At 32.6% G+C, this 144,179-nt stretch overlaps 7 protein-coding genes across 13 annotated transcripts in view; 4 read left to right on the plus strand and 3 right to left on the minus strand.

Annotated features, from left to right (window-relative positions):
* Positions 1–4,643: 4,643 nt before the first annotated feature.
* On the minus strand, positions 4,644–12,475 carry LOC106670711 (leptin receptor gene-related protein). 2 transcript variants are annotated; one of them, XM_014401270.2, is made up of 4 exons: positions 12,273–12,475; positions 6,615–6,689; positions 6,331–6,514; positions 4,644–5,194 (listed from the first exon to the last, which is right to left on the minus strand). In XM_014401270.2, the coding sequence occupies exons 2-4, from the start codon at positions 6,653–6,655 to the stop codon at positions 5,081–5,083; spliced, it is 339 nt and encodes a 112-aa protein (XP_014256756.1). In that variant the 5' UTR covers positions 6,656–6,689; positions 12,273–12,475; the 3' UTR covers positions 4,644–5,080. The 2 variants fall into 2 exon arrangements, with proteins under 2 accessions (XP_014256756.1, XP_024084389.1); XM_024228621.1 differs by lacking the exon at positions 12,273–12,475 and adding an exon at positions 6,833–6,858.
* A 5,808-nt stretch (positions 12,476–18,283) lies between these two features.
* On the plus strand, positions 18,284–26,416 carry LOC106670707 (transitional endoplasmic reticulum ATPase TER94-like). The gene is made up of 14 exons (XM_014401264.1): positions 18,284–18,470; positions 21,190–21,295; positions 21,370–21,623; positions 21,701–21,893; positions 21,966–22,200; positions 22,270–22,403; positions 22,607–22,855; positions 22,918–23,082; positions 24,060–24,182; positions 24,254–24,466; positions 24,534–24,717; positions 24,849–24,973; positions 25,052–25,204; positions 25,820–26,416. The coding sequence occupies exons 1-14, from the start codon at positions 18,454–18,456 to the stop codon at positions 26,069–26,071; spliced, it is 2,403 nt and encodes an 800-aa protein (XP_014256750.1). The 5' UTR covers positions 18,284–18,453; the 3' UTR covers positions 26,072–26,416.
* A 2,749-nt stretch (positions 26,417–29,165) lies between these two features.
* LOC106670720 (cyclin-Q-like) lies at positions 29,166–38,971 on the plus strand. Its single transcript, XM_014401288.2, has 8 exons — positions 29,166–29,262; positions 31,901–31,990; positions 33,522–33,654; positions 33,728–33,822; positions 34,012–34,230; positions 35,452–35,547; positions 38,086–38,220; positions 38,307–38,971. Exons 2-8 carry the CDS (start codon positions 31,925–31,927, stop codon positions 38,412–38,414), a joined length of 852 nt encoding a protein of 283 aa, XP_014256774.1. The 5' UTR covers positions 29,166–29,262; positions 31,901–31,924; the 3' UTR covers positions 38,415–38,971.
* Positions 38,972–41,421: 2,450 nt separating this feature from the next.
* On the plus strand, positions 41,422–67,380 carry LOC106670695 (catenin delta-2). 4 transcript variants are annotated; one of them, XM_014401236.2, is made up of 16 exons: positions 41,422–42,085; positions 45,688–45,743; positions 51,112–51,153; positions 54,006–54,150; positions 54,219–54,399; positions 54,522–54,680; positions 56,063–56,209; positions 61,862–62,081; positions 62,154–62,307; positions 62,404–62,543; positions 62,856–63,097; positions 63,273–63,412; positions 63,502–63,754; positions 63,874–64,012; positions 64,281–64,617; positions 66,538–67,380. In XM_014401236.2, exons 2-16 carry the CDS (start codon positions 45,733–45,735, stop codon positions 66,700–66,702), a joined length of 2,475 nt encoding a protein of 824 aa, XP_014256722.1. In that variant the 5' UTR covers positions 41,422–42,085; positions 45,688–45,732; the 3' UTR covers positions 66,703–67,380. The 4 variants fall into 4 exon arrangements, with proteins under 4 accessions (XP_014256722.1, XP_014256721.1, XP_014256724.1 ...); XM_014401235.2 differs by lacking the exon at positions 45,688–45,743 and adding an exon at positions 50,014–50,087; XM_014401238.2 differs by lacking the exons at positions 45,688–45,743; positions 56,063–56,209 and adding an exon at positions 50,014–50,087.
* A 9,796-nt stretch (positions 67,381–77,176) lies between these two features.
* Positions 77,177–93,981, minus strand: LOC106670698 (serine/threonine-protein phosphatase alpha-2 isoform). 2 transcript variants are annotated; one of them, XM_014401244.1, is made up of 8 exons: positions 93,881–93,979; positions 93,654–93,799; positions 93,308–93,439; positions 86,376–86,606; positions 86,082–86,296; positions 85,894–86,007; positions 85,239–85,382; positions 82,528–82,924 (listed from the first exon to the last, which is right to left on the minus strand). In XM_014401244.1, the coding sequence occupies exons 2-8, from the start codon at positions 93,706–93,708 to the stop codon at positions 82,763–82,765; spliced, it is 1,053 nt and encodes a 350-aa protein (XP_014256730.1). In that variant the 5' UTR covers positions 93,709–93,799; positions 93,881–93,979; the 3' UTR covers positions 82,528–82,762. The 2 variants fall into 2 exon arrangements, with proteins under 2 accessions (XP_014256731.1, XP_014256730.1); XM_014401245.2 differs by lacking the exon at positions 82,528–82,924 and adding an exon at positions 77,177–78,042 and having other exon boundaries at positions 93,654–93,981.
* A 6,632-nt stretch (positions 93,982–100,613) lies between these two features.
* LOC106670709 (ephrin-B1) lies at positions 100,614–113,049 on the minus strand. Its single transcript, XM_014401266.2, has 6 exons — positions 112,687–113,049; positions 111,949–112,090; positions 105,763–105,931; positions 105,565–105,675; positions 105,302–105,460; positions 100,614–103,426 (listed from the first exon to the last, which is right to left on the minus strand). The coding sequence occupies exons 1-6, from the start codon at positions 112,890–112,892 to the stop codon at positions 103,293–103,295; spliced, it is 921 nt and encodes a 306-aa protein (XP_014256752.1). The 5' UTR covers positions 112,893–113,049; the 3' UTR covers positions 100,614–103,292.
* Positions 113,050–122,130: 9,081 nt separating this feature from the next.
* Positions 122,131–144,179, plus strand: part of LOC106670704 (host cell factor 1) — a 22,171-nt gene continuing 122 nt past the window's right edge. The window contains exons 1-18 of one of the 2 annotated variants that reach the window (XM_014401258.2): positions 122,131–122,361; positions 132,935–133,083; positions 133,154–133,317; positions 133,390–133,604; positions 133,678–133,869; positions 133,938–134,083; positions 134,286–134,431; positions 134,528–134,748; positions 136,234–136,406; positions 136,482–136,590; positions 137,465–137,677; positions 139,780–139,931; positions 140,536–140,722; positions 140,870–141,052; positions 141,299–141,498; positions 143,029–143,196; positions 143,274–143,448; positions 143,562–144,179. The exon at positions 143,562–144,179 is cut by the window's right edge and continues 122 nt beyond it. In XM_014401258.2, coding sequence (XP_014256744.1) covers positions 122,202–122,361; positions 132,935–133,083; positions 133,154–133,317; positions 133,390–133,604; positions 133,678–133,869; positions 133,938–134,083; positions 134,286–134,431; positions 134,528–134,748; positions 136,234–136,406; positions 136,482–136,590; positions 137,465–137,677; positions 139,780–139,931; positions 140,536–140,722; positions 140,870–141,052; positions 141,299–141,498; positions 143,029–143,196; positions 143,274–143,448; positions 143,562–143,656 — 3,048 coding nt within the window. In that variant the 5' untranslated portion in view covers positions 122,131–122,201 and the 3' untranslated portion in view covers positions 143,657–144,179. The remainder of the gene's footprint in view (positions 122,362–132,934; positions 133,084–133,153; positions 133,318–133,389; positions 133,605–133,677; positions 133,870–133,937; positions 134,084–134,285; positions 134,432–134,527; positions 134,749–136,233; positions 136,407–136,481; positions 136,591–137,464; positions 137,678–139,779; positions 139,932–140,535; positions 140,723–140,869; positions 141,053–141,298; positions 141,499–143,028; positions 143,197–143,273; positions 143,449–143,561) is intronic. The other variant, XM_014401259.2, reaches the window with a different exon arrangement.

The raw sequence follows: 144,179 nt of genomic DNA on the forward strand, positions 1-144,179 counted from the left end.
ATCTCACAATCTCTAAATTATCGTTAAAATATATTATTAGTCTGTTTACCACACAATACTTTCACACAAAACCAATATGACACCACAAGAATAGTACCACACTTAATGCCCTGAAGACGACCCCAGGTCGAAACGTGGGCAAAACAATGAAAAAGGAGTTTTCCTAAACTACCTCATTCTTGACCTATCCTCACGACTTCAACAAATTATGAACAACAGGTCACTAAGAAGCACACATATATTTCGAACCCCCTCGTACAATTTACTCTGGCATAAAGGACTTTCGCTCAAAAAGTGTACAAGCCACCTACACAACACTAGACCGCATATCACGCGCATTACCCTTGGGTATCTGATGGTTAGCTCCACTACTGTGCTTGACATGCGGAGTTGTAACTACAGTTTAATACTGTTGGAATGTGAGAGGCACTGTGGTCATGCCTGAGCAGTGGATTGCCAGCTTCCCAGTTCAACTCGAATTGCTTGGTGAAAGTAAAGCAACACTTTCCAGGCTACTTGATTTTTTAAGCAAGACAGATTTACTTAAGGTAGTTTAATTTCAATTTTTTTTTTTTTTATGTGTGACCTGTGGTAGGACGGTTGGCACTCGAGTGTGATACAGACGAGGTGGCCCCAGAGAGTGAATGTGAAGACAGCCTCAGTCTTGGGGGCAATATGTATATATCATCATCAAAAATTTGTTATGGACTGTGTAGTACATGAGCATTCAAAGAATTCACTTTCACTTGGTTAGAGACCATCCAGCCTTCACCTCACACTTTCCTGATTTTTAACATTTGATAAAAATTTTATTATAATATGATAATAATAACTAACCTTCATTTGTATAAATGTACTGTCCAAAATCAGTTGTCGCTGATGCTTATTGGGATGCACATTCATTTCAATTAATTTTCTTTTTGTTTCTTGTAGTCTAAGATATTACAATATTATAATCAGTAGTTATCATAACAATTTCTGTGGTACATTTTACTGACTGGATCCCACACAGTGCAATGATCGGGTTTTTCTATATTGAGACCTGTTCTTCACATCATTTTTTCCATTATCAACCATTGTACTATTTCTCATAACAGTTCCTGGATCATAAGATTGTTTCTACATTATACCTTTTTACTTTTTTTTAAATTAATCTCAATTAAAATTCCAAGGAATATGCTGGGATTCAAACCCAGAACTGCTAGTGTGGTCACATGAGAGTCGGACGCCCAAGCAAAGATGACCATAGGCCTCTTGAACCGAATGAACGACCCCTTTTTATTAACATTTCAAGGTCCTCCTCCTAAACAGTTAAACTCATCCTGGTCTGCCTATCTTGCTGTTTTGGTCTGTCAGATGCATTTTGGCATCACACCACTTCAGTGGTGGGTTTCTGCCAACACCAAGACCAACCACTGGAGTATAGCTGGAAAGCATCTTTCAAACAAATCAGCTAACTGGAAGTTTGGTCATTTCAAACTGCATACCAACGAGCATACCATAAGGAGAAAGCTCACAATAACCAAGTTGGTTGGCATTGTTTTTCTGCAGTGGTCAACTTTGTACAGGTGTTACAGATTCAAGACCATATACCTAACAACGATGATTCACCATATAACTTACTAACCTCATGCCTTTTGCTTTTCTAGTGTTAACATTTTACTTAAAAGTATTTTTAAACAGTTACAAGAATCACCTTAATATGTCCATGATAAGCAGAAGTTATGCAAAGACGAACTAACTAATGAATGAACTAACAACTTACAAAGGGAGGCTAAGGTCATGGAATCATTGATTTCTATGAAACTTTTTTCAATGACACAAGGTTGAAAAAAGGTTGAGGCAGAAGAGCTGTACTTAATCAAAATAGCTAACAAGATCATACATCCCCAGAATATGAAATTGAGAGCCCCTTGGAGATCAAGAAGTGGCCACACCCAGCAAAAATTGGTATTCCTGGAAGTGTGATAAAAGAAGAAATAAATAGGACTGAAGTCTACACAGATGGAAGTGGGACCAGAGATCTGAGTGGGTCCAGAGAAAGACTAAGAGATGGCACAGAGATCCACAATTAAATGTATAAATTAGCTAACTGGTGTAGTAACCATCAAGCAGAGATCTTAGCCATATGGAATGCTCTACCATGGAGTGAAAGCAAGTTCAACACCTCAGAGTGCAAGACCAGCGACATAGTTGCCCTTAAAACTGACATCGAAGTCAGCCTAAAGGCTACTAAGAACCATTAGATCCACAAAAAAAGAAGCTAAAAAAATAAGAAAAATTTCTCTGGGACTTAGAATGAGAATCTATGGTGCAAATAAAAATGGAATGGGTTAAAGCACGTGTTGCAGTCAGTAGAAATGAGTTGGTAGATAAATACGTTAAAAAGGTGGCCTTGGATGAGGAAATGGCTACCGCGTTCACACAGGTACCGGTGACAGCTCAATAACACGATCAGAGAAACTACTATGGCAAAATGGGAGCAGGAATGGACTTCTTCCACCATAGGACTTGCAACCAAAAAGTTTTTCCATACAGTGGCTTCAAGGATGCAATTCAGGATAACCCAACCAGGTGAGTGTTATCCTTAAATGATCCTTAAAGGTTCCACATTATTGACCACTCTGTGATTCCGGAGTTGAGCCCCAAACCTTTAACCATCTGATCTACAGATGCAAAACCAAAGGAAAGTACGCTTTTACAGAAATAAAGAGGTTTTATTTTTGAATTCCATGGACTTGGAGTTAAATTAGTGACCATTTGTGATAAAATTGTGTTAACAACAAAAGTAATGTTCTTACCTTTGTGATAATTTTCTATGAATATTAGATTTAACAAAACTTCTTCCTCTTATAAAACTTTACACTAAAGTAAAATTAAATGAATAATGTAAAAACAAAATGCAAATGAAATTCGAGGGAATGGGAATGTACATGGCAATACACGCCCTTCTTCTGACGTACGGAGGAAGGAAAAAAATGAAAAATATAAGAAATGTGTCTACGCGTTCTAAGCCAACAAGCATGGAAAAAAAGGTTTTAGCTTTTTTAATTTAATTGCCATCTGGGAAAATTAGATACATTATGTAATGAGATACAATATTATTTGTCATTTAGATATACAGGGTGTCATTTTTTGACGCACCATTGGAAAATCAACATGGGTGCGTTTAAATCTGACTCGAGGCTTATTTCCTTTGATTAATACGTTAATAAAAGAAAGTGAGTCGATTTTCGGTGCACCGTTGGAAAATCAACATGGGTGCGTTTAAATCTGACTCGAGGCTTATTTCTTTTGATTTTAACATTAAAAAAAGGAAGTGAGTCAATTTTCGGTGCACCATAGGAATATCAACGTTGGTGCGTCTAATTATGACTCGGCACATTTTATTTTGTTAGTCTCGTACCAAAAATAGGCGAGTCACTTTTTGACGCACCATTCGTTACAAATTATTTTTAATAGGTTGGAAGGAAAATAAACAAAACCAATATTATTAAAACATTATTCAAACACAATGTAAAATTTTTTAAAAAATTCTTCACAAATTAATTTGATTAAGGTTTAAGAGTATTTTTTTCTGGTAAAGTAAAAAATTAAATAAATGTAACAATCTCCTTTTTTCTGGTATAGTAAAAAAATTAAATAAATGTAACAATCTCCTTTGTTAGCAAACCAAAAATGTTCAAAATCATTATAATAATTGTTCGAACAGACCTCCATTTGCTGCAACATAGTAGTCTAGTCTATCATAAAACGATGATCGGACAAAAAAAAATACTCTTAAACCTTAATCAAATTAATTTGCGAAGAATTTTTTTTAAATTTTTACATTGTGTTTGTATAATGTTTTAATAATATTAGTTTTGTTTATTTTCCTTCCAACCTACTAAAACTAATTTGTAACGAATTTTTTGGTACGAGACTAACAAAATAAAATGTGCCGAGTCATAATTAGACACACCAACGTTGATTTTCCAATGGTGCACCGAAAACTGACTCTCTTTTATTAACGTATTAATCAAAGGAAATAAGCCTCGAGTCAGATTTAAACACACCTACGTTGATTTTCCAATAGTGCGTCAAAAAATGACTGGGAAGGGGACAATCCCTTCATTCATGCTAATAATTTATCTTATCAGCAAACTTATAATTTTTAAAATGACATTTGAGTTGTTCATAACAGTTCAACTTTCATTTCCTAGTCAAGTGCAACAATCAATATAATATTATTTATTACCTTAAATAATATTTTGTTTTACAAATCATAGGTAGTCAACTTCTTCTATACACGGCTGATTAGCCGTTGTCGCTTGATGTTAAGCAAAATATTTCTTTTTGTTTAACTGTAAATAATTTTTGTCAGCAAACATCTTTATTATTATATTTAACTTCCTTTGGTTAAAGAACACTCTTGTTTTAATTTTGGTAGTTAACGGCCTCACCAAGCAATTTTGGTTTCAAATGGACGGTTGGATGGTTTCAAACTATTTTACTTTTTTACCCAATGGTGTGCAATGTTGTTTCCAATGGACGAATTAGAGCAAAGTTTGGTTCTGGAAAAATATTTCCATTGTTGTCACACAGAGATTATAAAATTGTAAAATAATCATTCAGAGGTATAATGAAGGAATAACATAACCAACTACAAGTTGAATAATTTATTTAGTAGCCTAATTATAAAATATAAAAGAGGATGAATTAAACCTATAAATACCAGGTTCAGCAGATATTAGAAACGCAATTAAGTTTCTGAACAAAAGCACTTTGCATTTACCCCGTGTTTCAAATTCTTTACAATAATTAATAATAATAATAATAATGACTCTGTAATACTGTTTAAAAATCAGTAATCAAAATATACATAATTAATGTAAGGCGTAAGTTAAAAATACTTATTATTTAAAAATTTTCTAAGTCTTTAAGTGTTCGTAATAAAAAAACAATAAAAGAAAATAAATGTTTATATTACCAAAACTAGCATATTAACCAGAATCATCATTTATGGAATTGGAGTTTAAAAATAAATTATTTTTAAGGACAAATTTTTTTTTAATGCATTATAAGATAGTCGCCAAGATCTTCACCACATGCTGTAATCACTATCTTCTTGGTACAAGGTAACGAAAAACCCAATAATTGTGAAGTATACAACGACGTTACCGGCCAACGTGAGATAGCAAGCTCCCCATTTTATCTGTAATTAAAAATCATGTGAATATTTGTCTGTAACCATTTCTTCTATATTGTTGAGAAAGACATCACAAAAACGTACAAAAACCAACAACTGGCTTAATGATCATTTAAGGGTAGAGTGAAATAAGCTTGACTTATTAAAAGATTTGGTTAATTCAAACCCAAACGATCCTTCCATTTCAGATGCTCGTAACAAATTTAAAGACAGCTCTGAAGGAAGTCACAATCTCAAGAAATGACACCACGATTAAAAACAACAATAACCCCCAAAGAACGATATGGTCAATTACAAACGCAAAATGGAAATTTAGTAACAAGAAAATTAAGTCCAGAAATCTAACTTATGATGAATTTAATGAATACTTTACAAACTCATGTGAGTCATGCTGAAAGATTGCTTGGAAATTTCCTTAGTGAAATCAGTTTTCAAAAAACCGTAATCCTAAAGGTGTGGGAAATTATCAGCCAATTTCTTTGCTTCCAATATTTTATATCGAAAATTTTTTGAAGGTAATATGTTGTTCTCAATATGGCTTTATAAAATATTGTAATAGAGAAAAAGCAATCCTGAGATTTGTGGAATTTTCTTTGCAATGCTTTGAAAAAGACAGACTCTATTTCAAGCTTCCTTGATCTCAGCAATGCATTCGATTGTGTTTACCATTCTCTCTTGATTAAGAAATTAAAATTATATAAATGGTTATTGATCACATCTGATTTTGTTCATTCTTTCCTTAGTAAAAGATATCAGGCTCCCTAATGGTTTAGCCTCAGAAAAAGAAGAATAAGAATACATTTATTCTTAAACATAAGATTATTTGGAGGTCGTGAGATGCGGTCTGGTGTGACGTATGTTTTAGAAAAACATTTTCTTTTTCATGCCAACGATTCGATTTTACTGACATCATCTTCAGGGCTCAAAGTGTTTGTTTTCCGTGTAGATGTGTCATTCTTGTGTCGTGTTGGGAGTGCCCTCTCAGTGTGGGAGAAGACTCGCAACACGACACAAATAAATTTTCCTGGATAACTTTTTTTTTTTTTTTTTTTTTTTAATGCATTACGTCCTGTCTGCACTGAACAAAATGTAACAAGAGTAAACCTTATATGTATTTTTAAAAAAAGCCATAATTCTTTTACCGCTTCTGCTCGTGCCAGAACTACTGGTAGTGCGAATGATGACACGACGAATGCCATTGTTATAAATATTGCTAGATCCATACTTGAATTGGTAGTCCCAGTTCTTTCGGTGTAACGCCTAGCTAACAATGTTGGTAGAGGTGCGAACATGTAAAATACCACTACAATCAGCGGCCACCACACCCTTTAAAAAAATATATAAAAAAATATTACTTGGATTATGATAGGTAGAAAAGTTAAATGTCTTTTTTTAAGTAATACTACTGAAAAATAATATTATTTACTTGTAATCTGGTAGACCACAGGCAAGAATAATAAATGTCATGCCTATAGATCCAGCAAATGCTAGAGCAACCAACCTGAAAATATTTGATTTTTTTATTATATATTTTTTATAAAATGTGTTGTAAATTCATACAAATTTCAAAGAGTTTACAATATAATTATATTATATTCATTTTAACATAATTCACAATTTAAAAAACAACTAGTAAATACTTACGCTGTAGGCATCAGCGAACACATGGAACAAAAAAGAAATTATTAGACAATGAGTAAATAAAAGAACATCATTTATTTATTTTTTGCTAAAGCATAAAAAAAAAATTACTGAATAAAAACAAGTCCATTTAATTCCTAAATTAAAATTTAATTTGTTAAAATAATTTTCAGTTTGATCTTTACTTATGGGCAGGTTTACTAGGTAAATACTGAATCCACGAACCCTACAAATTAGGGAATTAATCGAAAATGTCACGGATAGCTACTAATTTGTCTTTTTCTCTTCTCTTTTGACATGAATTGTCAAACCTAAGACATCCAAGGAGAAGATTCCTGTATAGGTTAAAATTTCATTTTTCGTTTTAACCCTCTACTAGACTGTTTTGTCAGCAGTTGTAGTGAGGAAAACAAATCCGTGAAAATAACCAGGGTAAATGTGTATCGGTTCATATACCTTAGTGCAAAAAGTACATCATGCTGTAAATGCCTCAAATAACATAACAAGTTGCTCTTTTTACACTAACCAAACCCAAAGATATAGAAGGAAATATCAGTCTATGCTAATCAGTCAGCAAAGCAGTTCGGGACGGCATCAACATTGAAACAATTTCAGTCAGATGTCATTTTGTATCTCATATGGGCAAAATTAATGAATAATAAACTGAGAAAAATCAATTCATGACCATGAAACTTTCTTCTTGTCGAAAAACAAGGATGGAGGAAACGGTATAGACCAAATTGAGAATGATGCACATACATATAATGGAGAGACTAGCTAATCTAGCAAGTGAAACTTAGTGATATGAAGTTAACAGTAAAAAATATTTTCATTCAGTATGATCACATACCTTACACTTGAGTATAGTTTTAAAACAAAATAACATTAGCAAAAAAGAAGCTGTTGCTGTATCTGGGTGGTACCCACAGGGGGTGGTGTTCTCCCACTGTTGATGGTCACTTTTTCCTTCAGGCATACTATCTTCATGTAAAAGAAAAACAACAGAAAAGTATTGTTCGATCTAAGAATAAATATGACCTTACCTAAAAGGTTGACAGCCTTGAATGCAATACAAAAAAAATAAATAAATAAAACTTCTCCACTAAACAAACACAAAATAAGTCCAATAAACAAACAAGTAAGTGCGACCTGTAAGAATTTAGTGATTTTTAAATATTGTCCGTAAATGTATACAGAACTAAAAAAGATTTATTATATATAAACGATCAACGATAAGGCAAATTGGAAAGAAAGATTAACTCATTTTGCATATTTTGAAACTATTTCTAATTATTTAATTGGTTAACAAATAAAAACATACAGTTATAATATGAAATTGAGGCTTCAACCATAATAAATTGTTGAGTTTTGTTTTGCAGAGTGATCTATTCTACATATTATTTATTAGTTATTCATATAAAACATTTCTTCGTATGAGAACATTCAGTGTATATACAGACAGTGTGAAAACGTGAAAAGATTTGCCATTTTAAAGAGAAAATTATCAATGTTACAGTCTCGAAGGTGGTTTCCGCACAAATATGAAATGAAAAATACGCTGTTTCTTACCCACATAGTAAATAACATCAAATCCAATTGTGGCTTTAGGTTGAGACAATCTCCGTGTAATTCCACAGAAAACTGTATTTTATTGAGAACTAAGAACAAATGGCAATTGCAATGTAGAACTGGTGTTAGATCTTGGATATTCACAAAGCAAAACTAATAATAATTTATTATTGTTGAAGATATAATTTCAATATTGTAAGTAGATTTTTGTAAACAATTTAAATGTAATAATTCATAATAAGGTAAATACCTGCATACCTGGTGGTCCTGCATAAACCCAAAAAACTTGGGTTATAATACATCCTAAATAGAGTAAAATGCAACCAACTGAACTGTTCTATATCAATCAAGTCGGAAATTATGAATTTTTACCTGTTTTTTGAAAAATCCTGACAATAAGCCTTAAATTGGCATTTTTTTCAAGATCTAGAGCATTGATTTTAATTTTTAATCATATTTTTGAATTCTGTATTAAATTTCTTATAAGAAGGAGCTATTTTCAGTCTTATCAAACATGGATTATGTTTACTAATTCAACCCAAAATAAAGAATTTTAAAAATGAAGAAACTTTTCATAATTTTCAAAAATAACTGTTTTTCAACAAACATTTGTAGGGGTGCTGAACATCATTAAAGCTGCTTCATTTAACAAGCTTTCTTAAGGTGTACTCCAAGTTCCAAAAATGTTAACCCTTCATTGGTAAAAATCAACCTGTAATGTTAAAAAAACGTGGTTCAAATGTGTAAATTTAACGCATACACATGAGGAGTGAACTGTGTGATTTCGAAAATTTTAAACAGCACGTTGATGATGCAGGATTTAAAAAAGGAATGAATTATGTAAGGTTATTAAGTAAAATATCTTTATTATGAAATAGGATATTAAAAAAAAACAACGAAGAGACTTAACAAATGTTCAAAAAGCATTCTGTGATACCTAAGGCACGTTCTGCATTGTTCTCTCATTTGCCCATGGGAATTTTTTAATTTTGTCTTGAGATTTCGGGCTCCCTCTTCAATTATTTATGGGTGTTTTGTACATAATTTCCATCAGGTAGCCCCACATAAAAAAGTCTAGTGGATTGAGATCAAGTGGTTCACACAAATCTATTTCTCTTTTGTATGTTTAAGGTTCTGTTACACTGCTGGAGTTTGAGACAAGTTCAATCCTCTCCTATTTTGTATTGGCAGCTTAGAAGGAAATGTCGTTATTGCCCCAACCCAGCTATTGATAAAAATAAATAATAAATTAAAAAATAAATAAGTAACTCCTCTTTTGTATTCATTAAATTTACAGATTTTAAGCATGTTTTTTTTTAAATATTCCAGGTTCATTTTACTGTTGAAGAGTTGATGTTTTTTAAACTTCAAATGCACCATAAGAAAGTTTATTAAATGAAGAAGATTTTATGTTTGGCACCTTTACAAATATGTTTATTNCTAGAACGTTATTTAAAAACCTGGATATATCAACATAAAGCATATTAGATGAAAAAGTTTTTGTGAAATTTGACAAGTTGTAGGTATTTTTTTGTAACCTCAGTAGAACGTGCAATCATGACCAAAATTTTAAATTTTGTAATTTTGACATGTTCCAACTGATATTGGCGAACATTTTATATCATTCAGATTATTGCAAATAGAAGTATCTTACAGCAAATTTAGCGTCCTTTCAAATGGTTTAATTGGATTTGTTGTAGTCTCAACATTTTGGAAGTTGTAAGCGTTTTTATGTGGTAAGGTAGTGAAAAGTTGAAAAAACCTAAATTGATGAATATCTTCAAAATAGAGAACTTTCCGAAAATTTTCTGCTGGGCATTTTTTGCTCCAAACAAAGAGTAGAATCAATTCCCTGAGTTTCGTCAGAAGGAACTGGAACACCCTGTATAGGATGTATATAACACAATTTTTTTTTTCTTTCGGATTAATGCTGGACCACCCTGTATATAAACTAGCAGGCTGAATAAACCTTTATTTTACCTTTCAAACTTTAAATTAATGACATTAATTTAAACCAAACCGCACCACAATTTGGTCACTAAAACGATTTATATAAATTCAAGCATGTACATTTAAATTACATAACATGTGTACATAGTTGAGCCTATCATTTCTCGCAGCTCGCCGGCAATTCCAACTTTTGTAATTTACAAAAATTACCAGCAGGCCTCGAGAATCATCCACCGGTGTTGGCATCAGGGGTCAGACCTCAGTCCTATCCATCCATACACTTAAGTTGAGCTCGAGTAGCTATCAACACCTAGATCATTTGAGGCCCCAGTGCAATCAATCTCCAAATCCAAACCCATTCATATTCTCATTAACTCTTGAATACAATCTTTACTATTTACATACGATTCATTGTTAGGGTGGTGGAGTACTTGATATTCTTCTATCATACTTCACACTTATTATATAAACTAATCTAATTAAGGGTTGATATAACTCAACACTGTCATTAGCCCTCTCACTAAATTTATGCTAATAAATACATTCACTATCATAACACAAGATTATCAGTACTACATGCAATAAAAAAACCGTTTCCTCTAAAATCAAAGCAGGGGATTCAAGTATTTGCTGCTGAGCTTAAGCACAATCGTCAGGATTGGTAGAATTCCTACATGCACTCTATACGGAGCCAAGGAATTACAATTAAATATTTCAATTAAGTAGGACACATCGAGCAACCTTTCTCTAAATGCCCAAAGTGTCCGTGCGCCAAACTCACATGGGCTATCCTTAATCGGGTGAGGATGACTCTTTTTCTACGAGTCAGATCCTGCAATCAACAGTTCTCAGCCAATCCAGGATCACGCCTCTGTCTTATCCATCCAGCCACCAAATCTTAGCTATAGGGGCTATCAAAAGCCAGATCATTTGATTCCCTACGCAATCAGTCCCCAAATCCAAATCCATTCTAATTCTCACTCACCCTAGATTACATTCTTTCTTAATTCACGCCAAACAATCAGTTAAGACGGTGAAGCATTTGATATTACCCCATCAACCTATTATATAACTAAACTAATTGGGGATTGATATGTAATCAATATTCCACCATCGCCCCGTCGCACTACACATTCACAATAAATACATTCACTCTCAATAAACACTATGGATACAAAACTATCATTACTATATATAATAAAAAACAATCCTGTTTCCTCCAAGAAACAAAAATGGGGGCCCAAATACTAGCATGTCATTATTATGTTAGATTTCTACACACTATATAGAGGGTCGTATTGAGCAATCTTTGCACGCAGAACACATGGTAAGTGTGTGTTAACCGGCACGGCCTATTCTTAATCGGCTGAGGATGAACCCTCTTCTATGAGTCAGATCCACCGAGAGCCACTTATCGCCAGTTCTCTTGATATACAAAAGTTTTCTGCTGATCTGGCCCATCATTATAATGAGTCAATTTAATGGAATTTAATATGTCGGGTTTTATATTGTGCAAAAATACCGGCCAATAGCCAAAAATAGAAAAACGAAAAAGTCATTTTTTTCTTTTTTTCCTTTTTTAGTTTATAAATGGTATAGACATATGAGTGAATCTGTGGTCAAGGAGAGATCATGGGAAAGTAAACAGTCTAAATTTGAATATATGAGTGGAAATGTTTTTAAAAAAACATGAATATGCCCATAACGATTCGGATACGAAGAAGTTTTTTTTGATCAATTTTTTAAAATAAACTGCTGAAATAATCTAAATATTTGGTAAATTTCGCCCTTTACAGGAGGGCTGCTTGTTTTCAAGTTGGCAGTACATTTCGTTTAATAATAAAAGTTGGATGTCGAGTAGAAAAAAAGAATTTCGTCCAAAACTTAAAAGAAAACCTAAGGAAACTAAATTATGTAAACTCACCCTTCATTCCTGCCATTTTTTAATTGAGTGGCTAATTAAATTTTCAGTTGTTTTGAGGTGCTTCGAGTCGGGACGAAACGGAGGTTTTTCTCGTTTAGATTCGCATTTCGCGGAAACGGGTAAACTCGGGACTTTTATCACCCTGATCACAAACGAGAAACGAAATAACTCCCAGGAAATCGGCGAACGCGAGACAGAATGCCATAGAACGTATATAAACAAATTTGCCCATTCAAAGGGATTGCCAAGCGAAATACGTCACTTTTCGTATTTGGTGAACATCACAAAAATTAATTAGTTGACTTATTAACTCATTGTGAACAATGATAATAAAAAAAATGCTTATTTTTAACATGTTTATTGCTATTTGTGAACATTGATGATACTTCTGGTATGCTGACGGCTCCAAAGCCTACAAGGGCACGAAAGCTGGAGTCTTCAGATTTAACCTAAAGACCGACCTGACGGTAAACCTACGTAATTATGCTAGTTTTCCAGTCTGAAATCATAGCAATTGTACAATGCGCCAGAGAATTAAAAAGGCTAGGAAGATAGCCATTTTCTCTGACAGTCAGGCAGCACTAAGGGCCCTAGCCTCATGTGAGGCGAAGGCAAAGAGTGTTTGGAACTGCATGGAGGCCCTGACGGAAGTTTCACTCTGGCATGAGTCCCTGGCCACTCGGGGCACAGAGGCAATGAAAAGGTTGACATGTTGGCCAAAAAGGGAGCTAACATGGACTCTCCAGGTCCTGTACCCTGCTGTGGCCTAGCATCTTGCCACAAAAGAGGATACATCAAAATGGATCCTTAATGAGTCCAAAACCTGGTGGAACAATACCACAGGCATGAGGCACACAAAGAGATTCATAGAAGTACCAAATGCAAAACTTACAAAAAATTAGTGCAAGGCAACCACAACTGAACCAGGATTCTGGTTGGACCCCTGACAGGACATTGCCATTTAAGAAAGCACATGCACGGATAGGAGCACAGACAAAAGAAACACTGTGCAGATTCTGCCAGGAAGAGGAGGAGACCGCAGAACAAATTATATGTTTTGGTGAAGGTCTATATAGGTGCAGGTTCTTGCAACTGGGTCAAGAAAAACCTCAAGCAAGATCCTACACTAAGGAGCCGCTGGCAAAGCTATGGAGGCTGATTGACAACCTGAAGCTGGACAGTGAATTATCAAAAATAGGGGAGCATAACAGATCTAAGGTCTATCATCGCTCTAAGGTAAAGGTCCCGGGTTCAAATCCAGCGGCCCTGCATTCGAATGACATACAATACTTACAAATAGGCTTTTTTCCAAAAACACCGTCACCTCCTTTTTTTTTTTTTTATTGGCCTTATGATCTTGCATATTAGCCATGGTACGAATTTTTGTGTCTTCCAATTGGGGGTTATCGGGAAAAAAGGGCCAGAGGCCGCGGCGTGAGAGTCTCTGTCTCAGAGTCACCCTGAGGATTGATATGACCTCTGCTGTTGTGAACCCTCGTTTAAAAAAATANCCAAATAAAAAATAAAATTAAAAATTAAAAAATAAAAAAATAAATAAATCTATTCAGGTCGAGGTGCAGTAGGCCATGTGGCCACCTCTTTTATCCCTATCCCTACATTGATGACAATAATAATACACTATTTCAAATCATACATTGGGCAAAAAAAATGTCCACCCTTTATATTTTTAACTCTTGGACAATCCTCCATTGATTATCTTACAACAATATTTGGTTAGATTAAAAGGATTAAAGGTAAATAAAACACAGATAAAATGTCCCACTTGTGTTTACAATTGGATTTGTAAATAAATCTTTGAATAGTCCATCTCTTCTTTGTTGGCTTTTCTATAAAGTTTCATTCTAACATTCCAGTGGTTAGATTTATTTAAGTTGTACCATTTTTAAAGTTTGTTTGAGTCATGATTTTAAATGATACAGATTCAGCTAGAATTGTAGTATTGTTGGAAGATAGAATATCAGGCGTATATGGCCAGGGTGCTTAACCCAGAACAACTGTCTGAAGAAACAGTGTCTACGCCAATTATAACCCAGCTCAGTTGAGGAACTGCGGCAAAGGATAGAAAATGTTTGTCAATCCATCTCCTCCCCTGACTAACATGTTCAATGTTAATGTCATTTCATGCACTGTAATTACTGCTGGATTACGTGCAATAAGGCCTGCCACTGGTCCGTGACTTCTGACAAGGCACAGAATAGCTTTCACAAGAAGTTTCACAAGAAATCACATCAATTGGTCTGAGTGGGAGTGGACTAAAATCTTGTTTTCAGATGAGTCAAGGTTTTGCTTGAGGTCTTCTGATGGCCGAGTGAGTTTAGAAAAAATTCAGGAGAGCGATATATACCCACAACATTTTCCCTCTGGAGGAAGCTATGGATGTGGTGGTATTATGTTTGGGCAGACATTTCTATGTAAGATCACATAAACTTCATCTTCATCGAGGGTTCCCTAAGAGCTGCGCGATACATTATTGTTGTGTGTTATCAGAAGAGTTGTAATGCACAGTAGACAAATACTGGTCGTGATGCGCAGGTTATAAAGAGGCCGGCTCCTACTCTAACCTTAATCTAACTCACAGATAACCAAGCCATTTTACAGAAATATTATAGATATACGTTTAGCTGTTTACTCTGAGGGTGGTTATGAACACATCTTCACTACTTAAAAACAAATAATACGGCATACTATTTCAAATTGGAAGACTAAAGAAGGACCTGAAGAAATTCTAAAGGAGCATTGGAAAGTGCAATGGTGTGACATAGAAGCTACGATTAGATCACATTGGACAAGAAGTCTTTATAACGCCAAATAAATCAATCTCAGAAGACACAGGATGAGAGAAATCTTCAGCTTCTTCACTCGCCATTGTCCATCATTGTACTATCTCAAAAAATAGGAAGAAAGTGATTTTTAGGAAAGTACTCAAATTCTTAAAGGGTGTGGATAAATAATAGAGGCGATCCACAATAGTTACATAATTAGGTAGTGAATAGGAACATGTATTGTAAGCCACCAAAAATTTCAGAATTAATTTTGAAAAAGTTAATAAATTTACATCACTGTATTTATTAAGCCGAAAAGATATTTGCACTATCAATGAAATAATATCCCATTATGACTTTTAAACAAAATGAGATGAAAAATAGAAGTAAGGACTATCTTTTGTATGGAAAATACCCACCCCCCATTCTTGAGATAACAAAAACCAACACAGAAGCCTCAATCACAGAATGGGTTAAAAAAAATACAAAAGGAAAAGTGGATAAAACACTAGAAGTGCTAGTCACAGTAAGGTTATGCTAAAGCAGCCTCACCAAGACTGGCAAACAATTAGAGAGGGCTAAGTTCAGAGGAGGACTACCGATCCTTGGCACCTGAGAATGCATATCCATAACATGGGTATATTCAATGATGACCCTATTTGTTGGTTATTCATTGAGGAGGAATAAACAGCCACCAATATGATCTTCAAATGTGAAACAACCACTTAATGGAGACATAATCTGGAGTACAAAGAAAACGCATAGAAAGGAATTGTAGCAATGACAGTCAATAACCTAGTACTCCTTAGGAGAAGGATTGAGTCAATTACACTGAACTAAGGATACAACAAAAGTGCAATAAGCCCGAAGGCTCCAGTACTCGGGGGAAAAACAATTAACAAAAAAAAAATATTAGATATATTAGTGAATGGTGAAGCACAGATCAATGTTTGCTATTTCCTGTATAACACAAGGGTACATCCCAGAAAAATGTCATTTTTATAAAATATTGTAATAATTTTTTATATCAAAATCAAACACAAAAACATTGATTCATGGATATGTAATCTAAGCCGTCCCTAATCCTAACACTAACTTTATCTAACCTAACCCAAACCATGCACATTCCCCAGTAACCCAAAATTAATGGCCATAAAATAGTCATGTAAAAAATTGTTTATCCAGCCAAAAGCCATATCTTTTTAATATGATCTTATTTATAAAAAAATTGAAGAATGAACTTCATTTTTTTGGTTGGTTTTATTTCTTTAATTTCTATGTTTTATCCCAATGTAGGTTGACAGCTGAGAAAACATGTGAAAAGCAATGTAACTTAAATTGCACAACATGGGGATCGGAGGTACGGATAAAAGAGGCAGCCACAAGGCCTTCTACACCTTGACCTGAGTAGAATTATAGTTCTCCCCTGTTTTTTATCTCACTGGTGAGCTTCAGGTTGTTAATCAACCCCCATAGCCTTGCCAGCGGCTCCTTATTTTAGATCTTATGGCTTTTCCTGTCCTAGTTGCAAGAATCTGCACCTACACCTTCACGAAAACAAAAAATGTGTTGTGCAGTCTCCCCTTTTTCCTGGCAGTATCTGCACAGTATTTTTCCTGTGTCCTATACGGTGCATGTGCCTTCTTAGACAGTAGTACAGTAGTGGGATGTTGTCATTCTATATCAATGGGTAGTCATTGCATGTCAATAAGTTGTCATTCTATATCAATGGATTGTTGTCATTCTACATCAATGGGATGTTGTTCTACATCAATGGATTGTTGTCATTCTACATCAATGGGATGTTGTTCTACATCAATGGATTGTTGTCATTCTACATCAATGGGATGTTGTTCTACATCAATGGATTGTTGTCATTCTACATCAATGGGATGTTGTTCTACATCAATGGATTGTTGTCATTCTACATCAATGGGTAGTCGTTGCGTATCAGTGAGTTGTCATTCTATATCAATGAGTTGTCTTGTGTATCAGAGAGTTGTCGTTCTACATCAATGGGTTGTCATTCTATATCAATGGATTGTTGTCATTTTATATCAATGGGTTGTTGTCATTCTATATTAATGGGTTTTGTCATTCTACATTAATGTGTAGTCATTGTATATCAGTAAGTTGTCATTCTATATCAATGGCTTGTTGTCATTTTATATCAATGGGATGTTGTCATTCTATATCAATGGGTTGTTGTCATTCTATATCAATGGGATGTTGTCATTCTACATCAATGGGTTGTTGTCATTCTAGATCAGTGGGTAGTCATTGTGTATCAGTAAGTTGTCATTCTAAATCAATGGGTAGTCATTGTGTATCAGTGAGTTGTCATTCTATATCAACAGGTTGTTGTCATTCTATATCAATGAGTTGTCTTGTGTATCAGAGAGTTGTCATTCTACATCAATGGGTTGTTATTCTATATCAATGGGTTGTTGTCATTCTATATCAATGAGTTGTCTTGTGTATCAGAGAGTTGTCATTCTACATCAATGGGTTGTCATTCTATATCAATGGGTAGTCATTGCATATCAGTAAGTTGTCATTCTATAACAATGGGTTATTGTCCTTCTATATCAATGGATTGTTGTCATTCTATATCCATGGGTTTTTGTCATTTTACATCAATGGGTTGTTGTCATTCTATATTAATGGGTTTTGTCATTCTATATCAATGGGATGTTGTCATTCTACATCAATGGGATGTTGTCATTTTACATCAATGGGTTGTTGTTATTCTATATTAATGGGTTTTGTCATTCTATATCAATGGGATGTTGTCATTCTACATCAATGGGATGTTGTCATTCTATATCAATGGGATGTTGTCATTCTACATCAATGGGTTGTTGTCATTCTATATTAATGGGTTTTGTCATTCTATATCAATGGGCTTTTGTCATTTTACATCCATGTGTTGTTGTCATTCTAAATCATTAGGTAGTCATTGTGTATCAGTAAGTTGTCATTCTATATCAATGGATTGTTGTCATTTTATATCAATGGGTTTTTGTCATTTTACATCAATGGGTGGTTGTCATTTTATATTAATGGGTTGTTATTTTATATCAATGAGTTGTCATTCCATATTAATGTCACGATGATTGTCAATTTTAAATTTCCCAATGTATTTGACTGGGAAAATAGAGGAAACGGTCCCCAAGAGTGTAAAGCCGTGTTGCGAGTGCTGGGATTGCCGGCGTTTTCGCTACGGTTGGCAGTGGATCTGGATAGGCGTTAGTTGGGTGACCGAGCGAGTCTGACTCTGACCGATCTTCCCGCAGCCGCAGTCGCCAGTCATTTTCAACTCTTCTCCCGAAGCCCGATCTGCATTCCTCCTTCAAGTATTTCTTCTTAGAGCCGAGAAAAAGCCCTGTCGAGCCAGAATGTCTGAGCCCAAAAGGTATCAAATTGAGTCAATCAATAAAAAAAAAAATAAAAGCTTATCCGATCATCTCAACCCTTCCACTTGTCAGACGAGGACGAAAGCCGAAAAGAACCCCGCTTTTTTTATTGCACTATGTCATATTGATTCAGTGAATTATTTCCTTTCGAACCTTTATCGGTGAAGAATTCGGTCGGATTGACATGCAATTAAAGCTTTCAATTACTAATTTCATGGGGTGATAAAAGAATCTGCCGTCAAACGGCCCTGTTATCACAAATTTAAATTATTCGCAACGTTCTTCACGCCATTAAATCTAATTATATTTAAAACGAAACCGATAAAAAGACCGTTTTCGAATATCGTAAGGTTAACCGCAGTCGACAGTTGTCGAGTCATCCCTCCAAACCTTTTTTAAACCAATTATTAATAAACTATGACCTTCTAAATTGTTCCACCCTCTTCAAAATCCGCTTCACTCGTCACTTAGACTTTGCCGATTAACGTCGGGTATGAACAACCACAGGAAAAAAGCTTTCGACGATATACTTTATTGCCTTGACATTTGACAGGGGGGTTTTGCTCTCAGACGGAATTGTCAAAATATTAATATGAATTATCTCCTTGCCCAGACCCATCAAGTATAATATTGTACATTATACAAAACTTCGATTGTCAAAACCCCTTTTGCCAGCTTTTCAAAATTAATGCACTCATATTTGTAGAGTAAACTATAGAGTCAAGTGTGAATTTCAGTTATATCAATTATTTTAATGAGACGAGGTGGCTAAAGCATCCCAACCTCCAGACTAAACCGCGATCAGACCCTCTGTCACTAAAAGTGCAATAAAAAACAAGAAAGTGGCTACACCGGAGGGCCAGGATCGGCCAAGAAGCTCTCATCAAGAGCTCTGTCGATAGTTGGCCCTTAGAGGATCTGACTCGTAGAAAAAGGTCATCCTCCCCCGATTAAGGATAGGCAATGCGAGGTTGACGTCCAGACACTAACTTTTGGGCCAAAGCCTGTGTGTATGCCCTGCGTGTAAAGAAAGGGTGCTCATTTTTTCCCACATTGTTGATGGTTGCAATTCCTTGGTTCTATACAGGGTGACTGGCTAAGTGACAAAAATTTCAAGAGGTGTTTCTACTCACCATATGCAACAAAAAACTTCCTATCTGTCCAAATCTCAACAGGGAAGAAGTAATTTTTTTTTTACTTACGTCCACTAAATTGCTTACTTCAGAATGAGTGTAGAAAAATCTGGTTTGTGCCACCTGAAAGAACGTTAAATTTGCTGTAAGGAAGCCTATTTACATTGCAGAATTGATGGAAAAGTTTTTTTTTATTTTTATTTATTTATTTTTTATTTTTTTTTATTGGCCTTATGATCTTGCATATTAGCCATAGTACGAATTATTTTGTGTTCAAATTGGGGGTTATCGGGAAAAAAGGGCCAGAGGCAACGGTGGGAATCGAACCCACGACAGCGGCGTGAGAGTCTCTCATGCTAACCACTCGGCTACCGCGGTCCCCTAATGGAAAAGTTCTGCATGAAAAATTCAGAAAAAACAAAAACGTTGAAATTTTGAATTTTTTGAAAATTTGGATTGGTAACTGTTAATAACTACAAACTCCTGGAGCTTTGCTAATTCCCTCAGAAGTTCTCCATTCAATTAGCTTCCAGCGGTATACCAAGTTTTTTGGATTGCGCTTCTGGAAGGCGCAAAAATTTTGCATTTTGTTGAAAAAACTTGTGTCAATGAAGAGGGGCACACTCAATTTTCCAGAAAATCCGCTTGGCTCTTGAGTTTTGTGTCAGTTCTTTATAGTTCAATTCAATCAATTTGCTTTATGTTATCGTCTGGTTGATTTAAAATATGTCTTGGTTTCCTAATGAACATCTTGCTGATATGCATTTCATTTATGGTTACTGCAACGGTAATGCTACTGTGGCGGGGAGAGAATACCAAGCTCGTTTTCCACATCGAGACGTTCCAGCAGATCGCATCTTCCAACGACTTCATCAGAGGCTGAGGAAAACTGGTTCTTTCACCCGAAGAATGAGGGAAGACAATCAATGAATTGGTGTAGATGAGGAAAGCATTCTGTTAATCGTGATCGCGAAACCAGTCATGTGCATTATGTATAGACCTTGGTGTTTCACAATGGAGAGTTTGGTATACCCTCTGTCGGGAAGGATTGTACCCTTACTGTTTTACGAGGGTGCAAAGTTTGGAACAAAATGACCACCAGCAGCAATTTGTCAAAAATTAAATTTGTCATCTTCAGTACCTGACGACAGATCAAGCTGATAATATTGTTTAGTTGATATTTATTACATACAAAACTTGTGTTTTGTTTTTGTTTCACTTCATCAAAGTATGATGTATTTAAATTTTCTTCATTGTATTTATCTTAGAATAAATAAGCTATTTCTATTCAAAGACAACGACCAACTACCCGTTGTGTATCGCGGACAACAGAGCAAGCCACTCTACAACCCAATTTTCATACTATAATCAATTAAAAAGCCATGGACTCTACCCTGACTCAAACCCACAACGGCTAGTCTGACGCCCTAACCACTTGACCACCACGGTCCTCCTTATTTCTATTCGATCTGCTGTTTTTTAGTAGATTTAAATTAAATAAAGCTGAAAGAAGTGCTGTGTACTGATTACAGCATGATTGTTTATTATTTTTGTAATATATCATTTATGTACATGGTTATTTCAGCCCGGAAGATCTTTCAACTGCAATACTTCGTAAAAAGGATCGTCCAAATAGGCTTCTTGTTGATGACGCCATTAATGATGATAATTCAGTGGTCAGTTTATCACAGGTAAATCTGTTATAAAAAAGACTAAAAAAATAAAGGTATATGAAATTCCACTTTAATTATTTGATTTTAATTAGGCCAAAATGGATGAGCTGCGACTTTTCAGAGGTGATACTGTTATTTTGAAGGGTAAACGCCAGAAGGAGACAGTATGTATAATACTTTCTGAAGAAAATTGTCCTGATGAAAAAATCAGAATGAATCGTGTTGTGCGTAATAACCTACGTGTTAGAATATCAGATGTAGTGTCCATTCAAGCATGCCCTAAAGTGAAATATGGAAAGCGAATACATGTGCTGCCAATAGATGATACTATCACTGGATTATCTGGGTTTGTCACTTGTTTTATGTCATTTGACAATTTTCATTCATTTGAACAAAACATTGAGGAAGTTTTAAATTCTTCAGGAACCTATTTGAAGTTTATCTCAAGCCGTATTTCCTTGAAGCGTATAGACCAATTCACAAAGATGATACTTTTATTGTCCATGGAGGGATGAGGGCAGTTGAATTTAAAGTCATAGAAACAGATCCTAGCCCTTATTGCATCGTTGCTCCTGACACTCTAATACATTTTGATGGAGATCCTGTCAAGAGAGAGGTAATTGTAATCAAATTAAAAAGAATCATACTTTTTTTTCACTACAAATTCTAATGCTATTTTATTTTTTAGGATGAAGAAGAAGACCTGAATGCTGTCGGTTATGAAGATATTGGAGGTTGTCGAAAGCAATTAGCACAAATTAAAGAGATGGTCGAGCTTCCCTTGAAGCACCCTAGTCTTTTTAAAGCTATTGGTGTTAAACCACCAAGAGGTATCCTTCTTTATGGGCCACCTGGTACAGGAAAAACATTAATTGCCCGGGCTGTTGCTAATGAAACTGGTGCTTTCTTCTTCTTAATCAACGGTAAATTTAGTTCCTATTATTTTCAGCCATTAAATGTAGACATTTGTAAATACTTTTTACTTGCAATAGGTCCTGAAATTATGAGCAAGTTAGCCGGTGAATCTGAAAGCAATTTGAGAAAAGCATTTTCTGAAGCTGGCAAGAAACCACCTGCGATTATATTTATTGATGAGTTAGATGCTATAGCTCCAAAAAGAGATAAGGTAAGAATCATAAAATATAAAATAAATATAATTTATAATTATGTTTATTTCATTTAAAAATATTTTTAAAACTTATAGATTTGTGTTTTTCCAAATTTTGCTTCTTAGTCTAGTTATATAGTTAGGGTGTTTTACACAGAACACAAATAGGTTCAAAGACTTATTATATTAATCAATAATTATTGCAAAATATTGTGTTTTAGACACAAGGTGAAGTGGAACGGAGGATAGTTTCTCAATTATTAACACTAATGGATGGCTTAAAAAGAAACTCGCATATAATTGTCATGGCAGCCACGAACCGGCCTAATTCAATTGATCCTGCCCTTCGTCGATTTGGAAGGTTTGACCGAGAAATTGATATAGGCATTCCTGATACTACTGGAAGACTGGAAGTGTTGAGAATACATACCAAAAATATGAAGCTTGCTGAAGATGTTGACTTAGAACAGGTAATATTTAAACAGGTAAAATTTTTAAGAATTAGGTAATAAAACAAACTCTGATTTTAAAGATTGCTGCAGACACACATGGCCATGTCGGCGCTGATCTGGCATCGCTGTGTTCTGAGGCAGCTTTACAACAAATACGTGAAAAAATGGATTTAATCGATTTAGAAGAAGAGCAAATCGATGCCGAAGTGCTAAACTCACTTGCCGTGTCCATGGATAATTTCAAGGTAATATATTTCAAAAAAAATCTTGAAACTTCCCTAGAACGGACACTCTTGGGGAATAAAATATTGTTCGCTCAATACAGAGGTGTGTACAAAAATGTTTCGCGTTACAAGTTAGGCCACGGTGGGGGTTAATTTTTTCACTGCATAGTTTAGCCAATAGTGATCTAAAACTAAGGTCATCTCATCGCAATTAAAAATGTTTTTGGATTTAAAATTGGTGCAAAATTAAATTTTTCCGTCCAGCTTTGTTGTACAACTTCGGTTCTTTCAATAATGTTCTTTAAAATAAATCGTGTGACACGTAAATTTGTCGAACCAACCTGAATATGTTTTAAAATCCGTTTGCCCTAAATGTTTTGCAACTTCTAAGGCCTTTCTCAGATAAGTGGACCAGTTGGTAGTATTTTACAAGCCTGAGCATAGCAAAACCATTCAAATTCATCCCAGTCTACGGCTGAACCAGATGTTTTAGAAAAGGTTGTGGGATTTGTCATTTCCGTGTCTGTAAAATGTACCTAGAAGTTACTTTTTATTTAGAATTTCACTTGCCTGGGTTTTTCCGTTAGAAAACATTGCAGCCAAGTCTCACAAATCTAGTTTTTCACTTTCACTCACTTTAATTATATTCATTGTTTCTTTAAGTTTCAAACTCACTTAAGAAGTACATGTTTACAAAGTGGCATAATCAAAATCTAGGAACATTGGGAAAATACTGTAAGGTGAACAAAACACATAGGGGAAACAGTGTTTGTCAGAAAAATGTTCATTTTTGGAGGCTGCTGTCCGCTTTTGGGAAATTTTTAGAACAATTGTTATTGGGAGTGTCCTCTTGTAGAAGATTTTAATGTGAAGAATCTGGGAATTAAAATTTGTCCATTCAAGGTTTCTTCTGTTTAGATGTGTCCGTTAAGGGAAATTTCACTGTATTTATTATGTACAAATTGTGGATTTACACTCTATATTTTTCTTTAACACAGTATGCAATGAGCAAGAGCAGTCCAAGTGCTCTCAGAGAAACCGTGGTTGAAGTTCCAAATATTTCATGGGAGGATATTGGAGGCCTCGACAATGTCAAGAAAGAATTGCAAGAACTTGTGCAGGTAAGTGAATAAAGATTAGTTATTTGTTTTTATTTATATGCTAAATTTATTGTTAAATTTTGTTATCTCAGTACCCAGTTGAACATCCAGAAAAGTTTTTAAAATTCGGCATGCAACCTTCACGAGGAGTACTTTTCTATGGGCCACCTGGTTGTGGTAAAACACTACTTGCTAAAGCCATCGCCAACGAATGCCAGGCGAACTTTATATCGGTCAAGGGCCCTGAATTGCTTACTATGTGGTTTGGAGAATCTGAAGCTAATGTCAGAGACATATTCGACAAGGTGTTTATCGACGGTTATATTGTTGTTATTCAATTGCATTTTTACTTCTTGGGTCTTTTCATTTTAGGCTCGTGCCGCAGCTCCTTGCGTTCTTTTCTTTGATGAATTGGATTCAATTGCAAAATCCAGAGGGGGAAGCGTAGGGGATGCAGGTGGAGCAGCTGACAGAGTAATAAATCAAATTCTTACTGAAATGGATGGTATGGGAGCCAAGAAAAATGTCTTTATTATTGGAGCAACTAACCGACCTGGTAAATATACTTTTTTATAATTATTGTTTTTATTTTTTTTATTACTTTTTTATAACATTGTTTCATTAATATATGTAATTTTGTTTGAATTTGTACATAAATCAAAATTATTTTTATCTCATTTTTCCTAGATATTATTGATCCTGCTATCCTTAGACCTGGGAGGCTAGATCAGCTTATTTATATTCCATTACCAGATGAAAAATCAAGAGAAGCTATCTTTAGGGCCAATTTAAGGAAATCGCCAGTTGCAACTGTAATCTTAATTTCATTATAAAATCGATTAAACATGAAAGTAACGTTCAAAAGTAAAGTTTATTTTATTTTAATCTAGGATGTGGATTTGTCGTATATCGCTAAAGTAACCCGTGGTCACTCGGGGGCTGATCTTACTGAAGTATGTCAGAGGGCTTGCAAGCTAGCTATTAGACAGTCAATAGAAGCAGAAATAAGGAGGGAAAAGGAAAGGGCTCAAGGCACCATGGATGTAAGGATGATGGTTTTCCTAATACGATTTATATTTTTATTTATTCATTAATAATACAATCCCTTTAACGTTGACTGCGACAGAACAGCGTAAACCAATTTATCACAGAAAATAACTCTCTGGTACTTAAAAATAATGCAAATGATTTTCTAATAATTTATGACTCAACAGTTGTGTCCCTTGCACACTAAGTAAATGAAGTAGGCAATCCGCAGAACGTTGTTCAGTTTGGGTGTGTAGTTGAGTAAAAGTCCTTTCTAGTTTCTACAATAATTTTTCCTTTATTTTACAAAATCATAGTTAAATAATTAATTAAAAAAATAAAATAGCAAATTTAAAGCATTTTTACTGAATAAAATAATAGTAATCAGTTCCAATTAAAAAAATAAATAAATAAAATTGAAATGATTGTAACCAGTGACACTATTGCTCTTTCTGAGGCCACCCTAAGAATTTCAAATGGAACTGGGTATAGATAAATAGTTTTATTACGTAAATAAAATGTTTACTATGTTAAATGGTAGTTTTTACCTTAATTCCACAAGTTTTTGTAGGTTTTTACTGCACAATAATCCGGTCTTTAATGAATACATGACTTGTTTTTACCTTTTACAGTTGGACGATGAAGATCCAGTACCTGAGATTACAAGAGAACATTTTGAAGAGGCCATGCGCTTCGCTCGTAGATCTGTTACTGACAATGATATTCGTAAATACGAAATGTTCGCACAGACATTACAACAGTCGAGAGGATTCGGTAACAAATTTAGATTCCCATCTTCAGGGAATGTACCAGCTTCACAGGGGACTTCAAACAATGAACCGACAACTTTCCAAGACGATGGTGATGATGACTTGTACAGTTAATTTTACCAATACGAGAGATCCATTATAAAAAAAATAAATTAAATTAAATAAAAAAACTGAAGTGGAATGTAATATTTTTTACAATTTTCACATTTTATAATATGAATCACACGATGCCATTCCTGGTGTGAATTTTAAAATAACAGATTGTACTATTAATGTTTTAATCTTCAAAGAAACTATTTTGCGATTTTGTTGAATTTAAAATAATTTACAGTAAACTTGAACTTGAGTAATAAAAATTATGTTACAAATTATCTGTAAATTTGCAATATAGTTTAAATACAGTTTTCCACATTCAGTATGGCATTACAATGACAAGAGCTGTATTAAATTTAGATATTTAAAGGACACAAATCAGCATGAAAATTGTGTTTTTCTACCAAAGGCATAAAAATGATCATTAGTTTTTTCTGTTATTTACTATATGTGTAAACAACATATAAGGTTTCTGAAAGTTTTAATAATTTTTTATCAGAATAATTTTGTAATGAAGCAGATTTGTTTGGTTACTGTCATTTAAAAAAATGATTGACTAGATATTTGTTCTGGAGTTTTCATCTTTTTTAAAATATATATGTGAGAATTATTATTTATATAATAAGGCATTATTTAATATATAAAATAATGTTTCGGCATAAACACTCATCAAAATTCCGTTTTTTTATAGAAATAATAGCAAGTACTAGCTGTTCCATATACATTTATTCAAATGAGTGTTTGTGCACAATATCCATTTTATAAAATTTACTGTCATTTTAGGAATTAAAAATGACAAAGCTATCCGTGTACTTGTATACATAAATATGTATGTATCAAATATATATATGTGTATGTATACATCAATCAATCATAATTGATAATTAATTTAAAATTTAATTAAATTTAAAACCTTGCATAAAAGTAGATTTTTTTTTACAAATTAAGTAACCAACCAATTCCTGAGCTTTATTTATTTAAATAAATGTTATTAAAAGTTGTATTTTTTATTATTTCCCTTAAATAAAGTAAAGAAATTACTGTCATACTGGAGGGCTTAACGTCCAATGAGTGTCAAGGATGAGGGGTCAGAACTACTACAATACTCTTTTTTTGAATTATACTTAAATAAATCTTTAATGATATTCCTACAGAATTATAATATATTACCTACGCTGTACCAATTTTAGTCATACATTTGGTTATAATAGTGTACATTCTCGGACAAAGGTTTAGAGGGTAGTGAAGAGGCAGCTAAAGCTGGATGTCCCAACCTCTAGACCACTGTGATCGGCCCTCTGACTCTAAAAATTCATTAAACAACATGATTAAAAATATTTGGTGTCAGTGGGCCAGATCGGCTGAGAACCTCTCGCATATCAAGAGCACTGTCGATAGGTGGTCCTCAGAGGATCTGACCTGTAGACGAGTCAGTACTGATTAAGAATAGGACATGTGAGTTGACTCATGGACACAAACCAAGCGGTATGTGGCCAAAGCCCACTTGCTCAATGTGTCCCATCTAGTTGAGAGGTGCAATTCCTTGGCTCCATATACAGAGCGTATAGGAATGCCACCTTACCTGAAAATTAAGCTTGAGTACAGCAGCGATTATCTGGGTCCCCTGTTACAATTTTTTTAAAAAATGGCTGTTTTACTGTATATAATACTTAATAGATATCTTGTCTTGTGTTTCTTTCAGAAGCTCAGCAGTAGTATAGACCATCAAGTCATCAGCAAACAGGAGAAATTAACTGAATAAAATCAAAGAGAAATATTATTAAATACTTAGAAAATAACAGGGCTGAGCAACAACCCCTGAGGTACACCAGACAATACTGCTATTCTTTTAGAACTTACTGGATTAAGTTACACAATTTGATATTTATTATGCAAATAGGAGGTAAACCAATTGAAATTAATTTATACCAGCTGTTAATCAAAAATTATTCATGCGATTATTTTACAATCAATTTATACATATGTTTCACTTTATCACTTCGGATTTATATAAGCCCAAATTCACACATGTATGCACAAATATATATACATGTACAGAGTTGAGCCTATCAATTCTTGCAGAACACTGGCAATTCCACTTTTGTCATTTATAATAAATTACTGGCAAGCGTCGAGAATCATCGACCTCGGTCTTATCCGTCCAACCATCGAGGTTGGGCTAGGGGCTATCAACAGCTAGGTCAAATCAGCACTGAACGCATGCAGTTCCTAGATCCAGACCCATTCACACTTTTACTCATTCTTAAATACATTGTTTCCTATTTACATACCGCACTCAATTAGGGTGGTAATATCCCTCCATCACCCTCTACACATAAAAAAACTAACCTAATTGAGGGTCGATGTACTAAATATTCCACCATCAGCCCTCTTACACTAAACATTCATGCCAATAAATACAGTTCAGTCTCGATCATACACAAAACTATCAGTACTATACACAACAAAACAATACTGTTTCCTCCAAAAATCAGTACATGGGATGCAGACACTCGCTGCTGTGCTCAAGCACAATTCAAGTAATTCACTTTATTCTTTGGTAACATAATATATGTATATTCAAAGACAAAAAGAAAACCCAGACACTGGACAGATATTTATGTTTATTTCAAACTACATGTATTTTTATTGTCATATTAATTGCAACTTTCAATTAATTATTCTTTTTATGTAAGGTCTTATCACAAGCGGGATTCGACATACGACCATTGGCTGAAAGGTCCGAATCCCGCTTGTGACGCTAACATTTTCATTTCAACCAAGACCTTACATAAAAAGAATAATAATAATTGAAAAAAGTAATTTGGTCAATCAGACCACTAAACATAATGGAATTAACAACATACTTATTTTGATGAAAACCAAATTAAATAAATCAGAAATTCATGAGTCTTAATAAAAATGATAATTATGATGGTTTAAAAGAAAATTCACCAAACACAGGAAAATCATCGTTGCACTGACTATATTACCATAATACCAAAATTGTTAGAACCGGTGCACCAATTTTGGTGCCAATGACGTCATCTCCCACCAATTCTCCTTGAAACATACAATCAATCCTTCCTCAGAGAAGAGCCCGTGGTCGATTTGTTTTGCCGGCACCTTCCAACTAAATAGAAAACTTTTGTTTACCTTGTTAGGAATGCTCAATGCACTTTAGTTAAGGAAAGATAGAGGAAAATTGTAAGGTAATCAAATTTATATACACAAAAATTAAATAGATATATATTTTTTTATAATTTAAATCTTTGTATTCGCTCTAAATGTAAATTTTAAATAATCTACCGATTTATAAAATGATTAATCAAGATTTTATATTAATTTTATATTGCGATTTTACATTTTAATCAACTGCAAAAGTATGTCAATTGGTGGTGATTTCAATTTAAAATGTGCCCTGTTCCATTAAACTGGAAGATTTTTTAGATGTGCAGTGGATCAAAAAAGTATTTACAGACCCTGCTGGTGTTGGTTCCCTATGGTTTACAGGGTATGGAGAAGTGCACTAAAATTTTCCAAAGAGTTTAACGCTTAATATTGCTTAGAATTATAAGAAGCTTTTGAACAGTGTCTTATGAAACCACATGCATATTAGCTGGGTAATTGTTTATTTTCCATCTGGAGGAATTATCTGAAACGTTAAACATAATAAAGGTAGATTATCATAATCCCACTTTTTATGAAGCTGTACATTATTCGCAATAGTTGCATCCTGCCAGATAGCTTTATATAAATGATGGTCAATGCTCAGGATTGGAAAACGAAGTTTGGAATATTTACACAGAAGTAAGGAAGGTGATGATGTTTGATGTTGTTGTTTACAAAGGTGATTTAATATTTTTGAAAATCAAATATAAACTGGATAGTGTTTGTTCAAATCAAGCCGAACTACTGGCAATATTAAAATCATTACAGTGGTTAAAAAATGAGGCACGCAACAAATCTTTAAAAATATTCACTATTAACGTAGATAGTAAAACATCTATCGCCATTATCAAAAACAGAAGCACACATTTTCCTATGCGAAACATATTATTTTATGTCAGAGGATAAGGATAGGGATAAAAGAGGTGGCCACAAGGCCTGCACCTCGACCTGGTATGGTATGGAATGGTAATATGGATACTAGGAAGCGGGGTTTGTGCTTCCCATGGACTTCAGCCTTCTGGTTCGTACCTTCCTAGTTCCTTAGTTCAGTGCAATAGACTCAATCCTTCTCGTTAGAAGTATCAGGTCATTGACTGTCGCTACTACAATTTGATTCCTGTTAAGTTAAATCTCCATTGAGCTGTTACTTAGTATTTGAAGATGATATGAGTGGTTGTTTCCTCCCCCTCATTACATAATCTGCAGATGGGATCATCGTTGTATATGCCCATGTTGTGTAGGTGTTTTCTCACATGCCAGTGACCGGTTAGTAGTCCTACCACTCCTCTGAGTTCGACCTGAGTAGATCTATTATGCTCCCCTGTTTTTTATAATTCAGTGGCCAGCTTCCGGTTAATCATTCTCCATAGCCTTGCCAGCAGCTCCTTAGTTTACGATCTTGCTTGTGACTTTTCCTGTCCTAGTTGCTAGAACTTGCACCTACATAGACCTTCACAAAAATATAAAATGTGTTCTGCAGTCTCCTTCTCTTTCTGGTATCTGCACAGTGTTTCTTCTGTTTGTACTCCTATCTAGTTCATGTACTTTCTTAAGTGGCAGTGCCCTGTGAGGAGTCCAGCCAGAATCCTGGTTTGGTTGCGGTTGCCTTCCAGTAAGTCTTTTGTAAGTTTTGCGGATGACCCTTCTATGAATCTCTTTGCATGCCTCATGCCTGTAATATTGTTCCACCAGGTTTTGGACTCATGAAGGAAACATTTTAACGTATACCTTCTTTTGTGGCAAGATGCTAAGCTTCAGTAGGGTTCAGGACCTAGAGAATCCATGTCTCCTCTTTGGCCAACATGTCAACCTTTTCATTGCCTCTATACCCCTCTATACCTTTTATTTACCTAGGTTTACTGACAATTCAGTCTTTATCCTTGTCAGTTTTGAAGCCGTCAGTGTACATAGGAGCTTGTCTTTAGCGGTGCTCCTTTGGCACATTCTTCCCCTTCTGGTATCAATACCTTGAAAAATTGGGTAACCGGCTGACTCCGCCCTGGGTCCTCCACTTGTCTAGAACGATCTTACTGTGTTAGCCAAGTTGACTACTCTGCCATAACTTTACCGAGCTAAGTTCTTGGAGCTTATATCCAGGTATGCCAGTTTTCAGTTGATATACCATGAGCTGAAGCACCTCAGCAAAACAGTGGTTGTTGTCTGGGTACCCAGATAAATATGCCTAGAGGGTAATAAAAAGGTGGTCGGGACGTCCCAACCTCCGGACTTAACCACCATGATTCAGCCCTTTGATGCTAGAAATGCAATAAAAAACATGATTTAAAGAAGTCTTTTGTAGAAATTAGAACCATACCTTGGAGGGTGCATTTTTTTTATAAGACTAAGCACTTTCCTCGGTGCCTCTTCGTGTACCACGTTTGGCAAGAGAATTGCCTTACCATGGCTGTACCATAACCGTGCTAATGATTTACATTCAGAAAGGATATGTGTTGATATCTTCGGTTGTCTTGATGGAATCCACTGAGAAATCGGGTTTTTTATCTTTTAAGAGCACTTGATTATTATGTATTTTAAACCCAGTGGAGGGTGACTTTTTTCCGCCGATGTTTCTATTTAACAGCTCTCGATGGTACAAATATCTGTTTCTTAAATTTCTCAAATTGCTCTAATCTTACAATCACTTTAGACATGGTTTGAAGAATGTACTTTCCTTTTCAGGTGTGATTTTCTTCACAGTAGTTCATGGATTCCCATAATATGGATATGAATATGATGGAAATGAATAGTTGTCAATCTTGGTCATACCAGGTGAGACAATGATCATAAAATAATTTAAACTTTTTTTAGCTGTATTTAAAAATCAGGGATAAGGCCAATTTGAAGAAAAANTTTATTGAATATGATTATGGAATGAGTTCTGAATAATAAATTTAATTCACGACACATGACCAATTTGATACAATTTACATCTAAAAAAAGATGATTTAAAAAATTAAAAAAAAAAATCAATGTAAGGTCCTGAAAAGGTTGGAATCTCAGCGACCAAGAATTCATGCCCGATCCCCTTCCAAACCAGGTTTGTTCAGTGGAAGAACACCAAGCCCCCCAAAACAAACGTGGTACAGGCTGCAGTGCCTAGGAAGTTCCACCTCTGACTCTCTGACTTCTAGGAATCTATCTTACAAAAAATGTTTTAATATAATTAGGTCTGGTAAACGTGTTCAGTACGACAACTTGGGGGAAGCAGAAGTGCTCTGACGAGCCAGACGGCTGACCTTTAGGCAAGTCATAATGCATAAGTAAATTATTTTTGGAAAAGTTTACTGCAAGGGAGGGTGAAAATTGAAATTCCAGCCTGCATTGATTGTAATAACAAATAGAATACTTAAATAGAAAATATGAGGCCAAGTGGTTAGGGCGTCAGGCTCATATTTGCCACTCTAGCAGTTCTGGGTTCGAATCCCAGCAGAGCCCATAGGTTTTTAATTAGCATTCTCCTGTATGAGAGAAATTAATTTTTTTTAAAACTTAAATATACAATATTTGAATGAATAAATAATGACTTCAATTGTCTCTCTCTTTACATCATTTGGTGAATTTCGGGGTAATGTTTTGGTGGAACAATATCATCAAAGGTTAAATATCAATGAAGCCAATTGGAACTAAAATCATCTTTGATATTCAACTTCCTCAATTACTAAAAATAACAATTTTAAACTTGTATGGTCAAATTCATCTCTTTAATTTTTTATGGCCTCGTGATCTTTACACATTAGCCAGAGTATATGTCGTAAGATATATGAGTATGTATATTTTTTCTGAGGGAAAAGGGTTGCATGAAAAAAATCCTAGGGGCAACGGTGGGAAGCAAACCCATGACTGCAGCGTCTATGAACCAAGAACCTATCACACTAACCAGTCAGCTAACAATCCCCAGGTTATTATCCTTAAGAAAGTTTTTATGTAAATGTTTATTTATATATTATTTTATTAACATTTTTCTCTAATTCAATTGAATATTGTATATTCACACTTTTTTTAATACCATTATAAGAAACATACTTAAAGCACTTATATATTTTTTTTTTAATAATTTTATAATGTTAGTTATAGCATGTAATCAGCAATAAAACATTAGTGTTGTAAAGTTAGCACAACTTCACTTTTCATTTTCTCAAAAAGTACCAATTTTTAGTAAGTATTTGATTGTGAGATATATTTTTTGAGGCCGGAACTGTATGACTGAAAAATTTTCGTCCCCTCGCAATCCTCAAAAAATACCACACAATTTAGTATAATAAAAATGACTGTGTAAAAACCTTTATATTTTCATCTGTAGGCTGGAGATAGCATGAAAGCTCTTATTGAAGTCACAAAAACAGACAGTGATGATCACAAGAAAAAGTCACGCCGAATTGAATACAAAACTCATAACGCAATATATTATACAATGCGGTTTCTTTTTGAATGTGGTAAGAATCAGGTTTTATCTTAAACAAAGCATTTTGATGTTAATTGAGTTAATTTGATTTGATTTTGTTTTAGGGTACAAACTTAAGGCCAATCCAATAACTATAGCTACAGCATCTGTAATATCTCACCGATTTTTTAAAGAATTTGATACTGGTTATGATAAATATGTATGTTTATAATTCATCTATTTTACTATCATTCTAATTACATTTTATGGAAAAAAAATTTTTTAATTTTTATAATTCAACTTATAGAACTTAATTATAGATTCTTTAAATCCAAAAGACTTCTACAACTGTAAACAATTAATGGGTAAGTAAAACATACGATGAATCGCTTGTTGTTGTTTTTTTCAGTTGATTGCTGCCACGTCGTTGTACATTGCCGGAAAATTGAAAGATGAAAAGTACAAATTGCGAGATGTAATAAACGTTGCTCACCAAACCCTCCACAGAGGATCTTCTCCGTTAGATTTCCGAGAAGAGTATTTTATGAGAAGGGATGCTATAGTTCAGGCAGAGTTGCTTATCATGAGGACTCTCCAGTTTAGAATAAGCACTCCCAGCACTCATAAGGTAAGCATGTAGAATGTCATTCTTTATACAATGATCGTACTTTTATTATTACTGAAATACAATGTTTATTTCTTCACACATACTGTCATTCAGTGGTGCAGTTTTGTTTAAAAAACCCTTAATATTGAACAATCAAAACTGTATTTATCTTTACTAAATAAATTAAATAATTAATTCAAATAAATTAAATTAACGTTTAAAAACACTGTAACATTACTGACATCTACACAACCCAATGCCATAATCACCACCTACACATACAATACTGCAGTTTTGTTCAATCCTACCTCCAACATCAAAACACTTTGAGCTTATCGAACACTAGTGCAAAATGTGATGGACTCAGTATACGTTCACATTGAAAAAACAGTATTACCCTCCACTATTCATCCTCAACAAAGAGATTACCCTCCACGATTCATTCAAGTCAAATACTTAGGGACTATACTTAGCAGACTGACATGGAATCTTAAGAGACAACAACTTAACAGAACACTTGGACAACTATGAATGCTAGATCATCAAAACTAAACTAATCTTATACAAGACTACTGCGACCAACTGTGGGGTTTTGCCATGCCACCTAGCATCCAGTGCATCCAATCCTTTCAATCAAAAGTTGTCAGACAAATCGTCAAAGTTCCTTACTATGTCACTAATCTCACTATTCACAACGAGCTCAATATACCTTTTGTCAACAAACTGATCCTTCCTGATTCCAAAAATTTCACACCAACCTCTCGATCCATCCTAATTCTACTGCTTGAGCTTTTTTTGCACATTCCCATCCCAAGAACCCGCCACTCGCCTTAATTGACGTTGGCCTCGAGACCTCCTTTCCTTTAATCCTTCACACTGAATGTCAACATTGGCCGATTTCTCATGGTATCCTCCAGGTGCAGCGCTGTCCTTAGTTTTAGTGACTGTGAGAAAAAAAAAAATTGTGATCAAATTTGTAACATGTACAGTTTACAAATAAAATTTTTAAAAAATTTTTTAAATTTAATAAAAAAAAACATTTTTTTAAATTCTTAATACAGGTAGTTTCAGTTAAACAAAAAATAATTTTATTAAATCAAAACCTGTTTAGATTTTCAGCAAACTAGGATTACTTTAATTTTTTCTGCATGAAATTTGATTTACTATAACTTATATAAGGTTGTTCAAATAAATTATGAAGGGGTTTTAATTATTATTTATTTTATTTTATTTTTTTTTTAGTATCTCCTCCATTACTTATCAACTTTAAAAACATGGTTAACAAAAGAAATCTGGGAGACAGTTCCTCTGTGCCAATCATCATTTGCATTTTTACAAGTAAGTCATATAAAAACACTAGCATGGGAGTGTTGTATTTGCTCATGTGTGTGCATGCACAACGTATGTGCTGGAGAGCAGGGAGGAAAGATAATTCTTGAGAAATCCTGCTATTGAAAGTAGTTTATGTATGTTAAGTGTTGTATGAATGAGAAACTTCAATAATAAATTATTTTTAAGCTTGTTTAAAGTCAAGCAAGGTTTTTATTTAAAAGTTATAAATTTATCAATGGAAGTTTGTTGAGGTTAGTTGGTATGCCACCAATAGTTTATAATTGTATGGAGTTTGATGGGGATCTGTCAGGAGTGAGGTGGAGATATCCCGATGTTACTAGTCTACAGTAACTCTTTTCCAGAGGCAAAACACCTAGCAATTAACTGATGTTAACTTAAAAACAACTTAACTTTACTTAACTTATATGGCAACTGTGTGGCTGAGTGGTTAGGGTTTGACTTGTATTTGCCACGCTTGCAGTACTGGGTTTGAATCCCGGGGCAGAACTCATGGCTTTTTGATTGATAATAGTATGTTATGGATGTTAAGCCATCCTCTTTTTTTTTTTTTTTTTTTTTTTTTTTTTTTTTTTTTTTTTTTTTTTTTTTTTTTCCCAATACTATATACTGGAGGAGTTTCCCCGGGCACTGCAGCTTTACAGCTTATTGAACTCCTTGTGCCGGTGTTGGTGTTCTTTCATGGAAGAACTCATTTTTAAAGGGGGTCTGAACCGAATTCAGGGTCACTGAAATCCGATCCCTCCCTGGACCTTCCATTTATGAGTGCCTGCCAACTTTCATTACTTTCGGTGTTAGAAGTATCGACCACTTTTTCACTCACGAACTTTCTGGGTCAAGGTATGGTCTTAGAAAAAAAACAAACCCATTTGTTACTGCCAAGCTTTCAGCCTATTTTAAGGTCATTATCAGGGCCCATATTAATTTCACATTATGAAAAACATATTTGTACAATTGATTTATAAATCAATGTAACTATATAGAACGTACAAAACAATCTTACATATGTCTACAGATTGAAATTACTACAGATTGAAAATTACAACAGATTGAAAATTACTACAGATTGATATGTAAAAAACTTAAATATGTCAATCTATAGACATATTTAAGATTGTTTTGTACATTCTATATAGTTTTATTGATTGTTAAATCAATTGCACAAAATATTTTAAATAATGTGAAAATAATATAGGTCCTGATGATGACCTTAAAATAGGTCAAAAGCTTGGCAGTAACAACTGAATTTCCTTTTTTCTTCAAAATCATACCTTAATCCAGAGTGTTTGTAACTTTCATTGTGGCCACTGCTCCACTTATGCATCAGAGCATAGTCTAGAAGTGACAGTGGGGGTGGAACCATGAGATCAGCTAGCCAAGAGTCTGACGCCTTAACCATTCAGCTACCACAGTCTGCTCCTGACAAGAACTATTTTACTTATGTACTTATGTCAAGATATAAAGTGAATTGTTTTGATTTTCTTCTCCACCTCACTCCTAACCGATCTCCATTAATCTCGAAAGAACGGTCAATGAAAGTCCATGATATTACAACTATTTTTGTATAGTGAAGAATTTTGTTCTTTTTATATATATATATTATTAATTATGAACAAACAGCTAATATGTTATGTTATATGTATGTAAAATAATATATGTTGAATCAGCCAAGGACCAGGTTTCAGTTCAGCCTAGGGAAATATGCCATTTTCTTTCAAGTGGAGACTGTGTCTATTGAACACTGTGTCAAGGAGATTAAAATGCTAGGTATTGTTAGCAGAAGAACAGTCATCTACTCGGACAGCCAGGTGGCAGTGAGGGCAATTCCCGCATCGGTGGTCAAGTCCAGTCTCGTTGGGATTTGCTTTAGGGGCCTGTCAGACATTGGGGAAAACAACAAAATTACCCTTGTCTGGTTACCGTCTCACAGGGCATAGGGGCAATGAAGACAAAGTACGATGAGACACATTTTGTTCCTGGACCCTTTTGTGGCATACCAAACTGCCAAAAACGTGGATCCATCTGACAATGGATTAAAAATTCTCTGTTCAATGAGAATGTAAATCTAAAATAGAGACATGTAAGAAGTTCATCGAAGGACCGTTACAGAAAATAACTGCAAACTTCAGAGGCATGTAGACTCCGAGTGGCAGAAACAAGTCTGCAGATTTTACCAGGAAGAAAAGACACCAAAACATGTCCTCTGTTGTTGCAAAGACTTATGTAGAGGAAAATCTCCAGGTCTGAAGGATACAAACAGGAGTCCTTGAAAAAGCTTTGAGATCTGGTAAAAAAACCTTAAGCTTAATGAGGAGTTCTAGGCAACAATGCTAAATTGTGGTAAAAAATGGAGATGCTCAAATGCACAACAGACCAATGCTGGTCATGGTGCACAAGTCATTAAAAAGCAAACTCCTTCTCTAATCTAAATCTTTTGAAAAAATGAAATACCTTGTGATTCTCATATAAACCTTTTATTTCATATTTATTACAATAATTAAAAATTAAAATCTTTTGATTTTGCAGGATTTTCATCATGACCCTTTGGTTTTGGAATTCGCTCCTCAGAATATAGCCCTGGGGTGTATTCATTTAGCCATGCAATGCTATGGTGTAGATGTGCCCTGCATCCCCGAAACGGATGACTTTTGTTGGTTCACTGTAAGTTTCGACTGATAAAATAATGTTAAATACATATCATGGAAAATGGATATCTACTAATTTGGCGAATGTTCGAATTTTCCCAGGTTTTTTATCAACATGCAAAAAAAGATGATATTTGGCAGGTTATAGAAGCAATAATGGATATTTACAATAGAGAAGAACAGTCGCCAGGAAATGCAAAAAACTTTTAAAATCATTTTATTAAATACAGATTTGATTTTTTTTTTTTTTTTTTTTTTTTTTAGTGTACATATATTTCTTTTTGGTTGTTAATTTTTATATTTCATTCCATTTGAAAATTGATGTTTGTTAATTGAGTTTTTCCATTTAAATTTAGTTGTGTTTGCTGATTGTTATTATATAATTTACTATCAATTATTTTATCGATTACGACTTTAATATCTTTTTTATTATTATTATTGAACATGACAAGTTCATCTAAAATTATCAAATTCCACTTGTGTCTTTACAATTAGATAGCAATTTTGTAAAATAAATATTTTCTTTGTAGCAAACAAATACGAAAATTGTTATGACAAGAAAACCTAGACAAATTGAGGAATGTGTACATTTATTTATAAACATTTTGCATAAGACTATCATTTATGCACCTAAAATATTATGAAAATGTTTTAATTGAATACTTTTAAATTATATTACTAAATTTAAATTAATACTAGTCCATTGTATACATAATTTGCTTACAGTTGTTTAAATTCTTTGTGATAATAAAAAATAACAAAAATCATTTGTTTTCAAATTGTAAAATTATTCACTGCTTTAACAAATGTGTAAGAAAGTTAAAATTGATTACAATCAAACAATCCCAGTTTAAAAGTTAAGAACAAAATGTTGGTGTATAAAATTTTAGTTTACAGCGTACAACTCTAAAAAGATATTAATTGAGGATGTCTGTTGATATTTTTTTAAATTTATTTATTTACTTACACCTGCGCCAAATGCTGCCCACATTTAACAGAGGAGGAGGGTTCTATGGCTGCAACTGCAATAGGCAACTTAAAGATAATGGAACGTGTTATTGATATTCTAACAAAAAAAAATCTGTGACCCCGTTATTCTTAGGATTGAATTTTATTTTTCGACAAGATAACTATCCTAAACATCACACCAGAGGTGTTGAGGAATAATTGGTGTACAATGCTGCACAACAAAAACACTTCATTCGCCCAATTTAAACCTAAGAGCACTTCCATGTTAAAAAGAGGCTGAAACAGTGTGAAACAAAAACAAAAAACTACTGGTTAATTCATTTGTGACATTTTGAAAAAGGCTGCTAGGCTTATATGCTGTTATATGTTGATGATGATGGAAATCTAAAATGTGGGATTTTATGTCACCCGAGCACTGCAGCCTTCTGGCTTATTGTATTTTTCCTAGTTCCTTAGTTCAATTCATTTGATTTGATCGTTCTCTTAACAAGTACAAGGTGACTGTTCATACTATTACTTTCCCTGGGTTTTCTTTGTCTCCATTGAGCAGTTGCTCACATTTGAAGATGACATGGGTTAGTGTCTTCCTCCTCATTTCATAACCTACAAATGTGGTCATTATTGAATATATCCATATGCATGCCAGTGACCAGTAATTATATCACTCCTCTGAGTTTAGCCTTTCTAACTGTAGCAATAGAAATATGGATGAAACAGGTGGCCATAAGGCCTTCTGCACAGTGTTTCTTCTGTCTGTACTCCTACCCTATAAATGTGCCCTGATAGGTGGTAGTGCCCTGTCAGGAAACCAGAATCCTGGTTCTGTTGCAGTTACCTTCCAGTCGTAATTCCTTTGTAAGTCATGCAAATGACCCTCCTATAATTTTTTTCGCTTGCCTCATCTCATGCCTGGTGTGTTGCTCCACCAGGTTTGGACTCATTAAGGATCCATTTTTGGATTTTTTTCAGGGGAGGGAGATATAGGCAATAGGGTTCGGGGCCTAGAGAATTCATATTGGCTTCTTTTGTTGGCCAATATATCCACTTTCCCATGCCTGAAATCGATCATTGGTGTTATTGACTTGAGTAATTCCATAAATTTCATACGCACCTTTACATCACATAAGGCCTTAAGTGCCACTGACTGTCAGAGAAAATGACTAACTTTCTGGAATGGGTTCCTAGCCTTTTTATTTCTCTGGCACAGTGATCAATCTCTATGAGTTTAGCCTGGAAAACTTTAGTTTACCTAAGTTTAAAGTCAGTTCTTCTATTCATCCGAGGACTCCAGCACTCATGCCTCTATATGTTTTTGAGACGTCGATATACCGGTACGAATTGGCCTTCAGAGGTCTTCCTTTGGCCCACTCTTCCTTTCTGGTATGAGTCCTGTACTTGGTGAAGTTATATTTTGGAGTAGTGGCCAGTGACTGTTATATAGTCCTATCACTCCTCTGAATTTAACCATCTCCAATTGCAGCAGTAGTTTGCCAGTCTTGGTGAGGGTTGTTTTAACATAAGCTTTCTTTGTCTAGCACCACTAGAGTTTAACCACTTCTCCTTTTTTTTATCCATTCTGAGATGAAGTGTTCTATGTTTGCTTTTGTTATCCTAAAAATAGATTTAGGGCTTATATATGGTCTTGCAGAATCACCCCTGTCTGGTGGGTTGCACCAAATTTCCTTGTGTAATACTACCCAAGGAATCATCAGGTTGTTGTTTCCCTGATTTTGGAAATTTTGGATGCATTCACTAATTTTGATGTGATGTTAAAAGTAAAAATGTAGTCCTAAGAATAAACAGGCAGATTTGTGAATAAAAGTAAATTATTTTGTGTTAATGTGTGAGGTAAACGATGTTTTTTTATATTTTGACCTCAACAGTTTAACTTATGATTTTTCCTTCTCGACGGTGGGATAATAGGTCATCTCAAAAAAACAACAACCAGTTTTTCTTTCAATCCATACGTTTCGGATTTATTTTAATCCTTCCTCAGGTAAGTTAAGTGAGGTAAATTCAGAGTGGAAGTGTCACAGTTTTTGACCCGGAAGGGCCGCTGGGTCGGACCCACCCAACAGACTTGCAGCGCGAAGCACAAAACTTGAAGTTTTTCTTGTTGCAGTTGAATTTTTTTTCTCTTGGATCGAACAGTGTCTAAATGTAATAAATGCTAAATGGGTAATAATAATAGTAGACCGATTCTGTGGGGGTAGGTAACGGGGACAGGGGTTGGCCCCACTGGCCGCATCGTGAAATGTACAAAAAAAGGGTTTGTCCTATTGTATTAATGTAGACGGGAGTGATTTCGTATTGTTTTTTTTACCGAATCCTCTTCTTCAAATCGTCTCGTTGCGTTTCGCTCTTTTTATTGAAGATTTTTCAACGATCGACGCACCGAAGACGAAAGAAAGCCACGTCGAACCTCCGCCGAATCTAAAATCGAAATAGTCTCCGAGGTTCCGGCGAAACGGGAACGGGAGGCTCGGAGAATGAGAAACAGCGCTTATCCCGTGTTGTCGTCGGTCGTTTAACGTCGTCCAGCCGCGTCGTTTCGGATTGTGTGATGGGAAGAAAAGGACGGAGTTGAACCGAGGAAAAACAAAAACAAAACAAGAAAAAAACGGAAAGAAGGACACGGCTGGTAATCGTGAGATGGCCGATCCTAGGTCTTAATACAAACAAAATTTGACAAGTTTCCCATTAAAAACCGGACAAATACAACAATGAACTCGACAGTGATCATTCAAGTCTACACGTGATTCATGGAATCTGCGAAAATAATTGAAAATAAAATGTGGAAAAGTTCCGAAATTTAAAGAGGTGGCTCTTTATTTTATCAATCGGACGAAAAGTGAACAGTTTTTGACGGACGTCTTTCCACGAGAAAGAGGCTGAATAAGGAAAAACAAAAGGTAAACGAAAATTCATTTAATTTCAGTGACCCTCTTTGTATTGTTTTGATAACATTCTAGCCTAGCATTTTATCCGTAAATATTAAAAAATTTAAACAAACAAAATAAAACAATATCTCCTGAGTTTTATTTTATTCGATATTTGTCAACCGATCGTGATGAAAGTGGTCAACTGAGGTTTTTTAGGTCGAGGAAACAGAAATGAATTTAAACAAGAATTTTCCTCCAGATACATACGTAATTCCATTTTTTAATGGTATTTTCCCGTTTTTAGTTTAATTAATAATGTAATATTGGTAACTGCGTAAAAATGAATCCGTGTCCCGTAGTCGTCGGTGCTCACTTTGTTTTTGTTTTTGAGGTGTGGCCAAATCGAGTCGGTCCCGCATTCGTGTCTCTCCGACCCAGTTTGTCATTGCTTATATTAAAGGAGGGCCTATTTTTCATTATTTTCGACGTGTCTGCAAATATTTAAAAAATATAAATAAATAAAATAAAACAAAAATATAAAATCCTCCATGGTAATCTAGGACGTGTTAACGCCCCGATTTTCGTTCGTTCTTCCGCTCTTGTGAATTATTTTTACTTTGATCCATTTAATTTTATTCAAATAAATCCCATTAAAAGTTTCGTTGTTAACGAGAATTACTCGTGGAAAGACAAAAAAGTCTTGATAATCCGTGGAGATTCGCCGTAAATTTATTCGTGGTGAATACTGTGATAACTCACTCAAATGGATCACAAATCGCTTTATTTTATTTTCAACGGCCCCTCCGAATTCTTTTATGATTGACAGCAATATATTAAATTACTCAGTTGGATGTAACAGAAAAAGTTTATTTTTCTCTCTCTCCAAAGCATTTCAAAAGAAAAAATCTCATCGAACAGGTATATTTATACTCTAGACTCCATGGAACCACAGATGTCTATGTTATAGTACACAATAGTACAAAGTACGACCACACACACTTTCTGTTTCATAATGTAGAAGCCCTCAAAAACTACAAAAATACAAATCAACCGTTCGGTTCTGGGCGAGATTGGCAAAGAAGCTCTCAATAGTACTGTCGATAGCCCTCAGAGGAGCTGTCTCGTAGAAGGGTCATCCTCACCATATTAGTACAGGCTATGCTGTGTTGACATACGGACACTTAATTTTGGGCCACATCCCTTATATATGCCTAGAATGGAGAGAAAAGTTAGGTGGGTCCCACCTAATTGAAGGATGTTATTCCTTGGCTCCATATCGAGAATACAACCCAATATGAGATTCTTGAGCAAGCAGCGGGTATTTGTATCCCCCACCAGCTTCTATTTTTAGGGAAAACTGGGTTGTTTTACATTTCTTAAATTGAATGTTTGTTGTTTTTCTCTCTAACCGAACAGCTGATTGCTGATTTATATAAGCTCGAATCCGTACACGCATGTAGAGCCTATCATTTCTCACAGTTCACTGGCAGTTCTAGCTTTTGTGATTTACAATAAATTACCAGCAGGCTTCGAAAATCACCCACCTGTGGGTGTTGACATTCCGGGGTCAGACTTTGGCCTTGTCGTCTGGTCACCGAGGTTGGGCTAGGGTGGCTACCAACAGCTAGGTCATTTCAGCTCCAAGCAATCAGTTTGTAAATCAAAACGCCTCACTCACTCACATCCTATTTAACCATAAACTCAGGATGGTGTAGTACTCAATATTCCTCCATCACCCTTTACAAATATGATATAACTAATGTAATTGAGGGATGATGGGGTACTCAATATTTGACCACACAACACATTCACTCTCAACACTCAGGGCACACAAAACTATCAGTACTGTATTCAATAAAACAGTTGCCAACAATTGGAGCAGGGGACCCCAGATACTGTCGTACTCAAGAACAATTCTCATATCGGGTGGCATTCCTACGTGCTGTCTATATGAAGCCAAGGAGTTGCACACTTGCACCCTTCAATAGGAGGACATATCGTGCAACTTTTCTCTACATAGCAGACACACACATGGACTTTGACCCAAAAGTGCCCGTGTTTCAACCTTACATTACTAGTATAAATAAAGACATTTTCCAAATATTTTTATTATTTGTGACTGTATATGAAACAGAATTCCTGTATTTTAAACAATTGTTCTTGTACTTTCGACTTTACTTGTCCATTGTACTTCTGACATTTGTTATTATGTCACAAAATTCTATAAATTACAAGCTACTACACTAAAGAGTATTATTTTGTATTTAGTTATGAAACAGAGCCTGTATTCAGTTGGTTGTAGTTCTGTTGCATATCAGTTCAAAAACAGGAAAATAAGATAAAAAATTGTTACAGTTGCAAAGTTAAGGGTAAACTATAGATCATATTTACAAACAGATAAGTAAATTTTTCAAACATAAAGTACACATTAACAGATTTCAACTGCACAACAGTAGACTGAGTCAATCTGATTTAAACAGTAATAAAAATTCTCTTATCTCAATTGAGATTATTTCAACAAATTAAGAAAACAAATTTCTACTACAGTACAAATTAAATTAATAATTTAAATTTCTTATTAAAAGAACATCCTTTTAAATACACATAGTAGTTTCCATTTTTGCTTTTATTTTTTTATTGCTTAAGACAATTCTTAACCCATTTGGGTTGGTGAGTGTGATATTTCTACATTGCCATCTTACTCACTTTTATCCCTTATCACACTCTAGTCCCTTCACTTTTAGACTGAAGTTCAAAAATGCAGTGTGTTACTTAAAACAGTAAATGTCATGTTTTCTAAATTTCTTAACTCTCACTAGCACTAAATATTACAACTTAAACAGCACACTGTTTCTATGAACTTGATTCAAAAAGTGAAGAGAGTATACGCGAAATTACACTCTCAATAACTGCGTAGAGTTAGGGATGATCGCTACGTGCTACTTTGGGAACGAAGAGCTATTAAGCTGACCATCCTGAATGAGTTAAATAAAATTAATTCAATCAATTTTTTACTGAAGTATTAATTTATTCCCTCTAAGGGCAAGATTATGAAGCCTGTTTGTACAAATTGTAACCAAGTAGATAATGTATCTTCATGCAATAACATTGATACATCCATCACTGTCTATACATTTAGTATGGAACTATTGTATCTGAATTGTGTCTTTGTACTTTGTCAGGCTACACAATGGGCAGAGTTTACCTGCCTTAAAGTTTCAATTCAAACTTAAAATTGTAGGCTAGTTTCACACGAGGAGGTTTTAGTTTATTCAACTGAGATGCCTGGTCGACTAGTTCACTTCCTTGTGAAAATGTTTCTTGGCTCGTTTCACACCAGGCAGCTTGTGGAATCAACTTCTCTTCCCAACGGGAATTCAATACAATGTTAGAACCCGAGTAAACAGGAACACTTCTTGTGCTTGCTCTTCTGCTATTTGGCAAGCTCCGTGCTGTTGAAATCGGGATAACAATTGCATGCCACTTTTCTTTAAGCTTCACTTCTTTTAATTATATCACAATATTCATTACACCTCATGTCCCATATTGTGAATTAATTCGAAGTTCTTCATTAAACTGTTAAAATTTGAAGTAGGAACACTTTTCATACTGAATTCATTTCACTCAACTAGGTACCTCGAAAGGTGGTCAAATGCTTGTTGAAGAGAGTTCCACAAATGGCCCAGAGGTAAGTTTCTCTGTCGGAGTTCAACTTCTACTAGGTGGTGGGAAGAAGTGTTCAGCTGACTGTTCTAGCATTTCTTAAGTGTTTTTTTTTTTGCAAAATTTATGTCGAATAGTTTTCACACTTGCTAGGTCCTTTTCTTCCTTTAGGGCTGTCCCACACATCACCCTATAGTCGAATTGACTGTGGATAGGCCATTTGTATTTCAACAAGCCTATTTCATTTCATTAGATTTTCAAAAATGAACTAATACTCAAGTTGATTGCTAAGTTGCTAATATTTACTCACCTTTATACCAGAAAATGTTTCAAAAGACTTTTTTATATTTAAAAAAATGTTTGCTTAAGGAGTAATGAAATGTGAGAAAAGACTTTGGCTTTCATATAATTGGGAGTGTTCAAAATAGAGAGAATAAATTCAATATAAATTAGAGAAGCTTGGTCAATTCTTTATAAAAATCAGTATCGCCAAGTATGACAGGTATAGCACATAATCCACCTGTTGCTGGATCGAACCAACAGTTTATTTTGTTTTCATGAGCAATTTATGCCAAATTTGGTGTTAAAAAGAATGAATCTGATGGAAGGTTGGTTTAAGTGAAATTTAAATATTTATACAGTTTGACTAAATTGCTGATTGCCAGCAAAAAAAAAAAAAAAAAAAAAAAAAAAAAACCTTGTTATACCATTTAAGAATTGACAAAAAGAAGCATAAGTCGTTACAAGAGTGTTGAAACAGCAACTCAAATGTAAGGGGTGGGTCCGAGTTCAAATCTCAGCACCCTGGAATGTTTTTTCAAGTCACGTCGCCATTATATAATTTGTTTAGATGGAAATCGTTATTTTATTTTAATTATGACAGACAAAAAAGGCAGTGGAAAGTAATGGGCAAATATAAGCCAAAAAAGTCCGCATACAGTTTCTGTACATCATGTTGAAGTTTAAATCACGGTAAAAAAAAGTGTCAGGAAAATAATTTTTATATAATGTTAAAAAATAAATTTGTATCAAATTATTATTATTTTATTACTGTTCCTAAAGCCTAAATAATAACATGAAAATTATAATTAATGAAACATGTAAAAAAAATGCATTGTGCAAGTTGCATCAAAATTAATATAAAAGTGAGTGAAATTAATAATCAGTGGGGCCTCCTTTATTTTCTCAAAGATAGTAATTTTTTGGTTATGTCAGAACTGATATTTTCCCATTCTTCCTTGACAGCTTCAGTCAGATGACATTCATTTTTTATTCCTCGAGTTTTCAGTCTTCTCTTCATTTCTTCCCAGAGATGTTCAATGTGGTTAAGATTCGATGATAGGGTGTTTTTATTTGGCGGGGAGTGTTGTATAATAACCAATCCTCCATTTTCTTAGCATGATGTTTAGGGTCACTATCTTGTCGGAAAACAAAATTTGCAAAAATTCCAAGTTTCTGGGCACCTAGCTTGAAATTTTCTCTAATAATGTTCATAAACACATTGGTCCATGAACCTCTCAATCATATGTAATTTACCAACCACTGATGTTGCCATACACAACCATTGTTTCACTGTCATAAACAAATTTTTAAATTGGATACCTTTTTTCTGCCATGTTAACAATCCCATCAAAACAGAAAACATTTTTTTGTTTTTAATGTTAACTTTATTGAAGTAGGGCGTTTTACAAGCAGATCGTGAGCTAAGATGACATATTTTAATGGTATTACAAATTTACTAGTTTCGTGGTCCGCTTGACCAAGTAATATCTTACAATTAATTAAGGTTTTTTATTTCAACTAAAAACCTTAATTAATTGTAAGGTATTACAATGTTTGAGGTGTTACATGAATGCCATAATCCCCATAATGCACAGGGGCACTAGTAGAAGACTCTCAATTCACACATTGAAGAATCCTCTCATGAGGTCGTTACTTTCTTTGGCCATCCTGATCGGTGCTTACTTTCCAAAGTGAAATTAGTTACGTAGTTTTGGATGATTTTTTGTACAGTTGACCGAAATTTGCAAACAATTTTTCAAGATTAGTGTTGCACTATCAACCGCCTAATTTCAACTGGCACCTCCATTATAATGAAATATTTATAAGATTATTGCTTCACACAATTGATTCTTAAGTATTACTAACTAAATTTGAACATAAAAAGAGATAAGAATGTCGGGTTGGAAGGCACAGCGGCTGGATTCGAACCGGTGGCCTTTACCATTGCGGCCATCAATGCCCTTTTTTTGTTGTTGAAAAGGAATTAAACCAAAGGGGTATTGAAACTTATATCGCATAATCAAACAATTGTTTTACATCATTGAATTTTTTAAAATTTAATATCGTCTTCAGTCAAAAATAATACAGGGTTCAACATACACAAATATAAAGTCTTTCTTAGTTTTATACTAAGTAATAAATAATTTCTTTTTCTTTAAAAAAAAAAAAAATCAATTTAAGGTTGTATAATGACTAATTTTACTAACTGTATTTATAAATGTGTTTGTTGAACTAAATGAATTAATAATTGATAGATTTGTGAGGAGCAATCTTGACTGTTCCTCATGAATCCAACAAATCATTAAACAACCACAAGTCACTAAAAAGACGCATAAATGAATTAATTTGAAATTTGTCTCCAAATATATGTCTTACATCCTAAATTATCATGATCACAATTGAGCAAATGTTTTACATTTTATGTTAAAACTAAAACTTGATTGTATTTTTTGTTAAATTGTGTTTTAGTCTATATAGAAAACCACAGATAGAAATCATGCATGTACATTTTAACTTCTAACCCACAAGAGAATGAATTGGAACTAGACTCTCCCCTCTATTTTAGAAATGTCTAGTTTGCATAACACGGGTATGAATTGTCCAAAAGAGGGAAAAACGCTCCTACATCATTTAAAACTAAAATTGTGTAGATTATTTATCTGTTGCCCTTGAACTACCCCATTAGCAGTTTTTATCTTGTTTTGGGATAGAAGTCATTAAGAATAAGTTGAGATTAGTGAGAGCTGCTAATTTTTTTTTTATCTTATTTGCCTAATCATAGAATCTGAGATGAACTTGTGTGCGCATGCACTGGTATGTGTGTCTGTTACGCTTGTCAAAAACCATTAAAACAATAGAAAACAATAACAAGCATTGTATAAGCAAAAACATGCCTTAAATTTAAGATAATTTTTATTTTTTTAAATAAGTTTCTTGAATTAGAAAAAAAAATGTTTTAAAGATAACTTAAATTCTTGAGTAACTTAAAACATAAGTTTTTACAGTTTAAAAAACTAGGAATAAGCATGCCTCATGCAAATATTACCCTTAATATTCTCACAAAAAATTTAAAAAAGAGAATCTGGTAACTGTCTGATGCAGTATTTTTGGAGTAATTATAAAGAACAATTTTAATTCAGTTATAGTTTTATTTTAAAATATGAGTTTGTTATTATCCTGATGGTTCTACTGTATCCAAAATTTCTTTGGTGTTTAAAGCCAACCTTCACATTGACTCTTGTGTAATGGTAACAGTAATTAGAAATATGTGAATATACTTAATTTTTTCTTAATTTTGGAGTGTTGACAACAAGTTTATGAGTAATAATTTTTTGTACAAAAAGTATGCTTTTCTGAACAAATTTGTATTATTATGAATTTTTTTCTTCTTCTTATTTTTTTTAATAGGCCAAGTGCTTGTTTTGATTTTCCGATACAGCATCTTCATACAGTTTTAGTCATTTTTACACAAAATCCATAAAAACAATGGATTATCAGGCTTGAAAAGGATTTAGTGGCTAGTAAAGAAATATTACATTGCACTATTATCTTTTTGAACGAGGGACGAGTCTTTGACCAGAGCCTGCATTCAATATGGCTTTGTCATTTTGATAGCACCTTAATTTCACGGTGCAACACTTAACAAACAAAGGGAATTCTTCAAAAATAGCATGAAAAATAGAAAACAAATCCTCCTTTTTGTACCATTTTTCTTTCCTTTCTTTCTCTCTCCCCTTACCAATAAACATTACATCCAAAACCGTCATTCAGGAGCAGTATAATTGTTAACTGATCTATGTAAGTTTCTTAATAATTTCAAGAAGCAGACAATCTAATATGTTCTCACCAAATAAAGTAATGTTTAAAGGATTACAACTCCAAAATTCCTAGTTAAATTAAAAAGTTGATGAACAAGTAATAACAGAAAAATATTAACTTTCATGAAGAATTGTATTTATATGTATACATGGTTGGTGTGTATGTTGTACTTATACATTGTCTTGTTTGTCTAGGAATTCTTTGTTGGGATTGTATCTTCCAAATAGGAAATTGCCATGTCCAATAGTCAGTTGGTTGATTCCTGCTTGTAAGTTTATTTCAAAAGCTTTTCAATATAACATATTCAATTATACTTTTTCTGCCCTTTGTTAAATGTAATTTTGTGTTCTCTTAATCTCACCAGAAACATTGGTCCCATAGATTATTAGATAAAAGATTTATCTTAAAATAACCGTTTAGGTTTATTCACTTGGCACTATTGTTTCTGGCGCTTTAAAATATAAACATAGTAATTTTAAGAACCCTGCTTTGCATGATGTATACTTATGTACTTAAACCTATGTTTAGAAATTTTCTTCTTAACAGCCTTTTCTGTGGAGATTAAAATGTCAAATTTCATCTAAAACAAAATTTGCATGTTTCAGTACAAAACATGGTTTGATTAATCACTTGAAAATAATTATTTTCTATATTAAAATGGTTAAAATTATAACAAATACAATATCTCAAAGCATTACTGATTTTTTAAATTCATTAATACATAATTAGTTATGAAAAAATATTAAACTTTATTAAAACTTTTTTGGCCTTAGTTGTATAATCCTGTGTTATTTTTTGGGTGTAGAGGCCAGCAGGGATGTTTTATAAAAGCAGAAAACATTTTTTGACTTAGGCGATGTTTTGGTACTATTTTAGTACCTCCTCACGTTCATAAAGCATATAACATCCCCAAAGTCAAAAAATGTTTCCTGCTTTTTTCCAAAACAACCCTGGCCTCTACACACAAAACAAAAGTTGTTTTTTTTCTTACTTTAAAAATTAAGAGACAGTTGAAATATTAATATCATCTTTATGCTGGTATGGATATAAAAAACTAAATTCATTCTACTAGTAATCCATTTTTTAGGTTTAATTTTCAATGGTTTTAAGATTTTGTACATCAATTAAAAGCTTTTATACATTTATTTTATTCTCGCAAGCAATTGTCTACTGGACACTGAAGTTTGTGATAACTAGCATAATTAAATATTGTGTTTTTGGAAAGTGACTCTTTATCAGTTAGTTTCATACAATGAAATTTTATATAGTTTAATTTGTACTTACTTTTTAAGGAGGGTACTGCAGGAAAAACCACAGGATATGCCTCAATACATGTAAGTATAAATTAGTGTTTAGATTTTGTAAATTAATAATTGTATCAAATATTTATTGATTTAGCCTATACACATAACTCACTACTTTGGCTTATTTAATATAATTTTACTATAAAATAGGCAAATTGAAAACAATATATGTATATAATTTTTTAATGTTTCTAAATTGTTCATATTTTTTTTAAATTGACCATACTGGTTTATTAAATTTATGAGCTTAGTTTACTTCCTGTCAAAGTATTTAATTTGTTAGTTGTATTTTGTAGTATAACATATATATGTATATGTGTTGTATTTCTTCCCAAATTCTCTTGTGTACAATTAATCAAGATCGAATTGATGTTTTGAACAGTACACAATCTCTCCCCCACTTGCCGTTTTATCATACAAAATACTTAAACCTGTTCACATAATTGCCTGAACATGTATTATTTTAATTACATATTTGGTTGGGGACCGCGGTAGCCGAGTGGTTAGCATGAGAGACTCTCACGCCGCGGTCGTGGGTTCGATTCCCACCGTCGCCTCTGGCCCTTTTTTCACAATAACCCCCCCAAATTTGAACACACATATATGAATTGTCACATGGCTAATATGCATAGTTCATAATGCAAAAAAAAAACATATTCAGTTCAATTTAGAAACAAACATATAATATATTTTTAAATTCACAAATATCAGTAGTAATATAGTAAGAAATTGATAATTTCAATTCAGTTTTTCATTATCCACTCCTTTCCTTATGTCAGGCTATTGAACTGTATTATCTATTGAGGAAATTGTATACTTATCGTATTTTCTTTCTCTCTTCTAATTCGCATCATGTTGCTTAAGGGAAGTGTTATTTTTTTTATTCATTGTCAAAAATATCATAAGACAAAAGAAGCTTTTCAGGATTATGACTTAATTCCACATAAAATTAGTATATTAGTGAATTTTGGAAAAAATATCAAAAAGAAGACATAAGAAAGCAGTTTAGAACTTACTGTACTACACTCTGTACTTGATCAAGATGAAACAAGAATGAATAATACTGACAACAGCTGTGTTGTAATGCTCATGTACCATGGAATTACTTTTCAGAAAACATCAAGTTCATACAAAATAATAAATTCTTCCCTATATTTAACAAAAAAAAAAAAAAATGATAGGATGGGATTTTGGTCAATGTGTCAACAATAAAACACTTATTTGCTTAAAATGCCGACATTTCGAGACTATATCCTTTCTTTGTTAAGGCTTTATTGATTAATATTGATTAAAATGCCTTCAAAGAGCCATGAATTCTTTCATCCTGTGATGAATTCCCCCCTCCATTTGTTAACATGTTATTCTTTAAAACTAGTTTAAAATCCAAATTCATTTATACCATTTAGCTCGGGATAAGATTACTAACATGTAAACATCCCAAGGCAACACGTTCAGGCTTTGCCAACAATTAGTTGTTTTAGTAAATTTTTGACAGTTAAAGCCCATTGTCTTAATTTCATGAGAATGTTTTACACTAGATCTGTATTAGGAAGCTCTAGAACTCAGTTTAAAGTAATTGTTTGGCTGCAACAAAATTATCAATTTATTATAATGATTAATGTATTTAGAGGCAGTTAATTAATGATTATTTAGAGATCGTGAGATGCGATCTGGTGTGATGTAGGTTTAGAAAAACAGTTTCTTTATCATGCCAATGTTTCGATCTTAATTGAGATATCTTCAGGGCGTGGGGTTTATAAACATTGTTTAAATTATACAAAAATATACAAGGTATGAATATGAATTTATACAATAATGCACACAATATAGAAATTTTAGGTTTAATCAAAGTATTTGTACTTGTTCAAAGTGAATTGTTTTCTGTGTTTGAGTGAGTACAAATACTTATATAGTATTTACATTTTTTTTTTGGGGGGGGGGTTTGAATAAGAATTTTAAAAATCCTTTCCTACACTGCAGCCTATATAGATCTATTGTAGAACCTGTATAATAATAACATAATTTGAACTTTTTCCTGTAAGATTAGCTACTTTCCTCAGTATCTCTTGATGCCTCTTTTGGAGTGAAAGTCTCCTTACCTGGGCTGTATTGTAACCCAGGCTAACATGTCACATTCACAAGGGATGGCCGATGTCTCTGATTTCTTCCGGCAAAATCGGCATGTTTCTGTCTCTGTTTTGCCCATCTCATTTAGGTGATAGTTAAGAGGGCAGTGGCCGGTATAAGCGGCCATTAATTGCCCTCAAATCCTGCCTGCTGAGAGGAGTTTGTTTGCCTTCCTTTTTGAGAGATTTATAAATTTCTTAGCTTGCCTCATAAATGATGTTTTTGTTCAGTGTTTGAGTTTTTCTTCTTCAAGCGTTTCCAGTTTCAACTTGAGCCCACACTCCAGTACACCTAGTTGTGGTTTTGGTCCTATGGGTGAGAGGTCTGCCCCTTTTTTTGGCGAGATGGTCAGCCTGTTCATTTTATTCTATACCTTGTATTCTGTAGGTATCTTGTTGTTTTACTAGAGCCATTAGACAATTTAGGCACTCCCAGACAGGTTTGGAATTAAAAGCATACGCATTTAGTGCATTTATAGCTGGCTGAATGTAGTATATAAATGTATGTACCTTTCATATTAATTTATTAACTCTTAACAGCACAGAGTTGTTGTGCTGGGACTGTAGCTTTGAAAATTGTTGGGATTAATCCAAGGGTTTTGCTAGGACACAGTTTAGCCCTTACATCTACAATATCGATCTTTGATCATAGAGAAATGTCACAATATTTACTACAGTTTTTCAAATAATAATTTCAATAACATGTAAATTTATTTAATTTAATTTTTTTTTAAACTTTGTATCTAAATCTTACAGAGGACAACCTGACATAGAGCAAACCAGTTCATATTCTGTTGATGTTGGATTCCATCCAAGCAACGGTCATGTAGAAAATCATTCTCCTTCATCGTCCCATCTTGCGATTGATTCTCTTATCCAAAAACCAAACACTGCACAACAAGTACATAATTTTGCTTGGTTTTGATTTTTAACTGCTGTACACTATTTTATTGTTTCAATAATTTCTAGGTGCCTTCAGTGTCTAAAGTAGCATGTGATGTACACCAACTAACACTTGATGGTGGTGGCCCAGGAGTTGATTATGTCACTGTACCTAGTACATACGCTGGAATACCTCCACATCCGTATCCTTATGAACATCATTTGCCTCAACAGCCTATCGCTGATCCTACTTATCAGGCGGATCAAGGTGAGTTTTTAAAGTTTTTCGGCGATGTAAATAAATTATAAACCTTTAACATAGATTGTAAAATGTTTATAATTATTTTACCAATAATGAAAATTTTTGTTCAGCCATGAATAATGTTGTAGGAAGGCATTACGTAGGCTACCATGATTATGAGCACTACCCTTATCCAGCAATACCCACATATCCTGCTTATACATCCAGCAGATATGTCGAACAGGATTATACAGATCGACCTCCAACACCTCCAAGCCCGAGTGAAAAAAGTGAATCCTCCCAACATGGTAAGTGTTTTAATAATATGTATAAAGCGTTAGTTAATAAGTTTTTAAACTTTTTATTCATGGTTATGTTGCTTAACTAGTCAGTCTTGAGTGTTAAGTTGGGCCTATTGTTATATTTTTATTTTATACTTGTGAAATTTGGTCATGAATGTATAATTAACGTATATATTACAATAGATCGTCTATTGCTGTTAATGAAAGACTTATTTTCTTTAATAGCATGCGAACTGTATAAATACACTCATGTACTTAAAAAAATATTTCTTCTATTAACAATTATTTCTTTATATGAAACAATGTTATTTTGCATTTGTTTCTGTCCTGCAAAGAAAAAAAAAGTTTTTGAAAATAATATGTTTTGCTATTGTATCATTCAAAATATTTTATTTAATTATTCAATTTCATCGATTTTGTAACTTCACAGTAAGTCAAATTACATGTACAAACTGCTCACGCCTTGTAAAATAACATTAAGTAAAATAACCATTTATAGGTATAGGTGAAATTACTTTAATTAGACAAACTCGTAGGAAATTCAAATGCAATGATAAACTGTAATAGGTTAAGTTTCTTTTCTTATTGGATTTTGAACTTAAGATACACATTTTTCTGCCGTTTAATAAAATGAAACATGAAATTATAAAGAACAATAATATTTTTTGTAATAATATGATCTCTGACCTATCTGTGTCAGCTATGGCCTTACCACTGTGTAATGGCTTTAGATGTGCTATATTCACAGGTTGTCATATTTTTCCGGTTTGCAATTTAAATTGTAATTTTATTATCAATTGAATACAAAACATTTTTTTTAAAGAAACTGAAAATTATGACAAACGACTTAACATATATGTGTTGGCTTCTTTTACATAACTTCTTTGTATGAGTGTACTTAAAAGTAATTCACAAGAATCACATTTCAGTATTACTGTTTTTGTAAAACCCATTATATGAAAAATAGATTTTTCTTTTACTGCTTCATGTTGGTTATTGCTGTAGTGAAGTGTTGAATAGATGGCATTACATTACATTGATATTATAAATTCTTATCTTAGCCTGCGTGCACATGGATGGGGGATAATCATGCAAAAATCTTCAATCCCTAACTTGAAAATGTTTGTTTTAAAAAATATTTCTCATATTACCAATTGGAATCTAATTAACAAATTGAATATAACATCTGTTCCAAGTTCTGCAACAAATTAATTATTAAATTAAGGATGAAAAAGATATAAAACATGTTTTTTTTGTGGGAGTATTTTAATTTTAATTTATTTTTGTTCTTTTAATATTTTATTTGTTTCTTTAGTTTTTATATAGCCTTTCTTCGGTTGTCATCATCATATGAGCGATATTAGTTTTAAAGCTTTATTTTGTGACAGACGGTTATGGGTTTGGCGGATACGGAACTCTTCCTGTTTATAAGAATGATTCTGACCTGCGAAGCTATGATGACACTGAACCTTTGGGTTGGCCGAATCATCAGGATCCAGACTGGTCTTTCCAAAACCAGTCCGCTGAACAGAAGGGTCTGTAAAATTGCTAAACCACAGTTGAAGGGAACTAATGTGCTGATTAACACCCCTAATACTTCCTTGAAACTTTTAGTAACTCGTACACTTCAAGTTTTGAATTTTATTTTAAATTTGCACTATATTTACAAGTTGGATAATTTCATTCCTGTAACTAAACCCTGGTAATCTTCCTCGGGGAAATAAAACTTGCATGCTTTAATAAAGATGCAGTTGACTAAATGTTGTTGCACCTAAAAATGTATTTGTAATTAACCATTATAGTTTACCACAAACAATTGCTCGTAATAGTTTTAAATTGAGAAAAGGCATAAACTAACATATATTTTTAACAAATTAGATCATTATAGTTATCCTTTTATGTGTTTTGTGATTATGCACTTTATACTTTTACACGTGAAACTGAAATGTAGTTAAAGGATGGAAATAGTTTTAAACAGTAACAACTTAACTATACAAAAGCCGCCTGTGTTGTTATATTGTTTTCCCCAGAAAACATTAGGTTTCTAAGATATTAAGGTCTTTATCTAACATAACAATTATTTTGTCCTTATGTTTTTCGAGGAAATAATAGTTTGTGAAGGGTTTTTAGTAATTAAAATGATAGCATGTTAGTTTTTATTTTCAAAAATAATTCACTTACAGAAAGAGAAACTCACAGAATTACATAATTATAAATTTCAATAAATTAAAGATTTTAGTTTAGATAAAAAAGTCAGTGTCACAAGCGGGATTCGAACCTCGATCCACTCGGACACTAACTTCCCATCTTAACCTCACCTTTTGAATTTTCCCTCGTATTTGCCATTTTTCAAATGTTCAAATCCCGCTCGTGACACTGACTTTTTTATCTAAACTAAAATCCTTAATTAATTGAAAGATATTAATTGGTCAAGCAGACCACGAAAATTAGTGAATTTAGTAATTATAAATTGTACATCATCAACATTTTGACCGATGTCATTCTGTGCCCCATTTTGTTTTCTAATCAATATAAATTAACACATAAGTTACGGCACTGATTTGTACAGACACTCCTGAAGGTTTGTGACACCGATTCAATTCTAACAATACTCCCAACAGCCTACAAGTTGTGAAAAGCGGGAGTTTTCTAGAAGAGGTGCGTCTGTATATGGGGAATGGTCTAGTGCGTCATTCCAGAACAACAGCCATAACGAACGTGTTAAATGTATTCTACCAGGTAACCAGAAAAATTTGTCCAGTTTTTCATTTGTTATTGTTATAGTACTGTCAATCAACATTTCTATTTACTTAGAAGGATTACATTTTTACATCACATAATACCAAGAGGATAATGCATCAATTCATAAAGAAAAATTATCTTGAACAGTTCACTGCAAAATTATAAAATAGTTTCTTTCTTACAGCTTTAAAATTCTTAATTTGTACCTGCATATGTGTTAATTTTAGCTTGGTACTAGGGCGGCTGAGTACAATCTGCACTGCGTAGCAGCACACTGCCCAAAAGCAGTTTAAAAAGTACTTCACTAAACTAAAGTTAACGTACAAGATTCATTTTTCTTTATATGAAACAATCCAGTAAAAAAACATCAAATAAAAAGCAAATGTTTAGACGCTGAAGCTTGTTATTGTCAGTCACTTTATTAGGAACCCATTTGCTCAGCTTCCACGTCTTCCCAAATTGATGTTGACTAAAACAATAACAAATGAAAAACAGTACTAACTTTTCTGGCTACCTGGTATATTATAGCTGTGCACATCCCTGACATTGTGTTAAAAAAACTTAATCTGCAAACACTTTTCCAGATTGGTTTGATAAAATTAATTTATTAAAAAACTTTCTAAATTATAAGCAGTATTAAGAATTTAAAAAATCATAACATTAGTTTCCATAACAAAAATTTATTTTCTCTTCCATTACTATGTTTATTGTTTTTTATTTTGTCAAAATTATTTCATTATTTAGTTAATTTGGGAGTTGTAATTTTAACATTTATTTATTTAATTCAACACATTAGCATATATTAATTTTTATGCAAAGAAGGATGAGATAAAAAATTAATATATATTAAAAACAGGCTAAGATAATTAATAAGGGTAATGATTATTTAGTAATCATAAGAGTGAACATATCACCCAGAGGATAGAAAGCGCTTTTACAATAAATCAACCTCTTAACTCGTTGTTGTAATTTAACAATGAATTCCATGGTAGATTGGCGTTTTGAAATTTTCATGCTTAACTGGTTGACAAATTACAAAAAAGTCAATTTAATTTCAAGGGTTTTTTTTACCTTCAATAAATAAACAACAGTATTGAAATATGGAACTTTTTAATAACGTTCACATTATTTGCCCATGGTGTTCTGAATTAATGAAGATACAGCCAGTGGCAGACAGTCGGGGGTACTATCCCCTTGTTTATTTATAATTATTAACCACTGTCATTTTGTATTAAACTATATAGTTGATCATTTTACTGTAGTATTAGCCCATACTAATTGAAGTTAATGTCTTTTAAAATATTTGTTAGCTAAATTATATTACTTTATTATATTACTATTACTATAATAGTAGTAAGTAATATTCAATAATATTATCGTAATTATTGAATAAAAATTAAAATTAAATTACAGATAGGTATGATTAGGGATTATCACATCTCAGTTATTACATCTCATTGTGCATTAAAAATTGCATAGGTATTTTGCACATTGTCACATTGCCAGGAGCCTTATCATACAGCAGAAATCAGCAATACTGTATATAGTTTTCATTACTTAATAAAATATTTACCATTTGTTGGTATAAATAAGCTAAAAAATTAGGCCCATTTAATTTATTACTATATTTCTTACACAACTGAGAAAATTGTATTAAGAATTTGATGTTAGATAAACACATAAATGTTTTAGTTTTAATTACCACAGATATTGTAGACTTCCTACTCCCTCGAGAATCTAGAGTTGATGTAATTTGTTTAGATTGTTGCACATATTATGAAGTTTACATAAATAATTATTACCAATGTAATTGTACATAATAAAGACTACGTTAATTTATCTTTTTCAAATTACAGTGAAAATTCTCTATAACGGACACTTGCAAGTTAAAACACGCTTTTAAATAAGAGTGAAAAAAAAAATTAGTTACAAGATGGGGATTACTAGGTCTAGGTATTGATACCTTTGAAACACCGAGGATTTTTAGCCTTTTCTATAACCGGGGGGGTTTTTCAAATTCACTGAGTATTCTTTGGCATATGTGTAAAGTAAATAAACGCTCCTTTGAATTTTTTCCTCACTGACAACGCTAGTTTTTTACTGCATAGTTTAGCTGAGCTCTAAAAAATAAGGCCATCTCATTGCAATTAAAAATGTTTTTCTATTGAAAATCATTGTTAATGTTTTTTCATCCAGTTTTGTATGGTCCTTCCCTCCACGAATGGTCTTAAATGAAATCTTATGCCGTGTTGTAAATTTGACGAGCCAACTTAAAGACGCGTTAAAATCCGTTTTGGATCTTCTAAGACCTCTTCTTGGATAAGCAGACCTCACACTACTTTCTGATATCCCTAGATGTTTCATCATTGTTCACCAACATTCGAATAGACACAACACTGAACATTATTAAATATAAATGGCCCAATATAACATCACACACAAGTCTATCAAAGAACACGTTCATAACAATGGTCCAACACTGCTGTTAACGGATATTTTACATACGACAATCAATTTTACAAACAACTATTTCGTATAGCCATGGGTAGCAGCCTAGGCCCAATAATTGCAGACATAATCATGACATAAATATTAAATACAGTCATACCACAACTTACTCTCTAAATAGTAGATGATATATTGACAGCAGTTCCCACAGATCAAATTCAAACTACATTAGATACATTTAATAGCTTTCACCCACGCCTACAATTTACACATGAAATCGAAAACAACAAAACAATACCATTTTTAGATACACTCATAATAAAACAACCAGATGGCACAAGAATCACAGATTGGTATCAAAAACCAAGAAACAGATCGCTACCTCAACTTTACATCACGCCATCCTCTTCATACAATAATAAACACGGCCAAAGGGTTACTTCACAGAATGATTACCCTAAGCCATGAATCATTTCACCACAAGAACATAAAGATATACAAACAGATCCTCCATAACAATCTCTACCCTAAACACATAATTAACAGAATAATCAACAACTACAACTCAACACTAACACCATCCACTATTACTAATAATACTACATTAAGTCTACCAAATACAAACCAACCAGCATACATTTATTCAAGGCCTATCACATAAATTAAACACATTTCTCTCGTCCGATAACTTCAAAATAGCTTTCAAAAATTATAAAACAATTCAAATACTTTTTTTTTCCAAAATTAAAGATCCCACACCAATAACAAATAAATCTGATGTAATCTACAAAATCAACTGTTTAAACTGTCCGGCAACTTACATCCCAATATCTGGATAAGAGAGTTAAGCAACATATCTAAGATTGCAAAAAAACCAAGCAAAATCCTACAGCACTCGCTACCCACCATTTTGAACACAAACACAATTTCGACTTCAACAATCCAAAAATATTACACACAGAACAAAACAAAAATAAACATAATTTTTTAGAAATGGTTTACATCAACAGAGATAAACACAACATCAGTTACAGAACAGATACATTTAAGTCGCAGCTACGCCAATATCATTAATAAAATTCAATATAGATAACATACATATATCATCACATCACATTCCACACATCAAACATTTTTCACATAGTCTAATTTTTCAACAATTTAGCTTTCCTTTTCCTAATTATCCCCTTCTACATAATCCTGAAAGGATAATCTGGCCGAACCATTACCAACATTTTTTCCCTTCGTCAGCTCTTTTCACCTCAAAGAAGCCAACGCCTTATACAAAAATGTCTTTTCTATACCGACTTCCTTCCCCACCCTTTCAAAATCCAACGTATATAAACATAAAATAGCAAAATCTCACTGGCACTCTCGACACGACACGCAAGAATGGCACAATTACGCAGAAAACAAACACTTTGAATGAGTAGAAATACTTTGAATATAAAAAAAAAAATTTTGCTTTGTATAAATTCACTTTTTTCCACATCCTACATGTATTTGTTAAAGGTAAACAATGTTTGTAAATCCCAGGCCCTGAAGATGATCTCAATAAAGATCGAAACGTTGGCACGATAAAGAAAATGTTTTTCTGAAACCTACATCACACCAGACCGCATCTCACGCTTTCTGAATATTTGTTTATATTGATTTGTTTTCTAAAAGATTCAAACGCACTGAAGAAGTACTTAAACATTTTTGCAAAGTGGCTTAATAAAATTCTATCTTCTCAGAAAATGTTTATTTCTTGGAGGCTGCTGTCTGATTTTGGGATAAGTTTAGTCAGAATATAGTCGAAAAAACAGTCTGCATTATTGGTAGTGTCCACTGAAAGACGCCAGGGAATCAGAAGAGGGTCCGTTAAGGGAAGTTTCACTGCATACCTGTAGTTATTGTTTTGTGATTGTTGTTATTAACCTTAAATAATATTCATTGTTGTCAAAATATTCTGCGGAATTACTTGACCGAAATTATATCTAAATTGTTGTACAAAGGTGTTCGATGGAGGGACCCCAATCTGACTGAAGTAATCAGCTTTCTGAGTAATCCAAATAATGTTATCAAAGCCAACGCAGCTGCCTACCTTCAGCATTTATGTTATATGGACGACCCTAACAAACAGAAGACTCGAGTTTTGGGAGGTATTCCCCCACTTGTTAATTTGCTAGGTCATGATACCCCTGATGTTTATAGGAACGCATGTGGTGCATTAAGGTACAGTAATCAACTTTGTCCGCCATAATTTATTAAGGAATATTAAATTTTTTTTTTATTTTACTTTTTTAGAAATCTATCTTATGGTAGACAAAACGATGAAAATAAGAGGGCCATAAAAAATTCAGGCGGTATTCCTTTGCTCATGAATCTGTTAAGGAAATCAGCTGATGCTGAGGTTAAAGAATTAGTTACGGGAGTTTTATGGAATCTTTCTTCTTGTGAGGTACATTAGTTTTCTTTTACTATCAATTATTAATTAGAAGCTAATTAAATAGTTACGAGATGATTATTATTTCTATGTTTTTTCTGTGTATTTAAGGATCTCAAGAAAGCAATTATTGATGATGGCCTCACAATAATTGTTAAGCAAATTATTATACCTCATTCTGGCTGGGGTCCAAATGCAGTAGGTGACACGTGCTGGTCTACTGTTTTTAGAAACACGTCAGGAGTTCTAAGGTATTACATTAATAATAATATTTTTTATTATAGGTAAAATTAATTATTAAATAATCTCATTACTAGTTCATACTCATTCTCTATAAAATGTTAGGCGAAATTAGAAACATATTTCCATACATTATCTTAATATATATAAAATATATCAGTTTTTGAAAATATTTTTTTTTTGTTTTTACTAAATGCAGACCCTTAGTATATCAAATAGGTTCTCTTTGAAATAATTACAGTTTTTGTTTTCTTCGTGGTGTAAAATAATATTAAGACATAATCATTTATGCTAAAATAGTGTAAATTACTTGGTCGTTTCAGGAATGTAAGTTCTGCTGGGGAATATGCAAGAAAAAAGTTAAGAGAGTGTGAAGGGCTTGTAGATTCAATGCTTTATGTTGTGCGACTTGCCATAGAAAAATCTAATATTAACAACAAAAGTGTTGAAAATTGTGTATGTATATTAAGAAATTTGTCATATCGCTGTCAAGAAGTAGAAGATCCAAATTACGATAAAAATCCATTACCTGTACAATCTTCAAGGACTGTCGCTAACCCTAAAGGTGTGTATTCAACTGATACATTACATTCTCACATTCTTTGAACTTGAATTTATGAACTTAATTTTAGCTTGGCTTAAACGAAAGTAACTCCTGTTGTATGAGAGAGTTAATTCAGTTACGGATTTTGTGTTATTTAATAAATAATTATGCATAATAATTAAAATTGTACTTTTAGGAGAGAATCTAGGATGCTTTGGTGCTAGTAAAAAGAAAAAAGACGCTGATATGGTATTACAAAAAGATACAAGCACTAGCCGATCTCAAAGTCAACGAAATGAACCCCTCTCTGGAATGGAACTTCTTTGGCAACCAGAGGTAGGTTTATGATTTTAATTTCAAACTTAAATAGATATATTAACACACTAAAAAAATAATGTTTTTAAATGATGTTTAAATTTTTGAAGGTAGTACAAGCTTATCTTTGCCTGCTTCAAAGTTGTTCAAATCCTGAAACACTCGAGGCCGCTGCAGGAGCTTTACAAAATCTTGCGGCGTGTTATTGGCAGCCTAGCATAGAAATAAGGGCAGCAGTTCGAAAAGAAAAGGGCCTACCAATTTTAGTCGAATTGTTAAGAATGGAGGTAGATAGAGTGGTCTGTGCGGTAGCTACTGCATTGCGGAATTTAGCTATTGATCAAAGAAACAAGGAACTTATCGGTTTGTACTTACTGTATACATTTTGAGTGGAGTTTTATTCTTGCTAAAGCAATTATCTTTTAAAATAAAAAGATAAAGATTTTGATTTAAAAAAAAAATAAGTTTATTCATTTTTATAGGCAAATATGCAATGAGAGATTTAGTCCAGAAGCTACCCTCTGGTAATCCTCAACACGATCAAGGAACGTCTGATGATACAATTGCTGCAGTTTTAGCGACTCTAAATGAAGTTATTAAAAAAAATGCAGAATTTTCTAGGTATGTGATAAAATTGAAAAAAATATGTTAGCAATTAATTATGTAAGAAAGCATCGGTTCAACATTGTACAATACATACACTTTGCATTTTGGCTTACCTTTTCTTACTTGCTTACCTATATACCAATAACATCAAACTCCTGTAAAATAAAAATCAAATCATACTTTTGATTTTTATTTATTTATTTTGCCATTTCAATTTTTTCTGCATTGAATTGAAATAAAATGTATCACCTTAAATTATAATATATTTATATGTAAATTCCAGATCCCTACTTGAATCAGGTGGTGTTGAAAGGCTTATGAATATAACCAGACAGCGGCAAAGGTATACCCCGAGGGTTTTGAAATTCGCTGGCCAAGTACTTTTCACAATGTGGCAGCATCAAGAGTTGAGGGAGGTGTACAAAAAGCATGGCTGGAAAGAGCAAGATTTTGTTACAAAAACTGTGGCAGCTCGAAACGCTGGCCCTAATTCACCTAGCAATGCAAATAGCACTCTAAATCGGCCAATGGCTAGTCAAGGTGGGACGCGTTATGAAGACAGGACAATGCAATGTTTACCACCGGATCCAAGAACATCGGCATCACCGAATTTTCAACCAGTAAGTTATTTTTCCATGGATCTTAGATAAAGTACTTAACAGAGCATTTATGTTAGACGTGTTACATTGAGGTATATTTTATAATAATAATAAAAAATTTGAACTGCGTGCCTTCTTCTTCATTATATTTGTAGATTACAATAAGTTTGTTCCACGTTCGATACGCGTTGAAACTTTCAGTAAACTAGTGGGCGTATGCACAGTGTTTAGGTGTTTCAACATGGTACAAATACAAACTCAAACTGTCAGACAGCCGATCCAACATGGTTTCAGGCCAAGTCTAGAACCAGTTTTATACTGTCCAAATAGTCCAAGGATTTGGCTAGAGACTGGCACATAGGCGCAGACTTTTCCACATGCTTTTGCTCTCATCAAATTGGAAAGTTCTTATTACAAGAACCCAGATTTATATACAATAAAAATTCTGAAATATGGCATGTTATTTGCTCTAAAAATATTAAAATACATAGGATGAATTTAAGAGACATCGGCCATCTAATGATTGAATAATTTCTTTTTAATATAAACATTTTTTTCAGTCTAATACATATTCATTTTAAAAGAAAATAAAACAAATAAAAAAATTCACACAAAAACTTATAGAACTTATTAGAAAGAGGACTGACATTATTTTTTGTTTCAAAATTTTGTCCTCCCCTATTTCCTTCCAACAACTCAACTACTTTTTTTCAGGAAAAGCAACAAAAAAATTGCACCGAGAAAGTTTGGATATGATGGCTTCATATAAGATGCCGATTAATTCACGAGAATTCTATTATGTCAGTTTGTTTACATTAATAAAATAGCGTAATAAAATGAAATAATAATTATTCAGAAATCGTGAGATGCGGTCTGGTGAGATAAAGGTTTCAGAAAAACATTTTCTTTATCATGCCAACTTGAGATCATCTTCAGGGCCTGGGATTTACAAACATTGTTTAAATTTAACGAAAACGTGTAGGATGTGGAAAAAAGTGAATTTATACAATGCAAATAAATATTTTTTTATATTCAAAGTATTTCTACTCACTCAAAGTGTTTGTTTTCTGTGTAATTGTGCCATTCTTGCGTGTCGCGTTGAGAGTGCCAGTGAGAAATTAATGTTTTATGTTTATATGTGTTGGATTTTGAAGGGGTGGGGAAGGAAGTTATTTGAATTGTATAAATTCACTTTTTTCCACATCCTACATGTTTTTGTTAAATGTAAACAATGTTTGTAAATCCCTGGCCCTGAAGATGATCTCAATAAAGATCGAAACGTTGGCACGATAAAGAAAATGTTTTTTTGAAACCTACATCTCACCAGACCGCATCTCACGATTTCTGAATAATCATCGACAAACGGTCACTAATCACTATACATAAAATAATAATAAAAATTTCAAACCTGACCGCATCTCACGATATCTGAATAACTAAAAAATTTCAAACCTGACCGCATCTCACGATATCTGAATAACTAAAAATTTCAAATTTGCCCTATTCTTCAAATATTTAAAGTGTTTATGTATTGACCACTTTTTTACTCACAAATACTCTGGATGTGGTCTAGATGATTTGGATTGATATAGGCTCAAATCCGCGCATGTACGTATATACATGTAAACATGTGCAGGGATGAGCCTATTCACTTCTCGTAGTCCACTGGCAATTCCAGCTTTTGCTCTTTACAGTAAATTGCTGGCAGACTCGAGAATCACCCACCCCAGGTGTTGGCAGTTTGAGCCCCGAGGGGAGACCTCAGTCTAATCCAACCCTCAAAAAAAAAAAAATGCAAAGTTGTTCATATGCAAAGTTCAAAAGGCTTTTTAAAAAAAATTGTAAATATTATTACAATTTATACCATTAGAAATAAGATTGTATTTAAATCATTATTCCTTAGTTATAATTGTTTTTATTTACATTATATTGTGTTTTTAGGTGAAACCTGGAGAACCTTTGTATGCTCAGGTAAATAGGGAAAAGAAAAAAAGTAACAGAGCTGTTGGAGTGGGTTCTGCGGAAGGTTGGGCTTACGACGAGAATGCAACAAAAGGTTTAGTCGTCGATCCGGCTTCTACACCAGGAGGTGATTCATGGGTTTAGTTTTTGTTCATATGCCATAAATTAGTAAACACTATCGTTTTAATGGATTGACTCATCAGTGAGGTTAAAGATAATTAGGTGTATGTTCTTCAACTTCAATTCACAATATTGTATTGGAGGTGTGGATTACATAATGTAATTTTAAGATATGACTCAGTTTATGCTATGAGTACCAAAAAATAACTGGAAAGATGATACTGCAAGGCAAACTTACGAGTTGAAAAATTAATAATGTTCACTGTACTCGAACAAGGCATCGCAAATGAGCCAAGTACCGATTAAAGCAGGCAAATCGAGAAGACGCTGTTGGAGGAGGATTTGCAACGTTAGTGAAGTTCCTTATATATTGGATTAACAAGTTGAAATTAATCCATTTAGTTTTTGATGGAACTATTGAATGTTACGCATGCTTAATCCGTTTGGAAAAAAAAGTATAAAATAATTTCCCTATTTATAATTTAAAACTACTTGATTTTCTGTAAATACCACTGTTGCAACATGTTCTCAGAAATTGGCAAATTAATTTCTCCTGCAGCTCTTTTTCTAATTAATTAATATTTATATAGACATGGTGAAAATGAAATTCTGAGCCTAGAATTTAATTTGCCTTATGTATATTTTATTTATTTATTTATATATTATTTATTGTTTCTTTGTAAAAATTCGATTCTTAATGTTGTGCAGTAATAGAAAATTTTTAAAAAAATTATTAAGCATATAAAATTGATTTTATCTTAATATATGTATATAGAAATTTAGTGAACATTTTTTGCTTTTTGTCAATTAAACATCTCGTGTTAAGGGTAAACCATACGAATATTGTGATGGTCTCATGAAAAATTAAATAAAGAGTCAGAAATTTTTTACTGCAAGTTTAGTACACTATATTATGATTTATAGCTATATTGCATGTATATAACAGACAGTGTTATATCAAAACTTATAACTCTAAATATATTAATGACAAAATATTTCCTTTGATTTTGAGAATTATACATTCTTTTTTTTTTAATTATTATTACAACTACAGTGTATGCCAGGCATGTTATGAATTTTGTAATAAATTTTGAATCCCGTTTATGCGGACAAGACATTTTTATTTAAACCAAGACTTATGTATTTATGTGACTATATGGCTGTGAGCTCTCCTCCAAGTTTTATCTTTTCGGTGGGCCTGCTTACTGTTTTAAGATACTGAACTTGACTGTTGTCCCCATCCCCACCAAAAAAGAAAAAATGAAGTGTGATCTAACTTAACAACGTTTTGGACATTTTGAACTGTTTAAACAGCTGTCAAATCATGTTTCCTTGCTGTAAGTTATTATGTAATATAAGTAGCCTTTTTTATTATAAAGTTTATCATATAAATGTACATTCCTTGACATTTAACAATTTCAAATGATACGAAATGGTTGATATGTTTTGTTTTTAACATATTTTCATTGTTTTAAATGTTGTAATAACTGAATAGTTTATTAGAAATCAGAAAGTGTGTTAATGTATTATATATTTGTGTCAGAATTAAACCATATTACTTCCAACATATATTCATAGGTCAATATAAAATGTATTGTTAATAATTTATTTATTGATAGAAATTAAAATATTTTATTTGTTCTGATATAAATAGCACTGTATCCAAGACAAGCTTAGCAACTTCGTACTAGTCCTCTAGCACATTTTTTTTTTAAATATTATTATAAGCTTGAAACAGAATATTAAGTGTATAAAACATTATTTATTTCATGTTTTATTGTGATTGTATATGCCATTTCCAAATATCAAATAAATTATAAGGTAGGGCTAGTACTTTTATGTGTTTTATGCCTATAAACTGAAAAAAATTGGGCAAACATCATTTATTTTTGTTATTTTTATAGAACTATATTTATGTTATTAAAACATTTAAATGGTAATATGTCCTCATTTAAATTATGATTATTCTTTCTTATAAGATTATATTTTTTATTATTAATTTCTTTACATGTTTTAAATTATATTTTAAAAAATGCAAGGCATAGTTGGATTTCTATTTTTCCTTCATAGATTTAATAACATTTATTTCTAAATTATTGTTTCATAACATATTTCAATTTATTGCTTGGTTATAGTCAACACATTTGTTTATGCCAGTTTTATTTTGAATATTAGCTGATAGTATTATCAAAACAATTTCTCGAAATCTCACTTATATGAAATTTGATTAGTATTATACATTAAAATAGTTGTAATAAATTTTCCAATTGTGTAATAAACAGATTTCATTTCACAATTTTACTTGTGTTTTAATGCAGTTGTCAAGAATATTGTGGAACTGAGGAATCAAGTTTTACACAACTTTTAGCAATCAAATTTTACTTTGTTTTGCATTCAAGTTTCACCTTGCTATATTTATTAATTGCCTAACTTCAACAAATACAAACTTAGACAATACTTTTTTTCTACATTAAAAGTTTTTGGTTATTATTTTTTTTATATTTACACTATATTTTACTCTCAATTAATGAGATATGTGGATGTATATACTACATTGCGCATATATAAACAAATAAGCTAAGGTTTGTTTTTAAAACTTGTTATTAAAAATAAAAATGACGTTTTTAATGTTTCTGTTAGCTCAGATATCGTATAGGCTTTATTTAAATAAATTGTTTTGTTAATATTGGCCTTTTTCAAAACCTTAAGAGAATGCACATAATTTTTGTTCTTATTGTGACGGAACATAACATCAGAGATGGAACTTTAGTAGTTTTATTGAATAATAAAATAATTTTGTGATAGTCTTGGTTATGTTTTTAAAAGACAAAAACTGTACTGTAAACACAAAATTTATCATAAGCTTGCTATCGTAGTCAAACACCAAAGTTGACTTTTCAGTCACAAAGAATAATGGTTTTATAAATATTTTAAAGAAAGGGACCCCCTATTTAATTTAAAACTGAAGGCTTAACTCGATATAATGAAAACTCGAGCATTTTGTTTAGTTGACTTATTTGAGCTGTTGGTATTATAAGATTTTACGTATGCACTTATTTCTTTCATCTTTACACTTTGATTCAAATAGTCGGTCCTTTTCTTATAAAAGTTATGATATTTAAATTTTAAACGAGACAAGTCCTAAAAATCTAAGCCATATAATAAGAAATTTGGCGAAATAACATTTAAGGCTGCAAAAGTGAGCAACTTTAAAGACCAGTTACAAAATGTAGTTGACCTACTTGGTTCTCTAGATATATGGTGATACCTAGTGGTTTTTATAAGATTATTGTTAGATATAAAGAATAAATTTATGTCAATTTTTAAAAAATATGATTTATGAACCTATTTCAATCCAAATGGAACTCGATCATTAAAAAAATGATGTAAAACTGTACCTGCCTTTAAAACTTTATTTATCTGTTTCAAGTATGTTATGAAATTATTGCCAACCATTAATTGTGTGTTAAAAATCCAGTCGAGTGGATCGAGGTCACGATAGCTCAAGTGGTAGAGCAGCGGCGTATTCAGCTGAAAGTCGTGGGGTCGTATCCTGCTCGTTCCATTGACTTTTTTATCTCAACTAAAAACCTTAATTAATTGTTATTTAAAAGGTTTGCCCATTTTTAATATAATGATATCAATAATTCATTTGGACAGACTTACCCAATAAAAAAATGTAAAGTAATGCATAAGAGCTTAACATTAATTATATAGTGTAGAAAGTTTGTGTGAGGGGGTTTAAATAAAAAACCCTTATTAAAAACTTCTCTTAAACTAAAGCTAAAAGCACCCACTCTAAAAAAGGAAGTCATAACCTTTACCAAAGAAATTAAGTACCTAGGTACTAAGCATTGACCAGAGATTAAAATAAAAATTGGGGAATAAAAGAGTGCCGAAGACACAAAGCAAAGGATACAACACGAAGAGTGGTTCTGCTTATTTGTCCCGCAACACGAATGGAAATCGCACTCGATCATCTACCTTTACACATTCATGTACAAAAAGTGGCTTTTGAAAGATCCTTAAAAAACAAAGAAGCCATTAAAAAATTCTGGAGATAATTTGTAATAAATGAAACTGTGGTTCTTGATAAAATGAGAGGAAAACTCCACTTTGACATACCTTCCAAGGTCGTAGGTAATAGAGACCTTTAGAAGAAGATAGAGCAAACCTAAGTTTCAGGAAACGACGTAAGAATAAGGTTAAAAGGAGTCGGCCTCTTTACAACTACACACCGAGACCAGTATTGATCTATTTTGAAACCTCTAGGATTAACTAGATTTCTTCGTTAAGCTTAAGGCATTTAATCTGATCCCAAAACTTTGTCAAGGACACCCAAGTGTATCCTTCAGGCCTGGGTGTTTCCTCTCCCAGGAGAAAATATCTCAGCCCAGCAATATCTGCACAGGTTTGTTTCTGCTGCTTCGAGTCTATGCATATGCCTCCAGAGTTTGCAGTCCAGCTATAACTCTAGTACTAACATTTCCCATGTTTAGTCGTTTCAGTGATGGGGATACATTCCCATTGAACCTAGGACTAATTTCTGGCAAGTTGGTATGCTCAAAAGGGTTCAAGGCTGATATTATTTCAATTTTCAATTTTTCAGTCTTCTCATTGCCCCTCTGCCCTAGTATCCAGACAAGGATAATTTTGTTATACCCAATGTCTGACAGGGGCTTGATGCAATACTAAATCCATTTATGCGATGGACTCATTTTTTCTTTCAATTTATCATTAATTTTTTTAAACGGTCTTGCATAAAAAAAAGGAAAAGATAAATATCAAAGAAACCTGTTACCCTTTTGGTCGAGATTTAAAGGAAATATAAAAGGAAAAAAAAAGGTGAAAAATGAAGACAAAAATCCACTACTGAACTTAAAAACGAAAGTTACCGCCTGCTCTGAAGAATTCTTCAATCTAGTGTATGTACGCCAAGAATGACTGGACTTTACCTTTGATGAGGTAGGTGCTTTTAGTCCAAATAAATGGCTGGTATATCTAGTCTTTGATATCGTTGGGTGTTCAATAGCCCCAGTGTCTGCCTGAAAGTGGCATATTGCCTTAGACTTCTAGTTTGTCCTTAGGTATCCTGACACATACTCAGTCTTAGTGCCATCTGTATATCGGGTATTTTGAGATTTTTTGATCAAATCTGAATTTTGGGGTCATGGCGTCAACAGGTGTCCATCCCTAGAACCTTTTTCTTCAAAGCTTTAGTTGCTCATTTTTATGGCTGTGAAAAGTGGATTTAGCCTCTCCCTGGACGATGATGTGTAGTGGTGATAAATCCAGTAGGGTTTCCAAGATAGCAATGGAGGTCATTCTAATCACTCAAGGAACGTTCAGGTAGCAATATAGCAAAATCTATTGTACTGTTTCCAACTATCCTCCAAACTGGCCAGGCAATTGGACTTTGTGCACAGGAGTTGATATAGAAGAAAATGAAAGGTGCACAAATCTAAATGCCTTATACAATCCTGGCAGCTATAAACATATTAAATGCTTTTAGTTAGCAAAGGGATTATAATTGTTGAAACTTATTTAATACTAAATTATTGAGTCCTACAGGGTAGCACCCTTCCTGAATGTAATGTGCACAGCTAACCTCCTTACCCATCCGACACAATTATTCATATTTTAGCAGATGAAACTGCTATCCTATTTTCCAATAAAGGATCCCAACCTCTCACATCGCTCCCTACAAGCTCCCCTATTCAACATTGAACTTGGTTGAAAATAATTGGCAAATAAATAAATGTTGACAAAAGTCAATAAATAACCTTCACCCTCTGATGTGAAATAATGCAATTTTGAGAATTGAAATGATGTAAAAGCAATGCATAATGAGTTCACTAGCTGATACAACAATTTCTGCTCATCCAAATAAAATATGCGCTTTAGTTCCCATCATATCAACAGGTTCTCCATCAAATTCAAATTAATTGTGGGAAAAATGTAAAGATTTTATGACTGAAGACACTTTGCATCAACATCGATTAGATTAAGATGTATTAACCATGACTTGCAATTTACATCAGAAATGTATAATAAAGCATTGGTTTTGAATGAAGGCAAGGTAATCGTTAATAAAGCATTGTCGTCCCATCCGAGAATGGCATCACCTAATCAAATAACTAGTGACATATTGATACACCGAATTACAACACAGTCAAACTTCAACGTCAATGAATTAAATATATTTGTAAGATCAAATATTCAAAAGTTACTTCAAGACAAAAACATGTTAATAATGTGATAATGTAAGGAACAAATGATGAAAGAGGTGGAATGTATGTGGGTGCCAAGTGGTAAAGGAAAAAATATTTCGTACTTAAATGGTTCTTGCAACCATGCACAAAATATCACGTTAGTAATCACATAATCTAGATTTTTGTCAAACAGCACATTCAGCACTTAAAAAAATTTCAACAACAGGAATGAGTTAAAGTACTGCAGCAATGCAAGATAATTATTTAGGATGAATGCACAATGGCATAAAAAATAGTTGGAAGCAATGGATCAAGCAAGATTTAAATTTAGTAGAACCAAATTCGGTGGTGCGCTAATGTTATTAGCAGGTGATTTTCGATGTGTTATTCCACATTTAACACCAGCTGCAAACAAAATCACAAGTCATCAATGGTTAAGTGAAGTATTAGCTGCAAAAAATGTAAATGTGAATTTCATTAATATCAGCACTCAGCATATATTACCAGCAAAAACCGCTACTTGTGTACAAATCAGTAGATACTGTTATAGATCAACATGAAGCAATGAATTATTCAACTGAATTTAAGAAATTCACTTGGTTTACCTGGATTGCCATCACACATCATTAATAAGAAAAAATGGCAAAAAGAGGAAAAATTCAAATGGTTGAAGGTTAAGTGAGGAGTTGGTGTCCGAGGGGAGTGAAGTCAAGTTAGCTCAAGTAGTTAGAGCAGCGGCACATTGAGCCGAAGGTAGTGGGTTCGAATCCCCCTCATGAAATTAGCTTTTTCATCTCAACAAAGACCTTAGATAAAAAAAATTATTAAACAATGTCATCGAAGCAATAATTTTAATTGTCAGTTTAAAGGAGATGTGCTAATACAACCATGTTTACCAATGACAACAGATATGCCAATTCAATTCAAACTACTGCAATTTCAAAATAAACAAGCTTTTGCAATAATGATCAATAATCACAAGGTCAATCATTGCAATTATGTGGATTGAATTTGGAGAATCCATGGACATCTCATGGACAATGTTGCATGGTCCAGAAAGTGAAGCGATTGATTTGTATATATGCCAAATGGAATCACCAAAAGCATTCTATATCCAAGAATATTGCAATAAACTAACAACTACTAATTTTAATAAAATAAAATAATTGATATCAAACTTTCAATTGTGTTCGTTTAACCAAGCAAAATGGGGTCGTCCAAAAGGCTCTTGCATGTCTACAATCTGTAGATGGCTGAGAACCTGAGCCAATAATGAGAAATTGTCCTAACCTGATTAAAGAATAGGTATCCAAATAAGTTGAGGCACAGGATCCTGCTCCTGGACCAGCTCGCATAGGTCACCCTTATGGATAGAAAGGTTGCTCAAAATGTCCCACATAAAAGAGTATGTTTAAGCATGCTGCAGAATTTAAGAACGGTTTTTGAGCACAGTAGTTTCTGGGTTCCATTTCTACTTTTTGGAGAATATGTTTTTTATTTATATAGAACTGTTTTATGTATTTTGTAAGTGTATTTATTAGGGTGAGAGGTCAATGGCGGAATATTTATGAAAGTACTCTATCGACCCTAATTTAGATTATTTTATTACTATGGTGTGTTGTAGACGGAAGAATATCAAATACTCCCCTGACTAATCAGAATGAGTACAATGTACATAGGTGTGAATGTATTTATTTGTGTGATTGTATTATAAATGTTAGTTAGTTTTAGCTTAGATTATATTTTGCATGCATTTCGGGCTGAAATGACCTAGCTATCAAAAGCTCCTTGGGCCTAGTTGGTTGGGAAGCGATGAACTCCTGGGCATTTGGGTTACTGAAGTATAGACTGTAGGGTCAGCACAGGAGTGACAATCTTTTGGGGTGAAAGTCCAATAGCACATCACATATTATATATTCTCAAAATTATGTGTAAAATAAAACTTTATTAGCCCCCTGGGTAACACCGGGTTCGGTATTTAATATTTAGTACCTATAAGCTTTGACCATATCTACATAAAAGCCAATTTTAACTGAAAACTTTGGATTTCAATTTCTAAAATTTAATAATATAAATGTATTTATTTGTTATTTACATACTTCAATGGAATCTAATAATATGAAAAAATAATTAATTGTAATATATTAATTGGTCAAGCGGACCACGAAATTAATGAATTTAAAAATATGAATAAGTGTATGTAAGAAATAATCTTATTAAATTAATTCTAAGAGGGTCTGTTGATATTTTGTCTATTTTTATTCTAATCTTTATATATTTATTAGTTTATATATCTAGCCATATGCAATTTATCATCTTTTGTGCAAAAAGAAGTTATTCTAAATATATCAAAATAGTGTGTTCTTTTGTAATTATATTGTTATATAAACACTTTTGCTTGATGCTAAAATAAAAAAATAACATAGTTACGTACTGTGAAGTTGAAGTCTCGATGAAGTGATTATCAAAATGGTTCATAAATAAGCTTGAACTATTTATTTAAACATAATCAGCTTTACAGTCCATGGATAGTTTTGTATACCATTTGTAATATGTACATTACTTTTTTCACAATATTTCTTTTCTTGTTTTAAAGATTTATTTCAATAAAACTTTACATTTCTTTAACAGGTTATTAAGTTATACATTTCATAACCTTGAAAATATAATACTACAATAAAGTAACCTAGTAAATAAAAAGTAGTGAGTACGCTACTTTATTGATAACAAGAATTATATTAGATTTTTTTTTTAAATTTTTTACCTTTCATTATTATTTTCCATAATATCCACAGCAAATAAGTTAAATATAAACATATTCTACATAATTTTATCACTACAAAAACATTACTTTCCCATAATGGGCCTCTAGAAAAGAAAATAGTTGGAATTATAGAGAATAAAGAAAAGGATAGTTTTTAAAACCATGTAGCCCTTTAACAATTAAACTGAAAATAAATTATTCAAAAAAGAGTAAATAAATAAGTTAAAATCGTTCTCCTGAATTCGAGTTGACCTCAGATAATTTTAAATATCAATCTATACGAGGTTAATACAGACAATATTTTATGAAAGAACAGACCTGATAATAACGTTAAAAAAGTTTTTAACTGCAATCTACAGCCTATTTTATTATTATTAATAGAACAAGAATTAAAAAAAAAAAGAAAAAGATAATCGATATACATTTTGTATATTTCTCTTGTAAAGCAGATAACAATTATAAAATTGTTCAACATAAAAAATTATAATTTTTTATTTAAAAAATCATCTACTTAATTAGTACAATGTAAAATTAACACAATCAGGCAAGTTTCTAACATGTAACATCAGTACATACCTTCGTTTTACAGATGTACAGTTAAATACGATCTTCGGGCAGTCTACCGTTCAACACAGACGCAAAATTATTTTGCCGCTTTCTTCAGAACATTGGATGATGGGATCGAAAATGTTAAACAAAATTAGCTTATCCCCATTAACGTTTATTATAAATGTGTGCCTCTCTAGGTCAATGAGTGTTGTTAATATAATGTACGTTGTTTAATACTAATTGTTATTTATTTAAACAAATTTAATTTATTCTAAAATATTGCATCAGGCATGACAGAAAAAAGAATTGAGTCGATGTAAAATAATTTTTCAAAAAGTCAATAGCCAATATTTAGTTGAACTCGAATTTGGAAACAATCAATTTCAAAAGTGCCATCAATAGATTAAAAAGCCTCTTATGAAAATGGGGGGCTGGGTGATGTTCTTTTGAAATTTTAGGAGCACGACAGAAATTTTAAAATTTAACACTTCAAAACTTCTTGTGTACTGATATTCAAAAACATTGTTTTGTTTTTTTTCTTTTTATAAGTAAGGCATTGCGAAGAGAGCTAGGGAGGAAAATCCAATTCGATAAAAGTCTAATTTTAAATTCATGTGAAATTTCTATCAAGATCAATTTAAAAGTGACAATAATTTCTTTTCAAAACAAAACTGTTAGTAAAAAATAAATAAATAAATAAATAAAATAAAATAAAAAATAAAACGGCATTCATTTTTGTTAAAAAAAAAGTCGATCTGAGAGAGCATTAGATAATTTTTAATGATTTATGGCTTCATATTAAAACATTATTATATTAAAAAAGTCATGTACAATAGATGGAAATAATGTCAAACCAAATTCACCATTTAACAAAAATTAACCTTGACAACTTAACCATTTGTTATTAAGGATGAGTTAAATCAAAGCTGATTAGATGTTAGTGTTTTTACCAAAATAAAAATAATATACTCAGATCATTAAAAAAAAATATATTTAAAAAAGTCAAATGACCCAATGAACAGAAATCAATTGTGTGGAAATGCAACTTATTTTGAGAGCAATATAAATTCATCAGAAACGTTTTAAATGAAGTAAAGAACGCAATGAACAATAATAAGAACTTTAAAAACACTTTGAACTAACTGAAATAAATCACAATTAATTACTGTTTCTTAGTAGAATTTTAAAATTGTACATACGGAAAAATATAATCAAATGGATTAAACAATGTTTTTCATTCTAAAATTTCAAATTTAAACTTGTATGGGTAAACATGATTTTGCTGAGAAATAAAAACAATTTGATATTCTACAAATATTTTTTTCTTTAAAAAAACAAAAATAAAAATCAATATGATTTAATGATAACTACGTTAACTGATTCAATCTCGTTAGCTTTAAGTTTAATATTGAGCCTTCTTTACTTTGTAGTGGATATGAAATGGATTAAAAATGAAACAGTACATATATCTACAATAATTTGTTGTAACCTTGTTTAGGGATGGTTGGTAAGCCTTAACGAACTTATGCAACATTAGGCTACCACAGGAGTAAATATTATGAAGATCAAATTAAAACTGACAGACTGAAATTTGGCAAAATTTTGGAATCGTTGGCTTGATTAACACAGCCACTCATAAACTTAATTATAGCTCCATAATTACAATGAATTTGGTAAACATAACCTAAAGACAGATGCCAAGAGAATTGCTGTATGAAATGGATACTAATTTACACCTATTTCCTATTTTTTCTTATTTTTGTTAGTGGCCCCACGAGGTGGAGTGACAGGGCGACCAGCATTCAGCCCTCCATAAGTAAATTTCCTCTTGTCAGCAGGCTAAAACAAAAAGTATTAATTAAATAAATGAGTCGTTATTTTAAACATGAAATTGTAAATTAATATAAATATAATAAATAATATGAACCATTTCTCTCTCTCTCTCTATATATATATATACATATTTATACGTACACTTCTTCGTCTTCGGCTATTGAATTACATTTTCAATTACAAACTCTGTTCTCTCTTCTTCCATTCAATTTCACTCAGTAGATTATGCCCACGTAAGTTATACATACGAAATAAAATGTTGGGTGTGTGCATTTTCAAATTTCAACTTTCACCCTTATAAAGGCGATCCCTTTATTTGCTTTAGGGTGGGAAAAGCCCTACTGAATGAGATTATTAAGAAAGAGGTAGTTGATCCTAAAAGTCAGTCTAGAATAAACTGTGACACTTACGACACGAAAGCAGATAAAATTAGGCTTGCTATAAGAGCTGGATCTTGGGCATAGAGAGATGGATGCCTATCGAAATTTATGTGGAATTTACGGTAATAACATAGTAACTGAACATACCAGTCAACAGAGGATTTTGCGTTTTCGTGATGGAGAGACACAAATCAAAGACCAATTTTGTTGTAGAATGAGTAATGAGCTTGAAAGTGATGACTTATTAGTGACATTGGAGGATGAGGACAAATTCATTGTAGCAGAGCTATCAGAGAGATTTCAGGTACATCACACAAGAGAAAGAAGAATCCAATAAGGTTATGTTGTAAAACTCAATTCATGGGAAAAAAAGGAAGACCATAGGCTTGTTGCATATCCCACCTGAATCCCACCTAAATTGGAAGGGTGTATGTCCTATTTGGACACTAGGGATGAGTATTGGGTCCTTTACAAAAATGTTAAATGCCAAAAGACCATTTGCACGAAGAATGAAACGCCACCGTCCAATATCAAGAGTACGATTGCCCTATCATAAGGTCCTATAGGTGGAGGTATATTGGATATATAAGTTATATGAAAGTGTTACAATGCAATCAAACCCTTATAGCAGAAGGTCTATTGAAAGAAAATGTCCAGCCCTGGTCAATAGGTGCATCACAGATTTCTCTCGTCTAAGTCATCAGCTTTTACAAAAAGGGATATTTTAGCTAACATAACATTTGCAGTATTTTATGTAAAGCAAAGGAAATTATGTTTTGGATTAAAAATATACTACATTTATAATTGGTAAAGTTTACCTTTATGAAAAGTGAAAAAACCTATGCACACACCCAATGTAAATAATACTGAGATGCTACTCAGTAACACTACTGCATAAAAAAAAAACCTAATACAATAACCCCCACATCAGCTAAGTAATTTTTACGTTTATTTAATTTCTCAGAAAATAAAATGAGTTAAAAGTTATCCCCAAACACCGCAAAATTGAGGAGTGGAATGAAGTAGTTAATGATGATAAAAATGTATTTACTTCGCTTAAAAACTCAAGGCTAGTACAACTCGTAGACAAAATAGCGCAACTCATGTCTACAGACAAAGTTCTGCAATTGTCTATACACAAATCGGGAATAAATCACTTGTTTCGAAACTACCTGTAAACAAAAATCGCAAGTCTATGATCACCCAGCTCGGATGGAAAATTTGAGACATGTTGCACATATCATAGTGTGGAGGTTTATCTGAATCTTGTTTCTTGCCTGCATATTTTATTTCCAACCAAAACTAGCAAATTTTCAAAATCAGTGGAGGTTAGTCATGTCAAATTTCTGAAACCTGAACTATCTAGCCATGTCAAATTTCTGAAACCTGAACTATCTTCTAATTTTAATTTTTTCAGAAGAGTCAATCCGAATGTAGGACTGTTCCTTGTCCACTGATGTTTACGATTAATTTTCCCTTTTAAAATTGCACAAGCAGCCAAGCCGCTATCTCATGTGCCATGTTATCGCAGAATCTAGTTTAACTGAGCTGTGCAGATGTGGATGCGTGACAAAGGTTCTAGATCATCTAGGATTTGTTCCGCAAAAGTCTACAGATAAAATCGGTGGTTTTTCTATAGACACTGACGCGATTTTGTCTACGAGTATTGTATTACTTCGTATTTGTGTATTAGACTTTAAATGTGTTCAGTATGTTCTTGTGTAAAGTATAAAGAATAAAAAACTTTTAGTAAAAGGATTTTTAAAAAACATGTTAAAGGTAGTAGAAATAAAAAAGATACAATAAAAAGAAGATTAAAAAAATCATTTGTTGTTATTCAATCAAAGCTGCTGGGATTATTTTCATTTAAATGTTTCAAAATCCATAAATTTTCTTTAAGTTTCTGTTTAGCATCCCACTGTTCAAATATGATCATGAACCGTTAGTAAATTGTTGTTACTTTATTTGGTCATTACAATTTATACACAAGCATTATAATTAATTAATGAATTGCGATGTATGAAAGTTAATAAAATATATATAAAAGTTAAGTTAATAAATAACTTTATAGCTTGGTGAGAAGCATATTGAAAATTGTTTGTATTTAATAATTATTTTTTAGAGGAAATTAGTATTAAAGTTTAAAAATTGGGTTCTAGATTAAATAGAGACATATTTTTGTCTAAAAAAAATCAATAATATGCAATTTTCAAATTTAAGTACCAAAGAAGAATGGGAAAAAGGGAAAAGCCCCTCTGTTGAGAACGGCACCATCTGCTGGTACACTCGACAGATTTAGTACGCAGGACGGAATGAGGGCAGGAACCTATGGGAAAATACACCAGTATCTTCCTACATGAAGTCCACGCAATTGAGAGATGTACCCAGTTCAATCTGAACGAAGGTACAAAAACAAGAATATAGCTATCATGCCATATACCCACGCAGTCATCAAAGCACTAAGTTCAAACATCATTAGCCCAAAGATGGTACTGAACTGCAAAACTAATTACAAAACAATGCCACCTCCATGGGTACCAGGACGACATGGGGAGGTAAAGAACAATGAAAGAGTAAATACGGCCATACAGCTGATAGATCCTGAGCCCTTCTGTGGAATAGGGTTTTGAACTGTAAATTAGTACCTTTAACTTACTAACCAAATGGCTTGGATTGTCATAAGACGGCTCTCCCCACCTGACCAAATGAAGGAGCCTGGAGAGTCTTAACTGTCCCCACCTGGAGACTGGAGAGATGTACCCAAGCCCGGCCCACTCTGCTACCGATTATCACGAGAGATGTACTAATTTGTACCTTCCCTTATTACTTTATTCTATGTTATTTTTCTATACTTCCTTGTTTAACTATTTTACTTGCTGAATACACGAACCTTACCCTCTCCTATGCTGACTGGTCTTGAACATTAATTTTTTACCTTTTATGTCTTAAACTAAGGTGTTTTTCTACGTTCTCATTTCTCTTAATCTTTGGCTTATGCCTGGTGCCTAAGTTGGTACAAATTCTTTTTTATATTTTTCATACTATGAATTCACTCACTGAACATAAAAACAATTCAAGAAACTTCCAGTTAATTTTAAAGAGGAAAAAATGACAGAATGCATTAAAAAAAAAAATCGAATCCAGACGGGATTCTTGAAAAGTCATTGCGGGCTGAATTGGCATCTGAAAAAGATTGTATAGCCCATCATGGCTCATACTGATTCTGCAAAGTTGCAGAGGAGACACCAGCCCGCCTACTTACAAACTGACGCATGTTTGTAACATTCTGAAATTTTTTTGATGTTTGGGAATGTCACACAAACAAATACAACAATTATAAATGTTATGATTATGTTTTGAATTTAGCAACTAAAGCATATTCGGTCAATTAATTCTTGAAACAAAATCAGACAAGGGGTCAATGAAAGAATGTTGGAAATGGTTTAACAAAATGAAAGCCTTTGAAAAGGAAGAAAGGTAAAAATACTAGGACCAGAAGTAGCCAAAAATGAAAAAAATATTTTTCCCAAGTGAATAATATAACCAAAACAAGGAGATTAAGAATCCATGGACGAATCATATATACGAATCATTGAATTAAGGGTATTCGGCAGCCTTTGAAAAAAGAATTTCTGGAACTAAAATTCCAAATAGAAGCGGAGAAAGAAGAACTGATTGTTCCTCAAAAAAACACTGTAAATTTTACCAACAAGAACTAAAACATAGCATAGGGCAGTAAAAAAAAAAAAGGAAACCTTGCTTAGCACAAATTTCACTTGACAGAAATTGACAAGGAACAAGGTTAAGCAAGGTATGACTGTAGAGTAAACTAGTTACAAAAAAATTGTCTGTCAGTCTTTCTATTTGTTTATATTGTATATTAACTAATGCATATAAGACATTTGTGTGATTATTCTGTTTCCATGAAAAATTTTTAATTGTAGTACCATGAATTTTCACACATGCATTCATTTATCTAATGTGATTCTACACCCTATAAAATAAGTAAACTAATAAATCTATTATCATAATAAAGATTAACATGTAATAGAAGAAACCCAATTATAAACAAAATAAAATATATAATATTTATATTAAAAAAAAAAAAGTGTCCCCGCGTTTTACCGTGTATTTTTTTGTATAACACGCTTAAATGTCTAAAAATTTACATCTGTTGACAATATGTAAGTATAGTTAAATACTGTGGGGCAGGCTAAAATGCGGCCATTGACTTTCATCCAACATCAATTGCGACAGTTGCAGATGTCCGAGGTGTTCATTTTAATTGATCACCGTTATGCAGAGCATCTCCATTATGTCTGGCCGCCCACATATTGTATTGAAAACTATTTTGTTGTCTGTTTAGACGGTTGGGCTGTCCTATTTGTTACAGTTAATGAAATTGTGGCTAAAGACTGGTTCTCTGAAGGACCACCAAGAGTGGTGCTTGTGGTGTAAACTGTGCTTCCAGCGTTCGGAACAGTAGCTGACCTCGGAGTGTTTCGTGGCTAAAAAAATATAAAATGCTCATTTTTTTTGTTAATTGAAAGCATTAATTCTAAACGTAAGTTTTGATATAAACAATGGTATACAAGATGTTTAAGAACATAACTATGTTCCTTGTTAACAAAATGCGCAACCATGGCTTATTGAAACTATATGTAATTATTTTTACCTCCATATTTTGCCTGTAAAGAATCCCTACGGTGTTTATGTGTGTGTGTGTAATTTGTAAGCATTATTCAAATTAATAAATTCAGAAAGAGTAGAAAGAAACTCAACTGTCAGTGTTTTTCCACATGTTTGGTTTATTTAAAAAAAAAGATAATATATATATAATTTTTTTTACATTATCACAGCGGATGATACGATTTTCAGGCTTTGAAGAATTTTCTTCTTCTACATACCAATCAGACACTTTCTCTATCGCATGTGCCTGTTGTCAATGTTATGCATGAACGTATGTACACATATTTCAGGTTTTTTAATGAGAAAAATACAATGTACAGTAATATATATACATAAAGTTTATTCCACTCAGGAAAACAGTACGTACATACATCAACAGGTTTGCACCTATATACAACATCGAAACAAATGAGAAAAAATTATTAGGGGACTAAAAGAGATAAAATTGATTTAAAAAAATTAAATTCCACAGTTAGAAGTAGATAGTGATGAATCAGCGAAGTTTGCTCTTTCAACTTTCTCAAAGAACATTGTTATTGCAGGCTACTTTGTCTGATTTTTCAACTGGTAGAAATTTTGTTGTAGTGGGTCCACTGCTTGAGTTAGCTGTTGTGTTATGTTGATGCTTTGTTCCACTATTGGATCATATTCTATGATTTTGTCTTTCTGACAAATAATCTGGAATGCAGTATGGTCTTAAGGAAAACCAAATTCAAATGTTACAGCCAAGTTTTCGACCTGTTTTAAGGTAATCATCGGGACAAAATAATCTTAAATATGTCTACAAATTGACATAATTAAGTTTTTAATTGACGATTTAAAATTTCTTTGAAATAAACCTCAACATTGCCAAGGACTGTGATGGACATTTTACAGGCAAAGTCCAAAAAACAGCAATCAAAAGTATAACATAAACAAAACAATAATCTAAAATAAATTAGATAAAAGTAACATGATATAAAATAAAATAATGCGATAAAAGATTAGAACGTTAAGAGTTAATATATAGAAACAACACATAAGAGCATGAAGCATTAGAGTTCTTTTTAAAATATATAAAGAGTCTGAGAAAAAATCACCATCTGCAGGAATTGAGTTTCCCAGGGAGGTGAGACGGCTGTGTAATGCCTCGTGTAACCGGTGTGATGGTGCTCCATAAAAAAAGTTTGAACTCCTCTCAAAAGAAGTTTAGTATCTCAAAGGCCAAGACTAGAGAGAATCTTCGGAGAGACAAGCAAAAACTGTCTGTCTGATGAAGATTGAAGCCCAGTAAAAAGAAGCCAATCATCATAGGGAAGGTAATTAGGGGTGAAGAATTAAAAGACTCTTTACATAGTAGACAAGATCTAGTACATTGGAAAGATGCAACTAGATTAGTCTCAATTTTAAGAGATGGATCTCAGACAATACTAGAATACTCAAGACCAATGAATTATATAAGACTGCAGACCAATGAATTATTTAACATTTTATTAGCAAAGTGATTACCTAAATCTGAAGTAAAATGTTTCACAAAAGAAATTCTTTAAAGCCTTACTTCTAATTTGGAAACGTGATCATGAAAATTACATTTACTATAAAAAAAATGATACCTAAGTCATTTATTTTGTCTATTTTATCCAAATAAAGACCACCGATGTGATACGACCAGGAATGACAATCTTTCAGTTTAGAAGACAGATTAAATTTAATGCATTTGCATTTTGGTCCGTTGACACACATATCATTATCACAACACCAGGTAAAGAAAGCATTTAAATACAATTTAAATAATCCACAGTGCGTAGTGGAAGAAATGTTGGAAAATAACTTGTCTAAAATCTAACTAAAATAAAGCATGAAGAAAAATTTTCATCAAGACCATTCCGTGATCGAGATTATTCGTGAGTAAAGTTATCGATACATCAACACTTGAAACAGAAATTTTGTCTTTCAACTTTTGAGCTAATCAAAAGATTTCTCCTAATTTTTTTATTGATCTACTATTTTATCCTCTTCTGTAGTTGATTTGATTCGTACTTATTCCTCACAACTCAACGAGAGGGGCAATCACAGATGAGTGGAAGCGGGGATAATGAGAGTACTGTACTCAATAATTATTAAGAACTTAACACATGGTGAAATATCTCTTACCTTGAGGATCTGGAAAGAACACATAAGCGTTTCATCGACTGACATCATAGCTCCTGCATTGTCGAATTCACCACAATAATTAGGAGCCGAGAACAATGTAACCAGTTGTCTCTTTGCAAAGAACTCATATCCATCCTCAACAACCTACAAAGCAAAACATTAATGTAAATGAGATTCATTTTTGTCTTTTTCCAATAGTTTATAGGGAAGACAAATTTAAGATTTTTACTAAAAAATGTCTTTTGCTGGATGGAGTTGTACATTTGACAATTTTATCATCCTACACATTAGACACTGCATTCTTGCATTATCATCTTTGTAATTAGTGATAAAAATGACTGTTATTTGAAAAAAAAAGAAGAATTTATACTTCAAAATTATACAATTTGGAGACAAAAATATATCCACATAAAATTGTTATAGATATGTTTAGGCAATATTATTTTAGACAAACTTTTTTTTTCTTTTTTGTCAACCAGTTCAGACATTGAAAGGAATTACGTCTAGGAATATAGGGAAGTGAATAGGTAGGTACATAAGAACAGTAAGAAGAGTCAAAAAGACACTCCCACTGGAGAGTTAAGGACATTTGAACAATGTTCTATAAATTGCATTAGTTCTTCTTAGTAAATTTATTAAATAAAATAAAGCTTGCCTGGTGGGCACGGCATATTAAGTCAAAATCGTGTTTATGGAGAAATTTAGCAACCACTTCAGCGCCGAATGTAAAGGAGACTCCTCTATCATTCTCTCCCCAACCCAGAGTATCCTGAAATTATTGAAAATTCGTTAATAAATTATTATGCGCAAGTGTGAGCCTTCATGCCGAAAATATGATCGTACTTTATCTGGATCGGACCATAGCAAATCACAAAGCAAACCCTGATCAGGGACATCAGTCGGCCTCATGATCCTTCGAATTTGTTCCATACTTTGTAAATCTGGACTCAGCCCACCATGACAACAGAAAATCTTTTCATCAACAATTGCAGCAACCGGTAAACAATTGAAACAATCTGTGAACGTCTTCCACAATTTTATGTTGTATCGTCTTTTGCCTGCAATAGATTTAAAAAAATTTGTTTGGCGATTTTGTTTACAACACAGGATTTGCTTATGTATGACGCGACAGCTTACATTCATCATAGAAACCATAAATTCTGTTGATGCTGGCACATTCATGGTTTCCTCTTAAAAGAAAGAAGTTTTCAGGGTACTTGATTTTATAAGCCAACAGAAGGCAGATAGTTTCCAATGATTGCTTGCCCCTGTCCACGTAATCACCCAAAAATAAATAATTGGACTCCGGTGGAAACCCTCCATACTCAAATAAACGTAGCAAGTCATAATACTGTCCATGAATGTCACCTAAAACAAAAAAAAATCTTTCAATTGGTCATCATGATTTTATTTTGGTTTACAACCGGGTTGAAGATCATATCATCAAAGTCAACCTTTGTATTTTATTTTGCTCGGTGAAAAGTTCATCATAAAAAATCAAATTGGTTTTGCTGCAAAAAAGACCATTTGCTCTGATCATCTAACAGATTAAAATAAATTTAACCAGCCTTGGAAACACGCCAGATGTTAATCTTCCAACTAGTAGTAATTATCTTAATTGTTGGAAAAATGCTTCATATAAATAGTAGAATTAACAAAAGCAGTGTTAAGATATAATCCAAACCACATAAAAATTAAATCCAATAAAATTGATTGATAATTTAAGACGGGCATCCAAAATTAAAGAAGTTTTAAATAAAAATCCCTAAATATGTTTTTAGCAGATGATTAATTTTCCTTAATGGGTTATAAGTATTGTAACAAAGGTTTGAAATAGAACTTAGCATTTAACAGTAAGGGGAGATAAGAGACGAGAATTTTCATACAAATAGATCTATTGTAAAAACAACCTGTGAAAATCTTTTATCAGTTTTTCCCCCTTTAAAAATGTATAACTCAATAGATTCAATCAATGCCCAAAATCCTGAATGGGAATTTGATAAACATTTATAAAGAAACAGATAATAATAGAAAAGGTTATTATTACCGATCTGATTTATCTTCAAAATTGCAAGTTATGAATAAGATGACTAACTACCCCAAATTCCTTTTCGATGATTTAAATCTTGTTTAAGAATATACAGGTTACAGGATGATAACGAAACTCATTCAAATAAATAATGTGGTTAGCAAGAAGTGAATATGAATTTTTAAACTATAATCACAATCTAAGATCAATGAGCCTACTAAATTAAATGAGTTTTATACAATTTTACTAGCAGCCACCCCAGCTTCGATCGGGTATTATGAAAATTTGAATAATTAATTGGAAATTTGTTATTTGTATAGAAACTTTATTTTTTGGTTTACATTCTTTTTATTTTACAATGCTTTTGAATATACTTTTTTTCCTGCGTTTGATACCAATATATATATATATATTTTATTTTATTTTTTTTTTAACGAGGGTTCGCAACAGCAGAGGTTATATCAACCCTTGGGGTGCCGGTATTTTTGAAAAAAAGCCCATTTGTAAGAATGTCGGGTTCGAATGCAGGGCCGCTGGATTCGAACCTGGGACCTTTACCTTACAGTGATGAGCGCCGTGTCAACGCCTAAACCGTTGAAGGCCCCGATGCCCCCAAAACAAATTAAAATTTATAAATTTACTATCCAAGATAATACTTCTGATTCTTGATAAACCGACATATGATTATCCGTTTGTCCTTGTGATTTATTAATCGTTATAGTGAAAGATAGTTTAATAGGGAATTGTAATATCTTAAATGTAAACAGCAAGTCCATTGGAATACTACGTATATGGGCCTTTTGCCCAGCTGCACGCCCTAGTATAAGTATAATTGCTTCGCCTTCAACTAGATGTCAACTCCCAATTGAATGGTATACCGGTCCTTGGATTTGATGGTATAAAATTACCTTCACATATTTCTTTTTCATCAAATGATGTAATTTGAAAAAGAGTGGTGTACTAGTATTTCATAAAAAAATGTGCAAACAATGGGGATAACATTAACAGCTACATCATAATCTATTTGGTTCATCAGCCCACTTTTTGCATTGCAGCTATTGCACACTTTATCCATTTTACCTATTTGAAAGTCATTAAAATGAGCATAATCGATGATATTATAACGAAATGCTAACCCACTACCACTCCCTTTTAACTCATTTTTAACTGATTGTGTTCCCTAGATCTAGTGGAATGTATTCCTGCTCGATAATGCCCTGTTCGACACCATTTTCTGTACCTTGAGTTGCTAAACTGAGAGCATTATTACTATCCAAATAATTTTGTCGTTCTTCTGTCTCATTTAGCCTCTGAATTTTTTGTTTCCTTGAGGCAGAGGTATGTCTACGTTTCGGGTGGGTTCATCCAGCACTGTTATGCCGCATGTTATGTTTACCATTTACGAAAGAACGGGATGCTTTCACAACAAAGAACAAAGATTTGGCTAAAAATATTAATACTACTTTTAAAAAAACTTGGGGGAGGGGGTTTCTTCTGTCTTTTTTCTGCAACCCCTCCTCCAACCAGTCCTAAAACGGCTCACACAATAACATAGAAAATTTCACATCTTTACTTCATTACTTGATACTGCAATAATAACATGACAGAACTATGTCTATGTCCGTCCTTTTTGTATCTCCCTAAGGAACGCATTTAAAAAAGAATATAAAAATCAAAATCGGACCAGTAGATTTTGGGATTACCTCTAACATACAAACCAAATTTCTCTCTTTATTTTGTTTGGTCATTTTTGTCCTCTTTTTATTTTTTTATTTTTTAGTTTGACCATTTTGATAATTACGACCAAGGGTAACAGTCGAGCATCATTGCAACAGTAAAAGGCTTGGCATATATAGACAATATTTTGGCATGTTATTGGACCTGTGCATAATTTTGCAGAATGGCAACAGGCAGAGATTGCTGTTCCGGTACCTCAGAGCTATAGGGATTTTTAAATGAATGTAGTATTCATGTATTGGTATGAATGTAATTTATTAGCGACAAAAGAAAAAGATAGTTTTAACCCTCCCTGAGAAATACCGAGTACTCTGGGGTGACTTTGTAACATTTGGAGAGGAAAAGTAATTTATTAACAAGAATGTAGGGGTTCAACCCTGCCACGAGGAATATCGAATGAGTGAATGTGACCAGACTTTGTGGTCATGTATATACGTAATATGCACACTTTTATTTTGTAGTTGACAACCTGAGGTACAAATGAGGGGCTAGAATTTTAGGATATCAACTTAGTGTTTCATACAAAAGTAGAGACAGTAGGCTGCAAGCCGAAAAATACGCACGAAAAACCATAAAAAGAAGTAAAAACATACAGAGGGCTAGCAATGACCTCAGCTGTTTGTAGGCACCTATAATTTCCCACATTATTATTATTACTACTATGGATGACTGCTCAAAATACAAAACGTGTCCGTAGTTTCCTTCTGAAGGTGACAAGCGTAGGGTGACAAATATAAAATATGATGAAGATCAAGTTAATGATAAATTAATCCGTATATGTTTAGCGGTCATAATTGACCATATTAATTATATCAGTTAATTAATCTTTTTATCTGTCTTGGTTGAGATGAAAAAGTTAGTGTCCCCGTTTGTGATACTAACTTTTTCATCTCAACCGAGACCTTGGAGGAAAAGAACAATTAATTGAATGATTGAATGATAAACATTTAACTAATGGTACACCATCCTATAAAACAGCAGAAAAGCAAATCTCAAGCTTTTCTGTAACTAAGTAGTATGAATTTAAAATTTTCAGATTAAACAAATAAATTTTTATAACTATTAAGGAATACAAAGATTAAAATGCTGATTTACAAATATCCGTCTCAATAGTAAAATCATTATTCATTCAACTAGCTTAGTAACTGACTTTTATAGATAACATTTATTTGAGAAAACAACTTCCTATATTAAGTTAAATGATTGCCAACTAAGTAGGCCTGAGTCATACTTCAAAATAAACCAAAATTAATAAAATATTACCTAATATCAATGGTACAAATGTCATTTGGTATAAAATTATTTCACCTTTAACATTATATTTTTCTATTTTTTTCCTAAAGCATTTGTTTTACTTTAAATTTTAAAATTAGATGTTCTATTAAGTCTCAAGGTGAAGTAAATCTCAAAATTTTACTACAATACAAATACTAATTAAAGAATAAGTATTATGAGTAATATTCATTGCTCATTTATTTTAAACAAGGAAATCTTCATCAAATGTTGACTTACAAATAAAATAAAACTTTTTAGGTAAATGATTACCGACAGACCTGATAAGTTGGTGCCTAAGGGACAGATGTCACAATAGCTCAAGTGGTAGAGCACTGGAGTACTAATTCAGAGTTGTGGGTGCGGGTCCCACTCGTGACACTAATTTTTCATTTCAATCACACTTTACATAAAAACAATTAATCATTTAATTAAGAATAAAAACACTATGGTTAAGAGGACCAACAAAACCATATAAATAAAATGATAAACCCATACATCAATAACAGCTCCTTGTGGCTAATTTGTGTATCGCCGAGAATCCATGATTTACAAAATGATATTTCATTATGTAATCCACTCTTTTTGTTTTGTGTTAATGCCAGCCAATATGCAGTTTTCCTCTTTTGCACTTCTCACCAAGCCCGTCATCTAATTGCACATTGTATCAGCTTTGACACCAGAATATCTTATGTTTTATCATTTCTCTTCTTACTAGGGTAATCTGTCACTAGAATGATTTGACAAGACCTTTAATACATAAAAGCAGTGCAAATATTGTTTGGCTTGTCCATAGTAAAAACATTAGGAGAATTTTTACATTTTATTTTACATAATTTCTTGTTGCATTTTTTCTACAGTGGTTGAGAACTTGTTAAATTTGAAAAAAAAAGTTAACAAATTTATAGTGCTCCCTCAGTAAACCGAACTAATCATCACTGAGGGGGAATTTGGATTATTAAAAAATTTGGATTAGTTTGTAAAAAAAAGGTACATTATATAGAAGAAATCAATTTCAACACAACACTATTATTAATGCTGACACAAAATGTGAAACCTATTGGAATACTGTCAGTTTTTTATTTTAAAAAATCCTGTTTTAATTTATTTAACATTTTCTTCATTGTTTCTTCCTTTTCTTCGCTCATGTTTATGCAGTAGGTATATTATGCTTAATACCAGAAAAATGTATACTGATCTACATTTCAATTTTTTTAGTAGAAAAGGGAGATGAGGGATTCACAGAACAAAAGAAATTTTTTTAAATTCGTTTAGTCTAAGCTGATCTTGATCTTTTGTATGACTCTCCTTCTCACTCAAACACTCATTCTCTCTCACTCACTCTTTCTTTCTCTCTCTCTCCTCTCTCTCTCTCTCCCTATGTTTCTCTCATTCACTTTATCTTTTTCATTCACTACTCACTCACTTTCTCTCTTGTCTTTTTTCTCTCACATCCTCTCCCTCATTCTTCTTTTCTCTCATCTGTTTCTATTAAAATTCTGACCCTTGAATTTTTTCCAGTTCGGAGTATCAAAGTTTCAATTAGGGAGAGAGTTAATTTTACACCCTGCCTATTTGTTTCTAATTAACATTTAGTTTATTTAACGATACACATGAAAATGTAGGTAAGAAAAGGTTGGAACTTCTTTAATGTATCGATGTCAAAGAACATTTGTAAAACCTATTTTGTTATTGTTCTTGAGTTATTCAGCTGTTGGAATTCATTATTTTCTATTATACAGTCAAGGTGAAGCTGCCCCAGGTAACGAACAATACCCGGAGCCAACTATATAACAGAAAATTGCTTTTATTATTCTTTTCTATATACATATTGTTTAACCCATTCACGACGGTCTCAATAATATTGCTCTTCGTTCCACGAGTGAGGTATTGAGAGCAGGCGCGCTCATTCTTATCTCTATGCAGGTACTTAGAGTATAATATCGAACTCTACCATCATTCGAGTTCACAAAGTAGTGTGCTATTTAGATTTTTATTTTTAGCACTAGTTAAAGTGGGAAAACGATGCCGTTTTAAGCAACACACCGCTTCTTTGAACTTTCATCTAAAATTGAAGAGAATAATGCGAGATATCACGTTCGCAGTGCCTCACTTGTGGAATGATGAGTCAGTGTCTGCCCTGAATGGGCCTTATCAACAAAACTACTGGATAATATAAATTAATCCAATATCCCTTTAGATTTAGCAATATTTGAAATTGCAAGTACAACAGAGTACTTTGATTTATGAGAATGATTATTACTGAAGAAAAAACCATCGATTTTACAAGTTGAGTCATTCAACTGTACTGATGCAATCAGACACACTATTCATTTACATCATCTAAATCAAAATTGTGATCTATTTACGACATTAAAAGAAACGATAAAACTAATGGACAAATACAGTCATTCTGTCAATGTATTAATTTTGGAAATTTAAATTTTTAACCAGAGCATTGTTTCGCCTGAAGGCATGAATCTGGACACCATCGCATATCCCTGTGTTCATCGAGTTCGTTAAAAAAAAAAAAAGTCAGAAAGCACAAATTTGTTCCGCACTGGCTCGGAACGCTTTTGCCACTCGTTTAGAACCGCCTTTACCATTAAACTATCGGCTATTTCAATCGACACAATATCTTATCAACAAAAATTTTATTTACAATTAACATGATTCTTTGTAACTGTAAAAACTGTTAAGAGTACAAGCCTTGGTGTATAAATTAGATTCAGTTATTATTAGTTCGATATGTAAGGCATGAGCTTTAACAAAAAACAAAAAACAAAAAAAAAATGAAACCTATGTGATAAATGTACAAGTCAAAAGGTGCAGAAGAAAATCTTTCGCTGAAGATAGTAACAATATGACATTTAGTCTTTGAGCTTAAATGGAAAGATTCTAGATTCATTGACAGTTAGGAGAAGTTGGGATTTTATAGTTGGCAATGTAGTAACAGACAATTCGTCCCGATAAATGAATAAATGTGATTAATTATTAATTAATTAATTAAAAGGAACGTCAATTGACTTACCGCAGATCTTTAAAGGTGCCTCCAATTCTAGAAGAATGGGCTGCGACAGGAAAATCTCCCTCGATTTAAGGCAGAGGCCTCGGATTTCGCTCTCTGTCAACTGGACAGTCTTGCCCGGGCGGGCTCCTCGCACTACAATCATACAATGCCGTTAGGTTCGAACCGTAAGGCGAATTCATTATTGGAAAGAGCCGCGTTCAAGTAGGCGGCCAGGGCGCGGAAAACATCCGGACGCACATCTCTAAAACGTCGGACCGAATGGGGAAAAACGGGCAAAACCGTCCACTCGTCTCTTTAACGGACGTTAATCCCATTAATATTGAAATAAAATCATTGGATAAGTTACCTTCTAACAGCCGTGCGATGATGGTGTCAATATTTAACTTATCAGACTCTGCCATGTCTGTTTATTGTGGTGTGGTGCAGGACTGAAGAGTGTCAAGTGTAAATAATTATACAGGTAAATTTTGATGCGTGTTCACCGGACTTGAGCTTGCGTCGAAATGAAATTAATTTGATATTGTAAGTATTGCTATGGTAATCGAATGCAAATTAAATGACAAATGAACGTACTAACAGACGGCCAAGTGCCAACCTCACGACCGACTGACTCTATTTTTTCACTCTTTCGTCCCTCCCAAAGCGCGATCAGGTTGACGACGCCATGATCATTTACGTCACGGCTCGGCGAGTCGAAAAAATATTCGACCAATGACGCAACGTCTCGTCAACCTCGCCGGCGACCTTTCGCCCACGGAGCGGCGATTATTTTCCTAAGTTGAGTTATGGAGTTTTTATCGGATCTGCCGACAGTTCGCAATACGGTGGACGTCCGACGACGAACGTCGATGGTTTCGTCGTCGATGGCGATCCAATTGGCTACGGACGTCCTATGGCTACATTTCCCGTCAGTGCCCGCGGAGAAAAATGAAACGAAAACAGGCGCCGCCTCGGTTGAGAAACGTCGAAAAGTCACGTCTCATCCAACGACGTCACTCGACATATACTCAAACCAGCATAAATTCTACATTTCTCCTCCAACAAGCTCCACTATCACTAAAGCTGTTTTAACACAATGAATAATAACTATTTTCACTTTTCAGCAAGTCGTATCCATAACAACACAATGGCTTATGATGCAGCTTTTTCTTTTCTCTTTTTTTTAATTCATTTATTTATTTTTTAATATAAAATATTAGTGAAATTTATATAGAATTTGAAAAAATCAATATTAATATTTTGAGACCACATTTAAAAAAAACTAAACGTGCTAGAAGTTTAGAACAGTCAACTAATTCATTTAGCATTCATTTTGATTGAGCTGGATATGATCCCAAATGAGCACATCTACCAACTTGGACCCACTAACTCCAGAACCTCCTTGATAAAATCTTTTTATCTGAAGAAATGTCCGAAGACTGGGGTTTAGTAAAATTATTATAGTAAAAATTAAAATTATTATTTTTGACCGCTCCTCACGAATTTAACAAATTACAAAACAACAGGTCACTAAGAAACACACATTAAAATTATTATTTAAAAGTGGTGACCTGAATGATGTAAATAACTATAGAGTAATTGCTTTATTAAATAATATAGCTAAATTATGGTGATTTTTATCCAAATTGGGTTGAGGACAATAACATACACCCTAATGGAAAAATTGGTTTCCAAAAGGGAAGATGATACAATGATTCAATTTTTATTTTGAGTTCTATTATTAATATTTACAACTACATAAATTCACTTTTTTTGTCATCTTTGTGATCTTTTGACTCTATTTCAAAGCTGTTTGATATGGGTATTAGTTCAAAATTTATAAGAATTTTTTTCACAGCTTTACTCTAAAGCTAAGACTTCTGGAGAAATTGTGATTAGTACAGACATTTTTCACCTCTTCTTTTCGGTCTGTTTATCAAAGATATGATTTTTTTTTTTTTTTCAAAGCAAAGGAACCGTAGGAATTAGCATTACTAGCACTATAAACTTTAAATGTTATTTTATTCAGGCGATGTTGCTATCATTTACTCCAAGCAAGACGCACAGTTCTAACTACAGCTTCTAAGTGAATATAGCAAACTGAATGTACAGAAAGTATAAATAAGGAGACTCAAAAGTTGAGAATGTGGAATTACCAGTCTCTAAATCATACATTTATTTTGGCATTCCTCTCTCATCCTCTGGATAAGACAAAGGTTCAAATGATTTGGCAGGCAAAAGATGCTAATATTCTAAACAATAAAATGGGTGAATTTAACAAAATTGAAAATACCTGCCTCTTACATGATACTGAGAAATCACTAAATTCAAGCTTCAACTCTATTTCTAGGCAAATTAACAGGTTTAGCCGGAAGGAACCCTATCTTCAAAGTAATTTCATTCGTAAAATACACGTCTTCTGTCAACTTAGGATATTTAGCGTAAAAAAGTCCGTCGTTTGCTATAAAAAGCTTAAAATATAAATCCAACCAAAGCTCTATTGCCAATTTTGTTAAACCTAAAATTAGATACCGTAGGCCTCTTCCTTTTTGAATATGAGTTTTACATTTCCGATTGTGGTAAATATTTAAATAACACACCAGTTTTTATTTAATTTACAGTAAAAACAACCAGGAACATAATAATAATTACTATGTCTGTTTATCTGTGTTAGAAACGCTAGTTAAAACGAGAAACCTGTTATCTTGAGCAATATTATATGCATGATTTAATAATGTTATTGTTCTAGCTATTGTACTTTTAGTTATGGTATTTATTTTGTGTATTAAGACCAATGCCAACTTTATTTATTGTAGATCATTTCTGGAAAAATAAAAAATAAAAAAATATTCTCAAATTTATGTTAAAAAAATATTGTTAATACCACATTACAATTTCAATTAAAAAAAGCAAATCAAATTATTGGTTTCTATCATAAAAATACAGCAAACTTCCATAAAAAATATTCTGGACATATTTGATAAACCATGTTATGTAGATTCAATTCGCACTGATTTCACAAAAGCGTTTGCCAATCATGACATTTCAATTGCGAACCTCGAGATGCGTGGTTTTGGTGACAGTCTTCGCTTTGGTTTCATTCATATTTTCTTCCAAGGCTCTAAAAAATCTTACTCTTATAATATTAATAATGATATTGTTTTAACTGTGAATTTTATTAAAGGCTCATGAGTCATGTTTCAGCCCAACATTTCCTTTTCACTACATATTTCATCGATACTAAAATTTTAAGTTGCTAAGCTTCATCTTGCTTTACTCATAATTTCAATAATTTACGGCCTTCAAACAACTCTACTGCCCCCTTGTCCATTTTAATATTGTATTCTCTTCCCCTGTCGAGTCTCCTTATCTTTTCTGTCAAAAACATTCATTAGAACAAGTTTATTTATTTATTTCACTGTTTCCCAATTAGAAATGTATACAATAAAAGTATAAAGTTATAAATAAATTTTAATTAATTATACATATTAATTAAAACAATTAATATGGTCAATTATGGATACTATAACTATACCCACATTTATAAAAATTAAAACGAATTAATTTTTGGCTTAAATTTACTTCAAACAGACATTAACTAAATATATATTTTTGAACGAGTTGAACATATATGTTGTGGTTAGCATAAAACTGAATTTGGCATAATTAGTTCCATGGCAATCAATGGAGAATAAGACGGAACTTGAAAATTAATTCAGTTAATCAGTTAAGGAATGTGATAATTTATAAAATATGCAATAAAAAAATTTCCTTCAGTATAGAACAGTTGAAAATTTCAGAACAGACACTAGTGATGAGTATGTTCAGAATTGTATATTCTAGTTGTTCTGTAACGTATCAGGCGTAAAAATCTGTTTTGAACTCCTTCTATGCGACTAATTCAGGTGGATTGAAATGGAGCCCAAAGAGGTGAACAGTAATTTAACGTTAGTCTTACAGTGGAAACGTATCAAATTTTTAACCGTATAGATCATGGAAATGTTTAGTATGATATGTAATAAATCCTAAAGTTTTATTTGCTTTAGCTATAGTTTTACTAATGTGTGTGAAAGTTTAACTGTCTGTCAATAATTATACCGAGATCCTTAACAGTTTCAGTTCTAATTAGGAGCGAGTCTGATATAGCGTAGTTAAAATTTGATAGGATATGTTATTTACGACATATATAACATCTGGTCCTACACCTTTATTTACTATGAGAGACGAGGGCCCCCTAGTACTTCTTCAAGAGTAACAGTTATTTTAGATAGATTTATATAAATGTAGGAGGATTTATATTCATAAACATAAAGAAAAAAACTATCACAAAATTCAAAACATATAGTTCTAAATAAATTTTTTAAATTCATCTCCTTCCTTTATAAGGAATTAAATATTCCTTATAGTTCACATAATATTCCTTATCTCCAATCTACTAGTCACTTATCTTCATAGGAATCTCGTCGAGTTTATTTATAAATTAATAAATAATAGAATCCATTGTCCATTGTTACTTTCTTGCTCAAATTTCCGAATTCCAATCCATAGTCAGACTTTTTTTCAATTTTCGTTATCACTCACATTCCTCTTGATTATCTTTTTTAATTCTAGTATCAACTGACTCCAGAAAATAGTAACTTATATATATATTCAGAAGTTCTTTAAAAACCATTTTATCTTATCTCCTATTTGTTCAAAATAATTATATTTTTACTATTGTCTTTTTTTTATTATAATTAGAAGTAGAAAGAATTCTATCACTGCTTATCAGACTATAAGATTTGTTCTTAATACATAATTTAATAAATTAAACTTTATATTTATTTTTTTACTCTATAAGTAGATTTTTAATAATTATTTTTTGTTTAATCTTTTACAAAATGTAAGTTATTATAAATGTATAATTCTTCATACGGACAAATTTGTATTTTTTTATTGCAAAATGTATCGCATTTTGGGCATCTGCCGATTTAAATAAATACATAAATATCTGGGAAATAGGTTCCAAATAGCTAAAATTAATTTTTTCTGAATTCTCAGTTACTTTAGGAGTTTCTCAGTGATCTTTCTTAAGGCCTCTTTTGTTTTCATAAATGGCATTTAGACAATGCTTAATATTGTTTTTTTTTTCTCTTTTCCTGTTTCTTCTTATTCTAACTACTTTTTCACAAAATAATTTAAATTCTCTTCATTCTCGGTGTTTATATGATGATATAAATTTCAATTTGTTTCCGTATCTGTTTCTCAAGGTGCAATAATTCTAATATCTACACTTACACAATCAATGTCACCTCACTTCAGTCAACATTGATAAATTAAGGAACTGAGCTTCTTATTTGATCAACAGCTAATGTTTAAAAACAACATTTTACGATTCGTTAATAAAGCTCTGACTTGTATTTTAAAATTAATTTTTTTTTAAATGATTTTTAGAATATTCAGGTATTAAAATTACACAAACGACATAGCGTATTTTTTTTGTTAATTAGAACTTTTTCTCAACCTTAAAAAGTATCGTGAAGTACAGTCTTCTTTATTTAACCTATTGTGAGCATTGCATTCTTGAGCAAAGGTAAAATTAAAGTTCATTTACATCCAAGTTCATAAAATTCTTACAAAAAAAAAAAAAAAAAAAAAAAAACATTTTTTAATTAAATAAAGTATATTAAATTGTAATATGTCTCTTGAAATCCAGTGGCCCTGCATTCGAACTCAACATACTTACAAATGGGCTTTAAATATAAAAAATAACAAAAAAAAAAAAAAAAAAAAAAAAAACCTGATTGCTGTAAGAGCATGCACATACGTATATATACCGATTAGAAAAACTATTTAGTTGAAAAATTAATTTTCTTAGTACACAATTATTATGACTAGGTATTAAAATAATATTGATTCAGGTATGCAACAAATTTTTAAGCCGTTTGTGCTTCAGAAGGTTCACAAGGTTGTGTATGTCATATTTGCCAATTGAGCTTAACTGTGCTTTGGAGCTAGCTTTTCTTTAAAAAAAAAAATAATAATAATAATAATAAATAAAGTGTATTTATAAGACATGTTTTATTAGTAACAGGTTGGTTATGTGAAGTAGAAAATGTCAAACCTAATAATAATTATCAAATATTTCTCACTATAACAATTATAAACAGTACATAACCCAACTTTTAACTTGTTACGTTTTAGCCTGACTGTTAAAAAAGCTGAAATAAAGAAACATGAATACAATAATCGTTAACATCGACCAATAAAGTTATTCAAGTTTTATAATTCACAGTAAACCACGGGTGATTAATAATTCGTCGGCCATTAATTTCAAATGAAATAAAAGTTAATGATGAAGGAGTGTCAATCAATATTTGCTGAGTACTTAAAGAAAATTGAGTTTATTCTATAAATTTATTTTCAGTGCAAAATTTATTGATTTAAACGTTTTATTCAACTGAAACTGTTGCATATTCATCCTGGTAGTGTTCATTAAAAGTACACATATATTTTATAAGTTTATTTTGACATTGTAAATCTCCGGTTAATGTAACTGTAATGAAAGTAAAGTAATAAAAGTATAAATATCGCTGATCCTTAAACTGCTTTTCTTGATAAAAATTGTATGTATAGGGCTCTCTTACTAATCTGAACTTCGATACTCAGAACATACCAGTAATCCAAACTGAAAAAAATCCAATTAGTGAGAATTTTAAGTGAAACAAATGAAATATTATTTAGTGGGGAGGGGACGAAGAGAAGAGAGAAAGTGTGAACAAAAGAGAGGAAGTGAGTGAGAGAGTAAGTTAATAAGATAGAGGAGAAAGAGTTAGTGAATGAAAGAGAGCGAAAGNGAGTGAGAGTGAGAGAGAAAGGAAGAGTGAGTGAGGGGGACATATAAAATAATTAGACTATCCGGATTTTCGAGAATTTCTTTTGTTCAATGAATCCCTCTTTCTTTCGCAACTAAAAATTAAATGTTGCATCAGTCTATATATTTTTCTTGTGTTAAGTATATGTCTACTGTTTAAAAATGAGTGAAAAAGAGGAAAAAGCAATGAAGAAAATGTTGAATAAATAAATGATTTTTTAAAGAAAAATGACAATGACAATGAATAGGTTTAACATGCAAAAATATTTTGTTTTAAATTATTAATTTAAAAATTATTTTTTTAATACATGTATGTTTTGAAAACACCCTTTATAATCCAAATACTCCCCTGCAGCAATTAGTTCGGATTACTGAGAGAGCACATTATATAATGATTGTGGCTAGAGTATATATGTCCTAAACAGAATAAGTTTAGAAAATATTGATTACAAAAGGAAAATGAATAGAATTGCCTTATGTACAGTACAGTTATTTATTTTGTACAAAAATCAGTTATAAAATTAACATTTTATAATATAGCATACTATATTGGCTAATGTGATGATCGAATTATATAGATTACACAAAATGTCTACTTGATGTTTAGTCTTCTATGATATATGCACAAATATTTCATAGGGTGGCAGAGGAAAAAACTCTAAAATCTCAACGAAACACAAATTTCTAAATGCTGTTTCAACAAATTGAAATTTTGTATTGTATCTAATCTATGTTACTGATATGAAAATACCACCCTATAAATAAAAACCTATAGTTTATTTTAATACTATTCAAAAAATATTATTATAAAGTACAACTTATTTGTGTAAAAAAAATCATTAAAAAAACAACAAAAACATAAATAAATATAAATGTATCAATAACGTATGAAATTCTTTAAATTATGCATTTCAAAATGGTAAATAGCATCTAGAGCTGGTGCAAGTCTTACAGGGGGAACAAGTCCAGGGCTTGCAGCCACGCAAATACTTTATGCATATTTATGCACTATCATTATGTTTCACCATCAGGTCAATATGCAATATATATTTATATATATATTTATATATATGAAAAATATTTAATACAATATACACAAAGTGTTCAGCATGTTGGACATTTATGCTGATACATAATATCTACTTTCAATTATTTCTATGTACATACAATTTTGCTGACAAACTAGTGGACATATATTAACAGTAGGGTGATAAAAGAATACTGTTTAATCAGAAAATGACGGTGTATAAAATAAGGTAATTCATAACAGTACCTATTACTGCAATTTTATTGGGTAATTTTAAAAATAATCTATAACCAGTCCTGTGAATTACATTAATAATGTCATCAAAGTAGGCCTATACAAAGTGTTTCACATATATTGTTAATAATAATTAAATATTCACAAACATAAATATAAATGTTTCTACAAAATTATGGATACAAATTCATTCAAAGTGTCTCCAATTTGTGATATAATATTTATGTACAATAAGGGAAATTGTTAAAAAAAAAAAAAGAAGAAAGGAATAATAAAACAGGGAGAAATAACGTTTTAATGTACTGTGTTTACGAAAATATTATGGCACCTTACTTTATAAAATGCAGTAAATAAAAACAATGATAAAATAAATACAATAAAAAAAGTAAGAAATTGGGAACATTAAGGATTGTAGTTAAATAAAACATAATTAAAGAAAATAGTTGTTCGATAAATTTTAAAAATTTTCTAGTAATTATGATCTAGGTTTTAAAAAATAACAATGCTCAGCCCTATAAATGAGGCTCTTGCCGATTATTACAAGGAACACATAGTGTGCAAGCTAATCGAATGAAAGATTTTTATTACTATTGTTCCACATATTAACCTTCGATATGAGCTGTTTATTAACTTTATATTTATCAATTTTTGCATATCACTAAAGTCATGACCTTTACAGGATAATATAAAAAAATAATAAAATTACTAATTCATTAGGGTTGTTGCAATTTTTTTCCTTTTTTTCTTTATTTTTTTGATAACATCTAAATATCACAGTAAAATCATTTAGTTAAATAAAATTATTTTCTAATAAAGAAGAACACCTAAAGGAAATAAATACAAAATGGATTTCTAAACTTTTCATCCAATTAAACCAATATTACTATTTCAGAACAAAGGGTAATTAATGGCGAATGCTAAATGAAAAAAAAATATCACAATTAAATAGTAGAAATTAGCAATATTTGATTAGGGTATAAATATAGTTAAAACAAGGAAAAAATTCAACAGATAAAATTAAAAATTTTCAAATCGTAAGACATTTTCATTGGTATATAATAGAGGATTTGGGCGATTTCATTTTTTATTCCATACAGGAGACAAAATATGCTCAATTAAGACAATACAATACCCTCTACTATCTACATTACTTTTTTTTTACAGAGTAATGATAATTACATTCAGATGGAAGTATTACATTAATTTGTGCAGTTTGAATGGATTTTTGTGAAAATCATGAAGATTGTAAAAAAACTCAAGATATATATGTATATATATCTATTATACTTTTTTAATAAGTATATATATATTTATTTAATTTACCCTAATCAAATATAAAAATGCAGCTCATTAAAAACCTGTTTGGCTACCAGCATTTAAAACAAATCATTATTGACATTTACTCAAAACAGAAGGTATCAATGGCAGTTGTTAAATTATATACTTTTCATGTAAGTACATAAAAACGTTTTTTAAACAATGATTCTTTTTAATCATAAAACTCTCCTGTGGGCATTTAATAAAAAATAAGATGTAATATATAAGAAATAAACGTGGAAATGATTAATTTCTGTAAACTTGATGTCATTTTTCAGATGAATCAATCACATTAAAAATCATAAAAAAATGCCCATAAGATAATATTAATAATAATAATGGCAATAATCAATCTTTATTTGATTTGTTTTCATTAATGATTTAAGTGAAAAAGTGTCTCACAATGTACAGCTTATAAAATACAGCAATATGAAGAATGTATTGGTACTTTAAATACACTTAGCACATCTTTCATGACAACATTCGAACCATTTCACACAAAACTATATTATACAAATTCAGAATGTACATTATGTACAGGTTATTCTTTTATTTTATTTTTTATTTTTAGCGCCCTACAGGCCGACTAGAAGACCGAGAATCATAGAGGAATATAGCAACAGAAGAATATCTACGGTCATTTGACGTCCTGAACTGTATGTTAGTTCTTCATTCTTCACAACCTCATTTGGATGTTTCTCATAAACCTCTGAAAGTGAAAATTAGTTCATGTACAAAAAAAAAATAACAGAGAAAACAGAAGGAAACAATTTTATCAAACATTTCATATTGTTATTCCTATCATTGTAATATCAATTTAATTATTGTTAAATCATTAATTAATTTAATTCATATCAGTGTACGATTCCCTGGACATTCATATTTTTAAGCGAGATCAAACTTTAATAAATACTCACCTTGTTTATAACAACAGTGTTACTAAAAGCAAGTACAGATTGTGATCCAATATATCTAGGCAATAAATATTTTTAATTGTATATAGATCTTTGTACATCCATTTGTACTTTAGCAGACAATAACATAATCCATAACAAAATTTACACCTACTAGGAGAAGATTCCAACATCATTCCACAACCACCACTCCAAATTAAGCGCAATTTACCATCAGACTGTAGAAGAGCTTAAGAAAATTCAATTTTAAATCATGAAAAGAATAAAAAATAAAAAATTGGAACTACAAATTTGCCATTAATGAGTTGGTGTACATGGAAGGAAGAAATAAATTAAACGAAATTAGAAGTAGACCCTTCCCTATTACACGACGGATTTCAAACACTATATATGAAATAGATTATGGAAAAAGTAGGAAGAAATTAATTCTGTCATTGCAGCAAATTAATTCCTACAGGTTAATTTCTCCTACAACGGGGGATGTAACAATGTCCTGTTGTCATGATCGCTACACTTGAGACTGCATGTAATATGAGTTGTTTATTGGAACAAATGTCTTTATTTGCATGAATGGAGAGGCTTATTTCCAATTATACCAAGGAACATCAAGTACTCTAGTGTAGGGTGAATGTAATTTATTAGTGTGAATGACAGCTTATCCTCAATCATCCCGAGGAATACTGATTATTCTGGGGTAGTGTGAATGTAATTTACTAGCATGTATAGCATGTCATATCACCAATTACAGCGAGGAATATCACATACTCTGGAGTAGTGCAAATGATGGGTGAATGTAATTTTTAAGGATGAATGTGGGGCTTATGCCCAATTATCCCGAGGAATATTCAATACTCTGGGGTACTGTGAATTCAGTTTGGTGTGTGATGTAACTTACTAGTGCAAATGAAGAGGCTTTTCCTCAATTACCCTGTCATTCAGGAAAAGAATTGAGGGCTGGTGATGACCGATGTAGTCATATAAAAATAAATAATTTGTGCAAAAACGCCATTTAAAAAAAAAAAAAAAAAAAAAAAAAAAAAAAAAAAAAAAAAAAAAAAAAACCCCGAGCTCTTTTCTCCAAGAATTCACCCCCAAATCAATACTACCTATGTTTAATGTCTAATCAATCATCAACCTTAACAGATTAAGAAAAGAACCTGCCCAAAAGTTAATGATATTTGTATAATCTTTGACCATACTATAACTTTTGTTCGGTCAATTTTAAAAGGGAGCTTTAATATATTAAAGATGGTACTTTATTTACTATTTTCGTAGTGATTTTACATCAATATCATAATAGAATAACACAATCCAAAAAGGGGGTATACAGCTGGAAGCAAATTTGCAAAGCTTCAAGAGTTTTTAGTTATTAACAGTTAATCTAACATTTTCAGAAAATTCCAGTTTTGGTTTTTCTGAATTTTTCGTGCAAAACTTTTTCATAAATTCTGCAATGTAAATATGTTTTCTTTCAGCAAATATAACGTTATTTCAGGTGGCACAAACCAGATTTTTCTACAGTCAACAATTCTGACGTTTAAATTACTTCTTTTTTTCTTGAGATTTGGACAGGGGTTTATAGGACGTTTTTTGTTGCATATGGTGAGTAGAAACACCTGACATTTTCGGCATTTATCGCCAGTCACCCTGTATAAGAATCAAATACATACTTGTTTTTTTAGTAGTTGTTCTTGTGAATGTCGGAGTCGGACGCGTGTATATGGCAGGTGACAAAGTAGTTTGTGCTGTGTATGAGGGATTCCTTGTAACCAATCCCGATGTACCAATACTTGTCGTTGATGTGCTACTTTCTCTAACAGAACTATTATCTATAACAAATAAAATTAATGAACAATATAAATGTATTAGCAAAGATAAAATCTTTTTGCAGCAAAAGAATTATTAAGACCAAACAAAATTTAAATATACATACGGCTACTTTGAGTATCCTCTGGCCGACAACAAACTTTGAAAATGACTCTCATATTGTTGGATAAACATCGTCCTCCAATACGTCGATGTAAATCTTCTTTAGAAGATGTTGCTGTAATTATTAATGTTTTTATGTAATACTTTTTTTTTGTTATCCTCAAACATATTAAGTGAACAATAACTATAACTCTAAACTTACATATAAAATAATAGTCCTGCCCAGGCTGAAATTCAAGTCCACCAGGCTGAGGAGTAAATGAACGAAAAGTAATAGTAAAATACATTAATTTATGTGGTTTATCACAAATTGCTATTATCCGAGGATTTGGATTGGTAATTCGGCAAGAAACGTACTCCTCTTTGGAGACCTAAAAAAGCATGTTTAAATGAAATTATTTATACAAACAGTCAATTATTGTACAATATACATGGTTTTATTCGGTTGCGCTACAATATTGATGTATGAATAATAGGAAAATGGCCTTTCTTGAAACCAAAGTTAAGCACGTGCCATTTAGTACGGAAAAAAGAATGACAATTTTTTTGTAGTGAGATGTTTAAAATTAAGGTATTTGCCTAATAAGGTTTATGGATAGTGGAATCCTAGTAGATAAGTCTAAATTAACCCACATTAAAATAATAACTGTATTTTTGTTGTCTGTTAAAAAAAAATTATAAGCTATACCTTGACAAATTTACCTTGTTCACAGATCAAAACAACAATTTGGAACACAATTTTGTTTCTATGATATACAAAATTTGTTCTTCAATAAATTAAATTTAAAAAAAAATTGTATGTACATCATTCAAAGTTAAGTAGAAATACATTTTAATTTTCTTTTCACTGACACAACATCATATTGGAATTTTGCCAGGTTACAATTTATGAAGATGAACTATTAAACAATATGCTCTTAGGTCATTATCAAGAGATTACTCAATCTAACATTTTTCAGATCATATTAGTATGTTATATTGTAATTAATACATGAATTCGATTTTATAAAATATACTGGACACTAAAACATTTCAATTAGGTTCCAATTGATGGAATTTTCCATAATTCCAAACATTTATGAAGATTCTATTTTAATTTAAAATTTGTTATTTTTGCTGTTTGTTTAAAATAGTTTTGGAAGTGAACACATTTCTGAAATATTCACTTGATCAACTACGTAGTACTGTTTTTCGAAGATGTATTTTAAGGGTGAAATCTTACAAATTCAACAACACTGCTTATTTATTTTTAGTATCTAATTTCCTCTTAAACAATTCACATTTTAAGGTTACAAACTAAGGCATATCAAAGTTAGTTAAAAATTGTATAAAATTAATGTATGTTTTTTTTATTAAACATCAAAACACTATCACTAGAACACATTGACTACGAAAAACAAGGCATATGCATCATGCCAACTGTCCATCTGATTAAGACAGAAGCCCATTTGTACTTTTTAAACGCTCCCTTCACTTCAACCGCTATACAATTCTGTTCGAAATTTCTAAGGATGCCTCAGAAAGTATGAAAGTGTGATTGGCTTCGATTGATTCAATTTTTTTTAAACTAGTAGTGATTTTTTTATTTATTCTGTGAAAGCTATTTATTTTGCTTTCCTGTATGCAGTTTACTTTAATTAATTATTTACTAATTTTTTTAAAGATTATGTACAATAAAAGAAAAATTTTAAAAGGAGAAACAATTTTTATTTAACTACACACTCCATTGACTAAACAATGTGTGGGTTTGCTTACTAAATTTAGCGTCGCAACTGTTGTGTCATATAATTTATATCACATACATAAATATAATAAAATCATTTATATTATTTGTAAGTACCAGAGAGCTATTTTTGGTTCTGCTGTGGGTGACCAAAATGGCCAAGCAAAGGACAAAGTCCTGTTTCTTGTCCAGTTTATGAAAAAAAGTTGTTTCCTAGTCAAAGTAAATTTTATGTTATTTTGGATATCTCTGTTCTCTCATAACTGTTGCATCATATAATTTTTATCACTTAGTTAAACGCAATAAAAATAAACGTTTATATTATTTTTAAGAACCAGAGAGCTAGTTTAGGCAATAAATTGGGTTCCGCCATGGGCAACCAAAATGTCTAAGTATAGGACGCAGTCAACGTGTAAAAACAACTAAAAGTTACAAAATGTATTCTTCATTAATTCCAAGTCAACTTTTTCTTAAATGCAAGGTAAAATTTCCAATTACATATGCAACCACTGACATGAAGATCTGATAAAGACTATTGTAAAAAAGTAACTATGTAAGCTGTAAGCAAAATTGTATGTTCAGTCAGCTGTAATTTGAATTCAATCAACAATTCTTTTAATGTCACAAATAATCTAAACTCCCTACATATTACACTACAACTGGATCCTCCACAAGTAACTACTACTGGACAGAAAGGATTAAATTATTAAATCAAAAATAAAATATTATTATTATTATTAAATCATTGCTCCAAGGAGAATTGGAAAAAAAAAAATAGCGCAGTAGGAAAAAAAAAAGAAGAATGTTGAATGTTTTGTTGGGCAGCCAATGAATGTAATTTCTTGATAGTTAAAGTAATTCCTGTCATACAGGAGGGCTTGCTTAATGTCCAACTATCAGTTTGGGTGTCGTGAACAAAGAGTCAAACTACTTCACAATACGTTTTACATATTATTCATCAATTAAAATAAAGTAAAATGTTACTAGAGGAAAAGTTTTTATCACACATTATATGCTGGGAAGTATACTTTCCACCTCTAACTTGATTAAACAAGAATCAATTTAGGTCAGCATAAAGCAAACAATTTATAAAATAACAGGGATAAATTAATCCAAATGCATTCTACAATAAAAGTAAATACTTGTTCATACAATTATCAATTATTTTTTTATTTAATCTATTTTTGTCAGCGTTTTAGTATGTATACTTATTAAACAATAGTGTAACCTATGACATGACTGAATAAATGTTGATTTAAAATGGCAAATAACATGAAATAACAATGATAAATTATTTCATTTGTATTCTGTAATAAATGTTTGAGTATTTTTATATTACTATTGAATTTAATTCATTATAATTATATATAACAAAGTCAGAGATAAGGTAAATTTGAAAGAAAGAAAACCACTCAGTTCCTTCATCAAGCTTTTGAGGAATATAACCCCTTCATCAGAAATTTGAAACTATTACTGGTGAAGTTTGACAAATACAAACATCCAATTACAATACTCAAAATTACAGTAAACATTAATAAATGTAAGTTTTGCTCTGAAGGGTGGACGAGATCTTTCACCCGTCCAGTATATATTACGACTTTTTTTTTTCATAAAATTTTGTTCAAATTGTTAACTGTCTCTGCTCTTACTATGTTTCATTGGTTCAAGTCATGACACCAAAATTTCTGTATCAGTTATCAATTCTATGATTACCGATTTATATAAGCTCAAATCTGCGCACATAGTACATACATAAATGCATTAAAGAACTGAGCATATCACTACTCGCAGTCCACCAGCAATTCCAGCTTTTGTAATAATTACCAAAAGCCCTCTAGAATCTGGGGTCAGTCCCGAGGTTGAGCTCAACAGCTCTGTCATTTCAGTCCCCAACACAATCAATATCCAAATCCAACCCATTAACATTATCACTCACTCTTAAATACATTCTTTCCTATTTACATACCATGCACACAGGAGGAGCACTTAATATTCCTCCAACACTCTTTTCACCTATAAAACTAACCTAATTGAAGGTCAACGATGTACTCAATATTCTGCCATCGACCCTTTTACACTACAAATTATGCTAATAATTACATTCACTCTCAGCACACACTAGGAGACACAAAAATATCTGTACTTTATACAATAAACTAACCCTGTTTCCTTCGAAAATCGGAATAGGGGAGATACTCACTCTTCTCAAGCAAAATTTTCATATCGGGAGACAATCCTATACTACATAGAGCCAAGAAATTGCACCCTTCAATTATGTGGGACACATCGAGCAAGCTTTCTTTCCAAGCCAGATATATATAATGACTTTGGCCCAAGAGTAAGTGCCTGCCTTCGTGTCAGCCTCACATGGCCTATTCTTAATTGAGTGAGGATGACCCTTCTTCTACGAGTCAAGCCTACCTATCGGTATCGATTTAAAGGGAATATGTACTTTAAGGCCTAAAAATACATCATTTGTCATAATGAAGAATGGATGAGGTAAAGATCTCGTTGACTCTTCAGAGCAAAACTCATATATTTATTATGGTTGAAGCAATAATTTTGAGTATTGTAAATTTATGTTTATGTATGTTAAATGTTTAAATAATTAGTAATAGTTTCAAATTCCTGAATGAAGTGGGTATATTTCTCAAAAGCTGATGAAGTAACTGAGTGTTTTTCTTTCAAATTTGCCTTATCCCAGAGTTTTTACAATTATAATTATAATATTAAGGCTGAGATCAACCACAAAAGTTAATTTACTATATTCTAATCAAGTTTTGAGCAATTTTTATCCCTTTTATCGTTTAAAGTATACATTTAATAGGTGAAAACCTTTTTATTAAAATTATACACAGGAAAGTTTTATCACATTTTCCACCTTTAACATCACTAAATAAAACCTTTTTATTAAACCTTATACACAGGAAAGTTTTATCACATTTTCCACCTCTAACATCACTAAATAGGAATCAACTTAGGTCAGCAAAAAAGCATAAAAATATATAAAAAATATTTATTTTTTGTGTCCCCTTAGAATAATCCATAGGTTAATGTGAAAATTGGCACAAAAATAAACCTTGTTTTGGTGATAAACGTAATAACAACTGACCTACACAAAACAAAACTCAAAGGAGTTCAAATTAAAACGAATTACTCTGAAAATTATCATTGAAAAATAATAGTTGGTGAGTAAGTTTAAACTGTGGTTAAATAAACTCTGTTTGGAGGGAGAGGAGGTGCATGTACAAGAGATGCTTAAAATGGATGTGGCTTTGCGGATAGTTAGAGGGAGGGAGTTCCAGAATTTTGGGGCTTAGATGAGGAAAGACAGTTCAAAAGTATATGTTTTATGCTGGGGAAGGATTAGGTCAACGGAGATGAGTGGGTATTGAGGAGTGGTAAGACGAGTATTTAAATTGGATGGACTGGATAATGTAATGAGGAAGATCGGTATAATGGCCTGGTAAAGGAAACAGCCAAAGAAATATAAACCTTTTGGGAAGAGGGATAGAGCCAGGATAGGTTGAATAGAGCTATGATACCCTAGACCCTCAGGTTTAAAAAAAATATGTATATCTTATTAAAAAAAAAGTTTGTTATAACTTTAAAAAGAAGCAACCTTTCGAAGAAAAACGATTAAAAACAAAGTTAATATTCTATCTAGGTTTTGATTAATTTAATCTTTCAAGGGTAAATTGACCAATTTTATCCGGCTATCTGATAACTTTACCAACTTATCAAACAGTATACATTGTTTAACTTACGATAAAATAATCCGTTTATTCCAGAATTAACAAACGCATCAAATATCGCCTTATGATCAATGCATTCCATCTGGCGTACAACTACATTTTAAATTTGTTAAAACAAAACCAATGAATTGAGTCATCTGACTATTTGACCGAAAGCTTCAATCGAACGGAAAACAATTTCGTAACTGATGATAAAATAAATTGATCTATCTGTGTAAAACTGACATGGGCATCAATGAGACAACCGTCTTGTAAAGTGTTTCCCCATTCAGATTTTAATGAATTGATCATTGAAATAGAAGATTTATTTAGATTTACTACTTCTTTTTTTATTAATCTCCAACGTCTTAATTTATACAGAAACATTTTGTTTCCCTTTATGTTTAAAAACAAGGGAAACTGATTAATTGTTTATTATTATGATGGATTTAAAATGGGAGGGGGTAGTTTTTAAATCCTTTTTTTAAATCTATGTTAAAAGTGTTAAAATGTGAATTTAGTAGAGGAAACGTCAAAAGTCTTGCTGGCAACGAATGTGATTGTCGTGACTGGTTTTAGAGTCGTTGCTACATTAAGAAAAAAACAATACAATTCGTAGGTGAAATAAAACAAAATTGTTTAATAATAAAACAATGTAAAAAAACAAAATATATAAAAAAAAAAACAGTAAGGTGTTTGGAAATGTGATAAAAAGTCAAATTGTTGTCGATAACCTCAAAATGCGTTTCGAAAGTCGTACAGGCTCCCGAGTTACGGCTTTTGTTCATACCCAATACAATATTGTAAACGCATCCGAACAGGATTAAAATTGTTAGAATTAATGAACTGTTTAAAATCTAAGAGATACAGTTTGAAGGAAAAAAAAACAGAGACGGAGAATGTAAATGGGGGAAAAAAATTAAGGACTTACATTGTAAATAATATATTTTTCAGCATCTTCTTCGTGAGTGCCAGGGGTGTAAGTAGGGCAAATAATATTCACCTGATCATATTCGAACGGTATATTCCCTTTGTTCACGTCGATAATATGATCTGTGTTATCTATCCTAAAACTGAAATAGAGAAAAATAAAAAAAAGTCAAATAACCACTTTCGGGGAAGAGAGGACAAAAAATCTAAGTGTCGCGGGTCTCGTAGACGGCCCAATTCCGACCTTTTTTTAACAAATCCGTTTCGCTTTAAAAAGTGGTTTAATTAATACAAACATAAATAAACAGGTCGATAAATTTTGAAAATGGGAGAAAAAATCAAGGGGCCGAAAGTAAGGTGAAAATTTACCGTGTCAAATCACGAAATTCCTCAAAAAAAAGGTCGAAGAGTTTTAAAAGGAAAAACAAAAAGGAGGATATTGTCTCAAAAATTTTAAAATCTATACGTCTAAGCTGAAGTATATAAATAAAAAACCCGACTGGGATGTATTTTACTATTTCTCCTCACCCGTAGATTTATTGGAAATTCGGAAATAATAATAATAATAATAAATTTCGAATGAAAAAGTACGAAAAGCTCGGTCGGAACGGCCGGGTCGGCGATAAACGGTGCCCGATCGTAATATGTACGTGCACTTTTATAAGCGGATAGGGAATTTACACCGAGGGCACTGTAAACAAGAGCGAAACTGTGTTAAAACAAAAAAAATAAGACTTACATCGGATTCGTTGTATTCCAATGGACGTAAAATGATTTCGTACAGTCACTAACAGTGGATAAAAGAACTGTTTCAAAACAAATAAGTAGCACTAGAGTTAAGCAGGAGGTGACTTTCGCACAAGGTATTTGGAGTATCGGCCGAGCTCCGTCGATAAAAATACGGCACAAAATGTCCGGTAGGACAATAACACACCCTAACACCATTTTAGCATTTGTTTTAACATTAATAACTAGATTGATCTCTCTCTCTTTTAATTCGATACTATGAAAAATAACCGAGGTGAGACTGAAGCCATTTTTAAGACACACCACAGACTCTCCGACTCTCCAATTCACCTTACTCGATCACGGCTGAGTGGAAGGGGGTGGTGGCAGGGCTGCCAACTGACGATCCCCCCCGACTCCCCCCGACAGTAAAACGACGGACATTTGTCCGATCTCGCGGCCCCCCCGCCGGCCCCCGGCCATTCGACATCAGCGAGCCCACTCCAATCACAAAGACGGCCCCCTGACGTGCCTTTGTCCTCGGAGGCCTCCGTCGTCAAGCCGCACGTTCGACCTCAGGAACACTGACGTCATTGATTTACCAAGAACGTATCTTGCCGATCATTTATTTAATTAACGGAAATATACTTATTACTAATATATACATTTTGCAAGAAATATTATTATAGCAATCGTGTTATTTGGCGACCGGTTGTTCAATAATTTGTTCAAGTATTGAGGAACGGTCAGGAATGAAATAAACTGCTCAAAAATGTACAGGGATATCGCCAATTTGGTAGTATTTACTTTCCTTAGCATTTTTATTTTGTTTTTATTATAAATTGCATTACAATTTATTACAAATTACTATGTTTTTACTTAAGGAAAATTTAATTAAGGGAGTTTGAAAAATAAAAGGTTTAATTCCATAATTTTGTTTACAGGACACAACAATTTTTTAAACAATTAATACCGTGTATAATGTCCTCTGTTAGCTAACACTGTGCACCTGTTAGGCAGACTGTTGAGGTTGTCACTAATTTCATAAGGGATTTAACTTCAAAGATGTTGGAACGCTGCACTCAGTTGTTGCAGGTCAATTGGCTGCGGATGGTGAAACCTTATCTGCAACGCATCCCCGTGTGCTCAACGGGTTTGAGGTCTGTAGACAATGGGGCAAGGAGCTGATGGGAAATTCCCAGGTCTCCTAAACATTGATGTCCAGCTCTCCCTCTATGAGGTGTGGCATTGTCATCCAGAAATCGAAAATCCTTGCTAATGAGATCCTTGGTTTGAGGGATGTATTCCTTCATAATTTCTTGGACATAACGGACTGCGGTGAGGTTGCCACCAAAAACTACGGAGTCCAGTTCGTCCTCCAGCGTAAATCCCAGCCCAGAACATTATACCGCCTTCTCCAAACTGAACTGAACGAGCACAAACTGAGACATTGTAGGCATCCCCTTTCTCGGTAGACTCTTCGGCGCCTGCTATCACTATACAGACAGAAACTCGACTCATCAGTAAACATAATAGTATTCCAATTGGTGTCCACTTCTAGTCGATTGCTGCACCATATTCTCCAGAGTTGGTGGGTGGAGGGTTGTTGTTGCAGGTCGTCTCAAGGTCGAATACGATGTGATGCCAACTTCCCACAACGATTACGAATCGTTTGTGTCAATAAAGGACTTGCCAAAACATCTTGTACTTCATTTAGGATCTGGTGGGCACTATGGAAAGGTTTCCATCTTGCAGCAATGACAATAATTCTGTCCTCCCTTAGCGTCGTAATGCGCTGAGATCCACTACCAGGTCTCTTATTGGCACTTCCAGTCTCTCGGAATCGGGCTAAAGCCCGGGAGACCACGCTCTGGGGAACTGCATCTGCATATTCACTTGCCGGTGACCTCGATAACTCATTCTCACAATAATATTGCGAATTTCTGGTTTAAGGTGATGTCTTTCCATGGTGAAAGAGAATACAACTGGATTAAAAAGGATTAAGAATAGAAAAGGTGTTGGTTTACAAAATGAATAATCTTCATGTTTACAATTCTTAAGTAAATCCGTAATTAAAAATGAGGATAAACATTTGTTTGTTTTTGGTTTGTATTTTCTGTTTTGTTGTATCCAACTAACAAAAATCTATCGGTTAATTTAATTAAAATTAATAGAATAAGAACAAATTACAAATAACCCTTTTCATTTTTGAGCAGTTTATTTTAGAAAAACACCTTTTTCATTTTTGATTTTTGTTAACGACGTTTCGACCTATTTTCAGGCAGTCTTCATGGCATAAAATGTGGTGCTATTTTTGTGGTGTCATGTTTGTTTCATGTGAAATTGTGTTTTTCTAAAATACATTCCTGACCGCTCCTCACTACTTCAACAAATTATTATACATAAACATTATATACACTGAGAGGCAAAAAAGTGGCCACCCTCGATCTTTTTATTAAATACTTGCAATTGTTATAATTTTTATTTATTTATTTATTGTTTACTGGATATTTAAAAAAATATAAAGATAAATAAAATAAATAAACTGAGTGAAACAATGTTACCAAATATGTTCCTACGGAAACAATGAAGAAAATATTCAATTCAGCACAGAGTATTTCCTCCTTTTGCGTTGATCTCCGGTTGAATTCGACGTAGCATCGATTTTATGAGGTTTTGACTGTCGTTGTGGAATATTTTCATACTTCTCCAATAGTGCCATAATTGATTACTGCAAATTCTCTATCATCACTGGGCGACGTTTTACCCTCTTTGACAACTCGTCCCAAGGTGTAGGATAGAGTTAAGTCAGGACTACATGCTGGCCATTGCAAATATTGAACTGAAGCGTTTTATGTAGTCATCAACGATAATGTGTGGGTCCTTGCATTGTCATGTACAAAAATCAAACCGTAGCCAATTTGTGGCATACAAGGAACAACTTCTTTTGGCAACACATCTTCAATGTATCGCGCAGCTGTTAAGGGACCCTCGATGAAGATCAAGTTTGTGCGACCTTCCATAAAAATGCCTGCCCAAACCATACCACCCCCTCGATAGCTTATCCGGAGTGAAAATTTTGCGGGAATATATGTTCTTCTCCAAAACCTGTTTCGGCCGTCCGAAAATCATATTTTAGTCCAATCTTGCACAGACCAGTTGACGTGATTTCTTGTGAAACTTACCTGCTCTGTGCCTTGTCTCAAGTTCGGGACGAGTGACAGGCCTTTTCGCATATAATCCTGCTTCAGAAAGTCTTCGGCTTACAGTGCGTAAACTGACATTAAAATTTCTAACTTGCTGAAGTCGTTGCTTGATCTGAACGAAGGTGTATGTCGACTACGGAGTACATTCGAAACGATAAAATGACCATCTGTCTGAAATGTGACACGATGGCGACCTGATCCATGCCTTCTCGCGTACCTCCAGGATCTTGGTAGTGATGGAAGACCCTTCGGACAGTTGTTTCGGGAATGTTTAGCACCCTGGCCACATTCGCCTGACTTCTTCCACTTTCCAACAATGCTATCATCATTTAAAACCATCACTCAAACAAATTTAAAACTCAAAAATGGTACAATTTACAAACAATCAAACCACCGGAACGCTGGAGAGAAGCTTTACAGAAGTGATGGACTATTCAATAATTTATTTACAAATCCAATTGTAAACACGAGTGGGTGATTTTATCTGTGTTTTATTTACCTTTAATCTTTTATAAACTGGACCAAATATTGTTGTAAGATAATCAATGGAGAATGGTCTAAGAGATAATTAAAAATATTAAGGGTGGCCACTGTTTTGCCTCTCAGTGTATAAAAAGCAAAAACCATAACTCTTAATATAGAGCAATTAAAAAATAAAAATAAAACAACACAAACAAATACGAGAAAATAATAAACATAAACAATATTTTGGCCTATCGTCAGAAATGTACGTAGTCTTGGGGCACCGCAGTGGGCACAGATTGCTGTACCGGTACCTCAAAGCTATAGGGATTTTTAAATGTATAGTGTTTGTGTTACGTTTTTATATGTTTGTGTTCTGCTTGTGTTGTATTTACGTTAATTTATTGGATGAATGTAATTTATTAGCGTGAAAGGAAGGGGTTGTTCAACCCCGCCACGAGGAATGTCGAGAATTCGGGGGGAGCGAATGTGATCATACATTGTATGACAACCGAAGGTAAAAATGAGAGGCTAGCGTTTTAGGAAACCGACTGAGTTTTTATAAAAGCAGAGAGACAGTAACAGATCGAGACGCTCAAATAGCTGCTGGTGAAAAAATAAACGTGAAAGACCAGAAAAAAAAGGAAATACGCCGAGGGCCGGCGATATCCTCCGCATTTTGTCGTCCCCTAAATCACTTACATTATATAATCAATATCAAAGTATAATGGTAAAATAGAGATACTATATACACTGTTAAAAAAAAAAAAAAAACGCATTTTGAATGTTTTTTTTGTTTTGTAATTTTTTTGTATTATTGTTATTATTATTTACACCTGCAACTTTAGTTGCAATAAGCAAGGCCGGATCGGCAGAGAAGGTCTCGTGTATCAAGATCACTGTCGATATGCACTTCGGAGGACCCAACTCGTAGAAGAGGGGTCATCCTCAACCGATTAAGAATAGGCCATGCGAGATTGACACAAGGACAGTTTTGTGCCAAAACCCGCGTATGTGTTCGTGAAGAGAAATGCTGGTGTCCCACCTAATTGAAGAGTGCAATTCCTTGGCTCCATATAGAGAGCGCATAGGAATGCTATATTAGAAATTGTGTTTGAGCACGGCAGCGAGTATCTGGGCCCCCTGTTCCCATTCTTGGAGGAAACAGGGTTGCTTTATTGTATATAGTAATGATAGTTTAGTGTCCCTTGTATTGAGAGTGAATGCATTTATTATCATAGCGGAATATCGAGTGCCCCATTCTCAATCAGGTTAGTTCTATACCATGTGTAAAGGGTGATGGAGGAATTACGAGTACTCAAATTGAGTGAAAGTTATGTAAATGAGAAAGAATATATTTAAGTGCGAATGGGTTTGGATTTAGACTGATTGAGTTGGGGGCTAAAATGACCTAGCTGTTAGTAGTCTGTGGAGCCAACCTCGGTCCATGGACAGATAAGACCGAGGTCTGACCACGGACTGCCAACGGGAGATTTTCAATATAATAAGGAGGGTGGAATCAAAAATCGTGATTGATAACGCAATAGTAGAGCAAGTGTAGAACGTGGACATTGGACGGTTCCAAAGAATTGGCACTATTCACCGAGCTCTTAAGAAAAAAAAAGTACTAAAATAATCCAAGATCAAATTTTGCTAAGTTACGGCCACCTCAGTGCTGAAATGGAAGCGAATCTTGGACGGTAATGCAGCGACCGTCCGAGAGGAGTGGGAAATATAGTTGATGCTAGAGCAAATGAAAGAAGGAAAAAAATGTTTCCCAAATCTAGCGAATGGATGAATTCCCGACTAGTTGAACGTCTCTCCAGTATCGACCTGGTCGCCTAGATAGAGGAATAGTTGATGTGAAGCTTAATCGCTTAAGTGAAGAAGAAGGAGAATAATTCATACATTTATTATGCCCATTCTGCAAGAACTCATATTTTATATCTAAACAGAAACACTGGGAGTTGGTTGGATTTGTCTTTCATCACAACGGTTTCAAATTGGAATTTATGTTAATCCACCCTAACCGATTTCATTAAAAATTAATATATAATAATGAAATGTACATAATTATGTAGCCAAATGGTGGATAAAACATTATAAAAAAATGCGGTAACAAGTTTTATTGAGTTGATAAAAATTGTTTACTTTGTATAAAGACAATTTCTTTAAAAAGTCCATTATTAAAAACTATTTATTTTATCATCTCGGAGCTTTAATAGTTGTTAATTAATTATGCAATTGGAGTCTTCATTGGTGTCGGTGAAACTGCTGAGTGTTCTTTAGGGCTGTTCTTTGAAAAATCTCTGTTAGTACGTCAGCATTTTGAGGATCTGGCTCCTTGACGATTATATCAACATAAATGGACCGTTTTTGACTTTGTAGTTTTATTATGCTGATCAACCTGCTGTGCTGCCTGTTTTCCCATGGTTGTGACTCACCCAGAATTTGTCATTGTGATTGTTTCTAATCTCGTTTCTCCGCACAAATCGTGATGAAATTGTTTTTATTTCAATTACCCTTATGCTTTATTGGGGTCTGTTGGACAACTTATTTTTAAAATCCGACTTGAAAAAAATCTACTAAAGGATTCTATGGAATCTTTCTTTTTCCCTTGGGGGTGAAAGTGCAAAAGTCCACACTACAAACAAGAACAGTTCTAGAATGTCTGACAAATGACCGCAATTACTATAACGGCAGTAAAAGCGTCATTAAAATCTTTATAAATGACACAAAAATTAAAATTACCAATCCATTCACTTACTGAAATAATTTGGTAGAAAACTGTTCAAATTAATCAGACACGACCTTAAAAGAGTGGAAACGTCTATACGAGGGATTTTGAATAATTGAAATAAAATAAATCACATTTTTATTGATAGTGTATTAACAAAATGTCCGCTTTTCACTAGAAAGTGAAAAGAAAATTATTTGTTCAATTTGAATTAAAAATTCCTTTAAATTGTTAGCAATTTTGAATCACTTCCTACATTTATGTATACAATAGATAAATATTATAAAGTCCTATTGTAGTATGAACGTCCTTTGTTGGTAAAATTTAAAAAATTCAACAGTGCATTAAATGTTAAAGGTAAATGTTTTTAGTGCAATGCAGCGAGAATTGTCGGACAAAAAGACAAAAAACTTTGTAGCATGTCGAAAAAGGCTGTTAGGCTTATATGCTGTTATATGACGTTGATGGAAATCTAGGATGTGGGGTTTTTTGTCACCCAAGCACTGCAGCCTTCTGACTTTTTGTACTTTTCCTAGATCCTTAATTCAGTTCATTTGACTCCATCCTTCTCATAACAAGTACATCTATGACTGTTCATACTATTCCTTTCCCTGGGTTTTCTTTGTCTCCATTGAGCGGTTGCTTCACGTTGGAACATGATATCGGTGTCTGTTTCTTCATCATTGCATATCCTACAAATGTAGTTATTATTGAATATACCCATGTTACGTAGACGTTTTATCACAGCGCCAGGGAGAAGTAGTCCTATCGCTGCTCTGAGTTTAGCCCTCTCTAACTGTAGGAATAGGTATAGGGATAAAAGAGGTGGCCACAAGGCCTTCTCCACCTCGACCTGAATAGATCTATTGGGCTCCAATAAGTTGTGTAACTCACTGGCCAGCTTCAGGTTGTTAATCAACCTCCGCCTTCGCGGCGTCTCCTTATTTTAGGATTTTACTTGCGGCTTTTTCTTTCCTAGGTGCAAGAATATTAAATAGACGCTCACAGAAACATACAGCATGTTCCACAGTCTCCACTTCTTCCTGGCAGTATCTGCAGTGTTTCTTCCGTCTGTATTCCTATCCTATGTGCCCTCTTGGTGATAGTGCCCTGTCAAGAAACCAGAATTTTCTTCGCTTGCCTCGTGCCTGGTGTGTTTCTCCACCAGGTTTTGTACTCATTAAGGTTTCATTTTTGGGTGTATACTTTTGTTTTGTGGCAAGATGTAGGCAATAGGGTTCTGAACCTAGAGAATTCATATTGGTCCCTTTTTTGGCCAAATATGCACTGTCCCATTGCTTCTACTTTTTCATGCCTGTACTTGATCATAGGTGTAATTGACTTCTGCCAAGGATTCCATAAATTCCTTCTGCACTTTACCTCGCATGAGGCTAAGGCTTAAGCGCTGTCTGTCAGAGAAAATGGCTATATTTATGGAAATTGTTCCTAGCCTTTTTATTTATCTGGCGCATTGTTCAATTGCTATGATTTCATCCTGGGAAACTGTAGTGCATTTACCTAAGTTTAAAGTCAGTTCAGTCTTCGTATTCACCCGAGAACTCCAGGCTCTCTCGTGCCTCTATATGTTTTTGAGCCGTCGGTATACCAGTAGTAATTTGCCTTCAGAGGTATTCCTTTGGCCCACTCTTCCTTTTCTGGTATGAGTACCTTGTACTTGTTGGTGAAGTTATAATTTGGAGTAGTGGCGTCGATTGGCATTTCTTACTCACTCNTCTCTCTCTCTCTCTCTCTCTCTCTCTCTCTCTGTCTCACTCACTCTCTCTTTATTTCTCCCTCGCTCACTCACACTCTCTCTCTCTCTCTCTCTCTCTCTCTCTCACTCACTCACTCTCTCTTTATTTCTCCCTCACTCTCTCTCACTCACTCATTCTCTCCCATATCTCTTTTTTTCCCATCCCCCCCAAATAATGTTTCATTTGTTTCTTTTTGAATTGTTTTTAGTTCGTATACTGAACTCTTCCTGTTCGAAGTACCGAAGTTCGAATTATGGAAAGAGCATTTCATTATATTTGAATGAAAAAAAAATACTAGTTTTATTTATACACTTTTTTACATTTTTATATAATTAATTTAACACCAGGTTCAATTTAAATAATTTATCCTGGTATTTAATTTTGAATTTATTTACAATTAAAAAATAGTTTTCAATATTATCGTGGTCCGCTTCGTATTGTAAGTCCCTTCAATAGATAAAATATTAAACAACTATGCAACGAGACTAGACGGACCAAAAAAGGTATATTTTGTTGAATAAACTGAACGAGTCTATTTGAGAAATTTCGGAGGGGCCGCCCGGTTCAAAGTACGGCGTACGTACAAATTTGTTTCGTATATAGAAGAAATCGAATTTAAACGAAAAGAAAATTTCTTGTTTGTCCGTTTACCTTTTTTTCGGATTTCGTTTTTGACTTTTATATACACGAGAAATAGGTCAATATCTGACGGAACGTTTTGGCACAAAACACTTTAAATGTGTATAAAGAGAAAAAACACGGAGAAATATTTGAATTATTTAATATTTTTGAAGAAAGTGTAATTAGAAAACGTAGAGGGAAATAGTAAGCGGTTTCGTCCGTAAAAACCAGTTACTGGTTAGACATCGGTGCTTTGAACATCCAGTAGAGTGGATTATTATTAGACGAGTCATTAAAAACTAAACGCTCCCTCCAGACCACAACGAATGGCGCTTTTCAAACAAGCCAAATCGGAAAATATTTTCATCACGATTTCTCGATACAAAGTGAACGTACTGAAGAAGGCAAATGTCTGTATATTTTTATGTAGAAAGGAATAAATTGAAAAAGAAGGCTGGTTGTAAAACAAACAGATGACCATTTTGTATAAATCGTACGTTTAATATTTCAATCGTCGAAGTGAGGGAATGTTTGTAATTTTGAGACACGATAAATTCCCGAATAGGAATATGTATGTCGAATATAAATCTGTTGAAGGATAATTGAAAAAAGTTAGTTGAAAGTTGTCGACGGCCGTGATCTACGAGGCGGCCGTTTGGCGGTAGGAGTCTCACCAGTAACCTCTGATCGTCGTCAGGCTGGGGGCATTGCGGTCGTGGAGCTCGCTCCTCAGTGTTAAACAACAAACATGGCTGCTCCCACATTTAAGTGGAAGAAAGTTAATGATTCATCTGGGCCACAACCTCGTCCGAGGCATGGTCACAGGGCCGTAGCGATAAAAGACCTTATGGTCGTTTTCGGAGGAGGCAACGAAGGGATCGTCGACGAACTGCACGTCTACAACACAGGTAAATCACGAACTATTTTCACACAGCCGCCGTCTCGATCGACGTCCGGCCGCGGCGTCTCTCGGCTCCGTGTCGAGTGTCCGGTCGGTGTTACAATGTTTTATCCTCGACGGAGGATTTTCGAGCCCTAACAACGGCCTCCGCTATTCCACATTCATAATCCGGCCTTCTCACCTTCAACCGAACGTTTATCCGCTTTATCGTTTTTGTTTATAACACGGCCGACCTCCTCCATATTGTCAAAATTTACCGACAACAAGTTTTTTTTAAATTTTATATAATAAAATTTTCATTTTATACTCTAAAAAACCTTATTTAGAACTACATCTCACCCTTGAAAAAAAAAATATATATATAAATTTTTAAAAAATCAAATGCCAATAATTATTTGGCTGACTGCTGATAAAAATCCCGTCGGCAATCAAAACTAAATCCGCTCACCGAACGGATCGTTCGAATGAATATTTTTAACCGGTTTTTTCCGTCGAAATTTTCTTCTTTTCCACTCTCCCGCCAAAATTTTTGTTGAATGGATTTTTAGACGTCGCTTCCATTGAGTACAATTTGACGTGTGGTAATTCCATTTTTGTCTCCTTTCTCCTTGACACCGCTCATGGCCCGCTTTGAGGAAGGTTATTGTCTCATTTTTCGAACAATTTTTGCCCGTTTGTAAATCATCTATCCGTGGCCGGCGGATTGACGCTGCCCGGGCGAAACCTTATCGTTTTTTTATTTTATCGGTTAAATTTCCACCCGTTTTGTTCCCAGAAATTTATTATTATAAAATTTGCCTTATCAACAACCGTTCACAAATTTCTCAATTGTTTGTACGGGAGGGGGTACATTTCAAAAATTTCAACTTGATTTTTTTTAATATAAGATTCAACAGTCGTCAACATAATGAAATTTACGAAGTTATACACAATTCCTACCAGCAGCGGTTTTTTTCTTTGCGTTATTGAAAAAAAAAATTAAGTTTAGTTATCTTTATACAGTTATACTTTAAACGTTTTTTGGCGGGTTAAAAAAAAGTAGAAATAGTTGTATGAACAGCACAGCCAATGACATAGTTATTGTTGAAATTGTATAAAATAAAAAATAAAAAGATCATTTTCAGCAATACCTATCTCAACAGGAGTGCCAAAAATGACTTGAAAAATATTTTAACGCTGAATTGACAGGCTGTCAGTTGAAGATCCGGTAGAATGGAAAGATGTATTTAATCAGGATTGATAACGATGATTCTGGTCCTGTCAGCCGACATTTTCTTTTTTATTTAAGAGACCGTTAGCTGAAGATGTTACCAAACAACAAGTGAACAATGATGATTGTTAATGATTATTTGGATATTGTGAGATGTGGTCTGGTGTGACATCGCTTTAGAAAAACATTTTCTTTATCGTGGCAACGTTTCGATCTTTATTGAGATCATCTTCAGGGCCGGGATTTACAAACCTTGTTTAAAATATACAAATATATGTACGATGTGAAAAAATGAATTTATACAATTATAGAAATTTTAGACTCAATCATGACAAAATGATGATTGTGTTTTTTATTCAAGGCTGGCAACTGAAAGACAGACATATTTGTCTGACAGAATTATACACTGAATGGAGAGATGTGGATAATCAGGGATGATGACAGAAATATACATCGAATGGACAGATAAAACTTACCAGGCGTGCTGAAAGTGATATATATCCATTGTGGTAGTGCTAAAAGGATGATTGAGTGAATTATGGCATACACTGAAATACATTTGACATCCTAAATTGATCAAGAGATGATGAGAACAATGCTAATCATAGTACTGCTGAAAATTATTTTGCTGTTTATTCAAAGCTTTCAGGTGGAGATACCCATATTCATCTGACAGAAATATAAACTGAATGGATAGATGAAGATAATCAGGGGTGATGATAGTGGTGACAATTTCTATACTGCTAAAAGGCTGACAACCAAAGACTACTAAAATACATATGACATCCCAAAATAATCAAGAGATGATGAGAACAATGCTAATCATGGTACTGCTGAAAATTAGTTGGTAGTTTTTTCCAGGTTGTCAGGCGAAAATACCTGTTTTTGTCTTAACAGAAATATACACCGAATGGACAGATGAAGATTATTGGGGGGGGGGATGGTATTGATGACAATTTTGGTATTGTTTAGATGTTGACAGCGAAAGATGATGCTAAAATACATTTGACAAACCAAAATTATTCCGGGGTGATGAGAACAATGATAATTATAGTATTGCTGAAAATTATTTTGTCTCTTATTCGAGCCTTTCAGCTGAAGATACTGATATTCATCTGACAGAAATATAAACTGAAGTTCATCAGGGATGATGATAGTGGTCACAATTTCTATACTGCTAAAAGGCTGACAGCCAAAGATTGTACTAAAATACATTTGACATCCCAAAATAATCAAGGGATGATGGGAACAATGCTAATCATGGTACTGCTGAAAATTATTTTGTTGTTTATTCAAGGCTTTCAGCTGAAGATACCTATATATTCATCTGACAGAAATATAAACTGAATGGACAGATGAAGATAATCAGGGGTGATGATAGTGGTAACAATTTTGGTATTGTTTAGATGTTGACAACGAAAGATGATGCTAAAACACATTTGACAGGCCAAAATGATTATGGGGTGATGAGAACAATGATAATTATAGTACTGTTGAAAATTATTTTGTTATTAATTTGAGGCTTTCAGCTGAAAATACCCTCAATTATCTGACAGAATTGTGTACTGAATGGACAGATGAGTATAATCAGGGGCGCTAGAAGTGAGATGACCATTGTAGTATTGCTGAAGATTGTTTTGTTGCTCTTATATTTCTTCATCTGACAGAAATATACACTGAATGGATAAACAAAGATGGTTCTGGGGGGGGGGTGATCATTACAATACTGCTGAAAATTATTTTGTTGTTTATTCGATGCTTTCAGATGGAGGTATCCACATTCATCTGTCATAATTATACGCTGAATGTATAGATAGATATTCAGGGATGACAATTTTGGTACTGCTGAAGATTATTTTGATGCTTTAAGTAAGTGGCTGCTAGACGAAGATGGTACTAAAGCATTTGATAATTATGATACTTCGTATAAAAGGTTAATTTATTGATTGTTTAAGAGGTTGATAGTTGAAGATGATAACAAAACTGTGTTGACAGACCAAGAAGACCAAGAATCAGGAATGATTAATTAAGTGTATATTATAGAAGTACATGAGTGAATATTCTGCAAAAAATTATTTCATTCCTTAATAAGCCATTTATTGAAAATGATCATATTCATCTGAAAGAAATATGCCATGAGGCAGACCAAGATGATTCAGTGTAAAAAGCAATGGCAATTATGACTCAATGAAAACAGAACACCAACATAATCAGTGATGATAAACGTTATTGAATAAATAATTTTATCACTTATAAAATGCTGATCAGTAATGTCCAAAATACCCTGACTGAAGCATACAGTGATAAGAGACAAACTTGAGATTATTTTGGATAACCAAATTGCAGGCAATTAGTTAGCATTTTATAAAACTGGTTCGTTTATAATGAAAGAAGAGAATGATTCATGTTCTTAATTAATTTCTAAAAATGTTTATTAAGCACATTAATTTTTTTGGAATGATAATGTGTGTAAATATTACTGTCTATGCTGTATGGCAAGATCGTTGTAAAGCTTTTTCTGAAGATACAGTGAGTGTAGACTAACCAAGTTGCTGAAATGCTTCAAACAAAAAGATACAGAAACATTTGGCCTCTTCATTGAAACTTTTGTCATAGAGTAGTACAAGTCAACGACAATTATTTTGTTGCTTAGACAAGCTGGTCACTGAATTTGCTAACCAAGATTATCAAGATGATAAGGGACGATTAAACCGATGATGATCATGTTAAAATGTCCATGCATGATTTATTTATTATTTTTAGAAACTATAACAAAATAATCTAATGTTATGAAGTATTGGTAGGTAGTTTGCTATTTATTGGACACTTGTCCATAATTTGATCCTTAAATTCTGTTCTGCCTGCTGTCCATGTATGCTTCTGCCATTAGACGAAAATTTAACAAAAAGGTGTTTTTTATTTTTTTATTTTTTATTTATTTATTTTTTACATTATGACTACCTTCAAATAGGTAACATGTAGCAATGAGAAAGGAAATATGTACAAAATTAAAAACAAGGGTGGAGAAAATACTCATAGGTATTACACTAATGATACTAAAATGTTGTCTGTTTAATTGTGATTAATTAGTTGTGCCATTACACTTTCATTATTGTCATCATCACTTCCTATGGGATCTTATTGGCCTTAGGCCCATCACCTCTTAAGTCGGCGAGGAGTGTTTGAGGGAATTCGTTGGGATGCGAGGTTTCTGATGTGCTGATTTATGACGATTGGGAGGATTTTGTGAAATTTGCAGTTATGGGAATGGATTTCATCTTGAACAAAAGGAATATTTAAGTCTATAAAGAACAGATAGGCTAAATATTTTAACTGGCATTTGGTAAAAATGATTTTCTTAACATGTGCATCATGCCGACTGTTCTTCTGGGTGTAGTGGAAGTACGGTACTTTTTACACTCTCCCTTCACTTCATCCGGTACACAATTACATTTGTAATAACCCAAAAAGGGCCAAAATGCCACTGAGTTTTGTTTATTTATTTTTTATTCAACTGGAAGTGATTTTTTTATTCATTCTGTGAAAACCATGGATTTCGCTTTTTGTGTTTGTTTAAAAATTATTTATCAATTAATAAAGGCAAAATTATTGTGGAAAGTAGAAACAACTTTTATTCAACTACACACCTAAATCGAAAAAAAGTTGTGCAGGTTGCCTACTTAATTTAGCACTGCAGGGGATGCAAATGTTCATAAATTTATATCACTTAGATAAATGTAATAAAATCATTTATATTATTTGTAAGTACCAGAGAGATATTTTATATGAAAAATTTGGTTCTGCAATGGGTGACCAAATGGCTGAGCATAGGGTCTTGTTTATTGTATAGTATATTTCATGTCATTTCGGATATCTGTTTAGATAGATATGCTGTTTTAGCATGACGCCATTTTTAGTTAAGGTTGTGAATTTAAATTACCCTTCATTCTTGTGTACAAAAATGATAGCATTCATATTTATAACTAAATGTAACATTGATAAGAAAAAGTAAATTCCTTCCAGTAAATGTGGAACATCCAGCCGAAATCTTGACTTGTGATTTTAATATTGCTTTATTGTACATTGTAGGTTTTGAACTTATAATTAAAGGATTTTTACCATTGAAGGTTTCTAAAGATTACTTTTGCTAAATATTACATTTACTATTTAGTAGTAGTATCTTGTATTACTTATTAAGTTAAACTCCATGCGTTGAATTGTAAAAAGCAATTGATTAGTTAATACTATATCCCCCTTCAATTAATTTATTAACCATTATTTTTCCTCGCTGCTTAATATGAGACATTTAGCACTCAATTGTACATTTATAATGTGTTGAGAAAATGTAATGTATTTTGTCAAAAATAAATTATAAAATTGGACCACATTTCTACATGGGAAAAAATTATATTGTTTTTTGCTTGTATAAATAACCAAATTTGGCCATCTTTAATGATTGGAAATATTCACGCACAGTATAAGCTAAATGAGAACTGTGTTATATATTGTTATTTACATAAGATTCAAAGAAATATATTATAAAATAAATGTTATAACTATTTTAGTATGGTGCTATGTAGTGTTATGTGTTTATTTTTTTAAATTAAATTTCATTCGTTACATACATATGGTATTGTATCATCATCATTTTATCAGTGTATGTCATCATTTCATTAATATTACATGTATTAATAAAAAAATGTTATAAATTACTATTCCGCTTTTCTTTTTTTCGACGATAATTTTGAACAAATAAATAGCGAACTGCTTCAACTGATTTATTTATTGTTGCCGATGGATTTCGGGGCCAGTCTAGCTCCCTATTCGGGCTCAGAGTAAAACAAATCTAAATGATAATAATAACACTAAAATGTGGGCAGTTTAAGGGGCCGATAAATAGCTGAAGTCATCGCCGGCCCTCTGCGCGGTTTTACTTTTTTTTCTGGTCTTTCACAAATATTTTTCAACCTGCAACCATTTGAGTCTCAATCAGTTACTGGGTATCGGCTTTTACACAAAATACTAAAAACTTGGCGTTTATTTTTACTCCGACAAGCCCTGATGAGTTGAGCCAGATTAGACCCGACATGCATCGGCAACAATAAATAAATTGGTTGAAGCAGTTCACTATTTATTTGCCCAAATCTATCATAAAAAAGTTATTTCATAAAAATAAAAATTGTTATTAAAGATTAGTTAGAAAATTTATTTTCAAAAAATTCAAACATTGTTTTATTCTACAACTAGACATCTGGTCAGGCAAATTTCTGATTTTTGTGCTTTTGTAAGCACATTCCAAAAATTTCTGTATAAACAGATTGTTAAATACTTTGTTATTGTTTATCTTTATGTATGATATGCCGTTTTTTTTCTAAATTCACTATACCAGCTAGACAAACAACAGTCTTTGATAAGAATGTTTGCTTTAGGTGACAGTTGATCACTGATCCACATACTTCTTAATTTTCATGTAATTCCTCACTGTTGATTCGATGTTGACACTAGGTTTTTAAATTTATTACCAAGGTTTAGTCATGCTTGTTAATCACTGAATTGTTGATGTAAATTTTAACGTTGAAATAGTCTCACTCTGAATGTTATTATTTTAAAGTTAACAATGTTAATTCTTTGTGTAAGGTACTACCTTTTACTTTTTGCTCGTTTATGCTTTATTCATTTTTTATTATGTACAGTAATATGCAATCCCTAGAGGATTTAGTATTTGAACATTGTCAAAGGACATGATTTACCTTCTTTTTTTTTTAAATACTTTTTGCTTTAAATATACACAAAAGATCTTTGAAAATTGTAATCATATTATATAATTCATTATATGAACTATTTTGGCTATAAAAATATTTATTTTACCTGTTGTATTTTCAATTGAGACAAGAAGTTCTAGTTAATGGTAACTATGTAAAAAATTACATTACAAATATCTTAGAACAAATTGAGTAAGTTTCAATTTTTTAATTGTTAGGTCTCAAAAATGTCAGCGTATTGTTGGTGGAAGTAAATGTAAATAAATTGAAAACTAATGAACCCTTAAATATAAAAACAATCAGGATAGAAATGCTAATAGAAATAGTACGAAACGTCAATCAGGATATGTTCATTCGAAAAAGAATTATACAAAACTGTTAACTAGTGTAACAAATTCATCAGTTATTGTAAAAATTGCTCCATTGAAAATTTGTATGTAAATAAAAAAAAAATTATATAAACTTTTAATTTAGTATAAACTAAGCAAACATTTTAATTGTACATTTTTGTTTTTCTTTTCACAGTCTAAACGGTTTTGTGTAAATAATCGACCTTATACTTTATTGAAAATGTTATTTTCAAAAATGTGAACAATCTTGAGACAAAATTATTTTTGTTTTATGACATCCTTATTAGCATTATTAGTGTTAGTGTATGTTGTACAGTGGAAGTTCCATATAACAGACTCTTGGGGAATGAAATATTATCCACCACAGAGGAGTCCGCCTTTGGGAGAAGAGTGAAAAAAATGTTTAGTATTACAAGATGGGCCACAATTGATAAATTAAATTCATATTTACTTGTAAAATGGGATTTATTAAACATGAAGTAATATTAATAAAAAAATATATATGAAGATAACGATGACTTCTTTTTTAAATGTACAATTTTTGATTAGGTGCTTTTTTTGTATTCAAAATTTCATTTTGATGTTTGGATGTATTTTCATTGTTAAATCGATTCCCTCAGCATCACGGTTTGTAGCCTTTTCAATTGTAGCCAAGTCACTTAGTGTTTCACATTCACTCCCTTGAATTATGTTAATATTTTCTTTAAGTGAGTTTGAACTCTTGTGGGGAGGCATATTTGATGTTATCGCCTCAAAATCCAAGAATTAGATAAAAAAGACGATATTGTCGAAGGCAAACAAAACACAGGACATGCAGCATTTATCATAAAATGTTAATTTAAGGCTGCTGTCTGCTTCCAGGAGAGTTTTAGAGTCAGAATGTAGTCTAAATAGCTGCCTGCATATATTATTGGGGTGTCTGTTTTATAGAAGATTTTAATATGAAGAAGTGAAGAAGAAGACACTGTAATCATAATTTGTCCGTTCTGGGGAGGTGTCTGTTAAAGGAAGTTTCACTGTATGCATTTTTTTTTTCCAAAGAGTTTATTTCATGAGTTAGGTTTAATTTAAAAAAAATTATATTGTGAGATTTCCTCTTGTAGTCTGTGGCATGATAAACCGATAGTTTGAAGTTACCTATCACCTTGGGCTGCCTATCCTCGCTGATTCATCTTGGTTCATACTCTTTTTGGTACCGAAGTTGGTGAAATGCCAAAACACGTCTGAACCAACAAGAATAAGTGAGGATATGCAGACCAAGATGATAAATAACTATAAAAAAAATTAAATTGTTTATTTTATTGATAGTAAAAGAGTTTTTGTAAATATATTTTTGCTTCATTAAGTATATATATGTACAAAGTGATACATTGCATTGAAAAATTTTAATAAATATATTTTAAAACAAAGCTAGCTTCTAACAATTCTGAAAAAGTGAAATGAGCAAATTAACAGTTGTACACTTTTAAAAGTTAAAAAAAATCATTGTAATAGTGGTACCCTATAATTTCAGTATTGTATAATTTATTGAGGATCAGTTTTTCAATTTAATACTGTACTAATTTTTCTTCTTCCTTAATTTTCATTTAATTCATTAAATTATATTTACAGAACTTTTTCAGTGAGAAAAATGTGACTTCACGCATATCGAAGAGGTTTGACCATATTTGTAACTTAGTTTTTTTTGCTGAAAGAAATTTAAGCGCTGGTTCTATTTCTTTTGGCAAAATCTACCCAGTTAGAAAATAATGGCTTCAAATTCTACTCCACCTTTAACAGCGTAGTCACTGGAGGGCGTCATTCGGTTCATCACGAAGCTTAATATGCGACGAATGTTTTTTGTTGTAAAAGTTTAATTAGAATTTACTTAGGTTGCTATATGCAATATATATGAAGTCTATAGATATTTGAAGTGATTAGTTAATAATAATTGTGTGCACTTTAACTACCATACATTCAACAAATCTACAAAAATAGCTTATTCATACGTAATTATTGTTCCCCACCCCATACACATACAACTGCAGGAAATGAAAATAACAAGCAATCATTTGGTTGCATATGAAGCCAAAGAAAATGTTATAATAGAAAGTTTGACAGCAATTTTTATGCTAAAATTTCTTATAACTTATATATAATGCCATTACATTATACAAATTCTGAATGTTTTCATTGTGGATTCAACTTTTGAATCCAATTTGAATTTTAAATCATTAAATTGTAAATAAAAATGTATCAATTTTTTAAACTCATTAAGTTAGAGAGTATGAAGTATTACCAATCCAATAGTAATTTTATACTATAACAACTTAATATGTGATATGTCTGTGATTTTTCTGTTTTATTTTAAAATAATACATACAATGAAGATGGTTTAAAAAAAAAATAAATAAATAAATCTAGGCAGTAAAGACTATATCAGTTTATATCATTCACTATATTTTTCTACTTTTCATTATCAATTTTGCAAGCCAAATTTGTTGTCTTCCCTGGTCCCTTGTGTATCTTAAATTTATACAGTCTTATCCATGTTTTTGTACAAAATAACCATTTTTCCAAAGTGTTTCTCCTTGAAATTACATTTCTAACAATAGCCTTTTGAAGAGGGGTATAATTAAAACTTTTAATGTGAATTGGTTTTTATCACAAATCATAACCTTGTACAAATTACAAGATTACATTGTATAAAGCAAACAATGTCAATTGCTACCTGTTGACATAATTAATAAAATATTCTACATATGTATATACATATGCAAAGGTGTGTGTAAATATACTTTTTTGGAATATATACATTTTGTTAAGTAATCGCTTAACATTTCAGAAAATTGTGACACGAATGTCAAATTCGCGAATGTTCAGTCTATCATCCTGTGAGATTGGTAGTTATGTCCCATGATGTTCAGTAAAGGCACAAAAAAATGTGTGATTTAAATTTGTTTAAAGTTTTAATAATTATATGGATTTATTGTGTAGGAAGAGGCAACATAAGAGCCCGAAACCGGTCCAAGAATTAAATGTTCATTGAGGATGTTATACTATTTTAATTTAATTTTTTTTAAATTTTTAGATTTTTAAATCAAAGCTCATGGGAATCAAATCATCAATGATTATTGTAATGAAACTAACATGAGTCATTTCTATTGGAAGCATATATATTTAGTGACTAGTAGCCATTCTTATTCATGTTTCTTTATAAAGCTGATGCAACCCACTTACATGTTAAATAACATGAGATTTTTTGTTTTGTTTTTGCAGCCACAAATCAATGGTTTATACCAACTATGAAGGGGGACATACCCCCAGGGTGTGCAGCTTATGGTTTTGTTGTGGACAACACCCGTATTTTAGTCTTTGGGGGTATGGTTGAATATGGAAAATATTCTAATGAACTTTATGAACTTCAGGTAATTAGAAAATTAAATTTTATTTTTATAGTTTGTAGTTTTATTTGTTTAATCGCATACAATTTTTCAGGCTAGTAGGTGGGAGTGGAAACGGCTTCGTCCACGTGCTCCACGTTTTTCACCACCCCCATGCCCTCGCTTGGGTCACAGTTTTACATTAATTGACAAAAAGGTGTTTCTTTTTGGAGGATTGGCAAATGATTGCTCTGATGACCCTAAAGCAAACCCTCCAAGGTAACATTTTTTGCATGTAAATAAATATATGCTTATTACAATTGTAGTGTTAATTGAGAATTTAATTTACAGTGCAGTGTCAGTAAGGTATTTAAATGATTTATATACCCTAGAGCTAAAGGGGAATACAGTTGTTTGGGAAATGCCACATACGTATGGAACCCCACCACCACCGAGGGAATCACATACTGCCGTGGCTTACAAAGATGCTCAAGGCAATTCAAAACTTATTATCTATGGTGGCATGTCAGGATGCAGGCTTGGTGACCTTTGGATACTTGATATCGGTAAATTTCTAGGGCAAATTATCTATTGTTATTTGGTAGGATGTTAATGTATTTTTTAAATTACAATATTAAGGAACAATGACTTGGAGTCGACCAGAAGTGTTTGGTCCTGCCCCTCTTCCTCGATCATTGCACACTGCATCAATTATTGGAAACAGGATGTATGTTTTTGGCGGGTGGGTTCCACTTGTCCTTGATGATTTGAAAGTAGCAACACACGAAAAAGAATGGAAATGTACCAATCAACTGGCTTGTCTTAACCTAAGTAGGAATGGTTTAAATAAAAGTCAGACAATATTTGTATATTAATTAATATTTTATTATATTGTACAGGTACTATGGAATGGGAGGACATAACCATGGATTCAACTGAGGAAAATATGCCTCGTGCAAGAGCAGGTCATTGTGCAATTGTTGTCCATTGCAGAATATATATCTGGTCTGGAAGAGATGGATATAGAAAGGCTTGGAACAACCAGGTAACACGCACTCCAAAAACTGACTACATTCATTCTGTATTTTTTATTACTTTTATTTATTATTTTTATAGTATTATTATTATTTTTATTATTACTACTATTGCATGTATTGTAATAAAGTATCATTCTTACTATATTTTATTCGTGGATGATAGAATGATTTTTTTTCTTATTAATATTTTAATTTTAAACAATGTTACAGGTTTGTTGCAAAGATTTGTGGTATCTCGAGGTTGATAAGCCTGCACCTGGAGGGAAAGTCCAGCTGATAAAAGCAAGTACACAACTCTTAGAAGTCTGCTGGAATTCTGTCCCCACTGCGGAGGCATATTTGCTTCAGATACAAAAGTAAGTTTAATTAATGCACTCTGTAATTCTTTTCCATAGTGTACTTTTTGGTGATTAAAAAAAAGCTTGACCATTCAAGATTTAAACTAATGAAAGTTGTGTTATTAGATATACGGTACCTCCAGTTTCAAAACCAAGACCGGCTAATAAGTTGCCAGTAGCCAAAACTCCAAATGCTGCACCAAAAGTTCCGGTATCCTCCAGTGCTGCTACAACTAGACCTGTAGTAAGGCCAGTTATGAGACCACTTGGTATTAGACCTTTGGTAAGGCCTGTGACACGTCCAGTGCAGAAACCAACACCAACTACTACTCCATGTAAGCTAACATCACTTTTCATTACATGAATCAGATATTAAAATTAAAATAAATAAACCTATTTAAAAAAGTGATTACAATGCATTTGAATAGTTTGGCAACACTGTCTAGACATTTATAAATCATTTTTCCCCTCCAAACTTATTGGAATAGGTCTGTCAAAAATCAAAGTCAAAGATCAATTCAAGGAACATCATTCTGATTTGTTAGAAATGTGTCACTTTTTCATTTAAACAAATTAAAATTTAATATGACAAATAAAATAGGTTTGTTCCAACACACGATCATAAACTAGTTACCACTAATCCATGATTTATTAATTGTGCATGCCTCAAACATTCCTGATCAGGGATTCTTAACTCTGTTGGAATGCTTTTTTCCCCATCTTGGAGTCCTACAGTCAAATGGTGCCTTCTGTATGGCTTGTAAGGCTGCTGCTTCCACCCTTCTCGATTAGGATCCGGAGAACTGTTTATTTGGTATACCCCAAAATTCAGACTGATTCCCGCTACCAGATACCAGATGTTTATAAGGCATTTATATCTTACATATACGATAACGGGGAAACAAGAGGGTCACAGTTTTTAGTTTGCAAAAGAGTAATCCTGCTTATGTTCAGTTCAAATGGGTTCGAACCCAAAATTGAGTCAAAGAGGCTGCGATAACAAATCTGAGTTTCATTAGTCTACCCTTTCATATTTGAAGTCAATTTCAGGTTATTTGAAGAATAATGCATAAAATTGCATAATGAAAGAATATTCCCAATTTGAAAGTGTTATTATTATTTTACTTTATTGATTATTTTATTTATGTAAACAAACCGATATAATAAAATTATCTTTAAATAATTGGCATCTTATTTCCAAAACTTCTGGGTGAATTTTTTTAAATCTTTCCTGAAAAATTAATTTTTGTGAAATAGGCTGGTTGTGGAAGGAAATAGGTGTTATCTAGTGATGAGCTTTTGGGTGGGTGAATTTTTTCTGTTTTACTTCCTTTTGAAAAGAATATAGATATACTTGACCCAAAAAAAAGTTTGTTAAAAAGAAATTATTCAATTATTAGCCAGGTATTTTTAGAAGAAATTAATTGCATATTTGAGGAATTTTATTGTATATAAATCTGGGTTCTAGTTATAAGTAAGAAATTTCCAATTTGACGATAGTGAAACATCTATTTATGTCTCTGAAGGTCAATACATATTAAAATCCTTGAGCTGTTTTGATAGTCAAAAACTGATTACAAACTTGGTTAAAAACACTGTTGGAGCTGCTGTTTGACAGGTTGAGTTTGCATTCGTAACGAGTTGGAATGCCCAAATTCTACTACACATGCACTCACCAGTTTATTGTTGGTTTGGACGTGAAATGGCACAAACCTATTATCTAATTTTTGTAAATTAATAAATTTATTTATTTTATTTTTTCCCAGTTTTTATTAGCATAATTTGTTATATTTGTATAATTGTATTTATGAAAATTTCAGCAACCATCGGAGTTCGGTCTCCAATACATTCTTCTGTTCGTGTTTCCGCACCTTCTTCTCTTATTCGAACTTCAACTGGTTCAAAATCACAAATATTGGTTCAAAAGCCACCAACTCAAGGCCCAACACAAATTGTAACATTAGTGAAAACAAGTCAAGGCATGACGGTTGCGGTAAGAATTGTGTTTCAGCAATTTATAAAATAAAAAATTTTGTAATATCTAAATTTATCAAACTATATTTTTTAGATGCCGAAAGTAAGTTTAATTCAGAGCAAGCCAGGAACAAATGTGACAACATCGGCTAAAGGAATCCCACAAGGGGCAACCATTGTGAAGTTGGTGACACCAAATCAAGGTAATTACAATTTCTTTGTACTACTTTTTTTTTCTAAATCAAGCTGATTTTTTTTTTAAAGTTATTTATAATCCAAAAGGATTAATACTATGAAAAATCAGCTTTGTAAAAATTAAATATGCTTTATTAATAATAAAAGGCATAACAAACCATATGTTTGGACTGAAATTGTATTATTATTCAGAAAGAAAAGTAATAATACTTCATTTGAATATAACAATATATACTTCTTTTACAGGAAATTTCAAGCTCAGAATTATTTTTTAGTGATACATAAATACATAATAACAGGAACATGTGAAACCTTCTTATATTTTTCGGTTGTATGTCGTTTGTAAGGAAAAAAGAAGATATTTACATTTGATTTAACTACAGAAATTTTGATACTGTTAAAACATACAGCATATGCATTCAATGTTATATAGCAATAAAGAATTTTCTAATATTAGTTATAAAAATAGGTATATGTAATTATAATAGTACCTATTGTAATATTTTCAAATACATATATCTTTAAAGAATGATTTAGATTTATAAAGAGTATCAAATTTTAGTATAAAAAGTCATGACTCCGATTTATACATATAAACATAAGTTTTCACTATTACGTTGGTTTATCATTGTAGTGCTATTAAGAAAATTTAATATCTGTACAATTAATTATTTCGACAAAGGTAAAACAAATGTTCATGCCAGCTACAAATAGTCAAGCCGAATAACAAACCCTTCTGCACTTAACAAAACAAATTAATCCAAATTTAATGTTTTTAACATTATATTTTTATTTTAGATTTTAATAAACCAGTTTTTATTAGGTTCATCATCCTGTAAGGTATATTCTTTGGAAAAAATTCACTTTGATAAATTTTTCCAGCTGGTAATGCAAAAATGTTAACTACAATGAAAACAATACCATCAAATATGGTAGTCAACAAACCTGCAACTCAAGGAAATAAACAACAAACTATTATCATTAACAAACCGGGTGGACTAAGAATGCCAGGACAACAGTATATTGTTGTAACCACTGGTGCACCTATTAGGACCATCCCAACAATGACTACAACACAAAGTACAAGTGAAAAAGGTAAATCAATAACCTAACTTACAACAGCCAATTGAATTCAACCCATTTTCTAATTTCAAAAGGCAAAGGTGACTAAAAATTAACAAGGTTATGGTTAGTTTAATAGTTCAAATATTCAATCTGCTTGAATGGTGTAAGGGTAAGAGCATGCCAATGATTACTTACTGCGTTTTACATCGATTTATCTTCTTGTAAAACAAAATATACTATGCAAACTCAGATGCTGAAAGATACCCTACTGTCTACATGCAGTCTACATGAAGGATCTGATTTGAAAGCAAAATTTGTTTTTACATAAGAGAGACGAAGAAGGATATGATTTTGCCTTTTCTGCACATCCTATTTCTGCTTAGAATTCACGTAGCTGTTCTTCCTGCAAAATCGCTCCTGCTTTTGACAAAACACATCATGCTAATAGATTATGTTTTTAACGTTCCTGCTTCGAGCAATTTACTCAGTTCATTATGCTGTTGATAAGACATACTGAAAAGAAGCCACCATTTCCCATTTGCTGAAATCATCATTCCTGTCCGCTATCACTCAGGCATGTTTTTTCCTAATTAAGCAACAGAACGACTAAGGCCTCGTGTGTACTGGGAGCAGCAAGCTGTGAACTGTAGAATGCTTTCGTGCGAATCCACATGTGAAATGGTGCATGCATTCCTTGTAGCACAATATTCGTACGTATTTTGTACTGACAATATGGAGGAGGTTATTGTAGAAGACTTCTGAATTGATAGCTTTAGAATCACCTTTGTTGCTCCGCCATGTACACCAAAGACACAGAATAGAGAAAATGTGGATAAATAGTATTTATTATTTAAAAAACAAAACAAAAAAACAGACAAAACAGAAAATGTGGAATAAATAGTACTTATTTTAAAAAAAATGAATTTACTCACTTATGGAGTGATCTACAAAATGATGAGGAACGCCACTTTCGGTATTTCCTAATGAACCGGAACACATTTAGTTACAATTTTGAAAAAATAAATATCTTCTACATTGGGAAAAAAAAGCAGCAATTTTCAAGAGACAAATTTACCTCAAGAACGGCTGGCGGTTACAGTACAATAAGTTACTAGCAAAATTGCTCAATTTGCAATTTATATATATATATAAAATATATTTTACCCGTAATGTTGTATCCATTTTTTTTTACTGTTAATTTAGTTCATGCATTGAGCAAATTGGTAAAATAAAATTTAAAGAGAAATTAATAAGTAACAAAAAAGTTTTCTATTTTTCTATTATTTACTATTAGCACATTAGTGTAATTCATCCATTAATACACCCATTATCTTAGTGCATATATCCAGTTTCTTTGGAGATCTCATGGAAATATGACAGTAAGCTCATAAGAAACTGATAATCTCTGTCTTCATTCTAGAATCTTTTTCCTTGGAAATATTTTATATTTAAAAAGAAATATTATAGATGTAATAAATAATAAAAAACATTTTGTCAAGAATGGTTCTATAAACAGTACCTAATTTTTTTGTGCGTAGATACAAAGATTTGTCTATTTAGTCTTAGCAACAAATGGAAGGTAAACAATATTTCTCTTTCATCCCATAAATATAGCCACTCTTGAAACCGAATTATTTTGTCAAAGTCCATAGTGGTCTAGTAAGGGTTTGTTCACACCAGTTCACAGAAAAGATCTTCCGTTTTCTTCTCATGACTTCACGAAACATTTCTGACTACCAAATTGAGCCCAATGGACGAGGGTTGACTCATCGACACTTTTTGGTTCATTTGCTTCTTTTCATGACTATTCCGAACTTGAATTTGGAACTTTTCGCTGATTTCCGCTCCTAGTGGACGTGAGGCCTAAAGAATGCAATCCCCGTGCATGTGGTGTGATATATTTTCTTATATATTAAGGTGTATATGCTTTTTTTAATCTATTAACCAACATTCAACACAAGGTAGCAATGCAAGGTATATAACTGTATCGTATCTATATGTGCATGAACAATCTTATTGAATAATTTGGGAAAAAGGGTTAAATTGTTTTTATTTGGTGGATTGACGCTCTCTACTTTCTCTCATGAACAAACCTCATACTAAATCAAAATTTGATTTTTTATTATTTTCAGGGGTTCGTATGGTCATGATGTCTGGCAATTCTGGATCTGGTAAACCAATCACAATAACAGTTCCTGGAGCTGGTGGCAATAAAACGTTGACAATAACAGGAAAAGCAGCTTTAGGATCGACTTCTCACATTCTTCAGCAAGCTACTTCACCAGTAAGAACTAAATTAAATATATTACTTCTTTATTTTTAGCAATCTAATTATTAAGCAAAACCACCATATTGTCACACAGAACATATAAAATTAAATATATACATATAATGAGAAATTTAGGGTCCTACAAACAGCTGAAATCTTTGCCAGCCCTCTACTTACTTCTTTTTCTGGTTTTTCACCTGTATTTTTCAACCTGCAGCCATTTAAACGTCTCGATCTGGTCACTGACTCTACTTTGATATGTATACTACGTCAATAACCTAAAATTCCAGCCTCGTTTCTACCTCAGATCATCAACTGCAGAATACACATCGAACATACAGTACATATATATACATCACCACATTATACAAACATTAAAATTTTAAAACCTTATTCCTTGGGCAGGATTAAACCCACTCAATTAACTAACTTTTACTCTCCATATGCCACATACTCCAGTACTTGATATTCCTCAGGGCGGGGTCTAAATTAAATAATAAGTTTTATTGCATATACATTTTTAATTTTACCTTTTTTACAAGTTAATAAAATGACTGATTGCCCTAATAAATATCACTGTAACATATATAATACATAATCTTTTTGTTTTGGTTTGCAGGGTCTTAAAAACCTACGTGTCCAAATGGGTGAAAAAACAATGACACTTCTTCCAAATAATGCTACTCTATGGACGAGCAGTGCTGAGGCTACTTCATCTACAAACACTGTTAATAGTAGTAGGGTTGTATATTTATCTACAAAGCAACCTACCAGTTCAAGTTTGAACACTAAAGATCAGTCGATTAGTAAGTTGAATTTATCATGTTAAGGATTTGAATGTTCTAATAACAATATTAATTAATGAATTAATCTTATTTAAATTGTTCAACAGTATTATTATAATAATTTTATTCTTCAATTTTGCAGTAATGTCAATTTTTTCTTTTGTATAGGTTCTACAGTCGGCCCAACATCAGATGCTGCGTTAACTGCTTTAGCTGCAGAAGCAGGATTTATTGATTCCCCCAATGATTCATTACTGAAGCAAGACAGCGATCACTCATCGTCTGTGGATTCAAGTTTTCTGACGCGGAACGTTGCTGATACATCCACTGCAGATGTGCACAAGCTGAAAGGTTGAAAATCTGATAGTTGTGTTATTCTTTTTTCTGGTTTTCTATCATTATAACTCACTTTTGGCTTCTGGATTGAAACTATATTGTAAAATCTTTTAAATGAAATCAATTTACTATTTGACAATTTACTTAAAAGTGTTCTGTATTTGCTTAACAAATGCGATAAAAGTAATAATTTCTTATTTCAATTTAGTAATAAATACTTTCATTTTTTTTTTAAATATTAAACGTGATTTTTCCATTTAGATACAGGAATCACACAGTCTGCCATAGAAAGTTCTGGCCATGAAGCCGCAAGTTCAACTCCGGCCGTGGCTTCAGCATCATTGATTCCTTCATCTTCCCCTCCTCATACAACTACTGGTTCTCAACCGGATGATATAGAGCCCACATCGACAACACAAGAACCAGAGGAATCAGAAAAAAATGTGTTACCCCCAAAAGAGGTCAGAATTAGTGTTTATCTTGAAGGTTTCCTTCCCTTCTTGCATATCAGCGAATATTTTCATTTTAAAACCTACATAATCGATGTATGTTTAGTGATCATAATTGACGATATTAATTATTTTTATTAATTATTCTTTATGTAAGGTCTTGGTTGAGATGAAAAAGTTAGTGTCACGAGCAGGATTTGAACCCACGATCTTTGGCTAAATGCGCCGCTGCTCTAACCACTTAATCTATTATGTCTTTGAACCAAGACCTTAGATAAAAAGAATAATTAAGTGAAATAATTAATATGGTAAATTATGACCGCTAAACATGCATGGATTAATATAATAATTAAAGAAGTAATCACTTCACTAACAGTTTCTTGGAGCCACTTAATAAGTCGCAGGGAATCGAACCCTGATTACACAACATTTGAAAAATGGCAAAAAGAGAGAAAATTCGAAAGGTCAGTTGTGTCTGAGTGGATCGAAGTTACGATACCTCAAGTGGTTAGAGCATATTTGGCTGAAGATCGTGGGTTCAAATCCCACTCGTGGCGATAACTTTTTCATCTCTACCAAGGCCTTAGATAAAAGAATAATTAATAAACTACTTTTATTTTACATTAATGTTTGCTTTTAGTTGTGGTTCTGTATCACTAAACTACCTCTGAATATAATAATAATAATTGTTTGAAATATATGTTTCTGTATACCTTCTTTGAAATTGCGGTGGTTTTGGTTTTAAAAATCAGCTTATGTATCATGTATGTCTATTTTAACGGTAATTAATAAAATTGATTAATTTGTAACTTGAATTCTAAGTTGAACTTTCTACTGTCACGTTATTTATGTTTAAAGTAATTACATTATTTAAAGTAAAAGTTTAAAATAATTATGTTTTTGCGCCATTTATGCATGTTAACTTCTCTATGTAGTTCATTTGTGTAGTTTTTGCACTTACTTATCAGAATATTCCAGTTCAAAATAGTTATGGCAAATCATTTTTTTTTTCTCATTGATACATTTTTACAATTTCAATTAATTTTAGTCTTTCGTAGAAAATTAATTTTTTTAATGGAAATTATCCAAGTGTTAAGTAACAACAACTTGAACAAATATTAAGTAGGCAGAGCCCTCATCTCCACTTACCCCAGGCTCGTTCTAAACTTCATTAAGTTCCATGTACTGTTGCCATCCTTTTCTAATGTTGTTTAAAAAAACAATGCTTGTATATAGTGGTAAAAGTTTGTTTATTTTCACTAGTTTCGTGGTCCGCTTGACCAATTAATATGTTACAATTAATTAAGGTTTTTAGTTGAGATAAAATAGTCAATGGCACGAGCGGGATTCGAACCCACGATCTTCGGCTAGATACGCCGCTGCTCTACCACTTGAGCTATTGTGACCTCGATCCACTCGGACACTAACTTCCCATCTCAATCACACCTTTTGAATTTTCCCTCCTTTTTGTCATTTTATCTCAATAATGTTATATTGCTGTTTAAATAATGTTTTAAGTTTATTGTGTTTAAATTTTACTAGGATCCACCTTTGAAAAAGAAAGAGCAGTTACTACCTGATGCACCATCGTCTATAAAAATTGCCAAAACTTCTGAAGGAGCTATTATATCATGGTCTGCACCAACAAAAGGCGCTCCGGTGATTGCATATACAGTTTGTTTAGCAATGAAACACCAGTCGGTCGGTACTGTAAGTAAACTTTTTCCAGCTATATACACATAATATTACTGTTTTATTCCATATGACAAAATCTTGTTTTCTGTTAGTCTCAACTTGGGTTCGTTAAAGTATACACTGGAACGCAAACCCAAACATCAATTCCTCATGCCACACTGGAAGAAGCGACTTTTGAAGACATTGAAAAACCTGCTATCATATTTAGGATATCAGCCAAAAATGAATATGGCTATGGACCGGCCACCCAAGTTAGGTGGATTCAAGGTAGCTAAAAAAAAAATTTTCATTAAATCTACTACCTTATATTTGGGAGCACTAAATAACAAATTGCCCGTAGCAGCATTTAAAACACTTCCGTCTATGTATTCATTTTTCAGATGTTCTCAGCCAACAAAGAGGTCAGGTAAGATCGACAAACTCTCAGCTTGGAAACGCTCAGAAACGAATGAAAGTGGATAGCCAATCCAATTGACAATCAGCTCCAGAATTGACCAAGTCAAAATGTAAATCTGTATCAAGTTGTAAATATCGAAGTTATAGGTTATAAATAAGAAGTTCAAAAATGTATACATAATTGAATATGTATATATTTTTTTGTGTGCATATATTTTTAATGTAAGTATTTGAATGCAAGCAAAAACAAACAAAAAATATGATAAAATTACTCTGAGGATTTTATAACCTTATTGGCCATTTTGCATTATTTACAAAGATGTCTGTAAGGCTGCTTTGATATGGTATTAGTGTAGTAGATGTTCTACTATTCAATACTATGCAATTGGTCATTTTAATTATTTTGTGATTATGAATACTATGACATTGTTTTCAATATTCATTTTTTTGACGTAAAAAAATGGTTAAAATGTCTAAGTTATTAGATACATCTCAAACCTCAAATTTGCCCTAGAACAGGATCAAAAAAAGCCATTGATCTAGAAAAATTTTAAATATCTACTACACCTCTACCTGGATAATTCTGTTGGCCCTGAATTTTC

Source organism: Cimex lectularius, unplaced genomic scaffold, assembly GCF_000648675.2.
Source record: "Cimex lectularius strain Harlan isolate CLEC.00 unplaced genomic scaffold, Clec_2.1 scaffold235, whole genome shotgun sequence".
NCBI classification, from domain to species: Eukaryota; Metazoa; Arthropoda; class Insecta; order Hemiptera; family Cimicidae; genus Cimex; species Cimex lectularius.

What these genes read in the sequence shown, in the direction of transcription:
- LOC106670711 (XM_024228621.1), bottom strand. Translation starts at nt 6,855, where the DNA reads ATGTGTTCGCTGATGCCTACAGC. An exon ending in TGTGGTCTACCAGATTACAA is followed by an intron (nt 6,515 to 6,614) that starts GTAAATAATATT and finishes ATTTTTTTAAAG; the next exon opens with GGTGTGGTGGCCGCTGATTG. An exon ending in TTCTGGCACGAGCAGAAGCG is followed by an intron (nt 5,195 to 6,330) that starts GTAAAAGAATTA and finishes TTTTAATTACAG; the next exon opens with ATAAAATGGGGAGCTTGCTA.
- LOC106670707 (XM_014401264.1), top strand. An exon ending in TTTCTTCTTCTTAATCAACG is followed by an intron (nt 22,201 to 22,269) that starts GTAAATTTAGTT and finishes TACTTGCAATAG; the next exon opens with GTCCTGAAATTATGAGCAAG. An exon ending in TCAGAGACATATTCGACAAG is followed by an intron (nt 24,467 to 24,533) that starts GTGTTTATCGAC and finishes TTTTCATTTTAG; the next exon opens with GCTCGTGCCGCAGCTCCTTG.
- LOC106670720 (XM_014401288.2), top strand. Translation starts at nt 31,925, where the DNA reads ATGGATTCCCATAATATGGATATGAATATGATGGAAATGAATAGTTGT. An exon ending in GTCAATCTTGGTCATACCAG is followed by an intron (nt 31,991 to 33,521) that starts GTGAGACAATGA and finishes TTTCATCTGTAG; the next exon opens with GCTGGAGATAGCATGAAAGC. An exon ending in ATGACTTTTGTTGGTTCACT is followed by an intron (nt 38,221 to 38,306) that starts GTAAGTTTCGAC and finishes GAATTTTCCCAG; the next exon opens with GTTTTTTATCAACATGCAAA.
- LOC106670695 (XM_014401235.2), top strand. Translation starts at nt 50,056, where the DNA reads ATGTCCAATAGTCAGTTGGTTGATTCCTGCTT. An exon ending in CCAGTCCGCTGAACAGAAGG is followed by an intron (nt 56,210 to 61,861) that starts GTCTGTAAAATT and finishes TGTTGTACAAAG; the next exon opens with GTGTTCGATGGAGGGACCCC. An exon ending in AAAAATGCAGAATTTTCTAG is followed by an intron (nt 64,013 to 64,280) that starts GTATGTGATAAA and finishes TGTAAATTCCAG; the next exon opens with ATCCCTACTTGAATCAGGTG.
- LOC106670698 (XM_014401244.1), bottom strand. Translation starts at nt 93,708, where the DNA reads ATGGCAGAGTCTGATAAGTTAAATATTGACACCATCATCGCACGGCTG. An exon ending in TTATGGTTTCTATGATGAAT is followed by an intron (nt 86,297 to 86,375) that starts GTAAGCTGTCGC and finishes AATCTATTGCAG; the next exon opens with GCAAAAGACGATACAACATA. An exon ending in TAATATGCCGTGCCCACCAG is followed by an intron (nt 85,383 to 85,893) that starts GCAAGCTTTATT and finishes TTTGCTTTGTAG; the next exon opens with GTTGTTGAGGATGGATATGA.
- LOC106670709 (XM_014401266.2), bottom strand. Translation starts at nt 112,892, where the DNA reads ATGGTGTTAGGGTGTGTTATTGTCCTACCGGACATTTTGTGCCGTATT. An exon ending in AAAAATATATTATTTACAAT is followed by an intron (nt 105,932 to 111,948) that starts GTAAGTCCTTAA and finishes ATGCTTTTTTAG; the next exon opens with GTCTCCAAAGAGGAGTACGT. An exon ending in GCAGGACTATTATTTTATAT is followed by an intron (nt 105,676 to 105,762) that starts GTAAGTTTAGAG and finishes TAATAATTACAG; the next exon opens with CAACATCTTCTAAAGAAGAT.